At 41.3% G+C, this 144179-nt stretch overlaps 1 protein-coding gene across 1 annotated transcript; it reads left to right on the top strand.

The window, feature by feature from the left end:
* The first annotated feature begins 41943 nt into the window (after nucleotides 1-41943).
* Nucleotides 41944-124966, top strand: LOC126198944 (microtubule-associated protein futsch-like). Its single transcript, XM_049935587.1, has 8 exons — nucleotides 41944-42103; nucleotides 58951-59169; nucleotides 64190-64372; nucleotides 68619-68902; nucleotides 85887-86139; nucleotides 97582-105522; nucleotides 105955-115897; nucleotides 121508-124966. Exons 1-8 carry the CDS (start codon nucleotides 42071-42073, stop codon nucleotides 121675-121677), a joined length of 19026 nt encoding a protein of 6341 aa, XP_049791544.1. The 5' UTR covers nucleotides 41944-42070; the 3' UTR covers nucleotides 121678-124966.
* Nucleotides 124967-144179: the final 19213 nt, after the last annotated feature.

The following is a 144179-nucleotide window of genomic DNA, read 5'->3' as shown; positions in this document are numbered from 1 at the left end:
GTCAAGTTCTCATTATCCACTAATCACATTTTCAGTAAACTGAACTTTCCTTCGAAAGGTGATGCTAGCATTTCCGTTTATTAAGAGCATGTGTTAGATTCAATTTTCAAATCCGTAAGGCACACGCATTGTAGTTTCATGCTGTGAAGATCAAAAGGTGAATAAGTTTCAAGTGGAATATTTACCACTGGCATAAAGAAAAGAGCTGATATGCACAAAATGGGGATCAGAGGCTCCGACAATGAGAAATGGTGATTCGTATGCGAAAGGTGAGTGCATCTCCAAATTATGGATCTGTGCAAGGCCCTAAGCAAGCATGTAAACAGGATCGCTGTTTATGCACGTCATGTGTCTTAGAGGCAATATGTCTTTTACTGTTGTAACAATTGTTCAATAATGGTTTCTGCAGACCGATGTCAGTGACGTAATTTCAACTGCCTGTCTGCTTAGGCCTCTCTTCCTATGACTGTAGAAGGCGAGGTATATTTATACACAGATTATCACAGTACCTTAGCAGTTTGCTTTATATTAAACATCTATTACCTCATCGTAACTGCAATGCAAGATTCGATTTGTATAGTTCACGCGTGCTCCTTTAGACCAGGAGAAACGTTTTCGAAGCCCATTTACACTGGTGCTACATCATCTCTAGAACCAACTACATCTCAGGTTGCATATGATCTTGTCATCCTGCTGTTTTCAACACAATTTTGGATCATTTGCTGGTACAATCACAATATCTTTGTCACGTTAATGACAAATATGGCAATTTCTCGTAGACTCCCCTACTTTTTTCTCTCACTACTTTCTTACACTTGCATAGGTAATAAAATTAAGTACAACAAATAAACTGATCCCTTAACTTTTTGTCTTTCTGGTTAAGAAATTCCACTTCTATTCGGGAGAACAGCGACTTAAATCGCCGTCCGGCAGTCCAGATTTAGATCTCCATTTCCCTTAGCCCCGTAAAAATCATGACACTCACCTAACTTCTTTATTTCAGTCGTCACCTTTAAAGTAGTCCCCTCGCGATAGTATGTAACACTTCCAGCGGTTTTCCCATAGTTGGAAGCGGTGTTACTGGTCTGCTGGCTCAGTCTTACTATAATGACTTGCGACTCCCGTTGTGTTTCTTCTAAGGAGTAAAACTTCAGTTTCATTTGCAGGAAGAGGACGAAATCGCAAGAGACTTGACCAGGTGAGTAGGGTGTCTAAGAGAAAGTTTTTCAAGTTGCTCTCTGCCAGGAATTGCCTCACAATGAGCGAATTGTGTAGATGCGTTGTCATGATACAGAAATCGGTCTACCATCTCTCCGGCAGTCTACTTCGAAGATATTTCCTTAGTCTCCTCAAAACATCGCAGTAGAACGTCCCAGAGACGGTGCGACCGCTTGGAATAATTTCCTTATAGGCAAGTTTATGAATATAAAAAAGAAGAAAATCACTATCTCGATGTTACTGGGAACTTGGCGCGCTTTTTTGGATCGCCGAGAGGGTAGTATTTTCTACTGCGGAGATGGCTATTTTGTTTCACGGTCATAACCGTGCTCAGCGTCGTACCCGCACTCGTAAAATTCGTCGCCAGTTATGACCATGGACAGAAAATCTGGATCATTTCAAACTGTTGTTTATAGTTCTACGCAAACCTGAAGCCGTTCGGCGCTCAACAGACTTGGCGCTGTAATTCCTCTCATGTCGCGTATGAAACTCCAACGACTTCACAGACGCAATGCATTGCATGGTTTCTGTCTATTTGGATCACTTGACGCACTTTCATTTCCTTACGGACTTGTCCATGATGATCGGCTCGAGTGTTTTGCCGTCATCTACAGACTCCCAATCAACCACTCAAATGTTCTTGTTTCGGTCAAACCTTGCTCACAAAACAAAACTTAAAGGACAAACTTTGTTCCTTCAAGTCAGCCACTTAGATACTCGCAGACGTAGAAAAACACGGCGTGAACAACTCGGGAGCTACGTTCACACTCACAATGACGACGGTTGAAAGACACAACTAGAGGCACCTACTGGCGGAAGTTTGCACTGCTGATTGTTTGGGCGCCATATTCAGTTTCTAGTAAATTTTGTGTAGCAACTCGTGTGTTTAGTTAAAAGTAGTGATGTGTGTTTATGTCGCTGTTTTGATTACATCCTACAATTTGAGGTAACAGTTCTCTTGACTATGCATTATTGACTCTTCAGTTATTATTATTATTTCTTTACTTTCTCAGACGTGAAGTCTGGTTGAGAATGGAAAGTGACGCGGACCTTGATCAAGCGTCACTTCCTATTAACTGTACGGTATGTGTTATATTGCATTTAGGAACTTTCGGGTAATTGAACATGTATCAATAATTACGGATTTCTGTAGTTGTATATATGTGTTTGGATGTAGCTGTATTGCATTGATGTACTGGTGGATATTGTGTGGTATGACTCCTGTAGTTGATACTATAATTGGTATGATGTCAACTTTATCCTGATGCCACATGTCTTTGACTTCCTCAGCCAGTTGGATGTATTTTTCAATTTTTTCTCCTGTTTTCTTTTGTATATTCGTTGTATTGGGTATGGATATTTCGATTAGTTGTGTTAATTTCTTCTTTTTATTGGTGAGTATGATGTCAGGTTTGTTATGTGGCGTTGTTTTATCTGTTATAATGGTTCTGTTCCAGTATAATTTGTATTCATCATTCTCCAGTACATTTTGTGGTGCATACTTGTATGTAGGAACTTGTTGTTTTAAAAGTTTATGTTGTAAGGCAAGCTGTTGATGTATTATTTTTGCGACATTGTCATGTCTTCTGGGGTATTCTGTATTTGCTAGTATTGTACATCCGCTTGTGATGTGATCTACTGTTTCTATTTGTTGCTTACAAAGTCTGCATTTATCTGTTGTGGTATTGGGATCTTTAATAATATGCTTGCTCTAATACCTGGTGTTTATTGTTTGATCCTGTATTGCAATCATGAATCCTTCTGTCTCACTGTATATATTGCCTTTTCTTAGCCATGTGTTGGATGCGTCTTGATCGATGTGTGGCTGTGTTAGATGATACGGGTGCTTGCCATGAAGTGTTTTCTTTTTCCAATTTACTTTCTTCGTATCTGTTGATGTTATGTGGTCTAAAGGGTTGTAGAGGTGGTTATGAAATTGTAGTGGTGTAGCCGATGTATTTATATGAGTGATTGCTTTGTGTATTTTGCTAGTTTCTGCCCGTTCTATAAATTATTATTATTTCTTTACTTTCTCAGACGTTAAGTCTGGTTGAGAATGGAAAGTGACGCGGACCTTGATCAAGCGTCACTTCCTATTAACTGTACGGTATGTGTTATATTGCATTTAGGAACTTTCGGGTAATTGAACATGTATCAATAATTACGGATTTCTGTAGTTGTATATATGTGTTTGGATGTAGCTGTATTGCATTGATGTACTGGTGGATATTGTGTGGTATGACTCCTGTAGTTGATACTATAATTGGTATGATGTCAACTTTATCCTGATGCCACATGTCTTTGACTTCCTCAGCCAGTTGGATGTATTTTTCAATTTTTTCTCCTGTTTTCTTTTGTATATTTGTTGTATTGGGTATGGATATTTCGATTAGTTGTGTTAATTTCTTCTTTTTATTGGTGAGTATGATGTCAGGTTTGTTATGTGGCGTTGTTTTATCTGTTATAATGGTTCTGTTCCAGTATAATTTGTATTCATCATTCTCCAGTACATTTTGTGGTGCATACTTGTATGTAGGAACTTGTTGTTTTAAAAGTTTATGTTGTAAGGCAAGCTGTTGATGTATTATTTTTGCGACATTGTCATGTCTTCTGGGGTATTCTGTATTTGCTAGTATTGTACATCCGCTTGTGATGTGATCTACTGTTTCTATTTGTTGTTTACAAAGTCTGCATTTATCTGTTGTGGTATTGGGATCTTTAATAATATGCTTGCTGTAATACCTGGTGTTTATTGTTTGATCCTGTATTGCAATCATGAATCCCTCTGTCTCACTGTATATATTGCCTTTTCTTAGCCATGTGTTGGATGCGTCTTGATCGATGTGTGGCTGTGTTAGATGATACGGGTGCTTGCCATGAAGTGTTTTCTTTTTCCAATTTACTTTCTTCGTATCTGTTGATGTTATGTGGTCTAAAGGGTTGTAGAGGTGGTTATGAAATTGTAGTGGTGTAGCCGATGTATTTATATGAGTGATTGCTTTGTGTATTTTGCTAGTTTCTGCTCGTTCTATAAAGAATTTTCTTAAATTGTCTACCTGTCCATAATGTAGGTTTTTTATATCGATAAATCCCCTTCCTCCTTCCTTTCTGCTTAGTGTGAATCTTTCTGTTGCTGAATGTATGTGATGTATTCTATATTTATGGCATTGTGATCGTGTAAGTGTATTGAGTGCTTCTAGGTCTGTGTTACTCCATTTCACTACTCCAAATGAGTAGGTCAATATTGGTATGGCATAAGTATTTATAGCTTTGGTCTTGTTTCTTGCTGTCAATTCTGTTTTCAGTATTTTTGTTAGTCTTTGTCTATATTTTTCTTTTAGTTCTTCTTTAATATTTGTATTATCTATTCCTATTTTTTGTCTGTATCCTAGATATTTATAGGCATCAGTTTTTTCCATCGCTTCTATGCAGTCGCTGTGGTTATCCAATATGTAATCTTCTTGTTTAGTGTGTTTTCCCTTGACTATGCTATTTTTCTTACATTTGTCTGTTCCAAAAGCCATACTTATATCATTGCTGAATACTTCTGTTATCTTTAGTAATTGGTTGAGTTGTTGATTTGTTGCTGCCAGTAGTTTTAGATCATCCATGTATAGCAAATGTGTGATTTTGTGTGGGTATGTTCCAGTAATATTGTATCCATAATTTGTATTATTTAGCATGTTGGATAGTGGGTTCAGAGCAAGGCAGAACCAGAAAGGACTTAATGAGTCTCCTTGGTATATTCCACGCTTAATCTGTATTGGCTGTGATGTGATATTATTTGAATTTGTTTGGATATTAAGTGTGGTTTTCCAATTTTTCATTACTATGTTTAGGAACTGTATCAATTTAGGATCTACTTTGTATATTTCCAATATTTGTAGTAACCATGAGTGGGGTACACTATCAAAAGCTTTTTGGTAATCAATGTATGCGTAGTGTAGCGACCTTTGTTTAGTTTTAGCTTGATATGTCACCTCTGCATCTATTATCAGTTGCTCTTTACATCCTCGTGCTCCTTTGCAACAGCCTTTTTGTTCTTCATTTATAATTTTGTTCTGTGTTGTATGTGTCATTAATTTCTGTTTAATGATTGAATTTAATATTTTGTATATTGTTGGTAGGCATGTTATGGGGCGATATTTAGCTGGGTTCGCTGTGTCTGCTTGATCTTTAGGTTTCAGATAAGTTATTCCATGTGTAAGTGTATCAGGGAATGTGTATGGGTCTGCAATGTAACTGTTAAATAATTTAGTTAGTTGTGAATGTGTTGAGGTGAACTTCTTTAACCAGAAATTTGCTATTTTATCATTTCCAGCGGCTTTCCAATTGTGAGTAGAATTAATTGCTCGGGTGACTTCATGTTGCAAAATTATCACTTCAGGCATTTGTGGTATCATCTTGTATGTGTCTGTTTCTGCTTGTATCCACCGTGCATGCCTGTTATGTTGTACCGGGTTAGACCATATGTTGCTCCAGAAGTGTTCCATGTCTGTTATGTTCGGTGGATTGTTTATTTTAATGTGTGTGTTATCTATTGTCTGGTAAAATTTCTTTTGGTTTGTGTTGAATGTTTGGTTTTGTTTCCTTCTATTTTCACTTTTTTTGTATCTTCTGAGTCGTTTGGCTAATGCTTGTAATTTCTGCTTCTTTTCGTCTAATTGCTCTGTCGCTTCTTGCTGTGAGATTTTACCTAACCTTTTTCGGTTTTTTTCCGAGATTTCATTTCTTATAAATTGTGTTAGCTGTCCGATGTCTTTTCTCAGTTTTTCTATTCTGATCTGTAGCCTGTGTTGCCATGCTGGTTTTGTGGGTTTCTTCTGTGTGTTGGTTGGTTCTGATCTCTGTCTAGTGTGTATATTTAGTGTAGTGAGTGCTCCTATATAAACCAGTAGTTGTAACTCTTCCATAGTTGTGTTTTCATTTATTTTGTTGTGTATGATTGTGTTGATAGTTTTTATTGTTGTTTCGACTTGTGGGTTATTTGGTGGTCTATGTAAGAATGGTCTTATGTCTGTATTTGTGTCTTTGTATTCTATATATGTCAGCTGAAATTTTTCTTCTATATCTAACATGTGTGTCACTTCGTGTTCTATTTGTGCTTGTTCTGGTGGCTGTCTTAAGATTTCATTTTCCTCTGATTGTTTAATTGGTGCGTGTTCTTTGTTTGTTTGCTCTGGGATGTTTGAGTCCATTACTGTATTTTCTTCTTCTTCTGATTGCACATTATTTTGTTCCAGTATTTGTTGTACTTGTTGTTTGATGTTTTCTAATTCTGACTGGGGTATCCTGTTATTTTTGATTATTACACGGATCTGATCAGCTAGTCGTTGTTCTGTTAAAAATTTTAATTCTGGGTATCTGGTAATAAATGTTGTGTATACTTGTGATCTGTATCCAGTTGTGTTGGTTCCTAGGTTTGTTGCTTGGTAATAACAGAACATGAGGTGTCGATTAACTTCATCTGACCATCTCATCCTCTGTCTTTGTTTTCCTTCTAGGGTGGTTGCAGGAAGCATATCCTGCAAAACACCTCTATTTGGATTTGAATCATTTTCCAGTTGGCTAGCAGTGTCGTTACCATTGTGGGCGGGCATAGGGTTCAAGCGTCGTCCCCGACCATGACGGCGCTTGTCCGAGGCTTCTTTAGTTCTGTCCTGAACCAACTAATCACACTAAAGGGGGGTTAGCCCTATTAGTGGTTTGTTCTTTTCGTCGCCTTTTACGACTGGCAGAACATACCGGAGGCCTATTCTTTTCCCGGGCCTCCACGGGAATTATTATTATTATTATTATTATTATTATTATTATTATTATTATTATTATTATTATTTCCGTTCTTAATATCAGTATATCTAGAATTAGGACTCTGTTATGGTCTTTTACTGGCTTTTATTATTCTTATTAATTAGTATCTAGTGTCATATTGCATGTCAGCATACCTGGTTAGACGCAGGATAAGAGATATCCACATGGTCTTAATATTGCTAGCTGAACTAATTGCATTGCTAAACACATAAATGCTAAATTTCTTTAATGCACAACAACGACTACACTGCTAATCTGATTATTTATTTACGAGACTGAAAAGGAAAAAACAGAAACAGAGAAGGAGAAAAAAGATTTTCTGCAAAGACATATCTTACCAGGTAATGAATAAAAAACAAGTGGGGAAAAAGCGTTACAACAGCAAGCACAATACAGAATATAAGGACACTCACGCGTTTAAAATGAAGAAGACTGCAGTAGTAACCAGAGGACACAAACCGTTAAGTAATAACTGCTGCAGGCGTACGAGCTTCCAGCACCGCGCCGCGAGCAGATATCTGGGAGGGCCATATATTTATCGCTCACCCCTTCACCCCGACCATTATTGCGCCTTCTTCTCGACGACCGCCGCTGGCGCCGCCGTCGATCCAATCCAATTGCAATATCTGGCCGACTTGGGGAGGCAAGTCTTTTGTGGCAGCAGGACCGTGTTCTCGATCCACTCCCAGCAGCGGGGTGGACACCGCGAGGAAAACTTGGACGTCCCTCGGCTGAAACGTTTCCCTTCGAGACCCTATCATCTTCTCCCCCACGTCATCGTCTTTTCTCCCACAGCCGAAACCAGATATAGCAGGACGGCTCGTGCCACGCAACCGAAAGACCGATGGTGTAACAGCGTCGTTGCCTAGCAACGGCTAATCGCAAAAACATGCGTACAGAACATCCGAACCGTATTCAACACTTAGTGGCAGACAGAACTCTAAATCTACAGCTGATCCCCGACACCAATTTACGGTCTGCGGCTAGAGGTATTTGTCACTTTGTGCACCACTGCCAGAACTTCCTCCCCCCTCCCCCTCCCCCCTCCCTCCCCCTCCCCACCCCTCCCCTCCCTCCTCCCCCTCACTCCAACTTCAGCGAACCAGTCGCAAATGGTGCGCCAGAAGAAAGTCTGCTGGTAAGCCTCCTTATGAGATTATGAGATGGCTCTCTCTGATTATACAGTCCTTTAACTGTCGAGAAATATATGTAAGAGAAAGCAATATATCACTGACTTTTCTAAGAACGTATGCTCTCGAAATTTTAGCAGTAAACCAAATCGTGATGCACAAAGCCTCTCTTGTAGCGTCTTCAGTCTTCCGCGCTTACCAATGACCTGTGACGAAATGTGGTTCTCTTCTTCGTATCTTCTCTGATTCCTCTATCAACTCCGTGTGATGTGTGTGTGTGTGTGTGTGTGTGTGTGTGTGTGTGTGTGTGTGTGTGTGTGTGTGTGTGTGAAATCTTATGCGACTTAACTGCTAAGGTTATCAGTCCCTAAGCTTACACACTACTTAACCAAAATTATCCTAAAGACAAACACACACACACCCATGCCCGAGGGAGGATCGAACCTCCGCCAGTACCAGCCCCTAATTCTGTGTGATATGGATCCCATTGGTGGAACAAGCGTTTAGCAAGCTACTCTTTCGTGACTGGATTACACTTCCTGAAGAATTTTCCCATGAATCTGTCTGGCATCTCCCTTATCTGTGATTAGTTTTGTATGTTTCCTCCACTTTAAATCGATCCATACGCGTGTTTCGATATTTAATGGGTGTGGCTGCTTCCTGTGATTGTTCTGTAATCGTGTAACGGCACAGTAATGGATCTTTCCATGTATTTATGCGCTTTGCTTTGGATTTGCTTATGTTGAGGCTCGACAGCCCATCCCTGCATGATCCCCTGCCGGTCTTCCTGCATTTCGGTACAATTTCTTACAAGGGAACCTCCCCATCGCACCCCCCTCAGATTTAGTTATAAATTGACACAGTGGATAGGCCTTGAAAAACTAAACACATATCAATCGAGAAACCAGGAAGAAGTTGTGTGGAACTATGAAAAAATAAGCAAAATATACAAACTGAGTAGTCCATGTGCGAGATATGCAACATAAAGGACAATCTAAGCTGAGGAGCACCGTGGTCCCGTGGTTAGAGTGAGCAACTGCGGAACGAGAGGTCATTGGTTCGAGTCCTCCCTCGAGTGAAAATTTTACTTTCTTTATTTCCGCAAAGTTACGATCTGTCCGTTCATTCATTGACGTATCTGTTCACTGTAATGAGTTTAGTGTCTGTGTTTTGCGACCGCACCGCTAAACCGTACGACTAGTAGACGAAAGGACGTGCCTCTCCAATAGGAACCGAAAACATTTGATCGCAAGGTCATAGGTCAACCGATTCCTCCACAGGAAAACACGTCTGATATATTCTTTACGACACTGGTGACGGCATGTGCGTCACATGACAGGAATATGTTGTCGACCCACCTAACTTGCACACTTGGCGAATGAGTAAAAAGATTCTTCTACCTTGCCCGATTTAGGTTTTCTTGTGGATGTGATAATCACTCCCAAAAAAGTGATGAAAACATAAGACTTTGTCACATAAACTACAACAAATGAATGCAACAGTTTCACAGTCGCACAGTTTTCCCTGTGCTCTGTCAAAACATATGTTTTTTACGTTTTCAAATGTTTCCGTGCGTAGACCGTCAAATCCTGCATATCTCCAAGCAAATCTGAACATGTCCTGGAATTTTGGAGAGCGAAGTTGATTATGTGTGAGTGCCTGAACTTCGATAATTATCTGAAAATAAAAAATTGAACTTTTCACTCGAGAGAAGATTTGAACTAAGGACCTCTCGTTCCGCAGCTGCTCACGCTAACCACGGGACCACGGCGCTCGTAAGCTGATACTCTCCTTGATGTTGCCTACCTTGCGCATGGACTACTCAGTTTGTATATTTTGCTTTTTTTTTCATAGTTCCACACAACTTCTTCCTGTTTTCTCGATTGATCTGTGTTCAGTTTTTCAAGGCCTATCCCTGTGCCAACTTATAACTAAATCTGAGGGGGGTACGATAGGGAGGTTCCCTTGTTAGCGTTGCGACTTCTCTCTACACAACCGTATCATCCGCGAAAAGCATGATGGAACTTCTAATGTTATCCATTATGTCGTTATCGAGAGGACTTTAAAAAGCGAGTTACACATTTATGACAGGTAGGGTAACTTGACTAAATGCTGCACTACATTGAGACATGGATGTTGTTGTTGTTGTGGTCTTCAGTCCTGAGACTGGTTTGATGCAGCTCTCCATGCTACTCTATCCTGTGCAAGCTTCTTCATCTCCCAGTACCTACTGCAACCTACATCCTTCTGAATCTGCTTAGTGTATTCATCTCTTGGTCTCCCTCTACGATTTTTACCCTCCACGCTGCCCTCCAACGCTAAATTTGTGATGCCTTGATGCCTCAAAACATGTCCTATCAACCGATCCCTTCTTCTAGTCAAGTTGTGCCACAAACTTCTCTTCTCCCCAATCCTATTCAATACCTCCTCATTAGTTACGTGATCTACCCACCTTATCTTCATCATTCTTCTGTAGCACCACATTTCGAAAGCTTCTATTCTCTTCTTGTCCAAACTAGTTATCGTCCATGTCTCACTTCCATACATGGCTACACTCCATACAAATACTTTCAGAAACGACTTCCTGACACCTAAATCTATACTCGATGTTAACAAATTTCTCTTCTTGAGAAACGCTTTCCTTGCCATTGCCAGTCTACATTTTATATCCTCTCTACTTCGACCATCATCGGTTATTTTACTCCCTAAATAGCAAAACTCCTTTACTACTTTAAGTGTCTCATTTCCTAATCTAATTCCCTCAGCATCACCCGACTTAATTCGACCACATTCCATTATCCTCGTTTTGCTTTTGTTGATGTTCATCTTATATCCTCCTTTCAAGACACTGTCCATTCCGTTCAACTGCTCTTCCAAATCCTTTGCTGTCTCTGACAGAATTACAATGTCATCGGCGAACCTCAAAGTTTTTACTTCTTCTCCATGAATTTTAATACCTACTCCGAATTTTTCTTTTGTTTCCTTTACTGCTTGCTCAATATACAGATTGAATAACATCGGGGAGAGGCTACAACCCTGTCTCACTCCTTTCCCAACCACTGCTTCCCTTTCATGTCCCTCGACTCTTATAACTGCCATCTGGTTTCTGTACAAATTGTAAATAGCCTTTCGCTCCCTGTATTTTACCCTTGCCACCTTCAGAATTTGAAAGAGAGTATTCCAGTCGACATTGTCAAAAGCTTTCTCTAAGTCTACAAATGCTAGAAACGTAGGTTTGCCTTTTCTTAATCTTTCTTCCAAGATAAGTCGTAAGGTCAGTATTGCCTCACGTGTTCCAACATTTCTACGGAATCCAAACTGATCTTCCCCGAGGTCGGCTTCTACCAGTTTTTCCATTCGTCTGTAAATAATTCGCGTTAGTATTTTGCAGCTGTGACTTATTAAACTGATAGTTCGGTAATTTTCACATCTGGCAACACCTGCTTTCTTTGGGATTGGAATTATTATATTCTTCTTGAAGTCTGAGGGTATTTCGCCTGTCTCATACATCTTGCTCACCAGATGGTAGAGTTTTGTCATGACTGGCTCTCCCAAGGCCATCAGTAGTTCTAATGGAATGTTGTCTACTCCCGGGGCCTTGTTTCGACTCAGGTCTTTCAGTGCTCTGTCAAACTCTTCACGCAGTATCTTATCTCCCATTTCGTCTTCATCTACATCCTCTTCCATTTCCATAATATTGTCCTCAAGTACATCGCCCTTGTATAAACCCTCTATATACTCCTTCCACCTTTCTGCCTTTCCTTCTTTGCTTAGAACTGGGTTGCCATCTGAGCTCTTGATATTCATACAAGTGGTTCTCTTCTCTCCAAATGTCTCTTTAATTTTCCTGTAGGCAGTATCTATCTTACCCCTAGTGAGAGAAGCCTCTACATCCTTACATTTGTCCTCTAGCCATCCCTGCTTAGCCATTTTGCACTTCCTGTCGATTTCATTTTTGAGACGTTTGTATTCCTTTTTGCCTGCTTCATTTACTGCATTTTTATATTTTCTCCTTTCATCAATTAAATTCAATATTTCTTCTGTTACCCAAGGATTTCTACTAGCCCTCGTCTTTTTACCTACTTGATCGTCTGCTGCCTTCACCACTTCATCCCTCAGAGCTACCCATTCTTCTTCTACTGTATTTCTTTCCCCCATTCCTGTCAATTGTTCCCTTATGCTCTCCCTGAAACTCTCTACAACCTCTGGTTCTTTCAGTTTATCCAGGTCCCATCTCCTTAAATTCCCACCTTTTTGCAGTTTCTTCAGTTTCAATCTGCAGTTCATAACCAATAGATTGTGGTCAGAATCCACATCTGCCCCAGGAAATGTCTTACAATTTAAAACCTGGTTCCTAAATCTCTGTCTTACCATTATATAATCTATCTGAAACCTGTCAGTATCTCCAGGCTTCTTCCATGTATACAGCCTCCTTTCATGATTCTTGAACCAAGTGTTAGCTATGATTAAGCTATGCTCTGTGCAAAATTCTACAAGGCGGCTTCCTCTTTCATTCCTTCCCCCCAATCCATATTCACCTACTATGTTTCCTTCTCTCCCTTTTCCTACTGATGAATTCCAGTCACCCATGACTATTAAATTTTCGTCTCCCTTCACTACCTGAATAATTTCTTTTATCTCGTCATACATTTCATCTATTTCTTCATCATCTGCAGAGCTAGTTGGCATATAAACTTGTACTACTGTAGTAGGCATGGGCTTTGTGTCTATCTTGGCCACAATAATGCGTTCACTATGCTGTTTGTAGTAGCTAACCCGCACTCCTATTTTTTTATTCATTATTAAACCTACTCCTGCATTACCCCTATTTGATTTTGTATTTATAACCCTGTAATCACCTGACCAAAAGTCTTGTTCCTCCTGCCACCGAACTTCACTAATTCCCACTATATCTAACTTTAACCTATCCATTTCCCTTTTCAAATTTTCTAACCTACCTGCCCGATTAAGTGATCTGACATTCCACGCTCCGATCCGCAGAACGCCAGTTTTCTTTCTCCTGATAACGACGTCCTCTTGAGTAGTCCCCGCCCGGAGATCCGAATGGGGGACTATTTTACCTCCGGAATATTTTACCCAAGAGGACGCCATCATCATTTAATCATACAGTAGAGCTGCATGTCCTCGGGAAAAATTACGGCTGTAGTTTCCCCTTGCTTTCAGCCGTTCGCAGTACCAGCACAGCAAGGCCGTTTTGGTTAATGTTACAAGGCCAGATCAGTCAATCATCCAGACTGTTGCCCCTGCAACTATTGAAAAGGCTGCTGCCCCTCTTCAGGAACCACATGTTTGTCTGGCCTCTCAACAGATACCCCTCCGTTGTGGTTGCACCTACGGTACGGCCATCTGTATCGCTGAGGCACGCAAGCCTCCCCACCAACGGCAAGGTCCATGGTTCATGGGGGAAGGAGACATGGATATATGCCGCTATTTTTCAATACTGTTACCAGGTGTAATTCATCGACGCCAGAAACCCGGTCTTTTGTCAGGGGCCGGCTGGTATGGCCGAGCGGTTCTATGCGCTTCAGTCTGGAACCGCGTGACCGCTACGGTCGCAGGTTCGAATCCTGCCTAGAACTGAACTGAACATGCGGAGAAATACGGCGAAGTACTGTATGTGTCACGACTACTTCAAGACGACAAGAAGGAACGCGGCGTGGATGTCTACAGAGATTCTAAACAACTGTTTCAAAAAAATCCAAACTTTTCTTTCAGACGTTGTCCCGAATGACAACAACTGGGTTTATAGCTTTGACCCTGGCATTAAGTAGAAGTCGTCGCAATGGAACAGTCCTTCTTCGCCTCGCCCAGATAAGGTCAATAAGTCAAGTGTATCATTAAGTTGTAGTTGACTCGCTGTTGTAAACTGACGGCATTGTTGACGGAGAGTTCGTCCTTTCTGGGAAGACTATCAATACAGTTTCTATCTTGATGTTCTAAGACGTTTGATGGAGGACAAAATCAAAAATGGTTCAGGTGGCTCTGAGCACTATCGGTCTTAACATCTGAGGTCATGAGTCCCCTAGAACTTAGAACTACTTAAACCTAACTAACCTTAGGACATCACACACATCCATGCCCGAGGCAGGATACGAACCTGCGACCGTAGTGGTCGCGCGGTTACAGACTGAAGCGCCTAGAACCGATCGGCCACCCAGGCCGGCGATGGAGGACATAGTGGCATACGAACGACTAGGTACTCCATCATTACACTGCACGATCGCATATGGCACACATTATACGGAAATTTTCTACTTAAAACTAGGCCGCAGTCCTCCGTACCCACCAGGCTTACCTCCGTGTGACATCTTATTCTTCCCCAAACTGATAATCAAGTCGAAGGGGCCGGCGATTTGGTACACCACAAGAGATTCCAGCAGAATCGCAAAGCGTTTTGAAAACCCCAAAAAGGAAACTTCCGTGAAGTATGTTTTCAAACGTAGCTGAAACGTTGGGATCGGTGTTTTTACCCCCAAGGGGACTATTTTGAAGGTGGTGGTACAGAACAAGATCCACGTAAGACACAAAAATTTTGATTAATATATGTTGGGAACTTTTGGATGCCACGTCATACTACTTCTTTCAATATCCATCTCGCCTAAAGAGCAAGACGACATAATTAGAAAAATTCTAACCGAACGGAAATGGGAACAAAGAGTCCTTACAGACGCGGCGATCCGGTGAAGGCGGGTGAAGGGGGATGGGGGGGGGGGGGGGGGGGTGTTATGAAGAAAAGTGCGGCCTGGTAGGTTATATGTATCCTCCGCCACAAACCGCAGCGCTCGGAGACTTTCGGAGCAGAGACGTGGATGTAGACCTCGCAACGTTACCACGTAGTCACCCGTTCCCTGTTTCACCCCACCAGACACGACTAATGAAAAGCAAGACAAGAGTAAACATTTCCTGTGCCGAGATTTTAATTTTCCCAAGCTGCAGCGAAATTCCTGAGGTAATGAGCCGCGGAAAACATTTGCAGTAATGCCAGGTCTCCGTCAGATGCGGAATGTTTATTAAATGTAACAGCCGGCATTTTCGTTCCTGCCGCCGATAATGAAGCCGGCGTCCAGCGGGGACCTTCTACTTCCGTCGAGCCTCCCCTAGACAGGCGGATGTTGGCTCTGTGAGCGGGAGATGACGTACACTTGCAAAGCGCGTGGTGCGAGGATATTATCGTTGTAAACAGGTACAGAGTTTATTTCACAGAGGGTTGGATTTGTTTGTAGCTCATTAGCGAAGCTAACAACTTAGTACTGAAATTGTGTGCAGGTGATATTCCTCTTTTTCCGGATAGTAGGTAGGGTGACGCTTAAAAAAAATTATTACTGCTGTTTCCGTGCCCGTATCCGCACGCGCGCGCGCGCGCATAAACACACACACACACACACACACACACACACACACACACACACACACATACATATATATATATATATATATATATATATATATATATATAATTTTTGTTTATTTGTCTAGGATAGAAGTCACGGATATAATATAAAAATAGATCCCATCCTTTCCATCCGATCGAGGTTTTTGGGAGTTTCCTTTTTTTTTTACCACAGTCTGTGGTGGATCCTCTTTCCACTGAGGCTGGCCTCCTGAGGTAAGGAAAGTTTGTGATTCAATTTTGGCTTTATTTAGGCATGAGAAAGGGTTTGGGCCGGTGGTCCGAAGGCCCTACTACAATGTTGGTCTCTGCGATTAGTTTATAGTTTTATTAGAGGACCTCCACATCTGCGCGAGCTCTTTTACCCGGTGCCATTGCTCTTGGGTACTGAGCCTGTGTACTCCAGGTGTCTGGTGGTAGGCCGTGGCGCGTTGATTTGTTCAGTAGAGTTTCGGTTTTAATCCTAATTTGGTCGCACATCGGTGGCAAGTGGAGTTCTCACTATAAGTCGTTGATTAGCGCCCATCTCAGGGGACCAAGGAGGAGTCTTAAACACCTGGCCTGCTTCACCTGTAGCGGCTTGAGATTCGTTGTACTAGTGATCCCCCACCTTGAGCAGCCATAGAGTAATGGAGGAAGGACCGTCGCCTTATGAAGTCTAAGCTTTGTCTTTACGTTCATTTGCACGTCGGCCAAAAGGGGGTACAGTTGCTGCAGGACTTGGAATACTGCACCTTCTCTGACTGGAAGCGAAGTTCGAAAAGTAATTTACTGTCCAGAGTTGGTCCAGGAGATTCCTTGGTTGCGGAGAATAAATCTGTCCACCCAGGTGAGGACGTCGGCAAGTGAGCATGACTGTTATGGTTTTTCTCAGCGCCTAGTCTAATGTAATTCTTTGCTGTCCATTCTTCCATTAAAGTGAGCTGACCTTGTAATCGTCCTATGGCAGTGGTAATTCGTCTACAGCTCGTCATTGGGCGATGTCGTCCACCAACTGGGCGAGGACTGCTTGGGACGGGGAGGTTTTCCTTGGTTATCAGGGAAGTGCCAGAACTGGATGCAACCTGCCGTGGTATCTTACTGAAAAGAACAAAGTTCTACGACAGCCAGTTCTACTCTCACCAGTAGAAACTGAAACAGGGGGAAAAACTGTTCCTGATACAATAATTCCACAAACATACGAAGTGCTACAGTATAGTAATGGCAGAAATAGCAAGCTACGGTTGTTTTTCGTTTGAGAAGCTTGTTAATCAACTAGCTAAAAAGTCTCAATAGACTCATAGTCATATGGTGATCTTTAGAACGTATTACAGTATACAAAATGTGTACATCGTCGCGAAAGTTGAACAGTTTCACAGTAAACAGAAGAGCGTGCGATTTTAAAATATTCAGTCGTTTGTGGCGCCTGCCTATTTGTACACAAAAGGTCACTGGCCGGGAGGAGAGACAAAAGATCACGTGGTTTACTTACAGTGGATATCTTCTTTGTGCCTAATCATTTCCTGTAAATTATTGAATAATTAGCTTGCTTCACTTGCTTACTGTCGATAATAGTGCGCTATATATCAGCAAAATTTACTGATTAAACTGTCATTTCTAGAAACTCTTACAATCCTATCTCTTCTTAACGCCGCGCGGTCTGCGGCGCCTTGCCACGGTTCGCGCAGCTCCCCCCGTCGGAAGTTCGGGTCCTCCCTCGGGCATGGGTGTCTGTGTTGTTATTAGTATAAGTTAAATTAAGTATTGTGTAAGCCTAAGGACCGATGACCTCAGCAGTTTGGTCCCATGGGAACTTACCACAATCCAATCCAATCTCTTCTTAACGCTTGGCCTATAGCACCAATGAACTGCGGCCCTCTGTAACGCAATAAGGTTCAAATGGCTCTGCGCACTATGGGACTTAACATCTATGGTCATAAGTCCCCTAGGACTTAGAACTACTTAAACCTAACTCACCTAAGGACATCACACAACACCCAATCATCACGAGGCAGAGAAAATCCCCGACCCCGCTGCAATAAGGACTTACATTTTTGTAATGTACTATTTAAGGCTCAATTTTGTGAAGTTACCATCTAATAAGATTTTATTTCACTAAATTAAGCAATTTTACGTATATTAAAACTGAAATAAAAATTTGAGGCCGGCCGGAGTGGCCGAGCGGTTCTAGGCGCTACAGTCTGGAACCACGCGACCGCTACGATCGCAGCTTCGAATCCTGCCTCGGGCATGGATGTGTGTGCAGTCCTTGGGTTAGTTAGGTTTCAGTAGTTCTAAGTTCTAGGGGACTCAGCAATTGAGTCCCATAGTGCTCAGAGCCATTTGAACCATTTTTTGAAAAATTTGCTGCGGTCTTAAGGCGTGTATACACTGAAACTGGCCAACCGCACAGGATGAACTTGCCCATGTTTTCGCATAGCTGGGACATTAAGTAACCACTGTACCAGGTTTCTACCATCGCTAGAGTTGTCGCTAACGCTGCCACCGAATAATACGAACCGTTTGGGTTCACCTATACTAAGAAGCAAGGGTCGTCTAATACGCCTCGTCGATGACAGTAACACTTCGCGTTCTATTCCCGCAGGACCTGCCTCAACTCATCATAAGGGTCTACAATAGATTTCCCGTTTTCCACATCTTCGGAACAACTCTAGAAATGTTTTCAGCATTAGAGTCATTTTACTCAGTCAGCACTGTGGCTTCAGAACGTTTTGTTTCCCGTGCCTGGGCATACTCGTTCAGTCTGTGCTCTTTACGGCTAATAACACCCCATTACACGGTACAGATCCCCTAGCAGAGTCATCCGTAACTTAAATCTGTCCTTTCAGCAGAGTTTCTATGACGTCATGGAAAGCTCTCTGGAAGCTGTTTGGAGGTAGGGCTAGCCTTGAAAGCTTATTAGGACGACACTGTCCGCTCGATTCTGGAGAAAAACCCTTCTGCTTGTATTCTCTAAAGCTCCAACAGAGGGAGTAGTACAATATCTATAATGTTAGCAACATCTTCTGAAAATACGGCTGATACTCGCACTTGCAGCGGTTAGTTACAAAATGTCATATGACTAAAATCAACAAGGATGTAAATGCTTCATAACTATAGAGCACAATGCTTAAATTTCGTATTGATTTTCGGAAGAATATGCTGATATAGATAGATTTACAGTGAATCGTTGCGAGAAGTAAGAATCAATGGTGTTGATTCCTAATGATACAAGTATACTTGCGCCTACTTATGAAGGTCCCACATACATGCATATGACTTAGGAGAGTAACGGAGCTACAACTGAACGCCAAATCAAACACATTTCAGCAGTCTAAATTTCGAAATTGTTATTGTATTGGGCCATGAGTTTCGGCTCCATATTACACCATCTTCAGACCCCCTGACTAGCGACTATCAGCAGGTCATGTTTGACTTGATCGTTGTCTGAAAAATCTATAGATACCAGTCTTTGAATGCTGGCCCCTATTTCGACTGGGCCAAAGGTGGGAATCTTCCTACACATCGGTCAGGGGGCCTGAAGATGGCGCAATATATATCGCTGAATCTGGTAGCCCAATAAAATAACAATTTTGAAATTTAGAAGACTGAAAGGTGTCTGGCTGTCATTCAACACTGAACGGCCGATGTCCCGCAACCACCTGTCAAAAGATGGAACATATAGAGTTGTACAGCTAGTTCGTTACAAACAGCTTAAATTTCAGTCTTACACAAACCAGTATCAATTCCATATAAATAAAACTGCTTTACAGACACCAGAAGTAGAGGCCGATGGCCACACGCTACATGAACCTGAATATGTGGGACTCTTGGGCACCCAGATGGCTAACAAACTGAAGTGGCAACAGCACGTGGATAAGTGAACCAACTTTACACACTGTGTTTACCTGCAGACAGGATTTCTGCCAAACTTTACTTTCATTCAGTATTTTCATTCAGTGGTATAATCATATGGAATAATGCAGCTAAGGTAAAATAACAACCTTCAATACACAGGAAAAATAAGTGAGATAATATGTAAAGTTGATTATCGGACATCTTGCAGAAGCCTCTTCAGGAATCGAAGGATTCTCACACTTACATGCTCCCAACTGCTAGGTGTGCTCCACAGCAAAAGAGGATTTCGGATGAATTCAGCAATTCATAACCGCAACAATAAAAGTCGAAACAATTTTTATATTGATATTGAACCCGTGTCTGTAGGATTCAGAATTGGTGCGAAAATCTAGAACAGATTGGCGGCATATATCACGCAAAAAAACTGGAAATACCCAAATATTAAAAAATAAAGTGGAAGAGTACCTTGTTAACCACACCGATAACTTATCAGAATACTTGGAAACGAGGATACAACTCCAGTTAACACTGAAGTTCATGTTGTACAGCTTTTCATTTCTCCAGTATATACGGGTGCGCTGAAAAGTAATGCCTCCGAATCTTTTATGTGGAAACTGTTAAAGCTTTTTAAATGAAACAAATGTTATTACCATTTTACATTGGTAATCTTCGTGTCTACCTATTTTCAGCCCTCTGTCGCTAGAGGCATCCGAAGTAGATCGCGTAACATGTCGGTGTGTAACGTAACTACACTCCTGGAAATGGAAAAAAGAACACATTGACACCGGTGTGTCAGACCCACCATACTTGCTCCGGACACTGCGAGAGGGCTGTACAAGCAATGATCACACGCACGGCACAGCGGACACACCAGGAACCGCGGTGTTGGTCGTCGAATGGCGCTAGCTGCGCAGCATTTGTGCACCGCCGCCGTCAGTGTCAGCCAGTTTGCCGTGGCATACGGAGCTCCATCGCAGTCTTTAACACTGGTAGCATGCCGCGACAGCGTGGACGTGAACCGTATGTGCAGTTGACGGACTTTGAGCGAGGGCGTATAGTGGGCATGCGGGAGGCCGGGTGGACGTACCGCCGAATTGCTCAACACGTGGGGCGTGAGGTCTCCACAGTACATCGATGTTGTCGCCAGTGGTCGGCGGAAGGTGCACGTGCCCGTCGACCTGGGACCGGACCGCAGCGACGCACGGATGCACGCCAAGACCGTAGGATCCTACGCAGTGCCGTAGGGGACCGCACCGCCACTTCCCAGCAAATTAGGGACACTGTTGCTCCTGGGGTATCGGCGAGGACCATTCGCAACCGTCTCCATGAAGCTGGGCTACGGTCCCGCACACCGTTAGGCCGTCTTCCGCTCACGCCCCAACATCGTGCAGCCCGCCTCCAGTGGTGTCGCGACAGGCGTGAATGGAGGGACGAATGGAGACGTGTCGTCTTCAGCGATGAGAGTCGCTTCTGCCTTGGCGCCAATGATGGTCGTATGCGTGTTTGGCGCCGTGCATGTGAGCGCCACAATCAGGACTGCATACGACCGAGGCACACAGGGCCAACACCCGGTATCATGGTGTGGGGAGCGATCTCCTACACTGGCCGTACACCACTGGTGATCGTCGAGGGGACACTGAATAGTGCACGGTACATCCAAACCGTCATCGAACCCATCGTTCTACCATTCCTAGACCGGCAAGGGAACTTGCTGTTCCAACAGGACAATGCACGTCCACATGTATCCCGTGCCACCCAACGTGCTCTAGAAGGTGTAAGTCAACTACCCTGGCCAGCAAGATCTCCGGATCTGTCCCCCATTGAGCATGTTTGGGACTGGATGAAGCGTCGTCTCACGCGGTCTGCACGTCCAGCACGAACGCTGGTCCAACTGAGGCGCCAGGTGGAAATGGCATGGCAAGCCGTTCCACGGGACTACATCCAACATCTCTACGATCGTCTCCATGGGAGAATAGCAGCCTGCATTGCTGCGAAAGGTGGATATACACTGTACTAGTGCCGACATTGTGCATGCTCTGTTGCCTGTGTCTATGTGCCTGTGGTTCTGTCAGTGTGATCATGTGATGTATCTGACCCCAGGAATGTGTCAATAAAGTTTCCCCTTCCTGGGACAATGAATTCACGGTGTTCTTATTTCAATTTCCAGGAGTGTATGTCTTTACGCGAGAAAAAACCTGCTGTGATTGAGTTTTGAAGAGTTCTTTCACACATGGAGAACTCTCTTCTTCAGCATGACGATGCCAGACCAGACACGAGCGCTGCAACATCTGTAACAATCCGATGCCTTAGGTTCTCTGTCATCCTCCATACTGCCCAGAATAGCCCCCATCCGATTTTCATCGCTTTCCAAAACTTAAAGAACTTCTTCAAGGACCTCACTTCGGTAGTGATGAACCGGTGCAAGCAGAAATGGGGCTGCTCCATCAGCAAAAGTAAAAGGTTGTACAATGACAGTATGAACAAACTAGTCTCTCATTGGAACATATATTTTTGTCGCCAGGGTGACTGTGCTGATAAATAAGTCTGTGGACATGAAGAATAAAGATGCAGGTTGTCAACAAAGTTTGTTTTATTTAAACAGGTTTAGGAGTTTTCACATACAAGTATTCGGAAGCATTACTTTTCAGCACGCTCGCTTAGATAGCTGACAGCGTTCACTTAAATTGTTGTTGTTGCGGTCTTCAGTCCTGAGACTGGCTTGATGCAGCTCTCCATGCTACTCTATCCTGTGCAAGCTTCTTCGTCTCCCAGTACCTACTGCAGCCTGCATCCTTCTGAGTCTGCTTAGTGTATTTATCTCTTGGTCTCCCTCTACGATTTTTACCCTCCACGCTGCCCTTCAGTACTAAATTGGTGACCCCTTGATGCCTCAAAACATGTCCTACCAACCGATCCCTTCTTCTAGTCAAGTTGTGCCACAAACTCCTCCCCAATCCTATTCAATACCTCCTCATTAGGTATGTGATCTACCCATCTAATCTTCAGCATTCTTCTGTAGCACCACATTTCGAAAGCTTCTATTCTCTTCTTGTCTAAACTATTTATAGTCCATGTTTCACTTCCATACATGGCTACACTCCATACAAATACTTTCAGAAACGACTTCCTGACACTTAAATCTATACTCGATGTTAACAAATTTCTCTTCTTCAGATACGCTTTCCTTGCCATTGACAGTCTACATTTTATATCCTCTCTACTTCGACCATCGTCAGTTATTATGCTCTCCAGATGGCAAAACTCCTTTGCTACTTTAAGTGACTCATTTTCTAATCTAATTCCCTCAGCATCACCCGACTTAATTCGACTACATTCCATTATCCTCGTTTTGCTTTTCTTTATGTTCATCTTATACCCTCCTTTCAAGACACTGTCCATTCCGTTCAACTGCTCTTCCAAGTCCTTTGCTGTCTCTGACAGAATTACAATGTTATCGGCGAACCTCAAAGTTTTTATTTCTTCTCCATGGATTTTAATAGCTATTCCGAACTTTTCTTGTTTCCTTTCCGTTACTGCTTGCTCAATATACAGATTGAATAACATCGGGGATAGGCTACAACTCTTTTTCACTCCCTTCCCATCCACTGCTTCCCTTTCATGTCCCTCGACTCTTATAACTGCCATCTGGTTTCTGTAAAAATTGTAAATAGCCTTCCGCTCCCTGTATTTTACCCCTGCAACCTTCAGAATTTGAAAGAGAGTATTCCAGTCAACATTGTCAAAAGCTTTCTCTAAGTCTACAAATGCTAGAAATGTAGGTTTGCCTTTCCTTAATCTTTCTTCTAAGATAAGTCGCAGGGTCAGTATTGCCTCACGTGTTCCAGCATTTCTACGGAATCCAAACTGATCTTCCCCGAGGTCGGCTTCTACCAGTTTTTCCATTCGTCTGTAACGAATTCGCGTTAGTATTTTGCAGCTGTGACTTGTTTAACTGATAGTTCGGTAATTTTCACATCTGTCAACACCTGCTTTCTTTGGGATTGGAATTATTATATTCTTCTTGATCACTTAAATTAGTAAATTCATATAAATCTTAGTATGAAGTAGTACATAAAAACAGCAGCTGAGTAATAATGTAAGTGAAAGAACAAAAAAATGGTTCAAATGGCTCTGAGCACTATGGGACTTAACATCTGAGGTCATCAGTCCCCGAGAACTTAGAACTACTTAAACCTAACTTACCTAAGGACATCACACACATCCATGCTGGAGGCAGGATTCGAACCTGCGACCGTAGCGGTCGCGCGGTTCCAGACTGAAGTGCCTAGAACCGCTCGGCCACTCCGGCCGGCTAGAGAAAGAACAGACTGTTGGTTTTTTAAGGTAGCGGTTTTCGTATTAATCCGCACACAATAAGAAACAAAAGGAAAAGAGTGATTTTGATATAATTCCTGCTACAAGTAATGTGAGTAGGTAAGCTCTAGGTGTTTTTGCTAAACATTATGGAAGCACCCAGCAGTGGATTCTTGTGACTGTTAAGTGCAGGAGTTGATTCGTCCCACATAGACGAAGTTCTTCAAGCCAGGACTAACTGGAGAGATGTGAGAAGGAATGAATCAGTGAATACATCTTGGGAAAGACTATGGTTAATTGGGAAACAATGGGTGTACAGTACAAGGAGCGGAAGAACTAACACCCAGTGTCCTTTCATAGCATATCCCTATTGAAAAACGTCAACGAAACTGTACATTCCACGTTCCCGAGTGACAAATATATCACGACTAAGATTGTGCTACACCCCCTCCGCTCATATACCTCATGCGGTACTGCGGAGGTTTCAAATTCATCCCGGGACCCTGGAACACAATCTACTGATGATGATAAAATGCATAGCTACATCTCTTCTCCCGCAAACGACTACAGTCTGATGAAAACTTGTTGCGCAACTGGGACTGGAAGTGATTACCTGTGGGCTGCTCGTCTCGCCCACTGCGTTAGCGAGCTGGGCCAGGGAGCCGGCAGTGTATCGACCAGCATGACTCCCAGCCGAGCGTTTCTTGGAACTGCATCGGCTGATCTCCATATCGAAGGCGATAACAGTTGCGTTATCTGCTGCCTCGCCCTGCAGTATACACACAGAGCATTGCTGTCTGATAAATTGGGCGCTGCTTAGTGTCAACATCGTGTCTGTGTGTCGGTATCATAGTCCGACACCAAAGGCGACGGGCATGCGCGTTAACATCAGCTACAGCGCAGCAGTCGTATTTTTCAAGACTTTCAATCTGATTTATAAAGCAGCCATCTATGACAAGAATCAGTCGCTAAATGCAAATACTGCACAATACGATATTCGTCTGCGCGTCACTGTAAATGTGAGGTACTCTGAAAGTTTTAATTATCATCTTGAAAATACTAACCTACAACCATGAATCCTGAAGATCGTGTTATACCTTCTCCACATGTTCACTTTTAAGTGGACCACCTTGGATGATTTAGTGGAGGTCTTGGTTGTAGAAATTCGCATTGTGGATGTCAAGGTAACGTTCCACTTCGAAAATTACTTCATAGTCGTTCTAGAAATGCCTCCACACGATGGTTTCTTTATTCCGGGGAAGTCGGCCATGTTGGTCTAGCGGAAAAGTGCGTGTCCGGAAACCGAGATCGCAGGATCGAATCTCGGTCGGACCACAGAAATTTTCAGTCTGCCTTTAATCGTCAAGACAACGGCCTTGCAGCAGTGGATACACCGGTACCCGTGAGATCAACGAAGTTAAGCGCTGTCGGGCGTGGCCAGAACTTGGATGGGTGACCATCCAGCCGCCATTCGTTGTTGCCATTTTTCGGGGTGCACTCAGCCTCGTGATGCCAAATGAGGAGCTACTCGACCGAATAGTAGCGGCTCCGGTCAAAGAAAACCATCATAACGACCAGGAGAGCGGTGTGCTGACCACACGCCCCTACTATGCGGATCCTCAACTGAGGATGACACAGCGGTCGGATGGTCCCTATGGGCCACTTGTGGCCTGAAGACTGAGTGCTTAATCTTCACTTAACGAGGAGTCGTTACCGTCGCTAGGAACGACACGTGGTTGGTATTCCACATTAAACTGTACGTTTCCATTCCGTAATTGGATAAGGAACAGCAAGTCGCCGAAGTGGCGTCCAATGGAAAGACTTGCACCAAGCCGTTGAGACACGCGGAATTACTATTATTATTATTATTATTATTACTATTATTATTCCAGTCAAGAAGAAGTCACCGGATGCTGTATCGGGAGAATACAGACAGTGAGGCAGCATTTGACAGCACAAAGAAGCAGCATGTGGGACTGTGTTTTGTGCAGAAAGAGCTTGGGTGAGGCATTACCGTAAAGCAAATCTCCTCCCCTCCATCACACACACACACACACACACACACACACACACACACACACACACACACACACACACACACTTGGATACCTTCCCGCAGCGCTACGTCATCACAGTGACCCGTTACTTCGCTTCATCAGGAGATTTGGCTCTCTGACAAATTGCCCCTTACCATCATATTCTATTCATATTAGCGCCGCACTATAGTAGTCCCAAAAAGCCCTAAAGGATTGAGGCATTTGATTGTACGTGCAACAGCTGCACTTGTGTTTTATTTACTGCTCAGCAACCAGTTTCAGTGTACATTGGACCTTTCTCAGGCTGTCAGTGAACATCTGGGTATGCACTTCCTGTAATGTTGTTTTTTTTTAATACATATTGCCTTAAGGTGTTCCAATATGCACAGATATCAGTTATTGAGTAATAAATAAAATAATTACAGCTGTTGTACATACAGCCTTTTGGAACATTCATACTGTCTTTAATACGATGAAATTCCTCAAATACCTTACAGTTGTCAACGACCACTTACAGAAAAGATCACGTCCAGTACAGCTCACTAGTTTTTGATTCCCGGGAAATATTATAACAACTGTACACTGAAAACCAGTTTTCTGTATCGAAAGTATTACCAGGTCGACAGTTCCTCTAACGTATCATGTTTATGTAATGCAAGAGTTGAATTCTGTTCTTCAGTACAGATTCAGAAGGTGGGGAGCAACCGTGTCCAGCGTGATGCTGAGTTCCTTGAATCCCTTGAGGCACCCGATACGGTTCTGCACTGTCACACAGTGAACAAGATACAAGCTTTATGTTACATATTAGATCAACTGTGTTGTGAAATTGTTATATGTAGCTTCTGGTGTATCTCAAAGGGGTACAGAATGGCCGACACCTCTGCATGAAGTCAGGATAGCTATTGGACCTGTGTAGAGTCTTGGACGATAGTAAATTGCTGTCAGAGTTCAATCATTTATTAACAATGTTTACAAGTCCTGGTTCTCGCGCACCAGCCTCAGCTGATGCTTCATTCAGCAATGTGTTGGATTCTAGCTGACGTCTGCCAAGTCATCTCAGTCTCCGGCTTTAGCACGAAATACGTAGTGCAGTGTCTCTATTTGGCTGTGTCTGAAAAGTACCATGCATGCATGTATACACTGCACGTACTTCAAGCCAAAGGCAAGGCAGTCTGACGAGAAAACTAAATAAGCCTCTCCCTGTGCGGGAATCACATAATTGTGTGAACATTTGGATAGCAGACGCTGGGACATGGAATTTTGGATCCGTCCGTAAAACGTGATCCGGTAGCTGAAGCGTTTAAAGCGACCACTCACGTAAAGCGGGAAATCCGGTTTCGAGTCCCAATCTGGCACAAAGTTTTAATTATTTCAATTCAACTGTGTAGCTGTGGTGGTACCGTATTCGCAGTCTGAGAATACATTTCATGGTACTGATTGATTGCGTAATAATTCCTACTAAACTCGTTCTCTGTTTTCAGCCTTGTGCGGTCTTTGAAGTGCATGTCACGCCACGTGGCAGTCATGGGAAAGTTCTTTATGTTACAGCTTGTTTGTCTCAACACGTTCCTAGTTCCATAGTTCAGTACTTAAATGCAGTAGATACAGAACAGAACTGTGAGTTGACGCCAGTCGGAAGCTCCTTCGCCCCTCTGACGTGTTCCGCACGTACTGTGTGGCGTGATGTTACGTGAACGAAGAATCCTGTTCACCAGAGGAATCAGTACATCTCGCTCGCCCCCCTCGCACTAATTCTCGCTTGCTGCAGCACGTGGAAGAGCGCGGTCCCAGAACTGTGCCCTGCGGCAGGCAGAAGCGAAGCGCCTGCCCCCTTTCGCCGCGTTAACGAACTCACTTGGACACGCGCCACAATCACTGCTATTCCTCCCGCTCCTATAACGTACTCACCCCATCTCTACAATGGTCCGCTGGCAGAAAGCTGGCTGGTGAAAGGGTTTCACTGAAGGGTGCTAGACTCTGCCGATTTCCTCATTAGTTGCAGGTTGGAGAGGCTCTCGACTTCGATAGATGCTTGCTGGAAAGAGGAGAGGGAGTGAAAATGGAAAGGCGGCGTTTGAGCTGTAGAGTCCGTAGGTGCAACTGCCACGTGGCCCCGGAAAACATGCAGGACAAAATACAAGTCAGTAATGCCATTTTAACACCGCCTTTAGCTTTGTTAATTGTCTCAGTTCTGCGAGGAAGAGAGTCCACAAGTTTCTTCAGGAATGTCAAATCCAAATGAAACCACTCATTGAGGATTATATCCATTAGAGTAGGGCTGTTCAGGAGACGGAAAGGCCGCATGCCAAGTGAGCGCTCGCAGCAAGATGGGCCGGTGAGACGTTTGACGTTATCATGCAGCGCAGGACAAGTGCCAACTGTGCGCTGTCTTCAGACGAATGGGAATGCCTTGTGGCTAGGGCCCCCCCTCGGGTAGACTGTTCGCCTGGTGCAAGTCTTTCAAATTGACGCCACTTCAGCGACCTGCGTGTCGATGGGGATGAAATGATGGTGATTAGGACAACACAACACCCAGTCCCTGAGCGGAGAAAATCTCCGACCCAGCCGGGAATCGAATCCGGACCGTTAGGTATGACATTCCGTCGCGATGACCACTCAGAAACCAGGGGCGGACTTCAGAGGAATGACTGTGCCCTAACTCCATCATAGCCTAAAGCCCCCGTAAACGATCAAACAACTTGTCAACTTTTATTACGTTTGCCAAATATTTGACCGTGTACGTCGCTGTTTGACGTTTGTGTCAAACAGAATGTGTTTGACTTGTTTTATGGTATTTTGACCTACGGAAAAGTTGACAATATTGAGAAAGTTGTTTGTTCAGATGGTTCAAATGGCTCTGAGCACTATGGGACTTAACATCTGAGGTCATCAGTCCCCTAGAACTACTTAAACCTAACTGACCTATGGACATCACACACACCCATGCCCGAGGCAGGATTCGAACTTGCGACCGTAGCGGTCACGCGGTTCCAGACTGAAGCACCTAAAACCGCTCGGCCACACCGGCCGGCCAAAGTTGTTTCTACTGATGTGGAAACTACGATCAAGGATAAAAACAAACTAGCACTGACAGTTACCGAAACGGAAGAGGTGTCACATCTTTCCCAGTCGTATATTATGTAGGACGAGGTTATGAAGACGGTATTCTACGCACAACATAAAAGCAGAAGTGCAATCGAATAAACAAAAAAATCGTAATTCATAGCTTTTTCCACGGACGATGTAGGCTACGTGTTCACACGTTGTGGGATTTCAATGGACTGTCATCAGAGACCCAAGCATGTTGTTGTTGTTGTGGTCTTCAGTCCTGAGACTGGTTTGATGCAGCTCTCCATGCTACTCTATCCTGTGCAAGCTTCTTCATCTCCCAGTACCTACTGCAACCTACATCCTTCTGAATCTGCTTAGTGTATTCATCTCTTGGTCTCCCTCTACCATTTTTACCCTCCACGCTGCCCTCCAATACTAAATTGGTGATCCCTTGATGCCTCAGAACATGTCCTACCAACCGATCCCGTCTTCTGGTCAAGTTGTGCCACAAACTTCTCTTCTCCCCAATCCTATTTAGTACTTCCTCATTAGTTATGTGATCTACCCATCTAATCTTCAGCATTCTTCTGTAGCACCACATTTCGAAAGCTTCTATTCTCTTCTTGTCCAAACTATTTATCGTCCATGTTTCACTTCCATACATGGCTACACTCCATACAAATACTTTCAGAAATGACTTCCTGACACTTAAATCTATACTCGATGTTAACAAATTTCTCTTCTTCAGAAACGCTTTCCTTGCCATTGCCAGTCTACATTTTATATCCTCTCTACTTCGACCATCATCAGTTATTTTGCTCCCCAAATAGCAAAACTCATTTACTACTTTAAGTGTCTCATTTCCTAATCTAATTCCCTCAGCATCACCCGACTTAATTCGACTACATTCCATTATCCTCGTTTTGCTTTTGTTGATGTTCATCTTATATCCTCCTTTCAAGACACTGTCCATTCCATTCAACTGCTCTTCCAAGTCCTTTGCTGTCTCTGACAGAATTACAATGTCATCGGCGAACCTCAAACTTTTTATTTCTTCTCCATGGATTTTAATTCCTACTCCGAAATTTTCTTTTGTTTCCTTTACTGCTTGCTCAAGATACAGATTGAATAACATCGGGGAGAGGCTACAACCCTGTCTTACTCCCTTCCCAACCACTGCTTCCCTTTCATGTCCCTCGACTCTTATAACTGCCATCTGGTTTCTGTAAAAATTGTAAATAGCCTGTCGCTCCCTGTATTTTACCCCTGCCACCTTTAGAATTTGAAAGAGAGTATTCCAGTCAACATTGTCAAAAGCTTTCTCTAAGTCTACAAATGCTAGAAACGTAGGTTTGCCTTTCCTTAATCTTTCTTCTAAGATAAGTCGTAAGGTCAGTATTGCCTTACGTGTTCCAGTGTTTCTACGGAATCCAAGCATAAGAGAATAAATTTTCACATATTTGTGTGTTCTTTTTCCGTATGAGGGTGAGGTAATTAAACAAATTACTAAACGTTTTACTGGCCATTCGATGAAAGTTGATGTAATCATCAGGTTCCGATTGTAACATTTCCTTCAACAGGTTTTCATCTGTTTATGTGTACAGTTCTCTTTTTAAAACCATTCCCTGGATCTGAGCCATGTTTTCTTCTTCTTTTATAAAAACACAGTGCCAGGGTGAACGACAGAAATGTTTCATCCGTACTTTCAGCCATCCCCACTAGTGACAAAACAAAGCGACATGAACAGCCTCGGGTCCGCAGTTCGTGGTCTAGTCGCTAGTATTGCTGCCTCTGGATCACGGGGTGCTGGGTTCGATTCTCGTCCGGATGCAGGACTTTCTCCGCCCGGGGACTGGGTGTTTGTGTTGTCCTCACCATTTCATCATCATTCGGAAATATAGCGAGACTGGACAGTGAAAATATTAGGACTTTGTAAGGGCGCTTATGACCCAGCAGTCGAGCGTCCCATAAACCAACTACCATCTACATCATCATCGAACAGCCTCGGCTTCAAAAGAGAGGTTAAATCGACAAACTTTGTCCCTATATGTATTGGCTTGTTTGGCTGATTCGAGCGAATCTGACGAAAAAGTTTGGCCGTTTACGGGTGTCTTTAGACGCCAGCGCACATACTTACGGCATAATGCTTAAAGTGGAGAGTAGCTCATCTTAAATCGATGAAAAGCAGCATTACGGACGGGCTAAGAACTACAAACCGAAGGCCAGTGACACCGATATCGATTAACAACACGTCCGTGCACGTTGCCTAGCTACAGTTACAACTTGCAGACCTGCAGTGTGACACGCACTTGCGTAATAAGTTTCATAACAATAGAAGTCTCTTAGACTTGTCCAAAAATTTTCCTCAACACAAATTTCCACGACTTTCCAAGTTTGTAGCTATGATTATGTTCATATTTGGACCTACACACTTGTGCGAGAGCTTTTTCCTCAGTGAGGAGAACGGTAGCTACCATCGGGGACTCGATGACAGATCTCAACTTAAAAGCTTATCTTCGAATTAGTAGTGCTCAGAAAGTGGTAGCACACATAGGCGCCTTAGTGAAAATCTAAATAAGTAGTATTCACTGACATCCAGTGTCTTTATGTTCAACGAGTGAAGGAAATACTTGTAAAATACAAGTTGATGATAGTTTAAACTTCGACCGGAAACGACATTCATCATAAATCTGCACCAACCGTAAGAAATACAACGTTTCGTATTTAGCTGCACCGTGTTACTGGCTTCATCAAATAAAATAAATTTAATTTTCATTGCAGTGTCATTTCTCCTCAATGTAACAGTGTAGATTCATAGAATAAATATACTACGAAAGGTAGAAATATGACACCGTGAAGCGATGTATCTCCTTAGAGCTAACACTGGCGCCCGTGGAAGGGACTAGTTGACAAGTTTCTCCAATAAATACACTACTGCCCATTAAAATTGCTACACCAAGAAGAAATGCAGATGATAAACGGGTATTCATTGGACAAATATATTATACTAGAACTGACATGTGATTACATTTTCACGCAATTTGGGTGCATAGATCCTGAGAAATCAGTACCCAGAACAACCACCTCTGGCCGTAATAACGGCCTTGATACGTCTGGGCATTAAGTCAAACATAGGTTGGATGGAGTGTACAGATACAGCTGCCTGTGCAGCTTCAACACGATACCACAGTTCATCAAGAGTAGTGACTGGAGTATAGTGACGAGCCAGTTGCCCGGCCACCATTGACCAGACGTTTTCAGTTGGTGAGAGATCTGGAGAATGTTCTGGCCAGAGCACCAGTCGAACATTTTCTGTATCCAGAAAGGCCCGTACAGGACCTGCAACATGCGGTCGTGCATTATCCTGTTGAAATGTAGGATTTCGCAGGGATCGAATGAAGTGTAGAGCCACGGATCGTCACATATCTGAAATGTAACGTCCACTGTTCAAAGTGCTGTCAATGCGAACAAGAGGTGACCGAGACGTGTAACCAATGGCACCCCATACCATCACGCCGGGTGATACGCCAGTATGGCGATGACGAATACACGCTTAAATGTGCGTTCACCGCGATGCCGCCAAACACGGATGCGACCATCATGACGCTGTAAACAGAACCTGGATTCATCCGAAAAAATGACGTTTTGCCATTCGTGCACCCACGTTCGTCGTTCAGTACACCATCGCAGGCGCTCCTGTCTGTGATGGAGCGTCAAGGGTAACCGCAGCCATGGTCTCCGAGCTGATAGTCCATGCTGCTGCAAACGTCGTCGAACTGTTCGTGCAGATGGCTGTTGTCTTGTAAACGTCCCCATCTGTTGACTCAGGGATCGAGACGAGGCTGCACGATCCGTTACAGCCATGCGGATAAGATGCCTGTCATCTCGACTCCTACGATACGGTAAACCGCAATCGCGATAGGCTACAATCCGACCTTTATCAAAGTCGGAAACGTGATGGTACGTATTTCTCGTCCTTATACGAGGCATCACAACAACGTTTGATCAGGCAACGCCGGTCAACTGCTGTTTGTGTATGAGAAATCGGCGCCAACCTTGTGTGAATGCTCTGAGAAGCTAATCATTTGGATATCACAGCATCTTCTTCTTGTCGGTTAAATTTCGCGTGTGTAGCAATTTTAATGGCCAGTAGTGTACCTTAGTTCCTCCCCGCTTCCCTCGTCATTATTCCTCGTGAACAAGCTAGCTGCCCACTGCTGAGGAGCGAGCGCGAGCCAGCTGACACGAGCAGATCCTTGGACATCCCTGCAGCACCAAAATGGCCGAGTTTGACCGCCACGTTTCAGCCGCTATTTCAAGTATTTCTACCGCATAAAGATCGGAACATTTAGTGCGCCAGTCGAGGATCGATAAGGTGCCTGAGTGTTCACGAAACTAGAAATGTATGCGTGCTGCCCTGTTTACACAGACGTTATCAAGACGGGAGTGTCTACGAAATACTCATCATAAAATTGCAGAAGAAAAAGAAACACTGGGGCACCGAGAATTTTCAAATAAACGTCATGCTTCAGCCCTAATTACACCCTCCACACACTGCAAAGCAAACGCCTCATTACTAGCGATGGGAAAAAGCGACCGTATAAAACCGATATCGGCTTTTTTTTTCAGTACATTCCGCAATCTTTTCGTTATGAGTCGTCTGTTTCGGTTTCCCGATGTAGTTTTGCTCACTGCTTTCGACTTCTCTTAACCCCGAGCCACCACTAGCCGAAAATTCCGCACTGCAATCTGTCAATCTGCAGAGCTCGATGAAGGCGTCGCGGTCGTTCCTGAGCCGAATCTGTAGTTGTTTCCAGATCTCTGCCACACAACGGCCTCCCGGATGATTGGATTACAGGAGTACGCCACTACTCCCAGCACCGATATCGGCATTTTAGCTCTGAATAATCGGTATTTTCTGGTATTTCTTTGGTCTCGGTTATAAAAGGTGTTTCTTTTACTTTTTGCTAATAACCGGTTAAAAAAACTGTAATATCAATTACCCATACCATATGTTTTTTGCTTTTACATAACCCTTTTCTAAAAAGGAGTAATTTTATTTGTAAATCTTCCATTGTTTGAAATATTGCGTTATTACAGAAAATGGAGAAAAATTCCTGTTGTTGCACAGCCCGCCTATACACCTGATCTGAGTCCTTGTGACTTTTCTTTTCACTAAATTGAAACATTTCTTAAAAGACGGTCATTTTGGGTCTCTGGAGAACATTCAAAAGAATGTGAACGATATGTCAAAGACCCTACCAGTTGACTCCTTTCAGCGCTACTACCAAGGCTAGGAAGACCAACTCGGCAGGTGTATAGCCAACGAAGGGAGCTACGAGGTTCACTCTAAAGGACATGCACTCTATTTTTGTAAAAATACAGTTTTCATTCTGCATGTGTGAAAGTTTTACAGTGTGTAGATACATCCTTCCCGCTTGTTTTCAAACTTAGTTCAACCTGTTCCCCTGAATGGTGCCGTCACAGCATGTCTTAAAGATGGCTGCTACACTTGACGTTCGTCAGAAGCAACGTGCAGTCATAGAATTCCTGTGCTGTGAAAACGAGACCGTGGGAAACATCCACAAGAGGTTGGAAAAGGTGTATGGAGATGCTGCCGTCGATCGCAGTACAGTTAGTCGGTGGGCAAACAGGTTACGTGATGAAAGCGGGCACGGCAATATTGAGGATTGTCCTCGCAGCGGCAGGCCTCGTACTGCACACACTCCAGACAATGTGCAGAGAGTTAACGAATTGGTGACTGTTGACAGACGTATCACAGTGAGCGAATTGTCACGTACGTTGGAATAGGGAAGGAAGTGTTTGCGGAAGACTGAAAGTGTTGGCGTTAAAAAGGTTTGTGCCAGGTGGGTTCCCAGGAAGTTGACAGTGTCTCACAAAGAAACAAGGAAAACGGTATGCAGCGAACTTTTGGAACAGTACTAGAATGGTGGAGATGAATTTCTTGGAAGATTTATTACAGGTGATGAGACATGGCTCCATCATTTTTCACAAGGGACGAAGAAGCAATCAATGGAGGGGCATCATGCAAATTCACCCAAGAAAAAAATTCGAAACCACACCTTCTGCTGGAAAAGTTATGGCTATGGTGTTTTTCGATTCCGAAGGACTCTTGCTTGTGCACATCATGCCAAGTGGAATCACCATAAAGTCTGATGCATATGTGACGACACTGAAGAAACTTCAAGCTCGACTGAGTCGTGTTCGACCACACCGGCAAAAGCAGGATGTTTTGCTGTTGCACGACAATGCACGGCCACATGTCAGTCAAGAAACCATGGAAGCGATCACAAAACTCGGATGGACAACGCTGAAACACCCGCCTTACAGTCCTGACCTGGCTCCATGTGACTATCATCCCTTTGGGAAAGTGAAAAACTCTCTTCGTAGAACAAGGTTTGAAGATGGTGACTCCCTTGTGCATGCTGCCAAACAGTGGCTCCAACAGGTTGGTCCAGAATTTTACCGTGCGGGTACACAGGCGCTAGTTCCAAGATGGTGTAAAGTAGTTGAGAGGGATGGAAATTATGTGGAGAAACGAAAATATTGTCTCTAAAGGATGTATCTAAACACTGTAAAATTTTGAGACATGTAGAATAAAATATGGATTTAAAAAAAAAATAGTGTCCATTTCTTTTGGAGTGACCCTCGTACTTTGAAGTGGACAATATTGTTGTTTGAATAAAATGAAACCTTTGGTACATAAAAAAATCAGTCTCTTAATACAGAAGTTCGGTCTGTTTTAATACATTTGGTTGTTTGATAGAGCTGGGTCATGGAGTAACTCTATTTTCGTCAGTATAATTTTGTCACGTCTCATTCTGTCGAGACTCATTCCACAACAAGTTTAAAGATTTTTCGTTTAAGTGCGCATAAAGTAAGTTCCACCTGAAAAAGTGTAACAACTAGTGTGTAAAAGGTTGTTCACCCGTGCAGTGCCTCGTTAACCGGGGGTGCCTGGCGGGCGGACACAGTTCACGGACGGCCCTGTTGAGGCAGGCAGCACCCCGTCCCAGCCGCGCTGTGTCCCAGCCGTGGCGCAGCGTCGTTTCAATCTCGTCAGCGCTCCCAATTAAACGGCCTTCCATCATCTGGCGAACGGCTAATGGCGGCTGCTCGGGGCAATTGGGACACGCACAAAGAGCGCCGGCTCAATGTGTGCGCAAAAAGGCTGCAACCCCCGCCCCCGCTGTCGGCAACTGCCGGAATGAGGTCGCCCCCCTGGGTCCTCTTTTTACAGCGCCCGACACTGAATGGGCGTGGCCCGATGCACCTTCAGTCTTCTTGCCTCCCCCTACCGACGTTCCATTATCGCGGAATCGTGGGACGGCTGACTCGAGGTCGTGTCCCGACGAATCCACTCACGAACCGACATCAGGAGTCGTTACTGAGACTTACTGCTCGAAGGCACAGCACACAGAATAGTTCGATGAAACACCGTGCAACGAAGGGTTCCTCAACTTCATCCTGATGGGAGGTTCGTGAAATTAAATATCACATATACTTCACTCTCCACTGAACATCAATCACTGCTAGGATAGCAATATTTTTGTAGTTATTGTTATTAGTTTATTTATTTTCGCTTCAGGTAACATTGACCATACAGCTCGCAATAACTACAACTACACAGAATTAACATAAAACATTGAATTGAAGTAAACTGACAGACTTTTCAGTTGAAAAGTGCGAAATTTGTTGTGGGACATCATGAAATATATTCGCTTCAGCCCCTGTAAAAAATGGCTTTGAGCACTATGGGACTTAACTGCTGAGGTCACGAGTCCCCTAGAACTTAGAACTACTTAAACCTAACTAACCTAAGGACATCACACACATCGATGCCCGAAGCAGGATTCGAACCTGCGACCGTAGCGGTCGCGCGGTTCCAGACTGTAGCGCCTAGAACCGCTGGTCACTCCAGCCGGCTCAGCCCCTATAGTTTCATGAAGTTCGCATAGGCATTCTACGTAGCTTTCACAATGGCGTCTGTAACGTAAGTGCGTTCCAAGCACAGAGCTGTCATTGAGAGCATCGCGGATATTCATAGACGCTTGCAGAATGTCTGAGATCTGGCAATGAACAAAACCACGGTGAGTCGTTAGGCGAGGCGTCGTCGTCGTCGCATCAAGGTCACGCAAACCCGTCTGATCTCCCGAATGCCTGCCGACCGCACACAGCTGTGACTCCTGCAGTGTTACGTGAGGACACTCTCATTCGAGGTTGGGTTGGGTTGTCTGGGGGAAGAGACCAAACAGCGAGGTCATCGGTCTCATCGGATTAGGGAAGGATGGGGAAGAAAATGGGCCGTGCCCTTTCAAAAGAACCATTCCAGCATTTGCCTGGAGAGATTTAGGTTCAAATGGTTCAAATGGCTCTGAGCACTATGGCACTCAACTTCTGAGGTCATTAGTCCCCTAGAACTTAGAACTAGTTAAACCTAACTAACCTAAGGACATCACACACATCCATGCCCGAGGCAGGATTCGAACCTGCGACCGTAGCAGTCGCGCGGTAGAGATTTAGGGAAATCACGGAAAACCTAAATCAGGATGGCCGCTCATCAGAGGTGATCGACGGTTCACAGACACACCTCATGCTGGTGCTCAAAGGTATGTGGCTTCGCTGCGTAACACCTCTCCTGCGAACCTAGGTTCTGAGCTGTAAAGTTTGGAAGGTAGGAGACGAGATACTGGCAGAAGTAAAGCTGTGAGGACCGGGCGTGAGTCGTGCTTCGGTAGCTCAGATGGTAGAGCACCTGCCCGTGAAAGGCAAAGGTCCCGAGTTCGAGTCTCGGTCCGGCACACAGTTTTAATCTGCCACGAAGTTTCAACACGTTATTGACTTGCTCAATTTGTAAAGCTCTTTCTCTTGAATAAATCATCCATTGTTTCTGTATTTGTAATCATTTGTTTGCCCGTACGTGTACACGATTTCCGAGCCATTTTGGTAATTGCCTAGTGATGTATTTTCTTTTTTCGGCGAGTGTAATTTTCATATTTTTGGAGACCCTGGAAGTGAAAGTAATTTTTATAAAGCTTTAGCTGCGTGAGCAAATTCAACTCTTTAAAATTCTGATCTCGATGTTATCTACGCTAATTAAAAGCCACGCGCCCTGCGAATACAGATTTCAAGGACATTAAGAATGAAATACAGTCGCATTAGCGTTAATTTTCGACATCGTTCACACTTAATGTCTTAACATTTATATATCGCACAAACTCGTCTAAGATTATTTTAGGGTGCATGCTTTGTTGCTAACTGATATAACTTCTTCAAATATTTTACAACATAAAAGAAGTGTTCCTAAGCCGAATGGAAGTACATGATATCTTCTACCTAGACCACAAACAAGAAGAAAAAGAAAAAAGAAGCAAACACCACAACACGTTCTTAGCTCATCCCTAAACAGTATTAATAAGTAAATTATTCCACAGGTAAACTCGTAACGTGTAACATGTTATTTGGCATCACCTTGAATTTCTTCGAATTGACAGGCATGTCATTTTCGTATGTGTGGGAGAAAGTAATAGAGAAATCACTCTTTCTGTACTTGCGTGAAGTTGTTAACATGTTAACGGCACAGTGGTTACTTCGGTTTATATTTTCTCATCCAAATTGTTTTCGTCATTTGTTGGAAAAAAATGTGGGTGGTGTGTTGCGCCTAGATTGAGAATGTAGCTAAATTCTGCGGGTTTGTTACTGGAAAGTCAAATGATTTAGACGACAGCATAGTCCTTTCCCACCGTTTAATACGGTATTTACGAAATCGCTTCCGCCACAGATTTTTTATTTCACTATAGACAAAATTAAGACTACATAATGATTTTATAAACAAAATTAATCGGTTGGAGGAATGCCTATGCGGTGACAGTATGTGCAACGGATCGCTTTGATGTAACCTGACTGCAAAAGGAAGTGTTAGCGATTAAATTTGCAAAGTGCAATATGTCTTCCTGAGCTCTTAAATCCATAGTATTTTTTGAGTCCATAGACTGTCATAATCTTCTGCATTTGAAGCAGTGTCCTCTGGAGCATGCGAGTAATATACTTTCCTTTACTTGAAATATGCGGTGGCCGTGCGGTTCTAGGCGCTGCAATCCGGAACCGCGGGACTGCTACGGTCGCAGGTTCGAATCCTGCCTCGGGCATGGATGTGTGTGATGTCCTTAGGTTTGTTCGGTTTAAGTAATTCTAAGTTTTAGGGGACTGATGACCTAAGATGTTAAGTCCCATAGTGCTCAGAGCCATTTGAACCAACTTGAAATATGGCGGTGAGATCTGTTATTGTCCACAGGTAACGAGAAGGTGTGCAGGAGTAACTGAAAAGTGATGAGATTAAAAGTACAATGCATTTAGATTTTTTGCTCTAAGTTGCAGTGTTGATGCACCTGTACGTGGACATTATACACATTTGGGGGGGGGGGGGGGGAGTCGGAATTCAGATCCTTCTCAGAGTTATCATATAATCCTCTAAATCGCCTTAGAAGAATGCTGTGACTGTTCCTCTCTCTTGTCCTTTTAGAGTTTGCGCTCCGTCTCTAATGACATTCTCAACAATAGAAAGTTAAAATTAGGTTAGGTGTACTTTTTGTTGCATAGATATGTAGTGAGGAGATCCTAAACAATATAGCGCATCTCATAAAACAAATATATGTGGTACGTATTTCTAGAAAATAGAGATACGCCGATCTTGCTTAGATTCCAAGTGAAATTGGCCTCTGGAACACTAAGCCTCCTTTACGCGAGGCAGTCGTTGGGGATGAGTACAGAAGCCGTCTATTGCCTTCTGAGAAAACCACATCCAAGACTCGAGATATACTCGCATTGTCATCTTCCCACTTTCTCAGCTGTTGCAGCAGTGAATGAACGTGGCAGTGCTTCTTTTGGCGCCTCTAAAACTTTAACATGTCTGAATGTGAGTTTTGTGAACAGCGTTGGTGATAAAATATGGTGACATTGCCATTCTGTTAGGGACGTCAAAGAACTTAGAAGATCAGACGAATGTAATCGACAGTGTCTTAAAAAGAGATGATGATGTGAAAATCGACCAAAGTAGAACAAGGGTAAAGGGGTGTGCTCGAATTAAATCAGGCTGTGTCGAGGTCATTTGGTTAGGAAAGGAGTCATTGACAGTATTGAACTATTTTGTTATCTACGCAGTAAAATAACTAACTGACGGCGTAAATGAAGAGGACGTAACAAGTAGGCTGACAATAGCAAGAATTATTTTTCTGACAGAGAACTAAGTTATCTCTGAATATAAATTTAAGTGTTAAGAATTGTTTTCTGGAGTACAGCCTTATAGGGAAGTGAAACGTGGACCATAAACAGTACAGAAGAGCGGAAGTTCGTGACATGCGGTGCTTTACGAGAATGCTGAAAAGGAGATGCAGAGATCGAGTTGCGAATAAACTAGTACAGACCTCAGTCTTTGCGAAAAGAAATCATCGCGCAACTTGACTAAAGAATGGATAAGTTGGCAGCACACATCCTGAATAATTTGGTAATGGAAGGAAGTGTTCACGGGTGAATACCATAAGTAGGTTCAAAGGGATACAGAGTGCATTCGTTATGCAGATATGAAAAGATTTGCACGAGATAGTCTTGCATGGAATCTGCATCAAACCAGTCTTCGGATTGATGACTTCAACAACAAAGCATCAACAAATAAGTCTGTTTTAAGGATGAGCAGCGTTTAACATTGAGCTACAAAGTCTTTGTAACTTCTCACTTTGTCTGCAGAGAACACGGAGAAAATTTTTTAACTCCCCTTTGCATGTTAACATTGACCACTTATGCACCTTGCTAATTTTTCGCGAGTAGTATGAAGTAATCTGTTGTGTTGTGGCTTGTTGCAGGAGAGAGACTGATCCAGTACGCGACGGAGAACCTGGTAACTGAAGTACTGATCCACCCACAAGTGAACACTCTGCTGCAGTGCGTTCGCAACCTACTATCGAGCTTCACCAGGCACCGACACCTTATACATGCCGGCTACACTTTCGCCGGAACAGGATCCTGGGTCCTGCAGGTAAATCACCTTAGACTCAGAATGTTTAGAACCATAATTTCTCCGTAGCAGCCTACAACTGAGACTTCTTAATGTATGAGAGCTTTACAGACATGGAGCATGACAGAAATATCACAAAACGCAACAACTACTGCATGGCCAGTGTTACGTGCCACTTCTCGCAGGTAATCTGCGACTAAAGGAATACACAGAACCAGTAAACTCCCTACACACACACAGACATCCGATTCTGTAAATAGTCGAACTCCCATATATAAGACAGCTTCAAACGCCTGATTACTTTATAAATAAATTTATGTGATAAATTTTTAAAGATTAGGATGTAAAACCTTTATGGTTGTAGACGTCAAACACTAATTATGCTGGTCTTATTTCTTTCGGATTATTCACCCATACACTTAATACACTTAAGAATAAGTTAAAACCAAAATTGCTTATAAACGGTTTGACATTACGTTTAAAGTCTGTTGGAAGTTGTTAAGTACTATCATTCTGAACGACTACATGATTATAGCGTGGGTGATTTCCGCGCCGTGAGTTACGCTGCGTCAAAACATACGAGTGTACATGGTTTCGAACTGTAATACTTAACCTATTGTGTTAAATCTTCGACAAAATTTTAAATTTTTAGTTTCGATCAATTAGCAACCATCGTCCGAAGTGCTAAACTACATTGCCCATGTAGAATCTTCTTATAAGAATCGTGTCCGTCATACAGCAGTTTCGAATATCCAGATACACAGGAGAGTTAACAGATACGGTGGAAAGTAGTGAAATTTTCATTCGATGTAATTCCTTGAAACCATTTAAATGTCATGCGTAGCTTGTGCGACTAAAATTAAGCAAAGATTATCACACATATTTGATCATCATTTCAACTACTTTTATCAACACTTCAGATCAAAACTCAGTCGCTATTATTACAAAATATATTTTTAGCCAGTGATTTAAACGTCAATAACACCAAGTATTGTTTTATTTTGCTCCCTAGCAGTTAATGCATCTTTTCGACAGTGAGTTGTAATACGAGTTACATATTCGTTAAGTGAGTAACAATTGGACTTTGTGCTTGCAGGATGGCACTTTTTCGCTGGCGGACTTCACGGACGCCTTCCAAGAGACCGAAGTGCAGCGAGTTCTGCGCGCCTACGAACACAGCATCACGATCGACGTACACTGCGCTCCAGAAGGAGACTGGACTTCCGAACGAATGTCGCGAGAGCCCTTCAGCCGATACTGCAAGGTACAGTGCGCTGCCCTGCGACCATAGTCATATGGCCACCTTTGCTGCACAAGCTGTCCCAAACATCATATAGGCGCTAAACCGTCGTAAAATGAATGCTTTTAAATGAGTAACCAATGATCGGAAGAGGTCAGCTGCAAGCGTTAATTATGTTCTTCATCTTGAAAGCCTACCGCAGTCTTAAAAAAAATTACTCCAAATGCTCAATTAAAATTTTGAAACTAGTTTTACACCGATTTTCAGTCACTTTTCAGGCATGACTCCATGATGACGATATCTCAGTCTGAAATTTTAGTGATAATAGTAGTGCTTTCGCAGGCGCAGCGCGATATACATTGAAAGTTTCTGAAGTTTTAATAAGTTTAAGCCAGGAGTACTATTTCATTAATTAACAGGCGAATATAGAGCTTCATCTTGTAGACTAAAATCGCGCAAAACAAATGTACTTGCCATTAGCGTGGTATAAAACTAAGCGCACGGATCAGGAACTTTGAAATCCTAATAAACAATGACAAATATACATAGAAAGACCAACTGAAGGAGACTCTTGTGAAGACGGCCAATGAACTCGCCCCCCACACGAGAAGGAAGCATCCCTGGTGGAATGGAGACTGTGACAATACAATAGCCAAAGACAGACACTCTGACTAATGACCTCAGCAGTTGAGTCCCATAGTGCTCAGAGCCATTTGAACAGATACCCTGGGGGAGGTGGAATTGTAAGAAAACCAAGAAAAATTGGGAGAACTTTTTGGAACAGAGAAGGCTTACAGCTAAGATAATTTTCTATGCTGTTCATTTTTGGAACATAACCTACGAGCAGCTTAGAGACAGAAGTGATGACACTTTCTGAAGGACCTGACCATCATTCTGCAGGACAATGCTCAAGCACGTACAGTGCAAACTCTTACTGATTTGTTTGACTGCTGGGGCTGCTAAGTGCTGTACCACCTACTGCATTCCCATGACTTAAGCCTTCGTAAGTTCAACTCGATTTCTAAGCTGAAGCAAACACTTCGGGCATTCCCTTCAGAACTGCTACAAATTCGTCGGGCAATAGACCGCGCCGCTCGAACTGTTAACACAACTGCAACTGTAAAAAGTATCCTACGACTTCCACATCGCTGGCAACGTGTTATACACACTGCTGGTGACTACTTTGAAGGTCAGTAAAACTTTGAAACACGTATCTATTTTGTACGAGCTGTAAATAAATAGTTGCCACTATTGCGAAAGCAAAGAGAGCTTCACTGCAAGTTTAAATGCAGCCAAAACCTCTCAGACACACAGAAGCTAAATGATGTCAAAGTTAGCGTAAGGAGGGCTATGCGTGAAGCGTTCAGTGAATTCGAGAGTAAAATTCTATGTACCGACTTGACAGAAAATCCTAGGAAGTCCTGGTCTTACGTTAAATCAGTAAGTGGCTCGAAACAGCATATCCAGACACTCCGGGATGATGATAGCATTGAAACAGAGGATGACACGCGTAAAGCTGAAATATTAAACACCTTTTTCCAAAGCTGTTTCACAGAGGAAGACCGCACTGCAGTTCCTTCTCTAAATCCTCGCACAAACGAAAAAATGGCTGACATTGAAATAATTGTTCAAGGAATAGAAAAGCAACTGGAATCACTCAACAGAGGAAAGTCCACTGGACCTGACGGGATACCAATTCGATTCTACACAGAGTACGCGAAAGAACTTGCCCCCCTTCTAACAGCCGTGTACCGCAAGTCTCTAGAGGAGCGGAAGTTTCCAAATGATTGGAAAAGAGCCCAGGTAATCGCAGTCTTCAAGAAGGGTCGTCGAGCAGATGCGCAAAACTATAGACCTATATCTCTGACATCGATCTGTTGTAGAATTTTAGATGTTTTTTGCTCGAGTATCATATCGTTTTTGGAAACCCAGAATCTACTCTGTAGGAATCAACATGGATTCCGGAAACAGCGATCGTGTAAGACCCAACTCGCTTTATTTGTTCATGAGACCCAGAAAATATAAGATACAGGCTCCCAGGTAGATGCTGTTTTCCTTGACTTCCGGAAGGCGTTCGATACAGTTCCGCACTGTCGCCTGATAAACAAAGTAAGAGCCTACGGAATATCAGACCAGCTGTGTGGCTGGATTGAAGAGTTTTTAGCAAACGGAACACAGCATGCTGTTATCAATGGAGAGACGCCTACAGACGTTAAAGTAACATCTGGCGTGCCACAGGAGAGTGTTATGGGACCATTACTTTTCACAATATATATAAATGACCTAGTAGTGTCGGAAGCTCCATGCGGCTTTTCGCGGATGATGCTGTAGTATACAGAGAAGTTGCAGCATTAGAAAATTGTAGTGAAATGCAGGAAGATCTGCAGCGGATAGGCACTTGGTGCAGGGAGTGGCAACTGACCCTTAACATAGACAAATACAATGTATTGCGAATACATAGAAAGAAGGATCCTTTATTGTATGATTATATGATAGCGGAACAAGCACTGGTTGCAGTTACTTCTGTAAAATATCTGGGAGTATGCGTGCGGAACGATTTGAAGTGGAATGATCATATAAAATTAATTGTTGGTAAGGCGGGTACCAGGTTAAGATTCATTGGGAGAGTCCTTAGAAAATGTAGTCCATCAACAAAAGAGTTGGCATACAAAACACTCGTTCGACATATACTTGAGTATTGCTCATCAGTGTGGGATCCGTACCAGATCGGGTTGACGGAAGAGATAGAGAAGAGCCAAAGAAGAGCGGCGCGTTTCATCACAGGGTTATTTGGTAACCGTGATAGCGTTACGGAGATGTTTAGCAAACTCAAGTGGCAGACTCTGCAAGAGAGGCGCTCTGCATCGCGGTGTAGCTTGCTCGCCAGGTTTCGAGAGGGTGCGTTTCTGGATGAGGTATCGAATATATTGCTTCCCCCTACTTATACCTCCCGAGGAGATCACGAATGTAAAATTAGAGAGATTCGAGCGCGCACAGAGGCTTTCAGACAGTCGTTCTTCCCGCGAACCATACGCGACTGGAACAGAAAATGGAGGTAATGACAGTGGCACCTAAAGTGCCCTCCGCCACTCACTGTTGGGTGGCTTGCGGAGTATAAATGTCGATGTAGATGTAGATTAAAGATCCGACCCTCCTATAAACACGCAGTCTAACAAAAATAGTGAAGCACCCAGAAGGGTAGAAAGACACTATTTGAAACTTCACGGGTTGAGAGCAGAGATGGGCAAAACTGTTCTTTTCAGAGATTGGATCAGAACTGTTCACTCCCTGAAATGAATTAGCTCTTTTTCATGTCTCACCACTCATTTACAAAAGAAAATAAATGAAAGGCACATTGCCCTTTAAACTTGGTTTAATCCAGTACTATACCTGTATTTTGATCTTATTTGATCCTATTTTGAAGTAACACAGATAATGAGTAAGAATTTTGTATTGTTTATTGAAATTTCCACGATATGACAAAGTTTTTGATTATTGATTTATTTTGCACTAGCGTGGTTTTTTGGGTGATCGGAAAATGTTGTAACTTGAGATTTACATTAACAATATATTTGGCTATAATGTATCAAAATTTCATTAACCTCATACAAATACATCGCAAGCCATATATTTTTCCTTTCGAAGACGCCTAAAATCGCAAAATCCGTACCAGAATAAGAAAAAAAAATATAAATTTGACTGTAAAACGAAAGTGCTGCATATAGCCTTATGCAGAATAAAACAAGGAAAATATTGGTGTATCACATTTTGCGATACGTTTATCGGTTCGCTCGTAATTAAAGCGTAAATTCGAGTGTCCATAATAAAAATCCTATAGTAAGAGGAGTCATCAGGAACCTAATCTAATCAGTTTAAACAAATAAAAACAAAATAAAAACAATTGATGTATACATAACATAATAATGTAATATACATAGCGGTATTACTACGAAGAACAATATCCAGTGGGGACGAACTCCGATGCAGAGGCGCTGAGTCGAGCAGGTCGAGCCGCGAGCTTTATTACTGCGTGAGCTGAGACCGCAGAGATCAGAGTGACACCAGAGTCGCTTTGCTCGACGCTCTGGCTAGAGTCGAGACGGTGGGGTGAGCGTTGAGCGGGCGAGCTCCGAGGGTGGGGGAAGCGGTGAACTCACCCGCTCGGAGCCAAATCGTCCGCTCCCTTGCGAGCAGGTTTTTGCAAGTAGTTCCTATGTTATCCGCTAGGTGGCTCTCTGCCCTGTTGCTCGCATCAACTGCCCAGAGGGCAGGACGTGCGACTGAAACGATCGCCGACAGAGTGCGATGCGAAGTTAAGCTGCGCCAGACACTGCACAGTGCACACGGCAGACGACGCACAGAGACGGCCCGGCATATGTGAAACACAAAATCCAATGGGGCACTGCACAATGCAGGCAGCCAAGGTAGAAGCAGGGCAGAGGCCGGCGCTGGCTGTGTTGTGTGGCGTTCACTGTGCTCTGACCAGCAGAGGCGCTGCTGATATGCTCCGTCTCTCTCTCTCTCTCTCTCTCTCTCTCTCTCTCTCTCTCTCTGCCGTGGGAAACGTTTGGAGCTACCGTTCTTTTTTTCTGAATCACTGATAGTTCACTCCTTTGAAAGATTGAACTCTATGAATTAGTTCAAGAGCGGATCCCCCATCTCTAGTTGAGAGTGTATGTGATGTTATTTCAGTGATTATAAGACAGGGTCAAAATTACAAAGGACTTGTCAGAATGAGCCCACTTTCCAGTATGACGTTTCTTCCCCTCTGCTCTGGATGCATGCACTGTTTCGTTTGGGAAGTGTGTCGTAAATCCGTTGTATCCTTAGGCATGCTGGCCTCCGACTGTTGTAACTAGTTCTTGTCATCGTGTACATCGGCACTGATTTGGAGTTGGACGTCCGAATTGGTCCCACACATATTTTACCAGGAACAGATCTAGGTATCTTGTTGGCCACGAGACTACCTTAACATCATGCAAACAGTTCATAGAGGCACGTGCCATGTGTGGAAGAGCAGTGTCCTGTTGGAAAATGACACCATGATGGTGTTGCATGAGAGATAACACTTGAGAACGCATGATGTCTGTGACGTGCAGTTGTACTGCCAGAGTTCCGTCTATCACTACAACCGTGACCTAAAGTCATACTCAATGGCTCCACACTCCACCCCTCCAGGAGTAATACTACTTCGCCTCTCCAAAACACAGGAAGCATGGGTCCTCCGAAGCCACCACACCCGCCGATGATAGTCGTACGGGGTAGAGCTGAAACGCCGTTCATCGCTGAACACTGCTACATCTTTCATCAGCAGTTATCGCTTTCCGGTCACAGCAGCTCTCCAAATGGCACTATTTGTCTTGTGGTGGTTGTGGCAGCTACGCACAGTCTACTGACTGGTTTGATGCGGCCCACCACGAATTCCTTTCCTGTGCTAACCTCTTCATCTCAGAGTAGCACTTGCAACCTACGTCCTCAATTATTTGCTTGACGTATTCCAATCTCTGTCTTCCTCTGCAGTTTTTGCCCTCTACAGCTCCCTCTAGTACCATGGAAGTCATTCCCTCATGTCTTAGCAGATGTCCTATCATCCTGTCCCTTGTCCTTATCAGTGTTTTGCACATATTCCTTTCCTCTCCGATTCTGCGTAGAACCTCCCCATTCCTTACCTTATCAGTCCACCTAATTTTCAACATTCGTCTATAGCACCACATCTCAAATGCTTCGATTCTCTTCTGTTCCGGTTTTCCCACAGTCCATGTTTCACTACCATACAATGCTGTACTCCAGACGTACATCCTCAGAAATTTCTTCCTCAAATTAAGGCCGGTATTTGATATTAGTAGACTTCTCTTGGCCAGAAATGCCTTTTTTGCCATAGCAAGTCTGCTTTTGATGTCCTCCTTGCTCCGTCCGTCATTGGTTATTTTACTGCCTAGGTAGCAGAATTCCTTAACTTCATTGACTTCGTGACCATCAATCCTGATGTTAAGTTTTTCGCTGTTCTCCTTTCTACTACTTCTCATTACCTTCGTCTTTCTCCGATTTACTCTCAAACCATACTGTGTACTCATTAGACTGTTCATTCCGTTCAGCAGATCATTTAATTCTTCTTCACTTTCACTCAGGATAGCAATGTCATCAACGAATCGTACCACTGATATCCTTTCACCTTGTATTTTAATTCCACTCCTGAACCTTTCTTTTATTTCCATCATTGCTTCCTCGATGTACAGATTGAAGAGTAGGGGCGAAAGGCTACATTCTTGTCTTACACCCTTCTTAATACGAGCACTTCGTTCTTGATCGTCCACTCTTATTATTCCCTCTTGGTTGTTGTACATATTGTATATGGCCCGTCTCTCCCTATAGCTTATCCCTACTTTTTTCAGAATCTCGAACAGCTTGCACCATTTTATGTTGTCGAACGCTTTTTCCAGGTCGACAAATCCTATGAACGTGTCTTGATTTTTCTTTAGCCTTGCTTCCATTATTAGCCGTAACGTCAGAATTGCCTCTCTCGTCCCTTTACTTTTCCTAAAGCCAAACTGATCGTCACCTAGCGCATTCTCAATTTTCTTTTCCATTCTTCTGTATATTATTCTTGTAAGCAGCTTCGATGCATGAGTTGTTAAGCTGATTGTGCGATAATTCTCGCACTTGTCAGCTCTTGCCGTCTTCGGAATTGTGTGGATGATGCTTTTCCGAAAGTCAGATGGATGTCGCCAGACTCATATATTCTACACAGCAACGTGAATAGTCGTTTTGTTGCCACTTCCCCCAACGATTTTAGAAATTCTGATGGAATGTTATCTATCCCTTCTGCCTTATTTGACCGTAAATCCTCCAAAGCTCTTTTAAATCCCGATTGTAATACTGGATCCCCTATCTCTTCTAAATCGACTGCTGCTTCTTCTTCTATCACATCAGGCAAATCTTCACCCTCATAGAGGCTTTCAATGTATTCTTTCCACCTATCTGCTCTCTCCTCTGCATTTAACAGTGGAATTCCCGTTGCACTCTTAATGTTACCACCGTTGCTTTTAATGTCACCAAAGGTTATTTTGACTTTCCTGTATGCTGAGTCTGTCCTTCCGACAATCATATCTTTTTCGATGTCTTCACATTTTTCCTGCAGCCATTTCGTCTTAGCTTCCCTGCACTTCCTATTTATTTCATTCCTCAGCGACTTGTATTTCTGTATTCCTGATTTTCCCGGAACATGTTTGTACTTCCTCCTTTCATCAATCAACTGAAGTATTTCTTCTGTTACCCATGGTTTCTTCGCAGCTGAATGTTCAGGGGTTTGATTACTTGTTCTCAGGTGGCAGGCGCGAATGTGGTGGGCTTACGACAGGCCTGGTGCACAATACGGCGATCCTCCCTCCTGGTGGTCGACCGGAGCCCTGGCGACGAGTATGTCTCACTCTGTCGTTCCCATGCTGTCCAATATCGGGCCGAATGCCGCATAAATCGGGATATTGCACGGTTCGACAGTCGGTCGAATGGAGACCTACAATAAGGCCCCTTTCAAATTCAGTCACATATTGATTACGGGAGTATGCGGCATCTCCGTCTACCCCACAGCAATCAGTCATCATCTGACGCTGTTCACACTCCTTATACACTGAAGCGCCAAAGAAGCCGGTATAGGCATGCGTATTCAAATACAGAGATATGTAAACAAGCAGAATACGGCACTGAGGTCGGCAGAGCGTATATAAACAACAAGTGTCTGGCGCAGTTGTGAGAACGGTTACTGCTGCTACAACGACAGCTTATCAAGATTTAATGAGTTTGAACGTGGTGTTATAGCCGGCGCAAGAGCGATGGGACACAGCATCTCCGATGCAACGATGAAGTGGGTATTTTCCAGTACGACCATTTCACGAGTGTACCGTGAATCTCAGCAATTCGGTAAAAAAATCAAATCTCCGATATCGTTGCGGCCGGAAAAAGATCCTGCAAGAACGGGACCAACGACGACTAAGAGAATCGTCCAACGTGATACAACTGCAACCCTTCCCCAAATTTCTGCAGATTTCAATGTGGGCCATCAACAAGTGTCAGCCTGCGAATCATTTAACGGAACATCATCGACATCGGCTTTCGGAGCCAAAGGCCCACTCGTGTACCCTTGATGATTGCGCGACACAAAGCGTTACGCCTCGCCAGGTCCCATCAGCACCGAAATTGGACTGTTGATGATTGGAAACATGTTGCCTGGTCGGACTGGTATCGTTTCAGATTGTGTCGATCGGGTGTAAGGAATGGAGACGTCATCATGAATCCATGGACCCTGCATGTCAGCAGGGGACTGTTCAAGCTGGTGGAGGCTCTGTAATGGTGTGGAGCACATACAGTTTGGAGTGATACAGGATCCCTAACTCGTCTAGATATGACCCGGACAGGTGGTATGTACGTAAGCATCCATTCATGTCCGTTGCGCGTTCCGACAAACTTGGGAAATTCCAGCAGAAGAATGCGACACGCCTCACATTCAGAATTGCTACAGAGTGGCTCCAAGAACACTCTTGTGAGTTTAAACACTTCCGCCGGCTACCAAACTACCCAGACATGAAAATTATTGAGCATATCTGGGATGCCTTGCAACGTGCTGTTCAGAAGAGATCTCCACCCACTCGCACTCTTAATGATTTATGGACAGTGCTGCAGGATTCATGGTGTCAGTTCCCTCCATCACTAGTTCAGACATTAGTCGCTTTCATCCACATCGTGTTGCGGCACTTCTGCGTGCTCGCGAGGGCCGTGCACGATAATAGGCAGGTGTACTAGTTTCTTTAGCTCTTCAGCGTATATCATACCAGACTCGGTAATAACACTAAACACAAGCAACACTAATGCACTCTGGTGGCCTGTCTACCTGTTACAGAGAATTGCATCTCCAATCGTTTACGTATCCGCCGATGGTGTGTACGTGTGCTAAGTTGCATTGACATCCGACCATGTCTTCTGGGCGCTTCACTTTTTGTCGGGCAGTGTATTTATGGGTAATACTAAGAAATGATACGAAATGGTGCGTACACAAAAATGGTTCAAATGGCTCTGAGCACTATGGGACTCAACTGCTGAGGTCATTAGTCCCCTAGAACTTAGAACTAGTTAAACCTAACTAACCTAAGGACATCACAAACATCCATGCCCGAAGCAGGATTCGAACCTGCGACCGTAGCGGTCTTGCGGTTCCAGACTGCAGCGCCTTTAACCGCACGGCCACTTCGGCCGGCGGTGCGTACACACAAAACCAGTAGTAGAGGTGGCGAATCACTTAAAATTATTGGCAGGATTCCGAAAAAGGCCATAGTACCTGTAAAGAAAATCTCATACAACACGTTCTTCGGAAACATCTAGACTAATGCTCCAACTTTTGGGGTTAATATCGGGAGCGCATAACAGTAGCCGTGCTGTTAGGATCATAACAGGTCGATATAGCCCCCAGGAAGTTTAACAGGGGTACTCGGGAAACGTAAATTAAAATCTTTGACAGGAAAGAGGTGATGCAGTAGTGTAAATGTAGAGAAGGTGTATCTGGAGAAGATATCTGCAGAAGACTGTGCGAAATTCTGCTGCCGCCACATATACCTTGCGTAGCGATTATAAGAATAAGGTAACAGATCGGGAAGAAATTTGAGAATGCGCTAGGTGACGATCAGTTTGGCTTTAGGAAAAGTAAAGGGACGAGAGAGGCAATTCTGACGTTACGGCTAATAATGGAAGCAAGGCTAGAAAAAAATCAAGACACGTTCATAGGATTTGTAGACCTGGAAAAAGCGTTCGACAACATAAAATGGTGCAAGCTGTTCGAGATTCTGAAAAAAGTAAGGATAAGCTATAGGGAGAGACGGGTCATATACAATATGTACAACAACCAAGAGGGAATAATAAGAGTGGACGATCAAGAACGAAGTGCTCGTATTAAGAAGGGTGTAAGACAAGAATGTAGCCTCTCGCCCCTACTCTTCAATCTGTACATCGAGGAAGCAATGATGGAAATAAAAGAAAGGTTCAGGAGTGGAATTAAAATACAAGGTGAAAGGATATCAATGATACGATTCGCTGATGATATTGCAGTCCTGAGTGAAAGTGAAGAAGAATTAAATGATCTGCTGAACGGAATGAACAGTCTAATGAGTACACAGTATGGTTTGAGAGTAAATCGGAGAAAGACGAAGGTAATGAGAAGTAGTAGAAATGAGAACAGCGAAAAACTTAACATCAGGATTGATGGTCACGAAGTCAATGAAGTTAAGGAATTCTGCTACCTAGGCAGTAAAATAACCAATGACGCACGGAGCAAGGAGGACATCAAAAGCAGACTCGCTATGGCAGAAAAGGCATTTCTGGCCAAGAGAAGTCTACTAATATCAAATACCGGCCTTAATTTGAGGAAGAAATTTCTGAGGATGTACGTCTGGAGTACAGCATTTTATGGTAGTGAAACATGGACTGTGGGAAAACCGGAACAGAAGAGAATCGAAGCATTTGAGATGTGGTGCTATAGACGAATGTTGAAAATTAGGTGGACTGATAAGGTAAGGAATGGGGAGGTTCTACGCAGAATCGGAGAGGAAAGGAATATGTGCAAAACACTGATAAGGAGAAGGGACAGGATGATAGTACATCTGCTAAGACATGAGGGAATGACTTCCATGGTACTAGAGGGAGCTTTAGAGGGCAAAAACTGCAGAGGAAGACAGAGATTGGAATACGTCAAGCAAATAATTGAGGACTAGGTTGCAAGTGCTACTCTGAGATGAAGAGGTTAGCACACGAAAGGAATTCGTGGCGTGCCGCATCAAACCAGTCAGTAGACTGATGGCCAAAAAAAACAACAGATCGGGACGCATACGGGGGAATACAGAGAAGTCACCTCTCCATCGCTTAGTTGCATCGCTAACATTCGTACGAAGCACCCCCCACCACGCACTCTACATTTGCTTGTAGATTATTTAAGCAGATGTGGAATGAATAGTGGTATTCACCATATGCTCTATGCCCCGAAAAATGGTTCAAATGACTCTGTGCACTATGGGACTTAACATCTATGGTCATCAGTCCCCTAGAACTTAGAACTACTTAAACCTAACTAACCTAAGGACATCACACAACACCCAGTCATCACGAGGCAGAGAAAATCCGTGACCCCGCCGGGAATCGAACCCGGGTGCGGGAAGCGGGAACGCTACCGCACGACCACGAGCTGCGGACTATGCCTCGAAAACTACAGCACAATGGGGAAAAAACTGATACCTTTTTTGGAACCAGAAACATTTATCCTCAAGAAAATGTGTGCTCCAGTGCAATGAGTGACGGATTTTTGACCTTTATATCCTATTTAGGCTTTGTGCACGCCACACCGGATTCGCTATCGAAGCCGATCTTCATGCATCACAACAGTCTGTCAGTGGTGTGTAATCCGAGATCACACACAATACGCACAACTGACGCAGCCGTTTGGCCGTGTTCCGTCACGCGAGATGGCTCGCATAATGCAATTACTGCATTGTCAGTAAATAATTCATCTCCATAAATAACAAAAGCTGGTACCGGCCGTGCCCATTCGCACAATGCGTGTCAGCTGCAGAACGCCAGCCATATGTTATTGCATCGGAAACATCTCCTCGATTTCCGCGCGTGCTCGGAGTGGCACAGCACCCCTAGCGGTTTCCCGTTTCTGCGCAGACAGTGTTGATGTAGACGAGAGTTTGGAGCTGCCCTGCCGTGGAGCAATGTGTCTGGCTAGTCGGCGTCCCCCGTTTCATGCAATTTCTAAGTGTACCACGCCTGTCTTTTTCCTTAAGAAGATTCAGTGACAAGGTTGCGATCCCTCCACATGCGACATCTCGCAGATTCCCTTGGCCTCTCTCTAACATGATGAAGCAGGAAGGGTGCGTTCTTGAGGACAAAAACTTAAGAAGACCCGCAGCTCTAAAAGACATTCTAGCGAATTACACCCCCTTGGACCAGAAAGGCAAGATGTTCCCGGGGGGAGCTCAACGGCGAGCCGTGGAAAATTGATCGAACGGAGGAGGGAGCCTACCAGAAATGTCGACAAAGGTCAGGCAACTCGATTCGTTCGACGAGTTCTCCTTCTTCCACCTCCCCTACCCCCTGGACTGCCATTTCAGTGGCAACGGAGCGTACGGAGACGAGAATCGAGGTTGGGCAGGATGATGCGATAACGTAGTATATGCGGGCGAGGAGCGTAAGACACAAAAAAGTAACTCACAGAGGCCTTGCAAAGCACATTAAACTGGCGGGTTACGCTGCAACTGTAATGGCTCTAAAGATGTGCAAAATTTTAATGAAACCGCTAATCATTATAAAGACAAATGCAACAGTAGACTACAGAAAAAAGTTGATGTAAGTAATCGAGAGTTAATTTTAAAAAGAAAACCATGCCTGATGTTCAGTAAATATTATTTATTTGCTTATGAACTGGCTTTCGGCATAATAGTCCATCGTAAGATAGAAACTAAATGTAATTTAAGGCTTACATTATTTAAGGGGAACACATTTCTGTAGTCTTACATCCTGCCTTTGTTGTTTCTCTCTCCCTCTTGTTCTGTACACGAGTGTTGGAATTTAAACAGCAGCGACTGTTTATTCAGAACGGATACAAAAGAGTTACAAGTTTGCACCTGTTACTGTCCTTCAAAGTAGTTACCAGCGTTGTGTAGAACCCGTTGCCAGCTATGTGGAAGGCGTAGTATGCCGTTAGCAGAGCCTGTTCTGTTGATCGCAGGTGACGCTCCAAAAACGAGCAATAATACTGCGCATTGGCGGTCTGCCGTGAAGGAACGTGGTGCGTTAAGATAACGAAACCTACGGTCGTAGGTTCAAATCCTGCCTCGGGCATGGATGTGTGTGATGTTCTTAGATTAGTTACGTTTAAGTAGTTCTAAGTTCTAGGGGACTGATGACCTCAGATGTTAAGTTCCATAGTGCTCAGAGCCATTTGAACCATAACACCAACACAGTCGTACACGAGAATCACCATAACTTTAGACCGCTCCATTCGCACCATCAAGAGAATAGGTTGTGCTAACGATATACTACGCCTTCCACATAGCTGGCAACAGGTTCTACACAACGCTGGTGACTACTTTGAAGGACAGTAACAGGAACAAACATGTAACGCTTTTGAATCGGTTGTGAATAAGTAGTTGCCACTATTTAAGTTCCAATCTTCGTATATATATATATTGTGTGTGGTTCAAATGGCTCTGAGTACTATGGGACTCAACTTCTAAGGTCATTAGTCCCCTAGAACTTAGAACTAGTTAAACCTAACTAACCTAAGGACATCACACACATCCATGCCCGAGGCAGGATTCGAACCTGCGACCGTAGCGGTCTCGCGGTTCCAGACTGCAGCGCCTAGAAACGCACGGCCACTTCGGCCGGCCTATATATATATATATATATATATATATATATATATATATATATATATATATATATATATATATATATATATATCCCCCGATGCACAACATCGGCGTTGGACGGATTGTCAGTGATTGAATTACACTTCCTCTGTAGCCGACCAAAGCCAGATGCAAGAATTTTTAAAATATTGGTGAAATATGTGTTTATATGTTTGTAGTTTGAAAATTGATAAAGACTGAAAGATGAAGACATTGATAGTTAAACATCGTGAATTTCATGAGGGGGACATGTAACAGCAGTATGGGAACTTTGGAAGGGTGGAGAGTAGATAATCCGGAGAGCAGTGTCTACTAAAGTCGTAGATTGGGTGTCTGGTGCTGATATATTGCTGCCATGTCGGATTTGATGGAGAGCAAATTGAGTAGTTTAGATATGGCTCCCAGTCAAAGACTAGGAATGGGAAGGAGGTGATTCTGATGTGGGGAAGGAAAAGAAAGGACTGTTCCATCTGGAGGGATGGGTGGCAGTGAAGATGTACACAACCCTGATTTATACGAGCGACATGCTTGCTTCAGTAATTCTGATTACTTGTGCCAGGTGCCGGTGTACAAATCAGCAGACAAGCACGTTGTGACTGAATCAATGATGTCAAAATCAGCTGAGTGTTCCGAATGTAGAGTTCCAAAATCTCGTGCATGCATGATTAGATTGCATGCGCAGAAATGGCCGACGGTAACTGGACAATTAACATCGGAAGGGCCGGCCGGAGTGGCCGAGCGGTTCTAGGCGCTACAGTCTGGAACCGCGCTGCTGCAACGGTCACAGGTTCGAATCCTGCCTCGGGCGTGGATGTGTGTGATGTCCTTAGGTTAGTTAGGTTAAAGTAGTTCTAAGTTCTAGGGCAATGATGACCTCAGAAGTTAAGTCCCACAGTGCTCAGAGCCATTTGAACATCGGAAGTTACTGTTTGCGAAATTCAAACCGCCACTCAGCACGGTCGCTGATGGTAGCGACCATAAGGCATTTCCCATTGACAGTCGATTTCATCAGCTACCACGTCGAGTTCCAGCCTGGACTCTGCGAATCATCTCAGTTGTGTTAACTTAAAGGAATTTATACGTAAGTTGAAAGTGGAACGGGCGGGGGAGGGGGGGGGGAAGGAGGGGAAGAGAAGGGAAAGGAAAGGGAAGGGATTACTGTTGTCAGCTGCATCGGGAATCAATGGCGACGAGTGAATATGTGTACCGGACTGGGATTCGAACCTGGGATCTCCTGCTGACTATGCAGATGCGCTAACGACTGTGTCATCCGGGACACACAATCCCACCGAGCGCCACCTATCTGCAGTCCCTCTGCATCTCATCCATACTTGCTACTCTGCGATCCCGCTGGAGGTCAGACATATTTGTGCATCTGCACTGAAGAAAGTGGATCCACTGCCTATCTAGAGGAATCAATTATATGAATGCGTGGTGTCCATTCTGTCGGACTTGTCCGGCACAGAACAGACACCACGCATGCATGTAATTAATGAAGTTTGCGGTCTTGTGCCTTATTAATCTATACTATTCACTTTTCTTTAATGACACGTTGCAAAGAACGTATGAAACTTGGTATTTTTCTTGCTGCTGTTCCTCCACAAGTGAGACCAAATATCAGAACACAAAGAACGACAAAGAAGCAGTCTACACTGCGCATAAATGAGAATACAAATACATAAAAAAACAATTTTTATGAACGTAGTTTCAGTAGAGAACAATTCAGTTCTTTTTAAGGAAGAAATTAGTTTGTGACGTTACCAGTATTTGACACTGAGACATAAAATCAGACAAAGCATAAAGCAAAAAGTTTTACTGCCTTCTAAATATTGTGTGTTGATATGTGCATATTTGTGTTGATATGTGCTTACTATCTTCAGTGAATAAATGTTGGTGTTTCGAAATGTTTGGCACTCTTTCCACATTCTTTTAGTTTTCAGCAGTGTGGAGAATCTGATATACAACCTTTTGTCACTAATAAACTCCACTATCATTTGTAGTTCCTTACTTCAATTACCATATTCCTATTTTTTTGTATCGCGGATGGCCCCTCGCAACTTGATGTTCTCTTACAATACAGAATTAAGCCACGTAACGTTATGTTGACGGTTCGTCTAGTGTGAAGACACCACCATTCAATGCCGACATTCCCTTCCATTCTTTGATGTTCCATTTACGTCCAATTTGAATTGTCCTTAAGTCTACAGATATAGGCGGAAACAGCAATGAGAAAAAACGCAATTTTGGCGCCAAGGTATACAGACTAACGACTGCTCGTGAAAGTGAGTCTCGGTACAGGAACAATACGCGAGGGGTGCCGCAGTACACACGTCACGAGCAATCGACTGAAATAAGAAAGTCGCACATGTTAAAGAGACTTTGGTGACCCCAGTCATGGGAACTGATTGACCTTTCATTGGAAGATGTGGGAAGAGTATACATGAACAGTTGGAAAGAACTGATGGCTAGATGTGACACGATACCAGGATTTGACGATGGTTGAGGAACAATGGAATGGTTGATGCGCGTTTGATGGATCAGACCGGGACTTGGAGATATTGTGCGTAAGTCCTCTTTTATAGTATAGAGTACTTAGTACTTTAACTGCTTGTCGTCGTTTTTTGGGACAGCTAGAATTTTCCAAGTCCAACAGCATGTAATACGAATTATATGTGGTATGAACTCAAGAACGTCCTGCAGAGGCCTGATCAAGACACAGGGAATTGCTATTGCTTCCCAACAATCACATTCATCACTGAACTTTGTCATAAATAATAAATCTCTTTTTTTCTAGTCTACAGCTCAGTTCTTCGAATCAATAGCAAAAATAAGAATAATATTTGTAAAGATTTAAAGCCACATATTTTGGTCGAGAAATGTGTCCATTATTCAGGAGCAGACATTCTCAAGAACTTGCCAGCCGTTGTACGAAGTTTAACGACTATGTAATAACACTCAGTTTAAGACGAGCCTAAAGAACTTCTTGGCAGCCAAACTTTCTACTCTACTGCCGAATTTATTCGCGAAACCCAATCGATGTATATATCATTAATAATGTTAAGTAACTTAAGCATTTCGTTATATTTGACTTCATCACACCTTTAGTGTAATCAATGTCAGTACGGTATTGTAAATGTTGTAAACTAATTTCCAGTTTGATGTTGAGAGGCAATAACGATTATATGTTTCACTGTGTATTGTTCATGTACATGTTATGTGAGAATTCAGAATATGTTAAAGGATTTTTTTTTTTCCATCCACAAGCACCATTTCACTTAGCTCATATGGAAAAAACATTAACAGTTCTTTTTTTGTATATATGAATATTTACTTTTGTTTTTGACGTTCTACATCCTTGAGGACTCCCTCTGTAGATACGTGGAACGTAGAGTATATCTAATGTAATGTATTGTAATCTAGGTGCGAATCAATCCCGACGACCGAATGACGGCCGGCGGCGCCGCCATCGGCAACTTCATCAACTACCTGTCGGCGTTCGTGCGCGCCGCGCCGCTAGAGGCGCTACTGGAGCCCAGCGACGTGGTGGGCAATATCCGGTTCAGCCACCCCACTCTCTACGTGTTCCCCGGCGGACAGGGGGACGCGGCACTCTTCGGCATCAACGGTTTCAACATGCTGGTAAGCTGATCCTCTTAAGGTCACCTACAGTAGGAATCAGTCTGAACAATGCATCTGAAATGATACGATCTCTTCGAATACTTATCCAACCTGAAACCACCTCTCATCTTCAATGACCCAGTCCCACACATTCCCCACAAGTGCAAAGCACAACGTCCCCCAACAAAATGCGAACTCACGGTCCTCATCTGACCGGCCGACAGGTCAATCCAATCCTCCCCAACCGCGCCCTCCACCCCCTTCTCATATCTAAAGATGACGTCTGCTTTATTACAGGATTCCTGCAAAACATCTATCCGTTCCAACAACCCCACACAAATTTCCCTAGCTGACAAATGTCTCCATCTCAATGTAGCCACCTCACATACACTCAAACCGGCACACTTAATTTTAAACCGACTATCCCCCCTAGTTTAACCTCCTTTTATCACCAATATCCTTCACTTAGCCATTGCATCCAACGAAGATTTCTACTCTCACCTCTACTCAACCACAATACCACCCACCATCCGACACCTACAGGGTGTTTCAAAAATGACCGGTATATTTGAAACGGCAATAAAAACTAAACGAGCAGCGATAGAAATACACCGTTTGTTGCAATATGCTTGGGACAACAGTACATTTTCAGGCAGACAAACTTTCGAAATTACAGTAGTTACAATTTTCAACAACAGATGGCGCTGCGGACTGGGAAACTCTATAGTACGATATTTTTCACATATCCACCATGCGTAGCAATAATATGGCGTAGTCTCTGAATGAAATTACTCGAAACCTTTGACAACGTGTCTGGCGGAATGGCTTCACATGCAGATGAGATGTACTGCGTCAGCTGTTGAATTGTTTCTGGATTCTGGCGGTACACCTGGTCTTTCAAGTGTCCCCACAGAAAGAAGTCACAGGGGTTCATGTCTGGCGAATAGGGCGGCCAATCCACGCCGCCTCCTGTATGTTTCGGATAGCCCAAAGCAATCACACGATCATCGAAATATTCATTCAGGAAATTAAAGACGTCGGCCGTGCGATGTGGCCGGGCACCATCTTGCATAAACCACGAGGTGTTCGCAGTGTCGTCTAAGGCAGTTTGTACCGCCACAAATTCACGAAGAATGTCCAGATAGCGTGATGCAGTAATCGTTTCGGATCTGAAAAATGGGCCAATGATTCCTTTGGAAGACATGGCGGCCCAGACCAGTACTTTTTGAGGATGCAGGGACGATGGGACTGCAACATGGGGCTTTTCGGTTCCCCATATGCGCCAGTTCTGTTTATTGACGAAGCCGTCCAGGTAACAATAAGCTTCGTCAGTAAACCAAATGCTCCCCACATGCATATCGCCGTCATCAATCCTGTGCACTATATCGTTAGCGAATGTCTCTCGTGCAGCAATGGTAGCGGCGCTGAGGGGTTGCCGTGTTTGAATTTTGTATGGATAGAGGTGTAAACTCTGGCGCATGAGACGATACGTGGACGTTGGCGTCATTTGGACCGCAGCTGCAACACGGCGAACGGAAACCCGAGGCCGCTGTTGGATCACCTGCTGCACTAGCTGCACGTTGCCCTCTGTGGTTGCCGTACGCGGTCGCCCTACCTTTCCAGCACGTTCATCCGTCACGTTCCCTGTCCGTTGAAATTTTTCAAACAGATCCTTTATTGTATCGCTTTTCGGTCCTTTGGTTACATTAAACCTCCGTTGAAAACTTCGTCTTGTTGCAACAACACTGTGTTCTAGGCGGTGGAATTCCAACACCAGAAAAATCCTCTGTTCTAAGGAATAAACCATGTTGTCTACAGCACACTTGCACATTGTGAACAGCACACGCTTACAGCAGAAAGACGACGTACAGAATGGCGCACCCACAGACTGCGTTGTCTTCTATATCTTTCACAGCGCCATCTGTTGTTGAAAATTGTAACTACTGTAATTTCGAAAGTTTGTCCGCCTGAAAATGTACTGTTGTCCCAAGCATACTGCAACAAACGGTGTATTTCTATCGCTGTTCGTTTAGTTTTTATTGCCGTTTCAAATATACCGGTCATTTTTGAAACACCCTGTACATCCTACCCATTCAGTCTTTTTCCTATGTACGTGCACATTTCTGCCTCCGTCGCTCCCACCACTGTCAAACGTGCAGTATATTCTCTCTCGAACATAACGCCCTTAGTGCCTGTAAAAGGGTCACCCCTAAGTATTTTACTTTGTTTATCCATGCAAGTTCTTGATGGTGAAGAGTAAGCCTGTCCCGCAAGTCGTGGCATTTGCGAGTGAAGAGGACAGCCTTAGTTTTGTCAGCGTTAAGAGAAATGGGATTATCTGATGTCCACTGTTCCCTCAGCGTGAGCTGATGTTGAAGTCTCCCCACTGCTGCAGTAATCCACCGGCTACAGGTGAGTAAGGCTGTGTCGTACGGAAACTGAGCCAGGACGACCTGGTGGAGGTTGGGTAAGTCGTTAAAATGAACGATGAAAAGAGTTGGGGATAGGACCGAGCCCTGTGGGAAACCTTCCTGTAGGCGCAAAACGTGGGAGCGTGAACCATTATCTGCCAGTATTGGAGAAAACAGCCAATTTTACGTAGACAATAGTCAGGCAAGGTTTGCAGTTTGATCAAGAGCTTATCAGTCCACACACAGTCATAAGCTTTTTCTATGTCTAAATATATGGCCGCTGTATAACTGAAAACATTCATATTATAGGCGATGTGCTCTGTGACTCGCAGTAGTTGAAGTTCAGCTGAAAGTGAAGGCTGGAACGCAAACTGATCTGGCCTAATGATGTCCTGAACGTGGATAAATGGCCTCATGCGTGCGAGGTTACCTAAGTCGCTAGTCTACCGCGATCGTCTGACCTCATTAGGAATGGTAAATAACAACGTAGACGAAAATTTCTTACCGTTCCTACTTCCAGTGCTGTTCAGAACATCGTCCGTCGATTACAGGTGAAGCGCCACCTGCTGGTCATTTCGTGCACGTTTTTGGTTTCAATAAAACCCCATGTCATTTCAACCATGTGCATTAACTTTTAGCTATCTGCCTATAATATTCCATGAAGTATTGAAATTTCAAAAGTTAACGGACGTTTGGGTCACTCTGTATTCTGGAGAATATCTTGACGACTTGATTTAGAGATGTTGCTCCACTGTTACTGACACACACACAGTGGTTACGGTTACTACAAGCCACACCACAAGTTGGGAAACGGGGCGAAATTTCTAGTAGTTTACTGTCGAGTTGAGATTTTCACAGAAACTAGCAGTACGACAGAAACATCCTTTAAAACACGCCGCTAACAGAAATCAAGTAATTTATAGCAATACAACAATTTAAAAAATTTAAAGAACATTAGCAAACAGGCTACTAAAGTAAATACAGAACTTTGTTAATAAAGTACGGTGAGGTAGTCAAGCTAGCAACACTGCCATTAGAAAAAAATTAAACAGGTCTCAGCAAACACGCGATTAATGGCAATAAAAGGAATTTACAAACTTGGAGGAATTTAAAAAAAGTTTTATACAAAAGTGTCCTGGAATATCATTATAACATAACAGATATGACGGACCCGTGTAAGGCGGCCACAAATCACCCTCTCAGGGATGTCCAGACTAGGCAGAATAGTGACCAATTTAAATACGCCCGTAAACACAATTGCCACTCTCAGGCTGGTCACTGCACCGACTTTTAGCCAGCGAAAACTTGTTATAAGATGGCTTAACTTGCTGACAGAATTAGAGCTAACCTCGTGCAAGGAAACATTACACCACACAGTCGTGAATGAGCGACCATATGATCAATCAACAAGAAGCACGAATTTACTCATAACCCACGACAAAACAGCGAAACAATTAAACTGCCAAAACTACACCTCCCATCGGACAGTAACGAGAGGAGGAGGAAAGATCACTGTCTTCAATTACACCGGTGCCAGGGACAGGAAACGCGGTCGGCGGAGGCCACAAGACAGAAGTGACGCTGGTTACACAAAATTATTACTTAATGATTAAACCTTCCACGAACTTAACTTGGAATTGTGCTCGAACAGGCAGTACACGACCTCCTATGGCAAGGATCCACACATCCGACCGCGCACACGTCGCCATCGTACCCAACACACCAGTCACGCGACAACACGCTCTGTCACCGGAGTTCACGTCTTCTCTGCAACGTTGATGGGTGGTGACCGCTCCCTCATGTTAGGTGTCTACTTTTAAACTCCAGTGTTGAAACGGAGGATTTAAAGAAGCTTGTTACCGTCCCACCAAGGCGAAATGAACAGCAACAACTCGTGGGGCGATTCTGTATACAACCAACACGCGGGGAGCTCTTCCGTCGAATCGACCCGCTCGTTACACACAACCGACATACATTACGTGGCGACTCGGTACAACCGACCACGCCTGCTTCGCGCTGGAGAACCACACTGCCCTCCCGGGTCCACCACACTCTCTCTGCGCGCAACGCCCCTCTTTCTGCGCCACCACACGAGGTTACAACCGGTCAAAGATCTCACTTCCTCCATAGCAGTTTTCCGGAAGCAAAACCGCAGATATCGATAGCAGAGGGAAAAGACAACCAAGCAGCCACTTAATGACAGACAACATATCAAACACGTCAGGGGAAGAAAAGGAAAACCAATGCAATCTAAACACAAGATGTAGCACGAGTCGACACACGGCTCAGTTACTTTTGACACAACGTCGTTGACACTCTATGGTTTCACGTCCACTGCTGAACACTGCCTGCTCGCTACTGACTGGTCGATAGCACATCTGTTGCTTACAGTTGTTAGTTAAAGAAGCTGCCCTCGCGGTTACTGCACTGATGGCCTTTATACACCAGGAATGAGTCCCGGAACGTTTTGGACGGAAGACGCAGCAGTCAAGAATTTGGCCAAATCGGCAAAGATTTGGAACATTCTCGCTGGTGTGTGTGTGTGACAGAGAGAGAGAGAGAGAGAGAGAGAGAGAGAGAGAGAGAGAGAGAGAGAGAATTCTGAGTCACGCCCTGTTGTGCTGTTGCAGGTGGACGGCGGGTTCGCGCGCAAGGCGTGCTTCTGGGACTTCGTGCGCCACCTGGACCGCTTGGACGCAGTACTGGTGACGCGACTCAACAACGGCAACGTAAACGGCATGTCGGCCGTGCTGCGGCGTAAGCAGGGCGGCCACGTGTACCCACAGATCGGACACTTCTTCTGCAACCTGCAGGTACTTCGAAGCTGAGGCGGGGCTAAGGCCACTCGGTAGCTCTCAAACCTGCTAGATGACAGATGTGAGCCACATGTAGCACTACGAAGGGTAGTCGTAAAGATTCAATTATCATAAAAAAATAAAGTGGGTGATGGTATTAGTCCGTTTCTACGTACCCTCCCTTCGATGCGTCACATTTTTCCTAACTATAGTTGACTTGGCAGATGGCTCTGAGTACTATGGGACTTAACATCTATGGTCATTAGTCCCCTAGAACTTAGAACTACTTAAACCTAACTAACCTAAGGACAGCACACAACACCCAGCCATCACGAGGCAGAGAAAATCCCTGACCCCACCGGGAATCGAACCCGGGAACCCGGGCGTGGGAAGCGAGAACGCTACCGCACGACCACGAGCTGCGGACAACGGGGTACAAATCCAGCATATCATATGCCTATAGTAGCAGTGCTAAAATTTTTAGTTTTTAAATAAAACTTTCTTTAAAAAACAAGTAATATTTATTCGTAAAACTACCGTTGCTTTGAAAATATTGGGAAAAGTGATTAATGCTTTTTTAATAACGGCGACGATAGTTAGGAACTAGCAGCAAAGACATGACATAACAAACGGTATTGCACTGTAGAGACAATGAATAACTACTTGCTGTGTGTAGTGGGCCGGCCGGTGTGGCCGGGCGGTTCTAAGCGCTTCAGTCTGGAACCGCGTGACTGCTACGGTCGCAGGTTCGAATCCTGCCTCGGCATGGATGTGTGTGATGTCCTTAGGTTAGTTAGGTTTAAGTAGTTCTAAGTTCTCGGGGACTGATGACCTAAGATGTTAAGTCCCATAGTGCTCAGAGCCATTTGAACCATCTCCTACTCCCTCATGCAAGAACCACCCCACTCCTACTAAACCTCGAGAAATGTCTCAGTTTAGCCGTTGAGTCCGTAGATGGCGGTACAAGGGGCGTAGAGTATACTACGCTTTCCCACCCGTGTTTTGGGATAATTAAGCCAGTCTTTCCTAGAACTGAATTTTTGAGCTGCCGCGTAGGAATTCTTCCCACCTGTTATGTGGAGATGCTCTCATAGTTTTATGTTCCCTTGCAGAGCCGTAGCAGCGCCGTGCTACAGACGCGAAATTTAACCGACAGGAAGAAGATGATGTGATATGCAAACGATTAGCTTTTCAGAGCATTCACACAAGATTGGCGCCAGTTTCGACACCTACAACGTGCTGACATAAGCAATGTTTCCAACCGATTTCTCATACACAAACAGCAGTTGACCGGCGTTGCCTGGTGAAACGTTGTTGTGATGCCTCGTGTAAGGAGGAGAAATGTGTACCATCACGTTTCCGACTTTGATAAAGGTCGGATTGTAGCCTATCGCGATTGCGGTTTATCGTATCGCGACATTGCTGCTCGCGTTGGTCGAGATCCATTGACTGTTAGCAGAGTATGGAATCGTTGAGTTCAGGAGGGTAATACGGAACGCCGTGCTGGATCCCAACGGCCTCGTATCACTAGCAGTCGAGTTGACAGGCACCTTATCCGCATGGCTGTAACGGATCGTGCAGCCACGTCTCGATCCCTGAGTCAACAGATGGGAACGTTTGCAAGACAACAACCATCTGCACGAACAGTTCGACGACGTTTGCAGCAGCTCGGAGACCATGGCTGCGGTTACCCTTGACGCTGCATCACAGACAGGAGCACCTACGATGGTGTACTCAACGACGAACCTGGGTGCACGAATGGCAAAACGTCATTTTTTCGGATGAATCCAGGTTCTGTTTACAGCATCGTGATGGTCGCATCCGTGTTTGGCGACATCGCGGTGAACGCATACTGGAAGCATGTACTCGTCATCGCCATACTGGCGTATCACCCGGCGTGATGGTATGGGGTGCCATTGGTTACACGTCTCGGTCACCTCTTGTTCGCATTAACGGCACGTTGAACAGTGGACGGTGCATTTCAGATGTGTTACGACCCATGGCTCTACCCTCCATTCGATCCCTGCGAAACCCCACATTTCATCAGGATAATGCATGACCGCATGTTGCAGGTCCTGTAGGGACCTTTCTGGATACAGAAAATGTTCGACTGCTGCCCTGGCCAGCACATTCTACAGACCTCAAATGTTCAAATGTGTGTGAAATCTTATGGTACTTAACTGCTAAGGTCATCAGTCCCTAAGCTTACACACTACTTAACCTAAATTATCCTAAGGACAAACACACACACACACCCATGCCCGAGGGAGGACTCGAACCTCCGCCGGGACCAGCCGCACAGTCCATGACTGCAGCGCCAGACCGCTCGGCTAATCCCGCGCGGCTTCTACAGATCTCTCACCAATTGAAAACGTCTGGTCAATGGTTGCCGAGCAACTGGCTCGTCACAATACGCCAGTCACTACTCGTGATTAACTGTGGTATCGTGTTGAAGCTGCATTGGCAGCTGTACCTGTACACACCATCCAAGCTCTGTTTGACTCAAAGCCCAGGCGTGTCAAAGCCGTTATTATGGCCAGAGGTGGTTGTTCTGGGTACTGATTTCTCATGATCCATGCACCCAAATTGCGTGAAAATGTAATACCATGTCAGTTCTAGTATAATACACTCCTGGAATTTGAAATAAGAACACCGTGAATTCATCGTCCCAGGAAGGGGAAACTTTATTGACACATTCCTGGGGTCAGATACATCACATGATCACACTGACAGAACCACAGGCACATAGACACAGGCAACAGAGCATGCACAATGTCGGCACTAGTACAGTGTATATCCACCTTTCGCAGCAATGCAGGCTGCTATTCTCCCATGGAGACGATCGTAGAGATGCTGGATGTAGTCCTGTGGAACGGCTTGCCATGCCATTTCCACCTGGCGCCTCAGTTGGACCAGCGTTCGTACTGGACGTGCAGACCGCGTGAGACGACGCTTCATCCAGTCCCAAACATGCTCAATGGGGGACAGATCCGGAGATCTTGCTGGCCAGGGTAGTTGACTTACACCTTCTAGAGCACGTTGGGTGGCACGGGATACATGCGGACGTGCATTGTCCTGTTGGAACAGCAAGTTCCCTTGCCGGTCTAGGAATGGTAGAACGATGGGTTCGATGACGGTTTGGATGTACCGTGCACTATTCAGTGTCCCCTCGACGATCACCAGTGGTGTACGGCCAGTGTAGGAGATCGCTCCCCACACCATGATGCCGGGTGTTGGCCCTGTGTGCCTCGGTCCTATGCAGTCCTGATTGTGGCGCTCACCTGCACGGCGCCAAACACGCATACGACCATCATTGGCACCAAGGCAGAAGCGACTCTCATCGCTGAAGACGACACGTCTCCATTCGTCCCTCCATTCACGCCTGTCGCGACACCACTGGAGGCGGGCTGCACGATGTTGGGGCGTGAGCGGAAGACGGCCTAACGGTGTGCGGGACCGTAGCCCAGCTTCATGGAGACGGTTGCGAATGGTCCTCGCCGATACCCCAGGAGCAACAGTGTCCCTAATTTGCTGGGAAGTGGCGGTGCGGTCCCCTACGGCACTGCGTAGAATCCTACGGTCTTGGCGTGCATCCGTGCGTCGCTGCGGTCCGGTCCCAGGTCGACGGGCACGTGCACCTTCCGCCGACCACTGGCGACAACATCGATGTACTGTGGAGACCTCACGCCCCACGTGTTGAGCAATTCGGCGGTACGTCCACCCGGCCTCCCGCATGCCCACTATACGCCCTCGCTCAAAGTCCGTCAACTGCACATACGGTTCACGTCCACGCTGTCGCGGCATGCTACCAGTGTTAAAGACTGCGATGGAGCTCCGTATGCCACGGCAAACTGGCTGACACTGACGGCGGCGGTGCACAAATGCTGCGCAGCTAGCGCCATTCGACGGCCAACACCGCGGTTCCTGGTGTGTCCGCTGTGCCGTGCGTGTGATCATTGCTTGTACAGCCCTCTCGCAGTGTCCGGAGCAAGTATGGTGGGTCTGACACACCGGTGTCAATGTGTTCTTTTTTCCATTTCCAGGAGTGTATATTTGTCCAATGAATATCCGTTTATCATCTGAATTTCTTCTTGGTGTAGCAATTTTAATGGCCAGTGGTGTATTATTATTAATATTAAACTTAAAGCAGCAAGGCATCTTTTACTTTTTAGAGTTTTTTGTGTCAGGTGTTTTTTAATTTTTAGTTTAACTTTTTCTCTACTGTTCGAAGAGCGGAATAGAAGAAAAATGTTGTGATGCGTAGGAGCGGAAACACGCAGCGTCTCCGGACGGCGACAAGGACCGCGACCCGCTGTTGATCGACCTGACGGTGGAGGCGCATGAGATGGTGGTCAACCTGCACCACCTGGCGCTCAAGCCGCATGCCTGCTACAGCTCGTCCGACCCCATCAACCTGTACCACAAGGTGGGCCACGGCAAGCTCGACATGTACGTGCTGAGCCCGGCGCGGGACAGCCGCGACCTCAAAGAGTTCCTCGCGCGGTGGAACGCCACCGACACGTCCAAGATCTTCTCCAGCGGCGGCAGGTCAGTACACGCCGAAGCAAGAGCCAGCTTTCAACTGCTGCCGAAAACAATATCCTGTTTAAGACACAAAGAAATTACAGACATTGACTGCAACTGGACATTGATTTAAATCAATTGGGAAAGTTTAATATTTGTGCCATACCGGGACTCGAAGCCGGGCCTCTGGTTTACTAGGCAGGTGCTCTGATGACTAAGCCATCCAAACACAGTGGTTATCACAACTGCACGGACTACCCTCCCGTCAGATCCAAATTCTGATCTTATCCCCACACTACTAATGTAGTGACCCTTGCCCATTATCCTCGCAGCATTATATTACTCGCAGCATTTCGCAAATTCCCATAACATTTCGACCCTGTTGTGCATCTGCACTGAAGAGATAACTGGCCACCGTCGCCTTAATTAAACAGGGTGGTCCATTGATAGTGACCGGGCCAAATATCTCACGAATTAAGCATCAAACGAAAAAACTACAAAGAACGAAACTCGTCTAGCTTGAAGGGGGAAACCAGATGGCGCTATTGTTGGCCCGCTAGATGCCACTGCCATGGGTCAAACAGATATCAACAGCGTTTTTTTAAAAAATAGGAACACCTTTTTTTATTACATATTCGTGTAGTACGTAAAGAAATATGAATGTTTTAGTTGGACCACTTTTTTCGCTTTGTGATAGATGGCGCTGTAATAGCCGCAAACGTATAAGTACGTGGTATCACGTAACATTCCGCCAGTGCGGACGGTATTTGCTTCGTGATACATTACCCTTGTTGAAATGGACCGTTTAGCAATTGCGGAAAAGGTCGATATCGTGTTGATGTATGGCTATTGTCATCAAAATGGCCAACGGCCGTGTGCTATGTATGCTTCTCGGTATCCTGGACGACATCATCCAAGTGTCCGGACCGTTCTCCGGATAGTTACATTATTTAAGGAAACATGAAGTGTTCGGCCACATGTGAAACGTCAACCACGACCTGCAACAAATGATGATGCCCAAGTAGGTGTTTTAGCTGCTGTCGCGGTTAATCCGCAAATCAGTTGCAGACAAATTGCGCGAGAATCGGGAATCTCAAAAAGGTCGGTGTTGAGAATGCTACATCAACATCGATTGCACCCGTATCATATTTCAATGCACCAGGAACTGCATAGCAATGACTTTGAACGCCGTGTACAGTTCTGTGACTGGGCACCAGAGACATTACGGGACGATGACAGAATTTTTTGCGCGCGTTCTATTTAGCGACGAAGTGTCATTCACCAACAGCGGTAACGTAAACCGGCATAATATGCACTATTGGGCAACGGAAAATCCACGATGGCCGCGACAAGTGGAACATCAGCGACCTTGGAGGGTTAATGTATTGTGCGGCATTATGGAAGGAAGGACAATTGGCCCCCATTTTATCGATGGCAATCTAAATGGTGCAATGTATGCAGATTTCCTTCGTAATGTTCTACCGATGTTGCTACAAGATGTTTCACTGCATGACAGAATGGCAATGTACTTCCAGCATGATGGATGTCCGGCACATAGCTCGCGTACGGTTGAAGCGGTATTGAATAGCCTATTTCATGACAGGTGGATTGGTCGTCGAAGCACCTTCACCCGATCTGACGTCCCCGGATTTCTTTCTGTGGGAAAGTTGAAGGATATTTGCTATCGTGATCCAGCGACAACGCCTGACAACATGCGTCAGCGCATGTGCGAACATTAAGGAAGGCGAACTACTTGCTGTTGGGAGGAATGTCGGTACACGTATTGCCAAATGCATTGAGGTTGACGGACATCATTTTGAGCATTTATTTCATTAATGTAGTATTTACAGGTAATCACGCTGTAACAGCATGCGTTCACAGAAATGATAAGTTCACAAAGGTACATGTATCACATTGGAACAACCGAAATAAAATGTTGAAACGTACCTACGTTCGGTATTTTAATTTAAAAAACCTACCTGTTACCAACTGTTCGTCTAAAATTGTGAGCCATATGTTTGTGACTATTACAACGCCATCTACCACAAAGGGAAAAAAGTGGTCCGACTAAAACATTCATATTTCTTTACGTACTACACGAATATGTAATAAAAAATGGGGGTTCATATTTTAAAAAACGCAGTTGATATCCGTTTGACCAATGGCAGAGCCATCTAGCGGGCCAACCATAGCGCCATCTGGTTTCCCCCTTCAAGCTAGACATGTTTCTTTCGTTGTAGTTTTTTCGTTTGATGGTTATTTCGTGAGATATTTGGCCCAGTCACGATCAATGGACCACCCTGTATACATGAGGTGTCTATTCTTTCGGACGTGTCTGAACCACACATACCTATAACTAAGGCGAGGACAGCTAGTGATCTCGTCAATGCCGATGCAAACCCGGCTAGAACTCTTATGGGAATCTGTTAAATACTGCGAGGAATGAGAATAATGGGCAAGGGGCGGTGCCTTAGTAGTGTATGGACAAGTTGACAATTTGGGACTGACGGGACGTGTGCTACGCCAACGGGCCTGCCGCAGGGCTAACACCTGTTCCTATCAGATCACCAAAGTTGCGCGTTGTCAGGCTGGGGCCCTATTCCATATCGTTCGTACCGATCGGTGCAGTCGGCAAGTCTCGGTAGTGACGTCATTTTCGGTTCTTTATCCGAATTTCCTATTCAGTAAGCTTCTGAGACCTGTTACCGAACTGTCCTCCGGCCGATTTTTCGACAACTGTACCGAGAGCTTTTTGGATTTCGGTATGGCCCTGTCGTTCGGTAACCTGTGGTTTATTTACACCTATAATTTATTATTTTAAACATACTGAGCGGTTTTAGCTTTCGATTTAGTGATTGTGTTATTGAAGAATCACCACAAGACGCCTCTGGTTGGAAAGTGAGTTCATTTTTTTCCTTTGTTAGTAATATGGTTAGGTTAGGTTGTTATTGTGTATGATTACAACATCCAAAAAAACGCTTTCGGTCAATATTCTCACATAATACCTGTTATTTTTATGCAATTAAGAGTTTAGAGAGCATTAAATATCAAGACATCGGCTCTGCTTACGTATATTACAGGACTGTTAGCTGAAATTGTTAGTGACTTCGCGTACTCTTTTCCACAAATTGTTTACTTATTAACTATCGAAACGCGTTTAAAACTTTTAAGTAACAATGCAAAGAAATTTTGTGAGGCCTGATAGAGGAAATTTCATGCATTTACGACTTACACCCCTATCATTTGGCAACGAAGTCAGCCTGCGTCTCTCTCCAATGGAATAATATAAAAAAAGAAAATGCAGAGAGCTTGCGAGTTGTACCACTTAAGTATCAAAATCACAATAAGAAATATGGTAACATGCTCCGAATTGCCTTCAACAGAATGGTTATATTTTAGGAACTGGATTCCTCGTAGAGAGAGGATGGGTTGGGTCACGTTCCCGACCCTAACCTCACCTGCAAGTCACACATGACAAATAAATCAGTAGTACAGCAGATACAAATATATGACGGCAAACATCTGGTGTCTGATATAAAGGAAGATCTTGAACTCCCTAACGATGCGTTTAGAAGGCCGGAACGGACAAAAATAACAAGGCAGTGAAGGATTTTGTGATGTCGCTGCTCGGGACTGCTCTTCTGTCCACGTAATTTACCCTGGAAGGAACACACGTCAAGGACTTATTGAATGAGTAATTTGGGTCTGGGAAATAATGATGAGGAACCTCAGGCCGTAGAAGAAGACAGTGTGCATGCTGAACTGCCACCAGTTGAAGGTGACAGTGAAGGTGCTAAATGTGTGCTACTGCTAAAGACTGAACATGATTCCTCATTCTTAGAATGCTGTAGTTTATGACTGCGTTTATCTGTCACCTTATTTATGTCATTTTGTTACTGTTTTGTGGAAAAAAAAAGTGGCTAGGGAAAAAAAGCGAAGTTGTTAAGGCGACGAACTGCCGTGGTAAAGGGCGTGGGTTCGTATACTGTTAGATGCGAAAATATTTTTTTTTTCCCTTCGTGTTCGCAACACATTCTGAGACTTCGTTAATCGTCAAAGTTTAGCATTTTTCTGAAATATTCGTTATAATTTACACTGAAGAGCGCGCTTTCTCAGTAACGAGTATCTCCGATTTCGTGACTTCCATATGTTTAAGAAATGAAAGATGAAATTACTGAGCGTGAAGCAACTGACAGTGACATTTATAATATTTCTTGTCACAAATAATTCACCATGTTTTCGGAATAGGTAGTGATTTCCGAGAGTTGTGGTCAGACAGGAATGTAAGAGCACAACGTATGTGACTGCAAATGAAACTAGCAGCAATCGTCTTTATACTCTGGCTAGTTACACGTATCTATCTGCTATCGAATCCTTAACAACAGTAGACGGAGATGAAAGGTTCCCGCCACAATATTTTCAGACTATACCATCATATATGAAACATTTTGATTCATCAGATGCATGTTATGAACTACAACGAACTTCTATAACTGCACTAGCCACACGTTCTCGAAAAGGCGATTTTTTAAATTTTGTTCTGAAGCAAATCGTTGATGTATCATATAGGGAAGTAGGCTACGTCATCATTTGGATCTCTAGAAGCGAGCTACAACCATATTCTATGCATCTTCTTATTCTTTGACACTCTCTTAAACAATTTTTCGGGTTCGTGGAGAGTCACTAATGCCACACGGAGAAAACCATTTTCTTTACGTGCTCTGACCAGTGGCATTATCCCCATACACAGCGCAAATGTTGCAGACTGCTTCAGCTGCCGTCACTTCCCTGTTGAACTCAAACAAAAGAGTATATCGGAAATGTTATGATTTCTCAACTTGTCACTCCATTTTGTAGCGTCTACGGCTCCTCTCACTGTCTCCAAACGACAAAATGTGAACTCAAATAGGACCAGTGAACTGTAAATAGAAAATGACAGTTGATAAATAAACCCATAGCAACCCGCATACCGACATGCACAACAAAAAGGCTACGAACTTATGCACTAGCCAAGTATATTTAAATGCATTATACAATATGAGACGCCATTACAAATGTCTCTAAATGTCGTTTTTCTTCTGCTCATTGTGTTCTATTACAACAGCCTTAATTAATTTAATGATCCTTGCGACAAACGTCACATTTGAAGACGACCATTTCTGCAATGCGGATTCCCTGTCTACGTTATTTCTGTATCAAAATTTATACCATAGCAGCTGACCGATAGGAGTCGCGCACGCCCATGGGCTGTCAGTATTGGAAGACTGAAACACCTAACCCCTGACATCCTGCAGCCCAGCAATTTCAGCGCTACTTACCCCTCTGCCCACGAGGTAAGTGGGTAACTTTACTTACAAGGAGGACACCCGAGAATCAGATTTTTCGTATTTTATTTGTGGTATGTGAAGTTCAGAACACAGTTCTTACTCCACCCAAATAAATCGACGCAACTCTCAAAATTTTTCGAGAAAATAGACTTTAGAGGTTTTCAGCGACTTTAATTCACAAATATTTAACAAGAAATTCGCCAAACAGCCGTGCAAACTGAGAAGTTATTTTATTTTCGCTACCAGTTTCGGCAATTTAATATGCAATCTTCAGGCCCCTGCGTAATAAAGACTATACATGTGGTGTATATCAAGGAGTACCGCAGCAAGCTTTTACAAAAAGTGACGGGAAATAATAAAAGAATTTGAAACTACAAAATGCAGCACAGCAAAATAGAATGTGTACATACAGGTTAGTACTGAGACCGTTTTAACATCGTAGAGTTGTAAGAGAGCATACCAATCATTAAAAAGACCAAAAATAGACAATCTACAATCAGAATCTCAGCCGAACAAAGCTTGACAATTTTTTAATATAAAAAATACTACATAATTCTTAGAGATGATAAAAACCCTATTTCGTTTGAGAACCTATCATCACCCAAAGTAAAATGTCGTACAATACTCTATGAAGTACACAATAGTGTGCGTTTCTACAGCCTTACAAGTATTCTCACTACTGGTCATATATCATAATCGGTTGTCACAGTCTCAAAAATGCAACCTGACGCAAAATCCAATGGCAGACGACGTATTCAGTGAATAACGGCATGCAATTTGCACGGCTCTTAGGCGAATTTGTTTGTTAAATATTCGACCAGTCGCTGTCCCACGTCCACAATGGATCAACAGGGACTTAATTCACAAAAGTTAAGATGATTTTCATTGCGAGCCACGTGACTCACTTGATAGTGTCGAAAATAGTAATCACTTGATCAAAGGACCACTGGTTCGGATATTGCTATGGTTTTTCCGTTTTATTTATTTATTTATTTTTGTTCAATTACCTACAACATTTAACTGTAAAATTCATCAAATGTACGCTAATTAATACGTATCTAAACTTTTTTATGAAAAATCAAACAATAGAAAATCCCGGATGGAATAATGACAGTAATATGAAAAGGATGGATTGCTATTCACCATATAGCGGAGATGTTGAATTCCAGGCAGGCACAATAAAAACACTATTATACACATAAAATTCCGAAATAGACAAAATACACTCACATTCACGCAAACGCAGCTCACACACATATAACCATTGTCTCTGGCTGCCGGGATCAGACTAGCGACAGCCAGAGACGTCTATTTCGAAAGAAGGCCTTCTGGCCGAAAGGTTACGTGTTTAGTAGTCTTTGTCGTGCTTGTCTGCGACTCAACATCGCCGCTATCGTCAGCAGCAATTTATCCTTCTCATAATGCAGTCTTATTTTTATGAAAAATACACATCTTGTTTCTAGTTACATATAGCATGAATTGCAAATATAATTTGTTAATGATAGCATCGCGGTCGTAGGCGCCTTGCCACGATTCACGCGGCTCCCACTGTCGGAGGTTCGAGTCTTCCCTCGGGCGTGGGTGTGTGTGTGTTGTACTTAGGGTAAGATAGTTTAAGTTAAAGTAAGTAGTGTGTAAACCAATCGTTAGTAAAGAATGTTTAAAGTAAGAATCATTACAAATCTATTAACAATCTTTTATAGAATATCGATAATAAAGAATTTATACTTGGAATGAAAACTGGAATAGTGTTTGTGACTATTATTAGAAACAAGGTGATCTTGATCTGCATTTTTTGTAAGAAAGGCAATGGTGATTAGATACGAGTTAATTATCATATATTTGACGAATTTCATATCTGAACGAAAAGAAAAGCGTGAATTACCCAGTAATCGTTCTTGAACGCTACCGAGTGAACCACGCAGTCCATTGCAAAATCGCTTTAACCGTAATAAATTACAGACCCCCGGAAATCGCCAGCCGTTGTGGCCGAGCGGTTCTAGGCGCTTCAGTCTGGAACCGCGCGACCGATACGGTCGCAGGTTCGAATCCTGCCTCGGGCGTGGATGTGTGTGATGTCCTTAGGTTAGTTAGGCTTAAGTAGTTCTAAGTTCTAGGGGACTGATGATCTCAGATGTTAAGTCCCGTAGTGCTCAGAGCCATTTGAACCCGGAAATCTTCAAAGTCGATTTTGTCGATAATTTTTTAGAGTTGCATCGAACTTCTTCGGCTTGTAGATATTTGAACTCTGAACATTACATACCACAAATATAAAAAATTACGACGGTAATTAAAATTAAGCACATCTTAAAATATTAATGTCTCTGTAAGTAGTTTTGTTTGTTAGTGAGCGGGGAAACAAGGCTATGAAGAGGCTCTTAACGTTATTTGACGTTCTTGGATTCAGCTGTTAGACGCTAGAGGCAAAGTGTTACGAAATACGCCAGAGAACCATGACGCGCACGAATATTTGATTCGGGCCGCACGCCGCCGCTGATCTAGATGCTACCAGTAATCTCCACTGCCCAAACCCCCATTATTCAAAGAACGTATAACAGTTCCCCTTTAAGAAAAGATAGTTTTTCACGCATCTCAATATCTCCTGAATTATGTGTCGTACTGTGACATATTTTTGCAGACACGTTCAGAGGTTTACGGCTATACTGTCCGCAAAATGTGTTGCAAACAGATTTATTATTGAAGGAATAATAAACCGAAATGCAGTACCTGATGAAGAAGTTTTGCTACATGAACAGCGAAAACGTAGTAAGCGTTTTCTTTTATGACTTTGTGGTGGGTATGAGTGAGGAAAAGTTTCGAAGAGGAGTTGAATTCATGTGTAAAGTTCGTTGGGAGTTGCCAAGTGCTCTCATTCACAAATACAGTGTGAATACAGTCTGGGTAATATGCACGTAGTTACACTGCCTCGAGACACATACACGAGGCAGTTCCCAACTGTAATACTTGACTTATTCTGTTAAGGCTTTAACGTAAGATTATAGTTGTTAACGAGTAGATTATGACGGTATTTTAAATTTTTAAATAAATTCAACAATTGTGTGAAACAATGAAAATCAAATTTTTGTTGCCCCTGGAAGTCATTACATAGGCAGTCAGCACCTGGAAGCGGGTGACCATTGCAACCATTTAATAATACAACGTTGTTAAACTTACTACAGGTACAAATGAAAGGGGGAGTAGAGGACAATAAAGAAGCAAATAATCCCAGTAAACATAGATCCGGAAATCGATGTGTCCCAGATACAACATATTACAGCTGAGGATACGATTGCCTTATAACTGAGTCCCTGGAGATCCAAACTGCTGATATGCACTTGAGGGCAAGCACATTATAACAAGTATTCCATATGGTCATCGTTCTTGTGAAGGCACGCATCGATACCTGTACACATTCAAATACCCCAGGCCTGTTCAGATTGCATTGACAACCATCCACAGTCCGTTGCCCGAGTTCATCGGCTCTATCAACAAGGATGGAATATACCAAAGCTTGTAAATATCCCCTCAATAGAGAATTCAGCAGGTATGATTTGGGGGTTCTAGGATGCCATGACGGATACACTTGTTGGATATTCGTGCTACGTATTCTCGAACAGTCAAATGAAAATGTGCCAGTGCACCATCATGCATGTATTCCACACGCAACTTTCATCATAAGGGACATCATCCAAATAGCATGCGTAGCAGGAAATGTAGGTGCGCATGATCCGTAAGTCGGCCATGTAAGGAACGGGACGGTACCGGGAAATCATTGATTTCCAGATATCAAGGTTCGTTCCCTCCCTATGCACCCCCTTTCAACTTTACCTATAATAGCCAAGCACACTGTATAGATAGCAGGTTATGTACACCACGTAAAGGCGTAAAATAAAATTTTCTGTCAAAGTAGCACAAGTGCAAAAGATAGGCAAGATAAACTACAAACTGAAATCTAACTTTAATACAGAATGGTCCATTGGCCTGGAACAATTCTTCAAAAAATGAAAACATATGAATAATAACAACTTTAAAGTCAACTGGTTTGAGTTAGGAGAGAGTGAATAGCTGTGAAGCTATGTTACCAACACCGCAACCGTTTTAGAAGCCGCCTTATTGAATGCAATTCATACTTTTCAAATGAAAGGGTCATATCAAACGGATAGAAAATTTAACAAGAAAAATGTTTCTTCCATTTGAGCGTAGCTTAACAAATGTTCAAATGTGTGTGAATTCTTAAGGGACCAAACTGCTTAGGTCATCGGTACCTAGACTTACACTACTTAAAGAAACTTCAGTTAAAAACAACTCGCATACGCACACCCATGCCCGAGGGAGGACTCGAACCTCCGGCGGGAAAGGCCGCGCAGTCCGTGGCATGACGCATCAAACCGCGCGGCCACTCCGCGCGCCAGCATAGCTTTACATAGCTTTAGGCTAGGCGCAAATTGAGACGCGTATAGCGCGTGTGCCGCGACGCAGCGCAGCGCGCGTTTTTGTAACATCACAGGTTCAACTGGGACCGCGCAAATTGCGACGCGACGCGACTGGGACGCGACACGCGCCTGCGCCAGGTCGCGCGGCGTTGTGGTTGAGGCACAGTTTCTCGCGTCGCGCTTGCCTCGCTAGCATCGTGGGAAATTTGAGGAGGGGAGCGGAAAAGTAGCCCAGCCATATGCCCACGTCGGAACGGCGCATATCAGCAGTGGTAGTATTGCCAATACGATGAATTTTGCCTTACTGTGTACTGAATTTTATTGCCTTTGGGTAGTGTCTCGTTTTTCGCCATTTAAACGCTCCAGCTTTCTTCGTTAGCACGTTATACTTTTTTGTATTATTTGTATCTGCATAGTTTTGTTTTGTTTTTCTTCTGTCAAGAAAAATGTATACTTCAGTAATTGATGAGCCATTGGCCGCTGGAATTGCACCATATGCCTCCTGTGATGTTTTCAGATCGCAAGAAGGGACAGAGGGTAGCGAATAAGGAAGCAAGGAATATTATAAAATCATGTGATTAAGAATCAAGGCAGGAAAGTAAAGCAAGGTTATATTCTCGTGCTAGTAAGCTAGCGTATCTGTACGATCTATTACAAAAATTTAGAAGGGGATAATCTCCACAGGTGTGATCCCTTTGTGCTTGTGGTAAAAAGCGTCCAAGATCTGAAGTATAGAAGTTTCACTGTGATTACTCTGATATGTATGTAATAATGTAATAAGACACACTGTACTACATGCATGTGAGCAACATATTTCCACTGCAAGCTAGAAACAGTCGAAAAGCAGTCACAAATAACAATGTTTTAATTGGTTCGCCGTGATGAGAAAAAGCATTTCAATTGTTGCATGGACATTATCATCATTAATAAACTAAATATACAACAACAGGCTACACAAATGAAGAAAATGGTCGGTATTATTAGGAAAGTAGGAATATCCTAAAAGAGTATTATTATTAGATATATTTAATTTGTTGAAAGTGCTGCTGACAAAGGCAGATCTACTTTCATGATAATGTTTTTCGAACTCCATCTCACAAGGCACACATGGCTAGCTTGTGCATTCCTGTCGCGCGCATTATCCTTCGCTGCTGACAATACACTGACCATTGTGTTGTGCGACGGATCAATTGTTTATTTTTCTCAATAACAACTATTTTATTCGCGATCACGCATTGTCAGTTTGGCAAGCCCTAGGTGAGTAAACAGTATCTGGCATGTGCCTATCATTCCGCCTGAAGGAACGCTCGTCATTATTTTAATACTGCTCAGATCAAGAGAAGGAATAAAATCCTTTGGTAAGTTTCCATTCCAGTCGCTCAGTGTTAAAAATACGATGGGTTACGGGGATTCCACCAAAATTCCAACAGAATTGCCAATCTGCTGTTGTGTGAGTTGTTAACCTTTTCTCATTCGAAGAAGCATCACCATTTATGAGTAAAGGCCATATTTCTCTTGGTGACTGGTTTAATTGTACTTTCTTGGTCACAATGTAATTTGCCAAACTCATCTCACAGCAGCTATTGAGACAGAATTCCGAAACGGAGGGCCTCATTAAACAAGTAATCGGCAATCGCAGAGCTCAATAGCTTACGAAAAACCTCATGGTATCGGTTTGCAGTAACATAAAAGAAGAGATTTCATGTTTATTTTCATACTAGGAAGCTCTTGTTTCGCTAGGTGACGCTAACTCTTAAAAAATTACAGTCACTGGAGTGAAATAAATAAAAAAAAGTAGTATAAGTAGTGATATATCGCCATAGATAAGAAAGTTCCGTGTGTTTAATAATTGGCAAAACACTCTCCTCCTTGTGTGCTATCATTCGCCAAACTTTCGTTTCGATGTCTCGAGCGGTTTAGGAGATAAGAGAGATATTGCGAGTATTTCATTCTCGCGGGTAGTGAGATCGCAAGTGAGCGCGCTACATGGGATCCATTTTCTCGAGATCGGAGGCAGATAGAGATCTCCTCCCAAGTCTAAACAAAAATTCAGCATGTTAGCTAAATTTCATACGCAGCAACATATGGTGTCATACCCACCAAACACAAAACCATAGCGACCCCTAATTTTCGTTGCAAACTTTTTGGGTTTTGCGCAGTGTCTTACTAAAATGTGTACAGCACAATAAGAATGGTCATTAGCGAGGTGATGGGCACGAAGCTGACATATAAACGCTACAAGTAAGGCAAAAATCATATATTTTCAGAGAATAGTTTCTGTAAAATCGTTTGAGAAAGATAAGAGGTTGCGCTCGCTTCTGTTCAGTCAGCGCAGAGCGTCGCCAGTCGGCGCGTGCGAAGTATGGTGTACGCGTCGCAATATGCGCTGGACCCTCGTGACCCGTGCGGTACGTGCGTGTCGCGCTGTAGTTTCGTGTCACGTCACACGTGCTATACGCTTCTCAATTTGCGCCTAGCCTTAGTCAGAGAGAACTGGGAAGCTACGTTGCTAGCATTACGACCATATTAGAAGCCACTGTCTTGAATATAATCCGTAATTTTCAAAGGGAAACGGCGGGTCATGTGACATATCGAACAAATCCGCAAGGAAAAACATTGCTTCTTTCCATTGAGCACAGCTTTATTCATTCTTGAATTAGGTACAAAACGATGCTAATGCTGGAGATAACACATTTTCTGGACGAGATGCACTTCATGGATTTTCATAATGGAGAAAATCGTGCTGTGGAAAGTGTTTTGTTAAAGAAAGTTTAACGCCAACTTAGATTCATGCGAGATTCAAAAAGGAGTGTGGTGACTCTTCTTCTACAAATTCCGCCTCAAACAAATGAGCATCCAAATTAAAATCAGGCCGTGAGAGTGTCAAAGATGACCAACGTGGAGGACATCCGAAGAGTGCAAGCGCATTAGAAACTGTAGAAAAAAATGCATGATATAATCTTAGAAGATTAACATACAAAGGTGCGTGAAATTGCCAGGATTTTAAAAGAACGTGTCTTCTACATTTTGCATGAAGAATCGCACATGGAGAATCAGAAACGAAGGTGACATTCTGCGTCGGTATATGGTACTGGATAAAACGGATTCCCTGGTACACACCAGAATCAAAATAACGACCGAAAGAGTGGGCAGAAGCCGGTTCTCCAGCTTCAAAGGTGGAAAAGGTCATGGCATCGATGTTTTGTAATATGAAAGTGGTTTTGTTAATTGGGTAATTTCACAAAGGTGAAACAATAAGTGATGAATATTAAGGTAATCACCTGACGGATCTGGCTGCAAAAAATTGAGGAATAGTATCTATTTTGTTGAAGATAGAAGTCGTCTTTCAACAAGAGAAAGCACCTACCCACAAAATATTCTTGGCAGTGGGAAAACTGAGGGATCTGCAGTATGGGATATTGGAACATCTGCTCTATTCCCCACATTTTTGTCTCTCTCAGATTTCCTTGCCTTCTCATAACTCAAAATCTTCACTGTTGGTCACCATTATTCATCCAGTTAACAAGCGGTCGCACCTGTAGCTGAGTACTTTGTGACCCTTGCACTGGAATTCTGGTGGATGAAGGGTGTTAAAGAAGATAATGTTGCTAAAATAAATTCTCATATTCACTGTCAGGCTGACACGTTTTCAGACCACCACAGGTCTATTAAAAAATAACCAAACTTTTTAAAGTTCTTAACATAAAATTCCGAGTTATCTCATTTTTATTATTTTGATGGAAACCTAAAATCCTGAGTTTACTCAGGCAACTTGAGAAGTCACCTTCGGAAAAATTTAATCCTGCTTACATCGGTTTCAGCACTGATAGTTGCGTGTCCGGCCACTAGAGAGCATCTGGTTCTACATTTGTTGCGTGGTTGTCGTGTTTTGGTTGAGGTGGTTGCTACTAGATATCGTCTCTGCTGTGTGAAGTTTAGGATACTAGGCAACAAAACGCGCGCTTTCGGACTGTCTCGTCTATTGTCGTTTAGGCAATGCTTTCAAAAGAAGGATTACTATAACCGTACTGAGTTTGATGTTGAATTTAGCAGCATAGAAAATGAAGAAGAATGTGATACTACTTGATTACAATCTGCAAGTGACAACAGTTCGCCAGTTGAGCGACAAGTGCTTGCCAGTGGCACACGATAACTACATCCACTGTGCTCCAGTCAGCGCCTCCAAGATTAATGTTCATAGGAAATCATTGTGAAATACGTGGTTACACTTCGTAGCTACACACAAGCAAGAGGATGTAATGTTTATGGATATTTTAGTCCAAGTCCAGTGTACGAGTATACTCGGAACTTTATTATTCGGCATTTTCAAAATTTTGTAACTCATTAATTTGAGCTTAGAAAGTTGCCTTTATGTGTGTGCACGCAATATCATTCATTGTAGGGTGTTTTTCATTAATAAAAAAATATTATTTTTGAATTTGAAAAAAAATCGTTAAGTTCAGGAGTTAATAGGGTTTTCGATCAGTTTTTAATACCAATACTTGCCCTCGTCACTGAACTCGCCGCCTCTACTCTCCCACTTGCCCCAACGTTGTTTCGTTTGGCTTCGTTGTCCTGGAAAACTGAACTGAGGACTTTTCCTTGGCCGTCATAAACGATATTGACAAGGCATCCTCTGAACACTTGCCTTTGTTTGTGTTTTATTAATGGTAGTTGAAAAGACTGCCACATCAGACACATTCACACAGTTGTTGTAGCGGTATGTGATCGACAAAGTATTCGATTATCCCCAAATTTGTCATCAGTATTGAATGCACTAGGCCTTTGCCTCTTTCGTGTTATCCGAATTGGCGCACTTCCAAATAAATACGCCTTTTATAGTTTAGAATGCTAAAGTGCGCGTCATTTACGACGGCGGCCGAGTTTAGGTTCGTTCTGCGCACCTGACGTCACAAAACACAGTCAGACGTTGCCAGTGCAGAGCACAGACGAGGGTCTCCATTTTAGTAACGTTCAGTCATAAATAAAGTAATTGAACAAAAGCAATGTCTTGATAGCAGACTTCCTTTCATAGAAAGTTTGGAAAAAGCATTCTTTATACCGATTGCTTCATATTATATTAATTAATTAAACCAAACAAGCAATAAGCCTCCTAATTCAGGCGATTGCAAGGAAAGGTGTTTGTATCATTCTCACTAACCGCTTTTTCGCAATAAAGAACAGCAGTAATTGTTGATTTTCTATTGTACTTCGACGTAACGTGAGTAATTCATAGTTATACCAACAGTGTTTGTCGGTATTTTGCGTGATATTTTAAAGTCCGCCGGGATACAAATTGTACGGCGAGCTGCGTTAGCGTAATGGTTAAAATGTTTGGATGCTAAATGAAAGGTTCCGAGTTCTGACCTTGTTTGGTGCTTAACATTTTCTTTATTTAAAAACAATATCGAAGTGTCTTACTACATGAATTTTATTCGTTTGAATGTAATTTTTTGAAATTTCTACTTGCAACTAAAATCGACCATACGGAAAGTATACGCTATGGACTTTTTACCTCTGCAAATTCTTCAAAATTTCGTGCAATGGTTTACTACATCTAATGCTGCACAATAACTGCGTTGAACGTTAAAACAAACTAAAGTCATTTATGGGGGGAAGGTATCAGTCAAGAAGATGTGTAAAAATCAAATTTTTGGGCCAAATAGTTTTTATGAAATCGAATGATAAAGTGTGTCAAAGCAGTCGGAACACCGTGTGTCTGCACAGGCGAGCAGTGCGGTGATGACAAAATCGCGCACAGCGCGGAATGCGGGGAGCACGTCTCTGTAGCAGCGAAAGGGATAATGCGGCCGTGGTGGCTTTACTTCATAAACTGCGCGCTCCCCCCTACACGTAAGTTTGTGAACTATACTAAGGCGCTGCTTCTCTTGGCGCGTGCAACTGGCAACGCAGCAATTTCCCGCGTCTGGGCGGGCATGCGCGAACCGCCAAGATAAAAGAATTGAACTATAGAAGTTCTACACTTCCATTTTTTTTTTTAATCACTGCAACACTTATCATTTTCTGGTTCCCTAGTTTACTGTAACGGCCATGGCTTAATCGATGTCTTGAGCCCGTGCTGACTGTACGTACCAACAGAATTTACAGAAAGTGTGTGTATAAAATTGTATAAAGCTGTCGAAATATTATATATCACTGAGCGCAACGAATCCATGCAGCTGTGGGAACTACTACTCGTAGCTGGGCAGTGGCCAGAATTAATGTTGGCACCATAGGCAGTGGAACATTGCACAAAAGGTTAGGGGCTGGAATATGCAATCTTTAGACACAATATTCTAGTGCTTTTCCGAACTAAAACTAAAGTTTCCAAGACTACGTTAGTATTTTTTGATTCAAGGACCTATTATAGTGTCAAATTTCGTATTTTTTATTTGTTGCATTCGTTTATGCAAACAAAAATAATAGGACGTTTGCCATCACTTTATTACAGTCTTGAATCACAAAATAAATCGTTCCAGTTGAGTCATGTAGTAACAATCATAAATATCATTATGGGGAGGATTTTTAGCAGTTCAACCGACTCATTTTATGTACCACATGTATGAAATGAGTTGTGTCCTTTTCAAAGAAAGTATCAGGGCCGTGGGATTTGACACAAGTGAGAAACAGCTCTGGTCCTCTCAAATGTGCAATGCAACACCTGACTTGGGAATATATTAGAAGAAGACCAATGTGCTTGTGTTTGGTGGTGGTGTTAGTGGTGGTGGTGTCCTGGTGTAGGGAGACACCTCAAATATGCACCTGAGGCATAACATATCAATAATCATTGAATCACTATTAATGACCTGGAGTATAGAAATGAGATACTGTGTCCATGTGTGTGACTTTTCAAACGAGCAGTTGGTCCAGATTACTCAATCATGTGAATAAACACACATCTGCACAGCATTGCTCTGGCAAATGAGTTTTTTACAGATGAAGATATCCACAGCATGAACACCACCATAAGGATCCAGGACCAGGATTGACAAACAGTAGAATGATTCAGCCAGATCGTGTATGTCCACAATCAGTTGTTTCATTGTGTTTAATAAAAGAGATTCTTGATGTATCTTCAATTTCAGTACCTCAGTAATTACTTGTTATGGGTATTTTTTCATAGTCAGGATGTGATTAAGCACTCCCATTTGCACTTTGCATACATTTTTGGTGCTGTTGAATGTACTTCATGTGCCTGTTTTATGATTTTCACTATGTTGTTACTAATATGAAGATGATGATCCACAGGAAAAGCTCTGGCAGTGAGTTTGCCTTCCCACTGCAAAATCTAGTTTCTATATGCGCGCTGCTCGTGTGGCAGCCGGCGAACCCGAACGATACGATTACACGCATTCTGTTCCCTGGATCTGCACCGCAGCACAAGATCTTCGAGGGCATAGAGAAGCTCCGACACCTTCAGTTCCTTCGTTACCCGGTCTGCTCTGCAAAGTCTCTCTCACCGTCCACATCAGCAGTTACTATCAGCAGCCGCAAGCAGCAGGTGCTATTCCTCTTTCCGTAATGCTTTGTACATCCGCATTTTAATTATGGAAGGAGCAACAAACATCTTTTAATTATTGTTGGTGGTACTCTGCTTAGTTATTTTAACTTATTACATGTTGATGTTTGACAGCAGAATTAAATTGCTTTTGTTATCTAACTTCCTTTATTATTAAACAGTTAACATTTCTTGGTTTGTGCACAGCCATTTTGCATGTATTAATAAAACAGTTTATAGCTAAGCCCATGATTTTTGTTTTAACATCTCCACACATATTTTGCTTTTTTGTTACCAACATATCATCAGTGTTGACTAAAGTTCCTTGCCGCTCAAAAAACCAGTCCCACATAAACACACATCAAAATATGCATAATACAGGTGGGGTGCCTTTTGTTTTATATGTTTACGTGCAGAAATGGTAAGATTTCACTCAGAACAGAAACGAACATTCACCAGGAAATAAATTGCTCAACAACTAAGTTTACAGCATTTTACATCACTCTGCACAAATGAACAGATAAGGTGAATGTGTGCCATAGGAATGATAAGTTGAATAAAAGAATCAACCACTCTATTCACTGGCCATATAAATACAAAGACAGACATGGGTATGTGTGAGGAATACCACTATAATGTTATTCTGTTGGATTAGCACATGAAAAGCAAAGTATTTTTCCAAAATCAGCTTTCAGTCTACTCTAGAATCACACAATAATGAAACTAATTTTAGTATAAATGTTGCAATACAAAACTGACAATTATATGCTATAAAACAGCAAAGCACATCTGATGATGATAAAAGAAAAACAAAGAGGTGCTTGTAGACAATTTCCATAAAATACTGATTTTCATTTCACTTACGAGCTAAGATGCTACTTAAACATGCTCTTTAATTTATAGAAACAGTTCATGGTGTCTTATTCATTTGCTGTCAACACACAATCCCAGAACTGGTGGAATTTGCATTGTTGGCATAAACCATTTCCATTAACACAACTTCATATAATGGAAAGAGAGAGGGGAAAGAGAGAATATTAAACTATGCTAGGTATGAAGAGAACACTCACTAAGCGCCAAAATGGAAAATGAATTGAAAAATAAATTAAATTAAAAGAAAAACTACCTAGACCTGCCACAGTGAATGCCAATGGACAAGCATCTACAACAATGATCAAATGATACATATTCGTGGACAATACATCATGAACTTGCTACTCCAGTTACATCACATGGCTCTTGCTGCATTTAGTCTTAATCCATGCTAGTTTCTCCCCACTCCCCTCCATGTTCTCTCTCTACTTCCCTTTCTGGTATTACCTTTTTCTTGATGTGTTACATCATCGCTGCTCTTCTCTTCCCACTCATATTTCTCCAACACTCCTTTCTACACTCCCTTATCTGGTATTTCCTTTTGTACCCTTTTATTTCATTCAAGCTACCTCTCCTTTAGATTATCAACAACTTGTCCTTAGTACCTGTAAACATGAAAATATTTTTGCATTAACTTTATACATCACTACTGAAAATGAGCCAAGAGAGCTCAAAACAGATACATGTTACTGAACATCAAAATACTCCCTTTGTCAGAAAAGTTCCATGGTAGGTTTCTTTTAAAAATAGAAAATGCACTTACCAAATAATGATCCTAGCTGCTGTCTAAGTAGTCCCTTTGGCTATCTACACACAGTTGCCAACATTTCTGGATGACCGAGCGAGGTGGCGCAGTGGTTAGCACACTGGACTTGCATTCGGGAGGACGACGGTTTAATCCCGTCTCCGGCCATCCTGATTTAGGTTTTCCGTGATTTCCCTAAATCATTTCAGGCAAATGCCGGGACGGTCCCTTTGAAAGGGCACGGCCGATTTCCTTCCCAATCCTTCCCTAACCCGAGCTTGCGCTCCGTCTCTAATGACCTCGTTGTCGACGGGACGTTAAACACTAACCACCACCACCACCAATTTCTGGATGTTTTGAGAATAGAAATAATAAGTCATCAGCTGCACAAATTTTTATTAAATTATTACTTATTATTTCTATTCTTAAAATGTGCTTTACAGATGGAGATTGTCAGCCATGAATAAAATTTTAGTTTCTGTAGGTCTTGGAAGCAACCAAGACAATTTTCAACATTGATGATTGTAAGCTCATTTTTCACAGCCCATTGGATGCCTGCGATATCCTGATGAAGCTTTTCTTTCAGTTGCATTTTCATTTGCAGAAACAAAACAAAAAAATTGCAAGGCGGGAGGTCTGACAGATATGGCAAATGTGGGATGGCAATAACAGAATGTCTTGCCGGATTCTTGGTAGCAAATTAAATAGTATAGGGTCTTGCATTGCCAGGCAGTAAGAACCAGTCTTGAGAATGTCACAAATCAAAGTGGTGATGTCAAATAGCTTGTTGCAATTGTTTCAAGACTTCGATGTAAAGAGTTTGGTTCACTGTTTGACCTGGAGAAACATACTTATGGTGAACTAATCCTTTACTATCAAAGAATGCGATCAACATTGTCTTTGTTTCCAAATGATGTTTGACTTTTTTTGAGGCTGGTGATCCAGGACTCCGCCATTCAGCTCTTTCAATGCTTTGTGTGAGGGTCATACTGGTAGCACCAACTTTCATCCCATCATTTCTTTGACAGAAAAGTGGGATCACCTCTGGCTGTATCCTGTAGTTCAGCAGAAATTCTTTATGTTTCCTCCTACTGTTCATATTCTAGTGTGTGAGGGATGAGTTTTGCATTAAGCTTCCGTTCCCCTAAATCTTTGTGCAAAATCTTATTGAACACACCACGATTCAAATTAAGTTCTACTGATATCACATGCACAGTTACATGATGGTCTTCTTTGCAATAACTGCCTTACATGCTCCATGTTTGCCTTGGTACGTGCTATAGAAAGGCAATAGGTCTGGGATCATATTGCACCAAATCTCTGCCTACAGGAAACCTTTTGTGCCACTTGAAAACACAACTTCTTGAAAGTGTCTTGCCTGCAAATGCTTGCTTAACCATTGTCCATGTCTCATCGGGGTTTTCCTGAGCTTAACTCAGAACTCAGTGTTCACTATTTGCTCATAGCATCCATTGTGTCAACATAACTATGCACCAAGAACCAAAACAGTGTGTTTCCAAGCACAGCCCAGCCACATGACTTATATCATTTCAAAGCTACATACATACCAGATAGTATAAAAACAACTTTGTTCCTTTCTAGTATTGCAAACTTAGAAATAAAATTTTAAAAAACTGTCCTGGAACTTTTCTGACAGAGGGAGTAAAATTATAAAAAAATGAACTTGAGGTAGTTTGCTTCATTCATTTTAATGCTATGATGACACTGTTTGACACACATTATGCATAAAATATTCATTCCTCTGATTCCTATAATAATCTTTCAGTCTTTCAACCCCATTGAAGATATTTCTCTTCTCTGCTTTATCTGGGTGGAAGCTTTCGTTTGGCCTCAAAATTGCTTACTAGTTGTGGATAATGAGTGATACAGCAAGAATATGAAAGACTGATCATTGTAGTGTAAAACTGTAATAAATTTTTTGGACCTTAATATTATAGCAGTTGCCAGTTTGCAACTAAAATATCTATACTGTTTTTTTTTTTTTTTTTTTTTTTTTTTTTTTTTTTTTTTTTTTTTTACCAAAAGAACCAGAATACACATTTGGTTTGGTAGCATTGATAGATGGTTTTCTGCCATGCTCCACTGCTTCAGTGTGGTCAAATACCACTTGCCATGCTCCACTGCTTCAGTGTGGTCAAATACCACTGTAATAAATCTTGAAATGATGTCTCTGATGCAGAATAGTGATCTTATTTCAGAATATAAACAATGGAAATATTTCCAGAAGCTTTCTGACACAACAAACAACAAAATTTACTGCTTAAACAGGAAAAGTACAACAAACTTTAATCCTTCTTGGAAATAGACTATACTAATTTACTTTATACCAGAGATGCATATTTGATGGAGTACACAAGTTGATCCTCTGTAGAGATCAAAAAGTAGGAGTGAGATACTGACTGAATGAAGTGTATGGCACTCTTGGGTTTCTCAGTTGGTAGACTTGTTCATGAGAAGCCAAGATTTGAGTTTTAGTATCAGAGAGAATGATATGAGCACTCTACATGTGCTGCCCTACATCATTCCACTCAAGGGCTCTCTCTCTCTCTCTCTCTCTCTCTCTCTCTCTCTCTCTCTCTCTCTCTCTCTTTCTCTCTCTCTGTGTGTGTGTGTGTGGGTGCACATGAGTAGGACAAGAGATGAGGTAGTGTGGGAATTCAGTGGTATGTTGCTGAAGCAGTTATATATGAAGTGGGACAACATGCAAAGTAAACTTCAGCAACAGCAAATAGACAGCTTTAGTTTATTGAGATAATTTTTGGTAAAATACAATACAATGCAGCTGCAGTGTAAGATATTCTTGACTGTTGCCAGAGTACACGGGATCCTCAGCAGATCTGATCAAAATAAGATAGAGAAAATGCAGAAAGATGATTCTGCTTGTAGGACAGGCTATTTTTGTCAGTAGGGGACCTTACATCTTATCCACACAAAGACAGTAATTTGTTCCAATGGCAAGTGATTTAATGATGAAGCACATTCAGGCAAAATTATTTAGTTATGTAGCTAGTTAACTGATATAGTGTGTTGATCGAATAAAGTTAATAGTAGGCAGTCAGAACTCAGTCTCCCATAGTACACAAAAGAACAGACAATTAAATTCATTACCTTTTTTTTGTCAAGCAGGAGTTAAATGCTTTATATTAACTTCCCATTACAGAGTACTTCTTTGGTTGGAAGAGGAATGTCACAGTCATAAAATGCATCCAGTAGCAAGAGAGTATAGCAGTGACTTCCATTTAGCTGAGATAAGTTTAGTCTAGATGAGTATGAATAATTTGGATCAAAATCTGCACTTTATTATAACAGAAAACTGTGTAGAACAAATATTCTTTCAGGGTTTCAGCAATTAATTCTCTGGAGAGCATCTATGCAGACATCTTCAACATACAACTCCTTTGCTTGTTTCTCTTCTTTTCACTGTGATGTTTCTTTCCAGCTATTGCAGGATAAACATTCCTATAAGATTTACTACTTGATTCATTCCTGTCTTGCGTATCACCTTTCATTTCACACTCCAAAGGCATTTACACTTATCCATCAACTAAACCATGCTGAATGCACACTCACTTGATGGATTATCATTTAGTACATCCATTAATTCAGTTAACTGAATTAAATTACTAGGATATTGTTAACCAGTCCTTACATCGGAATCTTTGAAAGGAACATGACATTTTTTGGAAGAAACTGTACTGAGAAATTATAAAAAAAAAAGTGAGAGGATGTACGTAACATTGTTTAAATGCTTCCATCATATCTCACAGTGAAGCCAGATACGTAAATTTGGTTGACAAAATATCAAAAACATCTTTCGCAAACACAAGCTAAATACACTTGGTCCATCAAGATAACAGCTTTTCTATGGAAACAGAAGTAAAATTTCACACAGCCGAGATCACTATTGTACAGCATTTGTTGTGATGATCGGTTTCAGCAAACTACATTGCCATCATCAGACCTGTAAAGTATAAATCAACATATTCAAGCACACTGTAATCAAATATAAATGGGCATAATACAATTTTATACAAAACATGAACTATACCGTGGAATATAACATACCTGCTGCAGTATATTTCACTGATTTTTGTATGAAAAGCATATTACACCACATCATATCATAGAACAATACTTTGTGAACATGAAAATGATAGTATATCAGTAAGTCAAGCATAAAATAAATACTACTTAAAACATCATTCATATTGCACTGATTATACAAGCTCATATTCATACATTAGGAGAATGAAGACAGAGATTCTCAAGCAAACATCATAGATGTTACAACCAATCACTAACCAGGTGGCAGCAAGCTCATATTCGTACATTAGGAGAATGAAGACAGAGATTCTCAAGCAAACATCACAGATGTTACAACCAATCACTAACCAGGTGGCAGCTGTGGTAGTAGTTACAAACAAAAATATGTCATGTCACATAAAATATAAAGACAAATCAATGGTCCAAGGATGTTACACTGCCGACAAACAATAATTAATGTGAATCAGAATATGTTAAACTTATTTTGTTATAATAATTTTAAATTAATTTATATAAAAAGTTAAAACCACCTAAAAAGCATAACAGGAAGTACTGTTCTTTCAATATATTGTTTAATACACAAGTAGTGAAGCCAGTCATATGTCACACTTGTATTATAAAAGCAAATACAAATAAAAATATACATGTCATAATATGCAGCCAGCATAAAGCCTCAACAACCATAGACTGTTGTTCTGTATCTCAGTGTAATTAACAAACATGAGGAAGGGAACATCTGCAAGTGCAGTAACCATACATTGAAATCACTTAGCTGGCTTTATACAAATTACAATATTTACGACATCAACACATAGCTCGATGTTTAGGTACTAGCATTGTGCTCAAGGTCATGGTATCAAACACATGGATGACATTCGAGTGTGGCAGGGGAAACATTCAACAATATGAACACCTTTCATTGTCGACAGGGGCATATGAACAATGTCTTTAGTATGTACTGCAGTCTGTGTTTAGCGCTATTTCTGCTACCATCTTACTGCAGCTTTTTAAACTTGTGTTCACACAGTGTTTTTTTGTGTGCTAGTTTTAATAACCTTTGTAGAAATGTCCCTGAGGATAAAGCCACAAGAAGACCAATCATAAAAGGAAGAAGATGACCTTAGAAATGAAATGTAGAACCAATGAAAAACACAAACATGGTGTGTGCGTTGCTGATTTAGCACGCTCTTACAATTGGTCAAAATCAAATATTTGCTCTATCCTCAAGTACAAGATTAAGGAGGCAGATGCTTCAAAGGGAGTGGCAAAAGTACCTAAACAATGGTTTCATATTCTGGAAAATGTCGAAAGGTTGCTCCTTTTATGGATAAATGGAAAGCAATTGCAAGTGACACTATTAATGAGAACATCATTTGTGACAAGGCGAGAGTGATTTTCACTGACCTCGTTAAGAAGCTGCCAGGATCATTAGCAGCTGAAGAAGTGTTTAAGGGAAGCTGTGGGTGGTTTGAGAAGTTTAAGAGAAGAACCAGCATCCACAGCATTGTGAGGCACAGCAAAGAAGCCAGTTCCAAGACAAAGGCAGCAGAGAACTTCATCAGCAACTTCAACATGCTCATAGATTCTGAGGGTTACCTAGTACAACAGATTTTTAAATGTGACGAGATGGGTCTATTCTGGAAAAAGATGACAAAGCGTATCTTTATGACAGCAGAGGAGAATGCATTGCCTAGTCACAAGCCAATGAAAGACCGTCTCACACTGCTATTCTGTGCCAATGCAGCAGTGATTTGAAAATTAAACCACAGCTTGTTTACCATTCAGCAACTCAGCAAGCCTTCAGGAAGTGTAAAGTCCAGAAGAGCAGGTTAAATGTGACGTTGAGGTCCAACAAAAAGGCTTGGGTGACATGTGATCTTTTTTGTGATTGGATCAATGAAATTTTTGGTCCTTTGGCAAAAAAATATTTGCTTGAGATGACTCTGCCACTCCATATCTTGCTTGTTATGGATAATGCTCCTGCCCATTCTCCAGGTCTACAAAACCACCTCCTTGATGAATTCAGTTAATCAACATTCAATTTCTGCCTCCCAACACCACTCCATTACTCCAGCCTATGGACCAACAGAGTGTTTCTAGTTTTAAGAAGCTTTACACTAAAGGGCTCTTCCAGCATTGCGTTACATTGACTAAAACTACCAATCTCACTCTCAGAGAGTTTTGGAAATATCACTTTAACATTGTTGCCTGCCCCAGGAGGACCGAAAAGGTGTGGGAATGGGTTACCAAGAGAAATTTCACTTCTGCTTGGAAGAAGCTTTGGCTGGATTGAGTTGTCAAATGTGACTGAGGCATTTGAGTCAGTACCTGTGGAGCCTGTAGTCAACGAGATTGTGTCTTTGGCCAAGAGCATGGGACTAGAAGTGGACAACAATGATAATGATGAGCTTGTGGAAGGTCCCAGCCAAGAAATAACACTGAATAGTTTATGGAGTTGCAGTGTGTTTCACTGCAGGAAGTTGTGGATAGGAGTTCTTCAGAGAAGGAGGAGGAGGCAGTAACAGCAAAGCAGCACTCTTCTGGCACAATAAGAGAAATGCTGAAAACATGGAAAATCATTTGCATGATACATTGAAAATCATCACCCCAATAAAGCAGTGGCTATGCATGCTACAAATTTATTTGACAATAGTGCTGTGTTGCACTTTCGCCAAGTGTTGAAGTGTCAGTAGAAATAAATGACTGTAGATAGCTTCCTAGTAAAAAAAGAAATAGTTATGTATCATGAATAATAAAGTAGATAAGACTGTGTGTACAATTTTCTTTGAATAAATGGCATGAATAGGATAAATTTTTAGTATTTTTTCTGCATGGAACGCATTATTGTATTTTATATTAAATTAATATGGGATAAACTGCTTAGCTTAATGAGTGTTTCACACTACGTGTAAGATTCTGGAACAAATTATGCTCACTATGTGAAGTTCCACGATACAATAAAAATATACTTCTATATAATAAAATCAGTTATTATACTCATAAAAACCATGAATAAGTCACGACAAACAGGTGTACAAATATACACAATTCACAGTATATTAAGCTATCAGCTTTATGCATTTACATCACATATCTCGTAGACATTGTGTGACACATTAGTACATTGTGACAGTTCTGATAACATTTTACTTTTGGTATTTATTAATTTACAAAAGGTATAATAGTATTAAACATCACAACATGACAATTTTTAGAACTGCGCTATTGGTTCCATTTGCCCTTGTCAGTTCCTATTTCGCACTTAGACCTCAAGCACTGTGCTAGTACCTAAACCTTGAGCTACAAGTTGATAGCTTAATATAGTATGAATTGTGTGTAGCCCTATTTGTATAGCTGTAATGACTGTAACGAATTGTTCATGGTGTTTACAACTAAAATAATTGATTGTATCATATAGAAGTATATTTTTATTGTATTAACATTGCAAATTTCAGGATTATGCTACTTATTCCTGCGATCTTGTCATACATGTCCTTCACACACACAAGACCTCGAGCACTATGCTAGTACTTAAACATCAAGCTACATATTGATAGCTTAAATATTGTGATTTGTATAAAGCCAAGTAAGCGATTTCATTTTGTGGTCTTGCACCTGTAGTGATATGTTTGTGGTAGTGGAATACTTGATGTTCCCTTTGTAGTTCCTTTGTGTTTGCTTAACTACACCAAGGTAGAAAACAACAGTGTACGGTTGCTGCCTGCATATTATGACATGTATATTTTAATTGTATTTGTTTTTTGAGTACAAAAATGCCATATGACTAGCTTCCCTACTCGTGTATTAAACAATATATTGAAGGTTCAGAGCTTTCTATTATGTTTTTAAGGTGGTTTTAAATTTAAAGTAATTGAATTTAAAATTTTAATAAAAAATAAGTTTAATGTGTTGTGATTTGGATTATTTATTGTATCTCTGCAATGTAACATTCTTGGATTGTTAGTTTGCCTTTATACCTTATGTGACACTGTGTAATTTTGTTTGTAACTACTATCCAGTGCAATTGGTGGCTAGTTGTAATGTCTGTGATGTTCACATGAGAATCACAGTCTTCATTTTCCTACTGTATGACCTTGAGCATGTATAATCAGTGCAATATGTACTGTGTTTCATATAATAGCTATTTTATACTTGACTTGCTGAAATACGGCACGACATAAAATGCATTTTATAAAGACTGAGTGAAATATTTATATGAAATTGTATTGCTCCCTTTTACATGTGATTCCAGTGTGCTTGAACAAGTTCATCTATGCTTTACAGATCTGATGATGGTAATGTAGTTTGCTGAAACTGGTCATCACAATAAATTCTGTGCAATAGCAATCTTGGCTACTTGAAGTTGTACTTGTGTTTCTACAGTAATCTAGATCACTCCCTAACTTGATAATGTGGAGCATATATAGTAGTTTTTCTGACTTTTCATAACAGTAATTTGTTTTTGCATCTGTATAACATTAGCCCACACCACTGAAAACCAACTGTGAGTGGCATATGGCCTAAACTGTCAAAAAAACACACTTGACTAATCATGCTAACTAACAGCACTACCACATAACAGTTATTCGCCGTTTTGTAGATATTTGCTGGTGAGAGCACTATTATTCTACCTTCCTAAAGTAGCATCTCAGTCCTGAAGACATTTGTAATCTGTCAGGAGGATTTTATATAATAGAGGGAAACATTCCACGTGGGAAAAATATATCTAAAAACACAGATGATGTGACTTCCCAAACGAAAGTGCTGGCAGGTCGATAGACACACAAACAAACACAAACATACACACGAAATTCAAGCTTTCGCAACAAACTGTTGCCTCATCAGGAAAGAGGGAAGGAGAGGGAAAGACGAAAGGATGTGGGTTTTAAGGGAGAGGGTAAGGAGTCATTCCAATCCCGGGAGCGGAAAGACTTATCTTGGGGGAAAAAAGGACAGGTATACACTCGCGCGCACACACACACATATCCATCCGCACATACACAGACACAAGCAGACATTTGTAAAGGCAAAGAGTTTGGGCAGAGATGTCAGTCGAGGCGGAAGTACAGAGGCAAAGATGTTGTTGAAAGACAGGTGAGGTATGAGCTGCGGCAAATTGAAATTAGCAGAGATTGAGGCCTGGCGGATAACGAGAAGAGAGGATATACTGAAGGGCAAGTTCCCATCTCCGGAGTTCTGACAGGTTGGTGTTAGTGGGAAGTGTCCAGATAACCCGGACGGTGTGACACTGTGCCAAGATGTGCTGGCCGTGCACCAAGGCATGTTTAGCCACAGGGTGATCCTCATTACCAACAAACACTGTCTGCCTGTGTCCATTCATGCGAATGGACAGTTTGTTGCTGGTCATTCCCACATAGAAAGCTTCACATTGTAGGCAGGTCAGTTGGTAAATCATGTGGGTGCTTTCACACGTGGCTCTGCCTTTGATCGTGTACACCTTCCGGGTTACAGGACTGGAGTAGGTGGTGGTGGGAGGGTGCATGGGACAGGTTTTACACCGGGGACGGTTACAAGGGATTGGAATGACTCCTTACCCTCTCCCTTAAAACCCACATCCTTTCGTCTTTCCCTCTCCTTCCCTCTTTCCTGATGAGGCAACAGTTTGTTGCGAAAGCATGAATTTCGTGTGTATGTTTGCGTTGGTTTGTGTGTCTATCGACCTGCCAGCACTTTCATTCGGTAAGTCACATATATATTATTTGTTTCTGGCATATTTTAAGACAGAGTTTTCTGGTCCACAGTTACGGTCAGCTGCTCCTGCGGTCATTGATAAGCTGCTGCCAGGAGAAGTTGCCAAGCAGCAGGCCTCACCACCATCAAAGCCTGTGGATAAGGCTGCTCCCAAAAGTGCGACAATCCCAGTCACGGGTGTGGAGAAACCCGTGCAGCCTAGCAAGACTGTTCCCCCAAGCGCCGCACCACCCCCAGCTGCCCCCACAGCTGCACCTCCTCAGGTTCCAGCAGCGAAGCCTGTTCTGCCGCCGTCAAGGGCCAAGCCCGAACGCTTACCCGCAAAAACCGAACCACCCAAAACTAAGACTGATATAGTTAAGACTGCTGACACAGAAAAAGTTAGTGCAAAAGTAGATAAGACATCCAAGACAGAAGTAGTGAGAATGAAGGGGGAACACAAATCAAAGACAGAAATGAAAACGTCCACAGTGAAAACACGAGCTGAAACCAAATCCACCCGTTCCATAGAAAGGAAAGCACAGAGGACAACAATTACAACCTCTAGTGTAACAGAGAAAAAGACTGACATAAAATCTTCTCCTACTACACCTAAAAAATCTGTTGAACATAAAGTTAACGGAGTTGCACCAAAGCCAGAGCCAATGAAACATGCTCGACCATCGAGTAGAACTAGACCGTCCCCAACCTCCACTCCAGCAAAAAGTGCAAAAGAAGCCAATAATCGGAAGGTCGTAGAATCAAAATATCACATTTCAAAAGCCTCTAAATTGACTACATCAAAGGCTGCTAAGAAGGAAGTGCAAGAACCAGCAGCAAAAGCTGAGAGGAAGCCTGTGAGCAGGCGACCAAAGGCAACTCCCAGCTCTCCTGCTAAGATAGCAGCAAAATCACCGGGTTCACCAGCCAAGTCTTCTTCTGCCAAAAGCACACCAACTCCATCTGTCAAATCAGAAAAAGAAGCTGTAATCAGAAAAAGAAAGGTTGAAACTGGAAAAATTACTGCTGACTCATCTGCAGTATCAACCCCATCAACTACTGAAGTAGAAACTGTTGTGAAAGCAAAGGAAATAGGAAAAGTCCAGGAACCTCCCCTTGTAAATGGCCACATATCAGAAATGATCATAACAAAGGAAGATATCTCCAAGGAGCTTTTAGACAAACCCCTTGAAGAGACTTACATTGAGAAAAAGACTGAAAAAATTGACAGTGAAACTATAAGAAAGTCACCAACTGATGACCAACAAGAAGTTACAGAAAGAGAAGACAAAACTTCAGTTAGAGAGAAAGAAATTAAAGACATTCCTACTATAGAAGGAAAAGAAAAACAAATGGATGAAGAAACTGTAGAAAAAGAAGTAGAAGTTGAAGAAAAAGAGATGGTAGTTGAAGATAAAGAGTCTGAGATAGAAGAGAAGGAAACCGAACTTGAAGAGAAGGAGTCTGAAATTGAAGAAAAAGAATCTGAAGTTGAAGAAGGAGATGATTCCAGGCAACTTATGCATGAAAAGGAAGATATAGAGGCTACAGAAGAGGAACAAACTGAAGAAATTGAGGATGAGGAAGGACCTGTTGACATAAAGGAATCATTACATGCTGAACTTGAAACAGAAGTAAAGAAACTGATGAGAGAAAAGATAGAAGGAGGAGAAGAAGAAGAAGGGGGAGGAACAGAAGAAGAAGAAGAAGAAGAGGAGGAGGAGCAAGAAGGGGAGGAAGATGAGGAGGATGAATACTTAATCGTTGAAAAAGAAGATGTAGAATCCTACCAAGAACAAGAAAGTATTGAATCACATTTACCAGATGATTTTGATAACAAAGATATTGATGTTGAGGAAGAAGATGAAGGGGAGCTTCAGAAGCACTTATTAGATGAAGTTGAAACAGAAAAGACAAAGAAAGATATAGAAAAAGAAGAGATGGATACAAAAATGCGCAGAGAAGTAGAATCTCAAAAGGAACACTTAATAAAGGAAAAAGAGGTAGATATATGTCTTAAAAGTAAAGCCGAAAAAGAAATAACTGAAACTGAAAAAATGAAGGAGGAACATGTTGAGGAAATAAAAGAGCAAGAAACAGAAGGTGTTACTGAAGAAACTGCTAAGCCATTGAAGGAAGAAATTACAAAAGATCACATTGAGGAGAAAGTGGAGGAAATTATTTCATCAGCAAAAGAAATAGTAACTAAAGGAAAATTTGAAGATGAAAGAAAGCCTGGAGTGTCTCAAGAATCAGATAAAGATATACAGAAAGAGGAACTGTCTGAGAGCAAGAAAGAACCTGAAACAAGTGAAGATCTCAAAGAAATTTCATCAATTAGTCCTGAAGAGAAAATAGATGTTTCTTCAGAGAAAGTCCGAGAAACTACAGACACTGACCATAAGCTTGATGATGGAGGTCATGACATGAAAGAGATTCCCTCAAAAGAAATTCTAGAGCAGAAATTTATTGCAGAGGAAAGCCAGCCAGATGAAAAGGTGTCTACAACTATAGAATCTGCAGCTACAACGGCACCAACACTTCCTGAAGATGAACGCATACCTCTAGATGAAATAAAGGAAATCGTTGAAGAAAAATATGTGAAAGAAGAGACAAAGGAGAAAGAAAAACCAGTGGCAGAAGCAGTAACACGTCTAGAGCAGCCAACTACTCTGCCACAAGTTGTAATGCCAATTTTTGAAACTCACATTGCTCATGGGATTATTCATCAAAGAGACATCGTTAAAACACCTGATGAAGTTGCTGACCTGCCAGTCCATGAGGAAGTTGACCCTGGTATGTATGATGCTGATGACTTTGTAAGAGACTTTCATAAAACAAAATATGAAGTGCAACTTTCGAAAAAACAACAAGATACTGAAGAGATCAAAGACTACATACCTGAGGTTGGTGCTGCAGAAGAAAGACTGAAAATAGATACAGGAAAGGCTGACACATTGAAAGAATCTTTAAAACAGTTTGAAGATGAGAAAGAAGTTGAAGAAGTCAAAATAGCACCTGAGGAAAGATTTGTTGATGAAATTGAAGACATTATACATGTAAAAAGAGAAATATCTGATGTAGCAAAACCATCAGTGAAACCAGTCTCTGTGGCACAACTTGAAGAACTTGTGCCAAAGGAAGACATGGCAAAGCCTACTGATGAGCCAAAACCTGTTACGGTAATATCAGAAGAAAAACTTCTGGAAGCTACCTTTCAGACATATGCAGATCTAAAAGCTACAAAAGAGAAAGTAGACGAATTAAAAGAAAAATTCACTGAAGAAGCAAAGAAAGCTGTAGAGAAAGAAATAGATTATGCTGCAATTTTAGAAAAAGACATTGCTCATGACAGAGTTGCCTTACAGGAAATGAGAGAAGAAAAGAAAACAGAAGGAGAAGAAATTGGTGCAGAATACATATCTTCTGACAAGAAATACATAGAAGAACAACTGGAAACTATTTCAGATCAACTAAAACAAAAGGAGAAAGTTATTAGTGAAGAAATTTCAACACTGCAACAAACATATGTAAAGGAGACACCTGAAGAGAAAGGAAAGGATGAAATGAAACCACTTCCAATGGATGTTGTGCAGGAAAAGATGCGAGAAGAGAAACAGAAATTTGTTACAGAAGATGTCACTGAAAGAACTGAAAAACTGGAAGGGGATAAAGTTATCCAAGACAAAAAGATTGAAAAGGATGTAAAGAAAGATGTTCCAGCAGAAATTAAGGAGCTGGAAGACAAAGAAAAGCCTGTTCCAAAGGAAATGACTCAAGAGGTAATTATGCAGGATGAGAAAATTATTTCAGATGAGTTAGTCAGGGCAAAGAAGGTAGCAGAGAAAGATGAACTCATCACAGAAGGTGAAGAAATTAAAAAACTGAAAGAAGAGGAAGTTGTTCCAAAAGAAGTTATTGAGGAGACAATAAAAGACAAGGAAGTATCAAAAGTAATGGGTGAGGAGGAGATGAAAGAAGAAAGAGTTGTTAAAGAAGACATTATTGAAGAAATCAAACAATTAGAAGGTAAAGAGAAGTCTACTCCAAAGGAAGTTCTTGAAAAAAAAATTAAAGAAGAAGATGAAACCATCTCAAAGGAGATGATTGAGGTAGAGGAAAAGGAAGAGAAAGTTGATACAGAAGATATCGTGGATAAAATTCCAAAGCTGGAAGAGAGAGACAAAGATGTTCTGAAGGAAGTTGATGACAAAGAGAAATCTACTCAAAAGGATGTAGCTAAAGATGAAACAAAAGGAGGAGAGGAAATGGGTTTGAAGGAGTTGGTAGACGTAACGAAAAAAAGAGAAATTGTTACAGAAGATATCATAGCAGCTATTCCAAAACTAGAAGACAAACAGAAAGTTTCATTGGAGAAACTTGATGAAAGTAAGATAAAGGACAAGAAAGAAGAAGAAGAAAAGGAAAAAAGAATTGCAGAAGAGATAAAGAAAGACATTGTAGATCTAAAAGAACAGGAGCAGCTTTTGTCCAAAGATGTAGCTAAAGAAAAGCCGGAGGACAAACAGAAAGAAGAGATTGATAAATCTTTAAGAGAACTAGAAGATACAGAGAAACTTTCACCAAAAGAAGTGAAAGAAATCCAAACTTCAAAGGAGAAGATTCCAGAAAAGGAGACAGAAGAGCAATTGATAGTTGCTAAATATACCACTGAAGAAACAGATAAACTCAAAGAAAAAGAGAAAATTCAGGCAAGGGAAATGGTGGAAGATAAAGCAAAAGAAGGTAGGAAAATAGAGTCAGAGGAAATTATTCATGAAAAGAAGAAAGACGAGAGAGAAGTAATTACTAAAGATATCACTGAAAAACAAGAAGGGAAAGAGAAACTTTCCCCAAGGGAGGTAGTTGAAGAGATTACTGTCAAAGAGGAAGTAAGTGTTTCAGCAGAGGCTATTCAGAGAGAGGAAACTATCAAAACTGACCTCACCACAGAAATTAAGAAACCACAGGAAATGGAGAAAATTGTATCAAAGGAATTAGTTGAAGAGAAGGAAAAAGAGTCTGAAGAAAAGATAAAAGCTATTACAGAGGATGTGGCATTGGTAATGTTAAAAGCAGAAGAAAAGGAGAAGCCTGCTCCAAAGGAAAAGGCTGAAGAGAAGATGAAAGAAGAGAAACTAGTTTCTAAGGAGGCAGCAGAGGAAGATAAGGGAGAAGACAAAGAGATAGTTATTACTGAAGATATACCTGAAGAAATAAAGCAACTAGAAGAAAAAGAGAAACCTGCTCCAACAGAAATTTCTGAACATAAGACAAAAGAAGAGACAGTAGTACTAAAGGAGCAGGTTGTGGAGAAGAAGGTTGATGACAGAGTTATTACAGAGGATATAACTAAGTTGGACGTAAAAGAAAAAACTCCCTCTGATGACAGGGTTGAAATAAAGGCAGAAGAAGAGATAATAACTATAAAGAAAGTGGATGAGGAAAAGAAGGAAGAAGAAAAAGAAAAAGTTGAAGTTGCTGGAAAACAAATTGTTGAAGAGGGAGCAAAGGAAGAAAAAGATATTTCACAGAAGATGGCTGAAGAAAAGATAGAAGAGAAGGAGAAAGTTGTTCCAGAAGAACTCACCAAAGAAATAAAACAGCTGGATGTGATTGAGAAACTAGTATCGAAAGAAACAAGCAAAGTAAAATCTGAGGATGAAGTGGAAAGAATTTCAAAGGAAATTGATCAAAAAATGATTATAGAAGACAAAAAGAAAATTGTTCCTGAAATCACTGAACATGTTAAAAAACTGGAAGAAAAAGACACAGGTTTACCAAAGGAAGAATTAGAACAGATGATTCAGGAGGAATGGGAAATAGTTTCAAAGGAGATGATAGAGGAAGAGAAGAAAGATACAAGCGAAGCTGTAACAGAAGCAACTGTTGTAGAAATCAAGGAAGCAGAGGAAAAAGAAATAACTATCCCTAAGGAAATGGATAAAGAAAAGATAAAAGAACCAGAGAAAATGATTACAAAGGCTGCAATAGTGAAAATGGAAGAACATAAGGTTATTACAGAAGATATCACGGAAGAACTGAAAAAGACAGAAAAAAAAGAGGAAACCGTACCACATGCATTACCAGAAGAAAAGGCAAAAGAAGCTGAGAAACCACTTTTGAAGGAAACAATAGTGAGAAAGGAAGAAGAGAAGGTTATTACAGAACATATCACTGAAGCAGAGATAAAACCAGAAGAAAAAGAGGAAACTGTGCCACATGAAATATGCGAAGAAAAGCCAAAGGAAGCTGACACAGTGGTGAAAAAGGAAGAAGAGAAAGTTATTACGGAAGATATCATTGAAGAAGTGAAAAAAACAGAAGAAAAAGATAAAACTGTTCCACATGAAATACCTGAAGACAAGATAAAGGAAGCTGAGAAACTAGTTCCAAAAGAAACAATAGTGAAAAAGGAAGAAGAGAAAGTTATTACACAAGATATCACTGAAGAAGTGAAAAGACCAGAAGAAAAAGTGAAAATGGTTCCATCTGAAATACCCGAAGAAAAGAAAAAGGAAACTGCAAAACCAGTTATAAAGGACACAGTAGTGAAAAAGGAAGAAGAGAAGATTATTACAGAAGATATCACTGAAGAAATGAAGAAACCAGAAGAAAAAGAGGAAATTATTCCACAAGAAATACCCGAAGGAAAGATAAAGGAAGCTGAGAAACCAGTTTCAAAGGACACAGTAGAGAAGAAGGAAGAAGAGAAGGTTATTTCAGAAGATATCACTGAAGAAGTGAAAAAACGAGAAGAAAAAGAGAAAACAATTTCACAAGAAATACTTGAAGAAAAGGCAAAGGAAGTTGAGAAACCAGTTTCAAAGGACACAGTAGTGAAAGAGGAAGAAGAGAAAGTTGTTACAGAGGATGTTACTGAAGAAGTGAAAAAACCAGAAGAAAAAGAGGAAACAGTTTCACAAGAAATACTTGAAGAAAAGGCAAAGGAAGCTGAGAAACCAGTTTCAAAGGACACAGTAGTGAAAGAGGAAGAAGAGAAAGTTGTTACAGCAGATATCACTGAAGAAGTGAAGAAGCCAGAAGAAAAAGAGGAAACTATTCCACATGAAATACCTGAAGAAAAGGCAAAGGAATCTGAGAAACCAGTTTCAAAAGACAAAGTGGTGAAAGAGGAAGAGGAAGAGGTTACTGCTGAAGATATCATTGAAAAAGTCAAGAAATCAGAAGAAAAAGAGGAAACTTCTCGACATGAAATACCCGATGGAAAGATAAAGGAAGCTGAGAAACCAGTTTCAGTGGACACGGAAGTGAAAAAGGAAGAAGAGAAGGTTATTACAGAAGATATCACTGAAGAAGTAAAGAAACCTGAAGAAAAAGAGCAAATTATTCCACATGAAATACCTGAAGGAAAGATAAAGGAAGCTGAGAAACCAGTTTTGAAGGACACAGTAGTGAAAAAGGAGGAAGAGAAGGTTATTAGAGAAGATATCACTGAAGAAGTGAGAAAACCAGAAGAAAAAGAGAAAACAGTTCCATCTGAAATACCCGAAGAAAAGATAAAGGAAGATGCAAAACCTGTTTCGAAAGACGCAGTAGTTAAAAAGGAAGAAGAGAAAGTTATTACAGAAGATGTCACTGAAGAAGTGAAAAAACTGGAAGAACAAGAGGGAGCAGTACCACATGAAATACCAGAAGAAAAGACAAAGGAAGCTGCAAAACCAGTTTCAATGGACACAGTATTGAAAAAGGAAGAAGACAAGGTTATTACAGAAGATATCACTGAAGAAGCAAAAAAAACAGAAGAAAAAGAGAAAACAGTTCCATCTGAAACACTTGAAGAAAAGGAAAAGGAAGCTGCAAAAGCAGATTCAAAGGACGCAGTGGTGAAAAGGGAAGAAGAGAAGGTTATTACAGAAGATATAACTGAAGAAGTGAAGAAACCAGAAGAAAAAGAGGAAATTATTCCACATGAAATACCAGAAGGAAAGATAAAGGAAGCTGAGAAACCAGTTTCAAAGGACACAGTAGTGGAGGAGGAAGAAGAGAAGGTTATTACAGAAGACATCACTGAAGAAGTGAAAAAGCCAGAAGAAAAAGAGAAAACAGTTCCATCTGAAACACTTGAAGAAAAGGAAAAGGAAACTGCAAAAGCAGATTCAAAGGACACAGTGGTAAAAAAGGAAGAAGAGAAGGTTATTACAGAAGATATAACTGAAGAAGTGAAGAAACCAGAAGAAAAAGAGGAAATTATTCCACATGAAATACCCGAAGGAAAGATAAAGGGAGCTGAGAAACCAGTTTCGAAATACACCATTGTGAAAAAGGAAGAGGAGGAGGTTATTGCTGACGATATCACTGAAAAAGTCAAAAAATCAGAAGAAAAAGAGGAAACTGCTCGACACGAAATACCCGAAGGAAAGATAAAGGGAGATGAGATACCAGTTTTGAAGGACACGGTAGTGAAAAAGGAAGAAGAGAAGGTTATTACAGAAGATATCACTGAAGAAGTGAAAAAACCAGAAGAAAAAGAGAAAGCAGTTCCACAAGAAATACTTGAAGAAAAGGCAAAGGAAGCTGAGAAACCAGTTTCAAAGGACACAGTAGTGAAAAAGGAAGAAGAGATGGTTATTACAAAAGATATCACTGCAGAAGTGAAAAAACCAGAAGAAAAAGAGAAAACAGTTCCATCCGAAATAATTGATGAAAAGGCAAAGGAAGCTGAGAAACTAGTGTCGAAGGACACAGTGTTGAAAAAGGAAGAAGAGAAGCTTAGTACAGAAGATATCACTGAAGAAGCGAAAAAACCAGAAGAAAAAGAGAAAACAGTTCCACAAGAAATCCTTGAAGAAAAGGCAAAGGAAGCTGAGAAACCAGTCTCTAAGGACACAGTAGTGAAAAAGGAAGAAGAGAAGGTTGTTACAGAAGATATCACTGAAGAAGTGAAAAAAACAGTTCCACAAGAAATACTTGATGAAAAGGCAAAGGAATCTGAGAAACCAGTGTCAAAGGACACAGTAGTGAAAAAGGAAGATGAGGAAGTTATTACAGAAGATATCACTGAAGAAGTGAAAAAACCGGAAGAAAAAGAGAAAACAATTCCATCTGAAATACTTGATGAAAAGGCAAAGAAAGCTGAGAAACCAGTGTCAAAGGACACAGTAGTGAAAAAGGAAGGAGAGAAGGTTATTACAGAAGATATAACTAAAGAAGTGAAAAAACCAGAAGAAAAAGAGAAGACAGTTCCATCTGAAATACCCAAAGAAAAGACAAAGGAAGATGCAAAGCCAGTTTCAAAAGACACAGTAGTGAAAAGGGAAGAAGAGAAAGTTATTACAGAAGATGTCACTGAAGAAGTGAAAAAACCAGAAGAAAAAGAAAAAACTGTTCCACACGAAATACCTGAAGAAAAGGCAAAGGAAGCTGAGAAACCAGTTTCAAAGGACACAGTGTTGAAAACGGAAGAAGAGAAGGTTAGTACAGAAGATATCACTGAAGAAGCGAAAAAACCAGAAGAAAAAGAGAAAACAGTTCCATCTGAAATACCCGAAGAAAAGAAAAAGGAAGATGTAAAACCAGTTTCAAAGGACGCAGTAGTTAAAAAGGAAGAAGGGAAGATTATTACAGAAGATGTCACTGAAGAAATGAAGAAACCAGAAGAAAAAGAAGAAACTGTTCCACATGAAATACCTGAAGAAAAGGCAAAGGAAGCTGAGAAACCAGTTTCAAAGGACATAGTACTGATGAGGGAAAAGGAGGAGGTTATTACAGAAGATATCACTGAAAAAGTGAAGAAACCAGAAGAAAAAGAGGAAACTGTTCCACATGAAATACCTAAAGAGAAGGCAAAGGAAGTGGAGAAACCAATTTTGAAGGACACGACAGTGACAAAGGAAGAAGAGAAGATTATTACAGACGATATCAGTGAAGAAGTGAAGAAACCAGAAGATAAAGAGGAAGCTGTTCCACATGAACTGCCCAAAGAAAAGGCAAAGGAAGCTGAGAAGCCAGTATCAAAGGACACAGTATTGAAAAAGGAAGAAGAGATGGTTATTACAGAAGATATTACGGAAGTGAAAAAGCCAGAAGAAAAAGAGAAACCTGTTCCACATGAAATAGTTGAAGAAAAATCTAAGGAAGTGGTCAAAGCAGTTTTTAAGGACACAACAGAGGAAATTAAAGAAGACAGAAGCAAAGATTTGGGAAAAGAAAAACTCATTTCAAAGGAAATAGATGAGCAATATATTGTTTCTTCTGAAAAGGCTGAAGAAGGAAAAAAACCTTCCCTGAGGGATATGCCCTCTTCCAAAGAGTTTGTCGAAGAAAGGAAAAAAGTAGAAGAGAAAAGTTCCACACCAGAAATCACAGAAAAGAAGGATGATGTAAAAGATGTGCCTCTTTCAGAGAAAATGGTTGAAAAAGAGAGGTATATTTCAGAAGATCTGCTTCAAGAAAAAAAGGAAGGTGAGGAGAAGGAAGAGGTTGTCCCAAAGGATCTTATTAAAGAAGGAGCAAAAGTAGACACAATTCATATAGATCATACAGAAAAAGAAAAGGAAAAAGATGAGAGAGAGAAGACAGTTACAGAGAAAATTATTGAAGAAAAGAAGAAAGAAGTAGGTGAAGAAAGTATTACTGTGAAGGACTCTGTGGAACATGAGAAAAAAGGAGAACCAATAGCTGTAGAGGATATTACCAGTGTAATAGGGAAAGAGGAACCTAAGAAAGACAAAGCTGCTTCAAAGGAACTGCTTCAAGAAAAGAAAGAAGAGAAAGAAAAAGAGAGAGCCATTACAGATATTAGTAAAGAACAGGAAGGCCAACAAGAGGCAGAGAAGATTACTTCAAAACAATTCATTGAAAAAGTCGGAATGGAGGAAACTACAGCAAAAATTGCTCCAAAGTATGTAGTTGAAGAAAAGGAAAAAGACCAAGTTATTTCAAAGGCTGTGACTGAAGAAAAAATAGATGACCTCGAAAAAAGAAAGATTGTCACTACATACGAAAAAACTTCAGACAAGATTGAAACTATTTTTGACATTAAAACTGATTTGTCACTCCAGGAAACTTCACAACTTACAGCTACAACAGCAAAGGAAGTTAAGCCTGCAGAAGTGATCAAAACTAATGGTGAACTTGAAAAGAGTGAAGAGAAAGTACCACAAGTGAAAATGCATGGAGAGACAACTATCAAGGGAGGAGAGCCAGAAGATAAGGTTGACCAGAAGATGGAACCTGGAAAAGAAACAATTTCAGCACCAAGTGCTTTATCTGCCACGTATCTTGAAATTATAGACAAGCTACAACAAGAAGAACCTTCAGAAGTTGATAAACAGGAAGATGAAGAGTCACCAAAGAGAGAAGAGCTCAAAGTTAGTGAAGCTGACAAATCTCTTCGCAAAGAAGTATCAAAAACGACAGAAGAATTGGAAGAAATATCCGTTACGTCTAGTCAAATGTCAGATATTAAACATTTTCCACAGGAAGGCGTAAAGCCAGAAATTACAAAAGACTCACACAGAAAAGAAGAGGAGCAAATTTCAGAAGAAAAACCACCCCTACAAGAACAAGAACTCATAAGCAAAAAAGACAAGGCAGAGATAGGAGTAGAAAAGGAAGATAAAAAGGTGAAAGTAGAAGCTGACTCATTAGAAACTGAGAAAACATCAGCAACTATAGAATGGTTAACTTGTGTAGTTAAGGACACAAAGCCATCATTGGGAGAAGCACAGGAAGAGATCTTTAAGAAAGTTGTTAGCACAAAAGAGAAGAAAGTTACTGAGACAGAAGATCAAATTGATGAGAAGAAAGTGAAGGAGAAACAACAAGAGATAGAAAAGACTGTCAAGGACACTGATGTCATGTCAGTCATAACAGAAAGACAGAAGACATTACCTGACAGTGAAACTAGCAAGGAAATTCCTACAAGTATTGACCAAAAGAAGCAGCCAACTGGAGAAAGAGAAACAATAGAAGAATCAATTGAGGTGGTGAAAAGTCAACCAAAATATGAGGCAGACAGACCATCAGAAACGTTCAGTGAGGTGTATCAGGAAGACAAGAAAGATGAGCTTGCAAAATCAGTGTCTTCAGAAAAGGACAAGCAACTAACAGATGAAGAGGAAAAGAAACTAAAGACAGAAAAGTTACTTTTAGAGACGGAGGGCAGCATTATTTCAAAAGATTTAGCTGAAACTATCACCACAACTGTAATGAAAGAATACATCCTGAAAACTACACACATAACATCGGATTCTGTTACATCAGATGTACCAGCCCCTGGAAAAATGCCTGTACAACCATCTGTGGAACCGGAAATAACACCTTTGCAAGAGAAAGTGGAGATTAAAGAGACTGGACTATCGCCAAAAGTGGAAGACACTGATAAAAGAGCTGCAGATACACTAATTTCTCATGAACTCAAAGATACAGAAAAAATTTCCGCAGGTCAAGAAATAGGGAAAGAGAAGCAGCTGGGAATTTCTGAAGAAACTACTGTTTCAAAAGTGAAAGAAGTTTCAAAAGAAGTAAAAGATGATGGGATTACAAGCAAATTACCAACTTTAGCTGCTGACCATAGATCAGATGATGAAGATGGTGAACCACCTCCATCTCCAGGGGAAGAATACATTGATTCAGGAATGGAGGAAGAACCAGTCTATACCAAACTTGATGCACCAGAACTTCCAGAATATGTAACTGTTACTCCTGACTCCACACCTGCATCACCAAAAGCATTGCCCTTAAGGCCACAGGATGACTCTGTAAAAATGCATCTTCCTGGATCTGAAGAGAAGGAAGGAAAAGAAAAACTTAAATCTGAACATACTGAAACTGACAAGAAAGAGCCTGCCAAGGCAACGACTACAGCCCTTCCCCAGGAAAAAGAGGTGGAGTATAGAAAGTATGTGGATGACACTGGTGACAAAACTGGTCAACCAGGAGAAGTTATCACAGACAAAGATGGTCATATTGTAACAAGAAGAACAAAAACTGAATACAAAACAATTGTGACCAGGGAAGGTAAGCCTGATGAAAAGACAGTTTCAAGTCTAGTGGCTGGTTCAGTTATACCTATTTCATCGGGTGAGATCACAACATATACAACTGGAGTTAAAGATGACAAACTATCAGATGAAGAACATCTGGAAGAAATTGATGATGATTCCAAAGAATCAGTCTCAGAGGAAACATTCACAGATGAAGATGGTAAAACTGTAACAAGGAAGATAATAAGGCGTTACAAGACAGTAGTTACCAGCAGAACTGAATCAGCTGAAGAGAAAGGTATAATGAAAGAAATTCAGCCCTCATTTTCATCTGAAGCAGGACCTGGTTCATTTATACCTGTTTCATCAGGTGAGATCACAACGTATACAACTGTAGTTAAAGGTGACAGACTATCAGATGAAGAACACCTGGAAGAAATTGATGATGACTCAAAAGAATCACTCTCTGAGGAAACATTCACAGATGAAGATGGTAAAATTGTAACAAGAAAGGTAGTAAGGCGTTACAAGACAGTAGTAACAAGCAGAACTGAGTCAGCTGATGAGAAGGGTGAAATAAAAGAATTTCAGCCCCCATTTTCATCTGAAGCAGGACCAATGGTACTACCGTCATCCTCAAAAACAACAACAACAAAAATAATTGAAGGTCATGAATATCCACTAGACACTGACAAGCAAGATGACAAAGCAGCTGTTTCAGAAGAAACATTCACAGACAAGGATGGCAAAACTGTGACAAGAAGAACTGTGCGACATTACAGAACTTACATAACTCAGTCCACAGGAGAAATGGAACCTACTCATATAAAGACAGATGACAGAACTCCCCTTGAACCAGCTCAAGATGTTGATGAAAGTGAAACACGTGTTACAGTGTCCACAGACAAAGTAGGCACAGAAGAAATCGTGGAGTTCGATGACGACGATGAAAAAGAATCAGTAACCGAAGAAACATTTACAGACGAAGAAGGTAGGACAGTAACAAGAAGAGTAATAAGGAGATATAAGACAGTGATAACGAAAGAAAGGGAAGTAGTGGATGAGAAACCTACTACAAAACTGGTAACTACTACAGCAACAAAGAAGACTGAAACAAAAGAAGGTGACGACATTGATGATGGTGTAGAAATGGAAGAATGCACAGAGCTCAGTGATCAGGATGAAAAAGAATCTGTGTCTGAAGAAACATTCACAGATGAAAGTGGCAAAACTGTGACCAGAAAAATTGTAAGACGGTACAAGACAGTTGTCACAAGGGGAAGTGAATCTGTCGATACAGAAGATTCCATTAAATTACCACCTAAGGAAGCAAAGGGTATTGCAGATGAAATAGAAACAGAACAGGCTGACTTAGATGATCAAGATGAAAAAGAATCTGTGACTGAGGAAACATTCATTGATGAAAGTGGCAGAACTGTAACAAGAAAAGTTGTCAGACGATATAAGACAGTGGTAACAAAAGAAAGTTCCTCTGTGGGCACGGAAGAATCTAGTCAAGTAAGAGCTACAGACATAATACATTCAGAATTGTCTCCAACTGCTCTCACCCAGAAAATGTACACTACAGTAATTAAATCAGATGATGATAGGGATGATGGGGTAGAAACAGATAAATTACATGAGTTAGATGATCAGGATGAAAAAGAATCTGTGTCCGAAGAAACGTTCACAGATGAAAGTGGCAAAACTGTGACCAGAAAAATTGTAAGACGGTATAAGACAGTTGTCACAAAGGGAAGTGAATCCATTGGTACAAAAGATACCACTAAATTAGCTCCTAAGGTAGCAAAGAGTATTGGGGATGAAACAGAAACAGAACGAACTGACGTAGATGATCAAGATGAAAAAGAATCTGTGACTGAGGAAACATTCACTGATGAAACTGGCAGAACTGTAACAAGGAAAATTGTCAGACGTTATAAGACAGTGGTGACAAAAGAAAGTTCCTCTGTAGGTGCAGAAGACTCTAGGCAAATAAGAGCTACAGATATAACTGCTTCAGAAATGTCTCCAGATGTTCTCACCCAGAAAACATACACTACGCTAATTAAATCAGATGATGATAGAGATGATGGGGTAGAAACAGATAAATTAGATGAGTTTGATGATCAGGATGAAAAAGAATCTGTGTCTGAAGAAACATTCACAGATGAAAGTGGCAAAACTGTGACCAGAAAAATTGTAAGACGGTATAAGACAGTTGTCACAAGGGGAAGTGAATCTGTTGATACAAAAGATTCCATGAAATTAGCTCCTAAAGAAGCAAAGGATATTGTAGATGAAATAGAAACAGAACAGGATGAATCAGATGATCAAGATGAAAAAGAATCTGTGACTGAGGAAACGTTCACTGACGAAAATGGCAGAATTGTAACAAGGAAAATTGTCAGACGATACAAGACAGTGATAACAAAAGAAAGTTCTTCTGTGGATGCAGAAGACTCTAGCCAGATGAGAGCTACAGACACAATTGCTTCGGAATTGTCTCCAACTGTTCTCACCCAGAAAACATACACTACAGCAATTAAATCAGATGATGATAGAGATGATGGTGTAGAAACAGATAAATTAAAGGAGTTTGATGATCAGGATGAAAATGAATCTGTGAGTGAAGAAACCTTCACAGATGAGGGTGGCAGAACAGTAAGAAGGAAAATTATAAGGCATTACAAGACAGTCATTAGACAAGAAGGTGAACCCACAGATGGAAAAGATTCTACGACAATAAAAATGGAAAAGATAAGTGCCCCAGACCTAACCTTAACTGCAACTACCAGCGAAAGTTGCACGACAGATATAAAAGAAGGTGTTGGTGTAGACGATGGTATTGAAATAAGTGATCAAGATGGCAAAGAATCTGTGACTGAAGAAACTTTCACAGATGAAAATGGCAAAATTGTAACAAGGAAGATTATAAGGCGATACAAGACTGTGGTAATGAAAGAAAGTGGGTCTTTGGAGGATAAAGGCACTAGTGAAATAGAGAAGAAAGATGTAAGAGATGTGGAACAGATGTCAACTGCTTTTACTACAGATACACATACTACAGCACTAGGTGTCATAGAAAGAGATGAACTTACAGACTTTGATGATCAAGATGAAAGGGAATCTGTCTCTGAAGAGACATTCACTGATGAGGATGGCAGAACAGTGACTAGAAAAATTGTGAGGCGGTACAAGACAGTGGTCACGAAAGAGAGTGAGTTATCTGATGAAAAAGATACCAGTCAATTAACAAAAGTGCTGGGAACTGGTTCAGAACTGCCAACCACTACTATCTTGAGGAAAATTTACACTACAGTCACTAAAGATGGTGAAGGTACTGAAGACGGTTTAGAAACAGAGCAGCTTGATGAGCTGGATGACCAAGATGGAAAAGAATCTGTCACTGAAGAGACATTTACAGATGAGCATGGAAGAACTGTCACAAGAAAAATTGTGAAAAGATATAAGACAGTAGTGACAACAGAAGGTGAAGATGTTATTGGAGACATTAGTAGTGATGGCAAGGAAGAGAGAGATGAGGATGACAGTAAAGATTCAGTCACAGAAGAAACATTTACAGATGAAGAAGGAAGAACTGTAAGAAGGAAAATTGTGAAGCATTACAAAACAACAGTGTTAAAAGCTGATGACATCACGGATAAAACATTATCTACAACAGAGTTACAATTTGATCCAGATGCAAAAGAGAAAAGCATTGCTTTCAGTTCATTTACTACTGCTGAAGGCAAAAGTGACATTCCCCTTGATTTTACTGAAGGTGAGGATGGAAAAGATTCCATTATAGAAGAAACTTTCACAGGAGAAGACGGAAGTGTTGTAACCAGGAAGATAACAAGACAATACAAAACCATTTTAAAACAGGAGGCTGGATCTGATGATCATCATTTTACAACAAAAATTTCAACAGGGTCAGCTGACTCAAGTTTACCACTGACCACCACAACAATGACAAAAACCTACACAACTGTAACAAAACAAGGTGATGACTATGGTGACGACTTCTCGGAAGATTTAGGAAAGGCTCATGAACCCAGTGGGGCAACATCTAAAACCACCACTACAGTGACTACAATTACTAAAAGAATTTCTTCAAAGGATGGAGAAGAAGAAATAACTGAAGCCACTACAGAGGAAGTAACTTCTGAAGATGGAAAAGAACAAAGTACTGTCACAGTTACCACAAAGAGAGATGAACATGGTGATATGGTAGTCCACACATCAATAACCCCCAGAGATAAAGAAATTGATGGTTACAGTATTGCAGGACCAGTTAGCTTCATTGGCAGTGATAAAGGGGAGCATTCAGCACACTCCACTGTTAGTACTACTGTTACGACTTCTCAGATGACCACAGATGCCTGGAAGACTGGTAGAAAACATGACTCAAAGCAGTGTGACAGTGATGAGGAAGATGACCCTACATCGCCACTAAGCATTACATCACAACTTGCACATTCTCCACCATCACATTTTGGATTTGAAACATCTGCTAGTCCTACAGCATCAGTAGAGCTTTACTCACCCAAAATAATTCCTTCACAAAAAGTAAGTTCCACACAGATGACTAGTTCATTTTATGGTAGTATGCCATCTGGAGAAGAGCAGTTGACATCTACAGATGAGAAACTGGACTTCCAAAGGGCACTTCATGAACACAGAGAAGCAAGAGGTGAAGATCTCCAGTCATCTTTCCACAGCCCACCTGTGCATAAAACTGTAACAACGGGTTACAAAGAGGGATTGCTACATGGTGAACAGCTGTCATCAGGAATAAATGGCCAAAAGCATGAAGATATTGACAGCAAAGGAGCTACCACAAAAATTATTCCTTCCAGTAGTGGAGTGAGTGCCACAAGCCAAAAAATACCTCCAGTAGTAACCAGTGCACACCTTCCTGCTGAGCATGGTCAGTCAGCACAAAAAGATACAAAGGGTGACAAACAAAAGGATCCAGTTGGCAGTTGGGGGAAACCACTTGGGCTCCCAGCACCTGCACCGCCACCTGCGAACACAATCACAACTAATGGCGAAGTCAACACAGCTACTAAGCCCGGGACCCCAAAAAAGGAAAAGAAAGCTATGCAAATGAAGAAGAACTTAGTAATGAATGAAAACAACAAAGCAGCAAATGCACAGTCAGCAAAAGAATCAAAATCTAGGCGTTCAGAATCACCAGTAAAACAGAAGAATGTGTCAAATAAAGATGTTGGGAAAAACACAAAAGTTCCTGGAGGCCATATATATATTGACCTAACCTATGTCCCACATCATGGAAATTCATACTACACCAATGTAGAATTTTTCAAGAAAGTCAGAGCAAGGTACTATGTATTCAGTGGCACAGAACCAAGTCGAGATGTCTACAATGCTCTACTTGAAGCTAAACAAACATGGGAAGATAAGGATTTAGGTAAGTTCTTACAAGTTTTAGTATTTAACAAAAACAGTACAAATTCTTGTTTGATAATTTTACAAGTTATATTAAGACAGATAAACTTATATATGGTACTTTTCTATATTCCTGGCGATGAACATTCCAAGGCCCAGATCAATTCTTCCTCATCCATCCACCCATTCATCCATGTGTTCTTTAAATCCCATGATGGAGAACTTTCAGAGATGTGGAATGAGTCAAATTATACATTAAAAGAGAGACAGTTACTGTAAACATTAATTAGGTAGTACTGGGCTGTAATATACTATTTTTGCAAACTCAGGCTACATTTCATTCAGTACAGTTATCAGGAAAGCTACTACTTCTTAAGCTGTATTAAATAGTAACTAAATTTGTTTTTGGATAAGTTACACCCAGAAAACACTGCTGTCCAAAAAGAATTCTATTTCTAAGCAAACACAGACACAGGAGTGAGCTGCAACCTGATTGGGTCTCTTGTACAGCTAACTAAATGCCTATAAAGTAATGTATTGTGGAAAATGAGTTATATAGAGTTCTAACAACAAATGCCTTTTTGCAGTCAGTATTGCTACTTATGATGAACAATCAGCAATTATCAATGCTTGAAAGTAGACCATTATAATTTTTTTTGAATGTCTGGTTAATCAGCGATTTCCATCATTTCTTTTTGAATTTCCAACGTATGCATTATATTTTAAGGAAACTGTTGAAGACACTTACCTTATTAAAGACAGAGTAAATTGTTTACTTTAACTAGTAAATGAGTTGATACCATTGTGAGACACACCCAAGAGAGAGAGCATATAGAGTGTACAAACTAAACAAATAAATATGATATGAATTTAAATGTTTTCCTGCTATGAATACACTTTATTTTTGCCTCTGGGTTTCATAGTTCCAAACTTGTAGAAATCATATGATACAGACTATCACAGCTGGTATTTATGAACTTACTGATTTTGGTTTTACAAGCATTAGGCTGTAGAACAAGGCATATTTCTTTGTCTAACATTTAGTCTTCCGATGCTGGATACATCATCAGAGGCTATAATGACACAGAAAGCAATTGCAATTTCTACATTTTCTGAAGTATTTCAATTCCAATATTAAGTTTAGTGCTGTTGCTTAGAATACCTGAGAGAACTCTACAGAAGGCCCACTCACAAATATAGATACCTTCACAGAAATTCCAATCACCATCCTAAGCAAAAAAGAGAAGCAATCAAAACATTGGTGAACCACACTATAAGAATCTGTGAAATCAGTGCTTGGAGGATGAGCCAAATCATTTGAGAACCTCCTTCAGAAGAAATAGCTACTCTGACAAAGAGATAAATACAGCATTACACCCTAAAAGATATAGAGGTTCTAGTGAAAAAAGAACCGACTAAAAGGGTAGTTTGTGTTGCACTTGTAAAAACAGCAATAGACTGCTTTTGTAAAGTATTAAGAAGACAAGATACTGACACAGTGATTTTTGATTAAATCAACATGAAAGGTGTGTGAATATTTGAACACTGTACTGCTTGTCACAGCAGTAGTATATAAAATTCCTTGCACTCACATCAAGTTTACATAGGAGCTACAAAAAGAAGCATTAACATCCAATTTAATGAATAAAAGAGCGATTGTCATCAGACAGGATGGATAAATCGGCAGTAGCAGATAACACACTAGGACAAGGGAACCACCATATTCATTTCTCTGATACTGTGGTTTCATCTAGATCCAATAATTACTATGCTAGGATGTTATAAAAATTCAAAAGCACAAAAACAACTTCATCAGAAAAGGGAGATTGTTGGAATTGGCCAAGTTGTGGTTCTTCATGCTAAATAAACCAAAAAGCACCAATTATTCCCCACTACAAGCTCTATAACACACAACAGTCTGATTCAATGATCTTAGGCGGCTGCCTGATGATGTCATGAATCGACCATTGGATGGGTAATTATAAACAGCTGGGTTTGCTGAGCTTACTTTAGACTGTAACTGCTTTCTGAGTCATTGTAGCCTATGATGACGTCTCCAGCATTGTAAGATGAAATGTTAAGCACAGAAATATGCCTTGGACCATGGCCTAATGCCCACAGAACAAAAATCACCAAAAATACAGAACTCAGATGATTTCTGATCAGTAGTGCTTTGTGTCTAGTCACTGGCAGGCTTAGTTATCAAAAAATGTGTGCTGTAGCTGTATAACAACCTTTTTTGAAAGCTGTGATTCGTTTTTGCTGATACATAACTTCCAACAGTATGCTGATGTGCCAAAATAATTATGACCACCTACTTAACAGTGTTTTGTCTCACATTTTTAAAGCAATAAAGCAGCAATTCTAAATGGCATGGATCCAAAAAATCCCTGGTAGGTTTCTGGATGTATGTAACTTCAGATGTCTACTCACAGGTCATGCAGTTCTGATAAATTATAAACTGGTGGTTTGTGAGTGAGAAACTGGCACCTGGTGGCATCCCAAAGAGGTTCATCATGTCCAGATCAAAAAAATTTGTGACCAAGACAGCAATTTGAGTACAGTATGATGCTGCTCAAACCACTGCAGCATGTTTTTGGCCTTGTGACATGTACAGCTGTCACACTGGATGATTCCATTGCCAAGGGGACGACATAGAGCATTAAGGGATGTGAGAGGTTCCCAGTAATGTGTGTGTGTAGCTCACACCTTTCATAATGCCTTCAGCTACTACTATAGTTGCCACTGAAGCCCAAGTGAAAGTACTACATGCCACAAAACAGGCCCCACTGGTATGTGTTTGTGGCTCCATGTATTTTTTGAGCACTGTTGACCTGAATGGCAGCATATCTAGACGCAACCATAAACCTGGTGCAACAAGAAATGTGAGTGATCCAACCAGTTGACATGTTCCACTTAATTCCTGGTCCAATATCAGTGACCCTGTGCCCATTGCAATCTTAACTGACTGACTGTGTCGTTGGGTCAACTTGGAAACATGTAGAGATGTTTGCTGAAGAGGCCCATATTCAACAATGTACACTGTGCACTGTGCTCTGAAACACTTGTACCTGCACCAGCATTGTACTGTCACAGATTTGCTGCAGACCAATGCCTATCTTGCTTTGCAGAGCAGGCAAGCCACTGATCTCCATGTTCTGTGTTGTGGCTCGGATGTCCAACACCTCGTCATCTACTCATGGTTTCGGCATCCTTAAACCACTTTCCATAAATGCTAATGACAGTGGCAAGTGAACAGCTGACCAGCCTTCCCATTTCCAAGATGTTAGTTCCCAGGCATCATGCAATAACAATTTGCCAATTGTCAAAGTTATTTATCTCAATGGATTTCCCCATTTGCAACCTTTATCATTACTGGAGTGATTTCCAGTTTCTATGCCCCACATACATACTTTCCACACTGCATCATGTGCCAGCAACTACCTACCAACCTGATTAGTCTCTCATCTAATTCTACTATTATCAGTCTTATTTATGTTTTTAGCCTTTTCATTTGTACTATTATGGAGCTGCTCTCCATCTGGCTGGAAGGGTTGTTTTTTTTTTTTTTTTTTTAAATTCTGTTTCTGTCGTACTCTTGTATTGGTTTAGCACTATTCAGACATGAAGATGTGCCTCTCACCACTGATGAGCCCTATGGGATCCCTTGTCTGCTGAGTATCGACCAATATACTTTTATCTCTCTTTAAATTATTTATCAACTATGGGATCAATATTGCTTTTGACGACTCAACACTCATACGTCACAATTCAGTCAGTAGTCTGACTGACGTCACTGACTCCAAATGGACTAGCCCTTGAATGATGGACTGATCATCTCACGTCACTGTTTAGTCCTTTAACCACTTCTAAGGCCCACCACAACCCCAGGATGCATTCACTCTGACGGTCGACAGTAGTCGAGTGGTCTTAATTTTTGGCTCATCAGTGTATGTGACAACATGTGTGCATTCATCACAATTTATCCTGATCATCATTTGTGTGTGTGTGTGTGTGTGTGTGTGTGTGTGTGTGTGTGTGTGTGTGTGTGTGTTTTAACACTGAAAATATCAAGCAGTATAGCTCACCATCAGTTGCAAAACACTGGACACACATTCAGGAGTGCAATGATAAATCCCCATCCAACCATCCAGTTTAGGTATACTGTGCTTTTCCTACATTACCTAAGGCAAATGCATGGATGGTTTCTGTGAAAATTACACCATTGATTTCCATCCCTGCCTCTCCCCAATCTTAGCTTGTGCTCTGTCTCTGATGACCTGTCATTGCTGCTGTAATGTTGAGCCTTAATCTTCCTTCCTATTTACCCCTGAAAATACCTATATCATGTATCATGTGTGCTAAGCAACTGCTGCTTACCAGTTGATGAAGCAGGAGGAAGCAGAGCAGGATAGGCAAACAAAAAAAGTTAGTTTAACCTACAAATTCTGTAGCTTCAAAAATAGTTAGTCCGCTAGAAGGTAAAGGCAAGTGGGGAAGTATATGCAAAGATGTAAAAATGAAACAGAAAAGGAAACACTGATCCATCTCCTGGAAAGGAGATGGAACTTCTTTGTTTCAGATTGCTTATGTGGACCTTTGTCTTTCCTTCCTTCCCTCTTCCACCAGTTCATTGTTCCCTCACAGTTTTCTGTTTCCTGTTTGTGTTTTGCTTTCAATTAATGGAATGATTCTAAAGTTCTGTGATTGACCTTTTGGTTGTTGTTTTCTCCAACCACATGTTTGCCACCCTGCTGCAGTCAGCATGTACCCCTGTTCACTCTCACGTGATACAGTTTCATGTTTTGAATTTCACTGACATAAAATTATCTCTGATCTGTCATGTTTATTCCTAAAAAAAAGTTCCTGTGCTGCCTGGAAGAGTAAGATATTATTGTAGTACCATACTATAGCTAAATATATTCCAAATTATCCATTTTTGGTGCAAAACTCACACTTGCTTTGGAAACCAGTAATGCTTTTCCTCTCTATCAAGTTGTTGGGTTTCTATTCCTGTCCTCCTTATAACAACTCTTACTTTCTATATTAATGTAGAGCCCCTTCTTTCTCCTAAAACATTTGCTCTGTTTCAGGAACTTCCAACTCACAATTTGTTACTTATAGTTCTGCGAACATATTACCACTGACATTATCATCTGAATGTCCCCCTCATGCCAACTCTTAATACCTCCTTATATGTTTTAAATGAACTGCGCCCTCTGTTTACCTCCTCAAGCTATTAACTTCCTGTCCAATTTCACTCATCACGAAGTAGTTCAGCATCCTCACTACTTTCTAATGTCTCATTTTTCCCACCATTTTGATTGTATTTGTGCTCCTGACTTAAATTGGTGATGCCAAAGCATTATATGTATAAAGTATGTCAAAAGGTACTTGTACAGCAGTTTCCAACTACATCTCTCAAGTGATATATGTGCCTCACTAAAATTTCAGGTTGTTGACTGAAAAGTGTTTTCTTTATTACGTATTAATATTATTATGACGTTATAATTAAAGTTTTTAGTTTAGTCATTTAAGAGGTCATACTGATTTGAGTTTTATCAGAATTTACACAACACAAATGAACGATAAATGAAATATTGATGTTCTTGTTGTTCTTCCTATATTTCAGAAGTAACTATCATTCCCACTTATGATACCGACACTCTTGGTTACTGGGTCGCCGAGAATGAAGATCTGCTTACAAAATGCAAGATTGACCTCTCTCCGTCAGCAAGTCGCTGCACAATAAATCTGCAAGATCATGAAACAAGCTGTTCAGCATATCGGTTGGAGTTCTAATTGTTGCTGACTGATAAACAGTCACAGAAATAAACTCACTGCCCATAAAAGCCATTACTGCTCTATAGTATGAACTGGCTTGGACGATGCCATTTTTAGCATTAGCCGAAGTATTTCTTGTTACCATCCTTGATACTTTTTGTGGTCTAAGACAAAGGAAGTTATGATGTCCTTCCAGAGAAATTAAAAACGTCTTTCAGGAAATTTTCTTGTATGATGAAGTCTGTGCTGATGTTGAGGACCCTTCAACATAAATGGTGATGATGAAATGGAAAAAAAAATGCAACAGTTTTGTTGTATCATTTATTTTTAGGTTGTTCTTTCAGAATGTCAGCAGTTCTATTTATACTGTCAGTTCATAAGATTCAAATAGATGCATGGTCACATAAATATGAAATTTATGATATATGTCCAAAAAATGTTAGCTGTTTTTCATTTTCATTGATACACAAAAAAAGTAAGACACAAATGTGGTGTGTGTTTACATTTCAGTCCTGGGGTAAAAGACAGTTTTTACTGAAAGCAAATTGTCATAAAACTGTGGTACTTACATCCATAAATATATGTATATATAATGAGCAAAATCTTTTTCAAAGTATTGAGTCTAAGAAACACCCATCTCTCTTACACATTCAAGAAATTTATTTTTCTAAGCTTCCTGAGAAGTGAAATTGAAAGTGAAAAGAGAGAACAACTTCCCCATTGGGTTCAATGTATATTTGTTGATAGGAGAAATGAAACTGTCTCACGCATTAAATACAATCACTACCAGTTGAGAAAACCATTAAGTACTTTCCAGAAAACAAAACAAACAAAAAATCATGTTTTTTGTGCCATAGGCCTCGAGTGATAACACATGAAAAATTATACAAGAAAGGATAAACAAAAACAAGAAATATTTTATAATAAAACAAGTCGAACATAAGTAAATTATTTCCTATGTCCATATAGTTAAAACAATCCCATTATTATAAGATGCCACATTTGTCTTATGTTGCTTATTATATTATAAGCATCAACATGGTTTAATTATTGTTCCTAAAGTGGACATTGTATCATCCTTTTTCACGTTTGGAGGGATACCGTTAAACAGTGTTGAAAAACCAAATAAGATGACCTAGTTTTTGATCTATGTAACGTTTTACTAATAATGTTAAAATCATGAAATTAAAATTAATTCCCTAAACAGTGTTACCTTAATGTAAAGTTGTTAGAAAGTAACAGAAGCTTCATTGAATGTTTAAAGTGCATCCTGAGATCATATTTTGTGTGTCATGAGAAAAATGAGTCTGCAGTAACTAATAATTTATCCATATCTTCAGAAATGTTCCATTTTTTGTTTATGAATATTGTAAGCTGTAAATTTAGAAACTGTGTGTTTACTCACAGTCATGATTGTGCAGTGGTTGTGTGTATGTACTCAATAAGTGCTCACCCTCATACCTAAAGTGACATGTACTTACAAACACATTAATTTAAGTCTTCCTCTCACCCTCCTGTTCATTCCTGCCTGCAATGCAGTTTTTAAGAATATATGTTTTTGAAAGTTTTAATCTATATTTAAGTCTTCCTACACATAGCAAATATTTTATATTTATACTTAGCAACATAAGTCTTATTTTTAATGCTGTCATCGTATTTATGTAGCGTTTTATGCATCCATTGTGCACGAAAATACACTTTATGTAAAAGCTTGAATGCTAAGCAGAAAAGTATTTATCATTTATGTTATCTTTGATTCAGATGATATTTGATGTCGTACACAATTTAAACATTAGCTTAATTTTTTTTTTATCTGCCCAGGTGGGACAGTATAAGTATAGAAGACAGACTGTTTTTTGAAACAAGAAAGAAATCCAAAAGTGTTGGCATGGATAGAACTTACTTCAGCTCAGAAAAGAGAGCAGCTAGATGTTGCGTTGTTATAAGTTTGTTTTTGTGTATGTGAATTGTTAAAACAAGTGAACAAAACACTGAAATATGAAGGAAGAGTATGGACTGTTGTAGATAGTATCTATCAAATTGAAAACTGTTGAGTGTAAAATATTTCATAGGCATGAAACATGATGAAATAATGTCTGAAGCACTACAAAAATGGACAATTTTGTGGAAATGTAGAAGTTTATCTGACTTACAGCAACATACATGTCACACACACAACTCTTGAAGCATAGATGAATTTGTAGCAAATGGAGGAATCCGTTTTATCCTCCTCTCATTTTGTACTTACCTGAGAATGTGTGATTTTATAACAGTAAAAAATTAGGACATTTAATTTTTTGTACAATATTGTGTATCTTTTCAGAAATGTGTATTATACTTCATTTCATTTTGTGTGCTGGTCAATAATCTAGTTTTGTAGAATTTTAAATAGTTACTTCACCTGTATCTTTCATTATTATACTATTACTCCCTGTTATGAACTGTTTCTATATAAGGCCTAATTTATTATTTTTGAAAATATTACTCTTGTTTTGTCCACATGTTTTGTACTTTTGTTAATGGATGGTAAACTTGAATATGACAGTGTGAATGAGGTGCTCGTTTATTACTTTCTGACTGAAAATAATTTTCTGAAGTAGTAGTTTAACATACAAAAGTTTGTATGTTTGTTATGAGATCTTTTCAAAATGACTGTTGCCATGGAACTATATATGTATAGTGTCTACAGTATCTCAGCAACAAGAAACCGAGCTTGAATAAATGAAACACAGTTGTTAATAGTTAAATGGAACTGTTGCTATCGTAAGATGGAGAAGTTGTGGTAGAACTATGAATGGTGCTAGCAAATGCCTTGTTAAAAATACAAATCAAACCTCCACATTTTTTGTGTGACTTTACTGTTAATAATTACAGTTGGACCACTTAATAGGTCACACAAAAAGAGTGTGTTGAGAGTAAAAGTGTAATCAGAGAAGTGAAGTTTGTATCGGATTCAGTTGTGGCTGGCCTTGTGATTGTAAAGAATGTTTCCTTATTTGACACATCATTTTATGATTATTTATTTATTTATTTTCCATATAAAAGTTATTTGTGTTTCTAATGTTGCACCTTTAAACTTTTATGCTTTTGTCTTTATTATATGAAAATTGAAATTAAAAAAAAAAAAAATATGGCCCCTGTCTCATCAAAACAACATATTTTGTCATGTTTGCTTAAAGTGAAGCTTCTAGTCACAGAGTCTGCTCTATGCTTGTTCTGATACCATTGCAGTGTATGTATGGGAAATGTATGAGAAATAAATCAAAACCAAAAAATAAACTAAAAAGGGGAAAATCGTAAAAGTGAATTTTTGTTAACAACTTTATTTTTACTTTGTCTTGTGTCATGAGCCCTTTTTCAGCTATAACTTCTCCTTTGTAACCTCAGACATGGAGAGACGTGCTGCCTACAATCTCACAAGCTACTGAGTTGTCACTAAATGGTTGCTTTTCCTCCTCTTGTAAAAAGTTTTCTTACTTGGTATTCACTGTTAAACACACAAAGGTCACAGCAATATTGTTTAAGAATGATGAATAAGAATATTGTGATAGCACTTCTATGTGTTTTTATGAAACTGAAAATCTAAATGCTGGATAAATATATTATGAAATTTTGGTTTTATAAATCAGTTATTTGTTAATTTATAAAAAAAAGTACCACTATCACTAGATTTCACCTAAATTTATAACGATGTACCTATAACAAAAGGATTGTGTACACTTTATTCAGCACAAGCTGTACACTGTTTAAGGAAGTCAACTATATTACAGAACAATTTAATGACCAACAGACACATCATAATTTCAGCTGTTACTGGCTTTGGAATGCAAAGTGATTAGTTCCTCTGTAAAAAACACATGACTTTTCCACTTATGGAGAGGCAAACCCAACAAAGCCCAAATTCATGGCTGTAATGTTCCACATGTAACAACAGAAAAAAATTCACATCAGACAATCATAAAATACGAATAGACCGGCACTTACCTTCAAGAGGTGAAATTCCAAGTACTGTGAGAGATATATGTGTCATTTGGCAGTACTTGGAATTTTACACCCTGTAGGTAAGTACTGGTCAACCAATTCATCTCCTTACTATTTTGAGGACAATAAATTAGCAATTACAATAATCACCATATAAACACCACCAATTCAGGTATCCAGAAACCCAATGATAATGATTTTGTTATCTTTCCTCACCGTGATTTAAAAACAGGAGTTGCACATAAATAATATGCATAAGAAAGTGTAGAATTGCTCTCACACAGCCCACATATCATTAGAGGCACTCTGTTCTAAATATATAACTTTGAGTTGAAGATAAAAAATTAAAATCCATCAAAAGCACCTTCACATGATGTATTAAGCAAGGTACTGGAATAGTGTGCAAATTTAGTAATTTATCTTAGTTAACAATCAATGAGAAAATAGTCTATTACTCAGTAAACAGAAACATTATACTGAGATCAGCCATAGAAGTGGATTGAAACATGCAACAACCAGACAAAAAAAATGGCAGTTTTCAAAAGTATCTGAAAAGATTATTTGTCAGTATTTATGGGCACATTGTACAAAATTGATTTCTGGCTCCTAAAAATTTGTTTTTTAAAAAGATATGCTGTGGGGTAAGCTATATTTGTCTCCCTGCCTGCACTGGTAGAAAATATAAAATGAGAATCTTCTCTGACATTTCAAAGGTTTTGCTCTGCATAAACCACAATACACATGTGAAAGTTTTTTTTTAGGTAATTTTAAAGTAGAGGGCATATCAAAAAGAATCATCCAATTTGGCATGTCTATATTCGCCGATGACATTGTAATTCTGTCAGAGACAGCAAAGGACTTGGAAGAGCAGTTGAACGGAATGGATGGTGTCTTGAAGGGAGGATATAAGATGAACATCAACAAAAGCAAAACGAGGATAATGGAATGTAGTCGAATTAAGTCGGGTGATGTTGAGGGTATTAGATTAGGAAATGAGACACTTAAAGTGGAGTTTTGCTATTTGGGGAGCAAAATAACTGATGATGGTCAAAGTAGAGAGGATATAAAATGTAGACTGGCAATGGCAAGGAAAGCGTTTCTGAAGAAGAGAAATTTGTTAACATCGAGTATAGATTTAAGTGTCAGGAAGTCATTTCTGAAAGTATTTGTATGGAGTGTAGCCATGTGTGGAAGTGAAACATGGACGGTAAATAGTTTGGACAAGAAGAGAATAGAAGCTTTCGAAATGTGGCGCTACAGAAGAATGCTGAAGATTAGATGGGTAGATCACATAACTAATGAGGAGGTACTGAATAGGATTGGGGAGAAGAGGAGTTTGTGGCACAACTTGACCAGAAGAAGGGATCGGTTGGTAGGACATATTCTGAGGCATCAAGGGATCACCAATTTAGTATTGGAGGGCAGCGTGGAGGGTAAAAATCGTAGGGGGAGACCAAGAGATGAATACACTAAGCAGATTCAGAAGGATGTAGGTTGCAGTAGGTACTGGGAGATGAAGAAGCTTGCACAGGATAGAGTAGCATGGAGAGCTGCATCAAACCAGTCTCAGGACTGAAGACCACAACAACAACAACAACATATAAAAGCCTTCTTTCATACCTTTTCACAGGTGTTCAGTATGCTCCCCTTGCGATGTACAGCATGTCAGTGTGGTATTCAGATTGTTCCCACACTGCAGCGAGCATGTCTTGAGTTACAGCTTCCACAGCTGCTGTTGCGCGATGTCTCAGTTCGTTAATTGTTGTCAGTAACAGAGGCACATAAACAGAATCATTTATAAACCCCCATACAGTAAGGTCTGGTGACCTTAGAGACCAGTAATGGAATGCTGAACATCTGGTCCAGTTCGACCAATCCATCATTCAGTAATCCTTTGATTTAAAAACTTCCAGATGCCAGTGTGGCAGCCCCATCCTGTTCATAAATGAAGGCGTTTGAATCAGTCTCCGTGGGAAAAGAAAGTTCTCAAGGATATTGAGATATATGCTTTCTGTAACACTGTTCTTGGCAAAGAAAAATGGGCCATACACCCTTTTCCATGGAACTGCAAAAAACACATTAAATTTTGGAGAGTCTCTCTCATGTTGTACCATGTAAAACTTGAGCGTTTGCTCTTTCCAGCAGAACATTGGTCATGCACTTACCTCAAATAACATAATAGGTATGATTTTTTTTTTAATCGTTAAATTGGATGATTCTTTTTGATACATCCTGTACTTCTTGATATTAAGTAACACCACATGCTATCAGACACAGCTTACTAAACTGTTGAAATGTTAACTCCATTTTTAACACAATAACAGCATGGAATAACAGCTGAACATAAAACTCACTGCATAGTGACTCATTGCAGTGAGTCTGGCAAAGTTGTAAACACACACATTTTATAGAAAGCTAACAGGGAGAATATTGGAAACAAAGAGCTTCAGGGTAGAAACTGTAGAACACTTACTTGAAATGTTCAATGAACAAGAAGTGTTGCAACGATATGTGGTCCACTTACTGTCTCATAGTACGGTATCAGAAAAATATGCAGTTCCACTAACTGACAGATATAGTTACACAAGGGAAACACAACAGAAATACAAAGTGTGGAAGAGATAGCAGGAGTGTTATTAGAAGATTGTTAAAACACATAGAAGATCTGTAACTTTGAAACAAGTGAAGAAGATAGCGGCATGCTTCAAAACAGACAACAAATAGTACTACCTTCTTTGTTATTCACAAACACTATAATTGATATGTATCTGTAATCATAAATTTACTCCTCTACTCTTTATCTTTTATATTCGAAGGATGAAGTTTCATTTGTGGTTTGTTTATTTCTCATAATGTCTACTTTGTTTTTAATAATTGTGAGAACAATTAGCAGCCAGCATCTTCAGAGAATATAGAAAATATATGTTTCAATGAGGCCTCATATTTCTACCAATGTTCTTTTTTAAAAAATATTAATGCATAATACATACATTTTGTATTATTTATGAACATTGTTTAACACAATTGCCCAGGCTGTGAATTATACACCTCTATGCCAACACTCACGTTACAAAGTGGAACATGTGCCCACTGGCAGTCTCAGGAATCCTGTAGGGATGGCCGTCAAAGGCCTCAGGACAGTGTGTTAATCCAAAAATCCAGTAAAAACAAAGCACACAATGCTAGGGTACAAGAACTGTTTTCCCAACATACATCTATTGAGAACATACTGTGATATAATTCTCTAGAATTCCCTACTGTTTTTTTTATCAATCTAACATTGACTGTAAGCAATCAACCTACATAAAACTGATTACTTCTACTGGAAAGGCCTTTGTCCACCATAACATAAATTTTTACATAGTAAAAGCTGTTTCGCTGTAACATAATAGACTCTTCTGGCAACTACATAAAATTACTTGAAATTATTGATCTCTTTTTTGTACTAGTCATTTTACTTATAAATTTCTGGCCATTATAATTACGACATGAAGTTGGCATGTGACAAACATCAGGCTGAAATGAAGTGCACTACATGCTTGGACATATGAATGATTACAATTTCAGTACAATCACAGGAAGTAGATAGTAACCCCATCTAAATTGTGTATATAGGTAAAGATTATAGAACAAATTTCTCATTCAGAAATCTTCTTTGTGAGAAGATTTTTTTTTTTTTTTTTTTTTTTTTTTGCCTAAGAAGAAGAAGAAGAATTGTCTACCAGCAAGTATCAAATTTGACATGGCAGGATCATGGCTTATCATGACTGCATTTTACCATTCCGCATTATTGCTGCTCTCATTGGTTGGCATCCCACAACTGTCATATGAATATGGAATTTATGGGTTCAGAAGATCCATGGTCAATGCATGCAGGATCTCAGTGATCCCATGTGAATAGCATCCAAGTCTGCTCAGCCATGCAAAGACCAGACGGGACTATCGCAGACCTTGAGTCACATAATGGGCTCACTTGCAGCAAAACGGGCAACTGTTGTGATGGTATGGAGCACCAATAGCTTCACAACATGGTCACCTCTGATTTGAATTGCCTGTTATTGGGACATTTCTAAAATATATTGGACACAGGTGTTGCCCTAGCTTCAAGATCTCTGTGATGTTATCTTTTAACAATATAATGCAAGGTATCTTGTTGCCTGTACTGTCCTAAACTACCCCAGTCAGAGGACATTCGAATGTTGCCCTGGCACATATATCTCTCTCATCACTGAAAATAACCTGGTTATGTGTTGCCGCAGTGGCAGTTCCGTGTACTAAATTTTGCACTGTGTAGAAATGCACTGCTTCCAAATTTAATTACGTATTCTTCCAACTAAGCTGTATACACACAAAAAGTTCAATTTCATTACCTGCTATCTTTCCTAGTGTTGCTGTTTTAATGGCCAGCAGTGTGTGTAACAAGTTCAAGATGGTAATGAGGTGGATAAAGGTGGCCAGCTGATTTCTCGCCAGCAGTTATTTGTTTAGCCATCCAGATTACAGAATCACATCACACACTTTATGGCAGGAAACAGGATTGCTTGCTAAAAGATATCTTCACACAGACAGCATGACAACATCTAGAGCACCACCAACTGTCAGTATAATGATAATTGTTCGGGTTCTCTTGATGCAGCAACAGATAGAGGCATGCTAGCAATGGTGTACCAAACAGCAACACAGGACACATCTTTTAAGATGTGTCCCAATTCTGCATACAGCACCAAGTTGGAGGTGAATGAATATTGCCAGATATTGTCATAGAGCCTCAGTACCAAGTGTGATGGTACAGTGTCCCCCATGATTAGCTCTGGTTTGTGTAGTTGATAATTTGGACAGCAGCCATTAGACTTCTGACATGTTTCAGCATAATTGTCATTCCCTATATGTGATGTCCCATGACATCTTCCAGCAACATAACTAAAGACCACATGTTGTTCTCACATATTTGCATTTAACTATTGTCATGCCCTGCTAAGCACATTCACCAGAACTCTCATCCATGAAAATATCCGGTCATGGGCTGCCAAAAGACTAACACAGCACCACTCACCATCCACTAGGATTGATGAACTCTGGCATTGAGTCTGCAAAGGGATTGTGAAAACATGCTGCATATCATAAGGGCTGTAACTGTGGTCTTTTTTCAAATAAATGTATGGTGGAAAACACTGTTGGCAGCAGCAAACATAAGTCAGGCTTTTTTATGTTAAGAGTGAGTAAACTTTTTGTAAAGTTTTTCTTTGCTATTCCAACACCACAGTAACACCTCAGACATCAAATGAAGCTGTGAATCTGCAACTCTAGGCCAAATACCATCAGCTAAGCTAAGCATAGTCATAACAGTTGTGGATTTAGGTATCTCCTAAATGCCAGAAAATAGCCACAGACAGACAGACCTCAATACATAAACAAAGATAAACATATGCATACAGAAGACAAAGAAATTACCAGGTGTAGAAGTATGAAACCAGAATGTGGTTGCAATAATTACACATCTGTTGTTTGAAGCCAATAAACAATATTTTACTCAAAATAATCTCCATTGCTATTTATACATTTCTCCCACCTCTCCAGCAAGCTATGAATGCTACACCAAAAAAACCGTTCTACTTTAGAAGCAAACCAGTCGGAGAGCCATTTTCGTACATTTTCATATAACTGAAGCATTGTTCAGCAAGAGCATGTCCCAGTGATTCAAATAGATGACAATCAGGTGGAGTCAAATCTGGAGAATAAGCTGAATGCCCTAGTATTTCCCAGCTGAATGTCTCGATCATTTCCCTGATGCATTTTGCTGTGTGCGATGGGGCATTATCATGGAGCAATATGACTTTGTGTTGCCTTTTTCCATATTTCAGTCTTTTTTCACATAATGCTCAATTGAAATCAATCATCTGCTGTTTGTGGCAATCAGTGTTAACTGTTTCACCTGGTTTTAGCAGCTCAAAATAGATGATACCCTTCTGATCCCACCAAACACAGAGCATTGTCTTCCTTCCAAAGTCGTTTGGTCTTGCAGTGGATGTCGATGATTTGTCTGGATTCATTTGTGATTTACGATGCTTAGGATTCTGAAAATATATCCATTTCTCATCACCTGTCACTATTCAAAGGAGAAATGACTTTCTTTTTTATCTGGCAAGCAGCATTTCAAAAGTGGTCTTTCGATTTGCTTCCTGCCTTTCATTCAGTTTGTGTGGAACCAATTTTCCCACTTCCTATGTCTCTCCCATAGCCACAGAACCAAAGAGAAATGGCTTTCTGCATCACATTAAATTGTTCTGCAAGTTCCTTTAGAGTATGAGTATCATCTTCACCCAATAAGGCCTGCAATTTGTTGTCTTCGAACTTCTTTGGTTGTTTCCCGCACTCGTTGTTTCTCACATCAAAATCACCACTTTTGAATTTTTTGAACCATTGTACCGGTGCCAACATTTGAGGCACATATATTCCATCCCACAATTTCATCCTCACATGTAAGATGTATTAATAGAATGTTGCTAGAAAAATGTGTAACTAGCATTAGTTCATAATACTTTTGAATCATTTGGAAGTGGTATAAACCTACAAGTACAGGGTGGTCCATTGATAGGGGCCGGGGCAAATATCTTACGAAATAAGCATCAAACAAAAAAACTACAAAGAACGAAACTCATCTAGCTTGAAGGGGGAAACCAGATGGCACTATGGTTGGCCCACTAGATGGCGCTGCCATAGGTCAAACAGATATCAACTGCATTTTTTAAAATAGGAATCCTTATTTTTTATTACATATTCGTGTAGTACGTAAAGAAATATGAATGTTTCAGTTGGACCACTTTTTTCACTTTGTGATAGATGGCGCTGTAATAGTCACAAATGTATACGTACGTGGTATCACGTAACATTCCACCAGTGCGGATGGTATTTGCTTCGTGATACATTACCCATGTTAAAATGGACCGTTTACCAATTGTGGAAAAGATCAATATCATGTTCATGAATGGCTACTGTGATCAAAATGCCCAATGGGCATGTGCTATGTATGCTGCTCAGTATCCTGGACGACATCATCCAAGTGTCCAGATCGTTCGCCGGATAGTTACATTATTTAAGGAAACAGGAAGTGTTCAGCCACATTTGAAACATCAACCAGGACCTGCAACAAATGATGATGCCCAAGTAGGTGATTTAGCTGCTGTTGCGGCTAACCCACACATCAGTAGCAGACAAACTGTGCAAGAATTGGAAATCTCAAAAACGTCTGTGTTCAGAACACTACATCAACATCGATTGCACCCGTATCATATTTCTATGCACCAGGAATTGCATGGCAATGACTTTGAACATTGTGTACAGTTCTGCCACTGGACACAAGAGGAATTATGGGACAATGACATATTTTTAGCACACGTTCTATTAAGCGACAAAGCGCCATTCACCAACAACGGTAACGTAAACCGGCATAATATTGATTGATTGATTTCTTTATTAATCCATGTAACAATTTACATTGTGCAGATTTCGTCAGCAAAATCATATACAATACAATATACCTACAATTATAGACATAAAATTTGTATTTACACACATTTTTGAGGTATCTTAAATTAGTTTTATATCCTTGTGTGATTTGTAATTTTCTTATAGTACTGTACAATTTTTGATTTCATATTATAATTATTTCCTCATGTATTACAATACAGGCTAATTTAATTACACTACATGTCTTAATTCAGATAGTCCATTACTGCGTAATAACTTTTATTTAATAAAAAAAATTTTAGTTTTGTTTTGAACTGTCCGATTGTGTCAATATCTTTTATTTTTTGGGGTAATTTATTATATAATTTAACAGCATTGTACAACAAGCTCTGCTGAGTTTTAACTTTATTTTTCCTCTCTAGATGCAGATTGTATTGGTTTCTAGTTTCATAGCTGTGTACTAAAGAATTTTTCATATAGCAGTCAATATTTTTTTTTACATACATAACACTTCAAAAAATGTATTCACAGGGGACAGTTAGGATTTCCAGCTTTTGGAAATGTTCAAGGCAGTGAGCCCTACTGCCACTCTTGGTTATTATACCAATTGCTCTTTTCTGTAATTTGAAAACTATTTGAATATTTTTACTGTTGACTCCCCAAAATATTATTCCATAGGTAATAACAGAGTGGATATAAGAAAAATATACAGATCTGACACATGTAGTATCACAAACTGCAGTCAGAATTCTCAGAGCATAGCATGCTGTAGCAATTCTGTTACTAAGTATTTTAATATGTTCTTCCCACTTTAACTGACTGTCAACATGCATACCAAGAAATTTTGTGTAGTCTACACATTCTATAGTTTCATTGTTTAACTTAAAGTTGTTAAAGTGTGGTTTTTTGCAGACATAGAAGTTAACAGCATTTGTTTTTTTAAGATTTTGTGTTAGTTTATTATTGGATGCCCACTCACGTACACTGTTTAGTGTTTGTTTGGCTTTTTCTTTTAGTGCATCTGGTGATTTCTCACTGATAGAACATTTGAGTCATCTGCAAACAATATTGTTTGTCCATGCTTGATGCTCTGTGGGAAGTCGTTTATGTAAATGAGGAATAGTACTGGGCCAAGGACACTACCCTGTGGGACACCTATATTTACATAATTTGGGTCTGAAGTATACTTTACAATATAGTTTGAGCAACTTGAAATGTGTGAGATTTCAGTTATCTGTCTTCTATTTTTTAGATATGACTGGAACCATTTGTTCACAAGTCCCCTTATTCCAAGTTCATCTAACTTATTTAACAATATGTTGTGGTCTACTGTATCAAACGCTTTAGTTAGATCAAGAAATATACCCGTTGTGTAGTTCCCTTTATCTAATGCTTCTAGAATGTGTTTTGTGAGGTGTGCTGTTGCTGATTCTGTGCTTTTCCCTGATCGAAATCCAAACTGGTCAACAGACAGTAAGTTGTATTTATTTAAATAATTCATTAGCCTATCTTTCATAATAGTTTCTAATATTTTTGCAAAGCATGATAGTAGAGAAATTGGTCTATAATTTTCAATTATTCCTGCATCACCTTTTTTGAAGAGAGGTAGTAATTTCGCATATTTTAAATAGTCTGGAAAGTAGCCCTGCTTGAAAGATTGATTTATAATATCAACTAAAGGTGGAAGTAGGCTCTTGATACAGTCCTTAATTATAAAAATGGGGACTTCATCCAGACCAGCTGAGTTTTTGTTTCTCAGTTTGCTGACTGCTTTATAGACTTCTTCCTGTGTTGTAGGGAATAACACCATTGAGTGTGATACACCATTATTTGGCTTTTTGACCTGAGGGGCTGTTTGAAAATTTTCCTGTAATTTTATTCCTATGCTACTAAAATAATCATTTATATAGTTTGCCAAATATATTGGGTCTTTTATTAGAGTCCCTTCCTCTTTGATTTTCAAGTTTGACAGATTCATTTTCCTGGTACCAGTTTCCTGCTTCACAATCTTCCATACTGCCTTAATTTTGTTTTCAGCAGAGTGCACTATTTTGGAGTTATGAGCTCTTTTTGCTGCAAGCAATATTTTCCTATATGTTTTCCCATATATTTTATAAAAGAGTGAGAAAGCGGGATTGGTTTGGCTGTGTTTAATGGAGCTCAGGTACTTTAGTGTTTCAGATGATTTTTTGATTCCTTTTGTGACCCACTTGCTTTTTCCTGCTGTTGATAATGGACATAATACTTTAGGAAATGTTTCTTCAAAATTTAATTTAAACAATGTCATGAAATTTTTGAATTTTTCATTTGCATCTACCTCTGAGTATACTGAGTCCCATGTTTGTCCTGCTATCTGTTTGGCAAACTCATGTCTATTTTTTTTAGAAAAAATTCGTCTGTAAATATGCATTTTCTTTGTTTCTTCTGGAGCCACTTTTATATTAATGATTTGAGCTGAGTGATCAGATAATCCTAGCTCTGCTACCACCACCTCACAGTTAACTTTGCCTAAATCTGTTATACCTGATCAACAGCTGTCTTTGAGTATTTTGTTATTCTGGTTGCACTGTTAACCATTGGAACTAAATTGAAACTTTGAGCAAGACTTTGTAATGAGCCCCATGTAGAATCAGGATTCAGTTTATCCACATTTAGGTCTCCACATATGAGAATGTGGTTCTTTGGAGTGGATATCTTGTCAAGAACATGATTAAGTTTGGAGAAAAAGATATTGAAGTCTCCACTAGGAGATCTGTATATACATAAGATAATCAAATTCCTACACCTGTATTGGTCCCTGATTTCAACTGCTGCCAGTTCAAAATGTTGCTCTTCACTGATTACACATAAATCGCTTCTGGTCTTGGTAGGGTGGCAGGTGATCGGCGTGATAGGAAGTGCTCCATCGCAGCGAGGCCATGGACATGCGGAATATTTGTGTATAAGGAAGTGCATCAATGGTTACAAGGATGGTTTCCAGGGGTAACAGACTGTGTAGGAATTCCAGGCGTTCGAGAAAGTGGTTGGTGTCTTTGATGAAGGATGGGAGACTGCATGTAATGGGTTGAAGGTGTTGATCTACGTAGGCAGAGATACGTTCTGTGGGGGCTTGGTAGCCAGCTACAATGGGATGGCCGGGATGATTGAGTTTGTGAACTTTAGGAAGAAGGTAGGGGTGCGGGGTGTTGGTGGGGTCAGGAGGTTGATGGAGTCAGGTGAAAGGTTTTGTAGGGGGCCTAAGGTTCTTAGGATTCCTTGAAGCTCCGCCTGGACATCAGAATGGGATTACCTTGGCAAACTTTGTATGTAGTGTTGTCTGAAAGCTGACGCAGTCCCTCAGCCACATACTCCCGATGATCAAGTACCACGGTCGTGGAACCCTTGTCCGCCGGAAGAATGACGATGGATCGGTCAGCCTTCAGATCACGGATAGCCTGGGCTTCAGCAGTGGTGATGTTGGGAGTAGGATTGAGGTTTTTTAAGAAGGATTGAGAGGCAAGGCTGGAAGTCAGAAATTCCTGGAAGGTTTGGAGTGGGTGATTTTGAGGAAGAGGAGGTGGGTCCCGCTGTGACGGAGGACGGAACTGTTCCAGGCAGGGTTCAATTTGGATAGTGTCTTGGGGAGTTGGATCATTAGGAGTAGGATTAGGATCATTTTTCTTCATGGCAAAGTGATATTTCCAGCAGTGAGTACGGGTGTAGGACAGTAAATCTTTGACGAGGGCTGTTTGGTTGAATATGGGAGTGGGGCTGAAGGTGAGGCCTTTGGATAGGACAGAGGTTTCGGATTGGGAGAGAGGTTTGGAGGAAAGGTTAACTACTGAATTAGGGTGTTGTGGTTCCAAATTGTGTTGATTGGAATTCTGAGGTTTTTGGGGGAGTGGAGCTGGAAGTGGGAGATTGAGTAGATGGGAGAGACTGGGTCTGTGTGCAATGAGAGGAGGTTGAGGTTTGCTGGAAAGGTTGTGAAGGGTGAGTGAGTTGCCTTTCCAGAGGTGGGAAACCAGGACATTGTATAGTTTTTTGAGGTGGAGGGTGGCATGCTGTTCTAATTTGCGGTTGGCCTGTAGGAGGATGCTCTGAACACTCAAATTATGAAAAAAGACAGGTAACTGCCGTGGTAACTTATACTTCAAATTGCTTGCATTATGATCTGCACCATGGAACTTTCCCGTAACATGACAATGATCTCCACGGGGAGTTTCCCCTTTTCTATCTAACAGTAGCCCACAAATATGACAATTAACAGCCTTTTCATACAATTCATAATCTTCCTTTGATTTGGTCACATGAATGTTGGTGCTGTAGAGCTTATCAACTTCCCATGGAAGTTTTTCAAGCTTAGTGAGAAGCCAAACCGCAGGATTGTCCCTGACATAAAACTCATAGCGGTTAAGTTTAGAATCATATCCACATACAACTTGGAATGCTGCCACATTAGGTACGTGTTTTCGTGTGAAGGTTGTGTGTGAGGCATCACAGCGAGTAATAGGAGCCAGCAGGCATTCAAAGTTGGCATACACTACAAACGGACATCGCTGCTGGTGGTGAGCATTTTGAAATTTGTTGAAGTTATTTTCCTCTGTGGGCATAATAACACATACCGAATCCTTGGAAGCACAATCTAATAGAGGTATTGCGAATAACTCTTCTGATGAAAAATAAATCAGACACCTTAAACAAATATGTTTTACATGACAAGCAGTTGATAGTTGGGTGGAAAGGGGTCAGGACATGTCTTTTATCCAAACATAGTGATAATTATCACCTTCAGAGGGTTTTTTTTTTTTTTTTTTTTTTTTTTTTTTTTTTTTTTTTTCATCCTCTACAGTTTTTGCCCTCTACAGCTCCCTCTAGTACCATGGAAGTCATTCCCTCATGTCTTTACAGATGTCCTATCATCCTGTCCCTTCTCCTTGTCAGTGTTTTCCACATATTCTTTTCCTCTCCGATTCTGTGTAGAACCTCCTCATTCCTTACCTTATCAGTCCACCTAATTTTCAACATTCGTCTATAGCACCACATCTCAAATGCTTCGATTCTCTTCTGTTCCGGTTTTCCCACAGTCCATGTTTCACTACCATACAATGCTGTACTCCAGACGTACATTTACAGAAATTTCTTCCTCAAATTAAGGCCGGTATTTGATATTAGTAGACTTCTCTTGGCCAGAAACGCCTTTTTTGCCATAGCGAGTCTGCTTTTGATGTCCTCCTTGCTCCGTCCGTCATTGGTTATTTTACTGCCTAGGTAGCAGAATTCCTTAACTTCATTGACTTCGTGACCATCAATCCTGATGTTAAGTTTCTCGCTGTTCTCATTTCTCTTACTTCTCATTACCTTCGTCTTTCTCCGATTTACTCTCAAACCATACTGTGTACTCATTAGACTGTTCATTCCGTTCAGCAGATCATTTAATTCTTCTTCACTTTCACTCAGGATAGCAATGTCATCAGCGAATCGTATCATTGATATCCTTTCACCCTGTATTTTAATTCCACTCCTGAACCTTTCTTTTATTTCCATCATTGCTTCCTCGATGTACAGATTGAAGAGTAGGGGCGAAAGGCTACATTCTTGTCTTACACCCTTCTTAATACGAGCACTTCGTTCTTGATCGTCCACTCTTATTATTCCCTCTTGGTTGTTGTACATATTGTATATGACCCATCTCTCCCTATAGCTTACCCCTACTTTTTTCAGAATCTCGAACAGCTTGCACCATTTTATATTGTCGAACGCTTTTTCCAGGTCGACAAATCCTATGAACGTGTCTTGATTTTTCTTTAGCCTTGCTTCCATTATTAGCCGTAATGTCAGAATTGCCTCTCTCGTCCCTTTACTTTTCCTAAAGCCAAACTGATCGTCACCTAGCGCATTCTCAATTTTCTTTCCCATTCTTCTGTATATTATTCTTGTAAGCAGCTTCTATGCATGAGCTGTTAAACTGATTGTGCGATAATTCTCGCACTTGTCAGCTCTTGCCGTCTTCGGAATTGTGTGGATGATGCTTTTCCGAAAGTCAGATGGTATGTCGCCAGACTCATATATTCTACACACCAACGTGAATAGTCGTTTTGTTGCCACTTCCCCCAATGATTTTAGAAATTCTGATGGAATGTTATCTATCACTTCTGCCTTATTTGACCGCAAGTCCTCCAAAGCTCTTTTAAATTCCGATTCTAATACTGGATCCCCTATCTCTTCTAAATCGACTCCTCTTTCTTCTTCTATCACATCAGACAAATCTTCACCCTCATAGAGGCTTTCAATGTATTCTTTCCACCTATCTGCTCTCTCCTCTGCATTTAACAGTGGAATTCCCGTTGCACTCTTAATGTTACCACCGTTGCTTTTAATGTTACCAAAGGTTGTTTTGACTTTCCTGTATGCTGAGCCTGTCCTTCCGACAATCATATCTTTTTCGATGTCTTCACATTTTTCCTGCAGCCATTTCGTCTTAGCTTCCCTGCACTTCCTATTTATTTCATTCCTCAGCGACTTGTATTTCTGTATTCCTGATTTTCCCGGAACATGTTTGTACTTCCTCCTTTCATCAATCAACTGAAGTATTTCTTCTGTTACCCATGGTTTCTTCGCAGCTACCTTCTTTGTACCTATGTTTTCCTTCCCAACTTCTGTGATGGCCCTTTTTAGAGATGTCCATTCCTCTTCAACTGTACTGCCTACTGCGCTATTCCATATTGCTGTATCTATAGCGTTAGAGAACTTCAAACGTCTCTCGTCATTCCTTAGTACTTCCGTATCCCACTTCTTTGCGTATTGATTCTTCCTGACTAATGTCTTGAACTTCAGCCTACTCTTCATCACTACTATATTGTGATCTGAGTCTATATCTGCTCCTGGGTACGCCTTACAATCCATTATCTGATGTCGGAATCTCTGTCTGACCATGATGTATTCTAATTGAAATCTTCCCGTATCACCCGGCCTTTTCCAAGTATACCTCCTCCTCTTGTGATTCTTGAACAGGGTATTCGCTATTACTAGCTGAAACTTGTTACAGAACTCAATTAGTCTTTCTCCTCTCTCATTCCTTGTCCCAAGCCCATATTCTCCTGTAACCTTTTCTTCTACTCCTTCCCCTACAACTGCATTCTAGTCGCCCATGACTATTAGATTTTCGTCCCCCTTTACATACTGCCTTACCCTTTCAATATCCTCATACACTTTCTCTATCTGTTCATCTTCAGATTGTGACGTCGGCATGTATACCTGAACTATCGTTGTCGGCGTTGGTCTGCTGTCGATTCTGATTAGAACAACCCGGTCACTGAACTGTTCACAGTAACACACCCTTACCCGATACTCATCTGACTAGAAATCCTTGTCTTCCTTCCACTTCACTTCACTGACCCCTACTATATCTAGATTGAGCCTTTGCATTTCCCTTTTCAGATTTTCTAGTTTCCCTACCACGTTCAAGCTTCTGACATTCCACGCCCCGACTCGTAGAACGTTATCCTTTCATTGATTATTCAATCTTTTTCTCATGGTAACCTCCCCCTTGGCAGTCCCCTCCCGGAGATCCGAATGGGGGACTATTCCGGAATCTTTTGCCAATGGAGAGATCATCATGATACTTCTTCAATAACAGGCCACATGTCCTGTGGATACACGTTACGTGTCTTTAATGCAGTGGTTTCCATTGCCTTCTGCATCCTCATGTCGTTGATCATCGCTGATTCTTCCGCCTTTAGGGGCGATTTCCCACCCCTAGGACAAGAGAGTGCCCTGAACCTCTATCCGCTCCTCCGCCCTCTTTGACAAGGCCGTTGGCAGAATGAGGGTGACTTCTTACGCCGGAAGTCTTCGGCCGCCAATGCTGATTATTTATCAAAATTTTGGCAGTGGCGGGGATCGAACCCGGGACCGAAGACGTTTTGATTATGAATCAAAGACGCTACCCCTAGACCACGGGTACAATGCAGCCCTCACTCACCGGCAAATGTTGAAAAATGGAGGGGGCCGACGATGGTGTGCTTGTCTTGCTCATCTGACTTGCTATTCTTCTTCAGGCCATAAACATGAACCGATATTCTGTTATTCTGCGCCCCAAATTTAGGTATATCCTGGATCTTTGCGGGGAACTCGATACCATCAAAGTTATAACACGAATGAATATTATCACTTACATGGTATGTATTGGGACGGTCAGGGTGGTCTCTGTAATTGTACTTTCTTTTGCAAGCCAGGATTGACCAAGCAAAACAAGCCGGATCTTTTCGATTTTTACATTAATGCATGCTTTCTTGTTAGTTATATCTTTAGGGAGTTTGATATAGCTAGACCCTCCATTTAACGGTTCATAGACATGCATATGGATGTCAAGATGTGGTGTATGGCTGAGCGCTTTAGCGCTCAAGGTGGATTCATTATCACCCCATATATTATGCAGAGTTGTGGCCTCTGCAACACCTGGATGTTTAGGTGGGTGATTCAACTCACAGCATAGTACTGTACTGCATTTAATGGCGTTATATCTCGGATTGTCTAGGGCTTTGAGGAGCTCATTCTCCGAGACAGGGAGGCACGCTTCCAAAAACCTGACAGGGTCGCGATACCTCCCTCCCAGATCCTCAATCCTTGTGAATGAGATGCGCCCCTCAAAAGCCCTAGCAACTGCTGAGTATTCTAGAGGGGTCATTATACCGTTATTCTGATGTGCTTCACTATCAATATGACGGGGGAGAGCACTACTGCTAGCAATAGAATAATCAATATTACTATTAGTACTACTACAACTAGGAGTCCATCTCGTCGATGATGGGGCTGGCAAGGGTGCGTCAGCTGTAGGGAGGGGTATGCATCTTGGTACACACACCTTTCACTGACGGCAGGGGCGAACTGTCTGAGGAGGCAGAGGCAGTGATGGTCGGTGGGAACAACCGGCCTGCTGCAATGGTTCCCGGGGTCTGATGCCCCATCACCGGCCGGTGAGGTGGGAGACAGATGCTCCTCTTCTTCTTCTGCCGGCTGAGTTACCCATGGGCGCCAGAGGGCTTGCGGCGGTGCGGAGGCAGAGGCTGCTGTCGCCTCTCGTGCAGCTGTGATCGGCGCTATAAACAGCACTGCATGTCTCTGTGGTGTGTAGCCAATTCCTGCCCCCACAACCATCACTCTAGATACACTATGTACTTCGTGTGATATGCCTGTAACATAAATAAGAAAAAATAAGTATAATGATCTAGATTTAAAACAATGAATAATAAGACTAAATAATGGTAATTATTTGCTGTAATGATAAAGTTCAAAAATATTCACCTTCTCCACTCTGGCTCCATGGCTTGAGCAACTCATCAGCACATTCAGTGAGGTCCCCCCCCCACTCAGGTATATCCTCCGCCTCATCTAAAAGGACCATATGCTTGCGCCTTTCGAATTCTTCTTCTTCATCTGCAGCGGCCGCCATCTGATTACCCCAATCAGGGATTTCACCCCCACCTTGCTCTGCTTACATGACACCCTCGGCGGCTCCCTCCCTATGCATAGAATCATCTAGAAAGAAAAGAAAAGAATATGTCTCAGACAGCTCAATCTAGGCATTTGGAAAACCAATATATATTACACGAAAGTATTTTATCTAAGAACTACGTTTTATAAATGTACTTCCATTCGTGCTGTGCTCCAGCCCTCTCGACCTCTAGCTGATGGGCTAGCTCAGCCAATATGCAAGGGATGAATTCTAGAAAGACGGAAAAGACTGAGCATAATATCTAGCACGGAAAAAAATCTCTGTAGCACGCACGCACGCACACACACACACACACACACACACACACACACACACACACACAATCTGTCAAAGGGCACAGCAAACTGTGGACTGTGACCCAAACAGATATTTGACAAACAAACACATAACACAGAGATAGAATCTGTTAAAGGGCGCAGCAGTTTGTGGACTGTGGCCGAAACAGATATTTGACAAACAAACACATAACACAGTCATAGAATCTTTTAAAGGACGCAGCAGTTTTGTTGACTGCGGTCCAAATCATATATGACATAGAGACATTGAACACACACACACACACACACACACACACACAATCCGTTAAAGGACGCAGCAGTCTGTGTAGACTGTGGTCCAAAACAGATATAACACAGAACATAGAACACAGAAACAATCCGTTAAAGGATGCAGCAGTCTGTATAGACTGCAGTCCAAATCATATATAACACAGAGACAATGAACACATACAATCCATTAAAGGACGCAGCAGTCTGTGTAGACCGTGGTCAAAAACAGATATAACACAAACAAACATGAATACAGACACAGAATCTGTTAAAGGGCGCAGCAGTTTGAGTAGACTGCAGTCCAAAACAGATATAACACGCACACACAGTCCGTTAAAGGACGCAGCAGTCTGTGTAGACCGTGGTCAGAACAGATATAACACAAACAAACATTGAGTACGGACATAGAATCTGTTAAAGGGCGCATTAGTCTGTGGACTGTGACTCAAACGGATATTTGAACATCGAAAAAGTACTTACCAGGTAATTGATCTTCATCTCTTCGGCGGCGCTTGCCACTGCTGCTGCTGCTGTCGCTGCTGATGCTGTTAGTACGCTTCATGATGATGATGAAAGTACAAACGATTGATCTCTTGGGAACTCGTAGAAGTACAGAAGCAGAATGACGGCGAGTTCGGTTGTGGCTTGGCTTATATAGCTTCTATGACGTCGAAATCACGTCACTGATGCAGTAGCCAATAGGAGCGCGGCATTCTAGGGTTGGGGGCTGCTACATCATGAATGAATGAATGAATGATGGCTGCGCTCCTAGTGAGAAAACCTCGAACGTCTCATTTGATCATTGAATCTCCAAGTGATACACTCAGTTATCCAATATCATTAAAATCGGATTCGAATAAAGTACTTAGGTGATTCATACGTTAGAAGCACAACGTGTCACACGTGTTCTGTTAGAATCCTAGCATATTTCTAGAAGACGACCTGTGACGTCAGTATGCGCATGTGGACTAGAGGCCGTGATGTCAGCAATCGCGGCCTATACACGTGGTGCATGCCCCGTTAGAATC

The sequence above is a fragment of the Schistocerca nitens genome, chromosome 8 (genome assembly GCF_023898315.1).
Source record: "Schistocerca nitens isolate TAMUIC-IGC-003100 chromosome 8, iqSchNite1.1, whole genome shotgun sequence".
Taxonomy (NCBI): domain Eukaryota; kingdom Metazoa; phylum Arthropoda; class Insecta; order Orthoptera; family Acrididae; genus Schistocerca; species Schistocerca nitens.
The sequence above is the reverse complement of the archived record's forward strand: the minus strand, read 5'-3'. Positions and strand labels throughout refer to the sequence as shown.

What these genes read in the sequence shown, in the direction of transcription:
- LOC126198944 (XM_049935587.1), top strand. Translation starts at nt 42,071, where the DNA reads ATGTCGCGAGAGCCCTTCAGCCGATACTGCAAG. An exon ending in TGGAGGAGGAAGAAGAGAAG is followed by an intron (nt 105,523 to 105,954) that starts GTTATTACAGAA and finishes GAAGAAGAGAAG; the next exon opens with GTTATTACAGAAGATATCAC. An exon ending in ATGGGAAGATAAGGATTTAG is followed by an intron (nt 115,898 to 121,507) that starts GTAAGTTCTTAC and finishes CCTATATTTCAG; the next exon opens with AAGTAACTATCATTCCCACT.